Here is a 114,325-nt window from a genome sequence, read left to right on the forward strand (position 1 = left end):
CCACTCCACTCCAAATGTTATCTTTTGAAGCATGAAATAATCATGGATAGACTTCAAAGTCGTACTGTTCTCCAAGACCCAATGGTGAACATATAAAATGTCCTTGTTTTCTGATGATTAGCCCAGAGAACTTTCGTAAGGCAAGAGGTTTTGGAGGAGGGGAGAACCAATGGAAACAGCATTGGGAGGGAGGTAGAGATGGGAATAAGTCCAAGGACAGACATTCCCCAGGGAGAACAGTTCTGGGAAAGCTGTGTCACTTAGGACTACAGATGATCGGGGCATCAGGAAAACGCTGTGTTTCTGTGGGCAGAGTGGGTGGGTGAGCAGTGTCCTGGTAAGCTTTAATTGTCAACTTGACAGTCTAGAGTCATCTGAGAAGAGAATCTCAATTGGGAAATTGCCTAGATCAGATTAGCCCCCTGGAAGGTCTGTGGAATTGTCTTTTGTTGTCAATTGATGGAAGATGGCCCAGCCCACTGTGGGCGGCACCATCTCTAGGAAGGTGGCCCTGGGATATATAGGAAAACTGAGTAAGCTTGAGCCTGTGATGAGCCATCAACAGCATTCCTCCATGGTTTCTGCTTCAGGTTCTCGTTTGATTCCTTGCCTTTGCTTCCTTCAGTGACGAACTATGACCTGGAAATGTAAGTCGCATAAAACCCTTGTTTCCCTGCTGCTTTTGTTTAGAATGTTTCATCACAGCAACAGAAAACAAACACGAATGGTAGACAGCACGTTTGGAGGAAATCCAAGAAGACAAATTTCACCTTCAGTACTATTCTTTTAAAATCAATACTAGCTCACACAGCTATTTTAGTCTATATGGGATAACAGGAATATTTTCAATTTTTCCTCATTTTTTTTCCTCAGAGAAGGATAAAAAGCAACAAACTTGATGTTTCTGTTTCTCTCTCTTTTTTTAAAGGATTATTTCAGTAAACTATCTATGATAAAATAATCTGGAGTTTATGACCGTGATGTCTTCATTGCTCAGATAATTCATTTAATTGTCATGTGACTTCTTAACTTCTCATCTTGGATTCTTGGAATAAACTGTTTATTTTCACTGAATTGATCAGATGTGTTACAGTATCTTTAGTGACCTTGAGTGGGGTAAGTGGACTGTGTTATACTTTCTTGAATCTATTATGGTTGATTATAAAAAGCAATGCCCGTGGCTACTGTTGGTGGGCGATGGTCTTTTGTGGACTTGAATTGAGGATCTAGATGCTTGCTTCCCCTTTCTGGCCCAGGTATACTGTGTTCTTCACTAGAGGTCATGGCACTGTCTCTGAAATAACACAGCGTTCTCTTTGCCCATCGTGCAGGTAATTGAACTGTCTTGATCTCAATAGCTATCACACTAAAATACATATCAACACATATGAACTGAAGATATCAGGACTTGAACCAGAGTGGAGAAAGGAATTCCACACCTCTGATTCCTGATTTCTAGAATCTAACTCTGCCAACAAGCTTTTATCAAGGTGAAAAGATGCAATTCAATCTATCAGGAGAAATTCACCTCGGGGATGTGGGCATAGACCCCGACATGCTTGAGCCTCTGGCTTTGGGTCCCTACACTCCAATAGCGATAATACGGTACTTCCTCTCGTGGATGGTGGTGTTCTAATTCTCACATCCCGCATCTGTGTGTGTGTGTGTGTAGTGTGAGTTGCTGGGAGCAGGCCTTGAAGGTGGTACCTACTTCTGGGTGTGGTCCATGCTTTCTATTTCCTCATCTTCCAGTGTATGAGAAGTTGTGCAGCAAGCCCCACCTCCACGGGTGAGCTGTACCAGATACTGAACCCTCTCTCCCACACACAACGGATTGACGTTGTTTGAAGCTCTTAGCCGAAAGAAATCCTTCCCTCATTTCTGCCAGACAGTCAGTCACTGTCACAAGAGAATTATGAACACAGGGACAAATGACAAGGCTTTTCATGGAAAGCTAACTCCGTTGACTGGTGAGGTTGGTATTGAACAAGGTATCACAGACCTGACATTAGTGATGGAGAGAATTGCTCTGAGCCAGTCTTAAACAATCATCTGTGATTCTGAGTCATTACCTGCCACCCAGTACATCTTTAGCTAAGGCTATCGTGCTGGGAATACTGTGCTGTTCCTTAGTCACCCTAATGCTTGTAGTTTAAAAAATATTGAGTGTGTGTGTGTGTGTGTGTGTGTGGGTGTGACTGTGAGGTGTGTGTGTGTGTGTGTGTGTGTGGTGTGACTGTGTGGTGTGTGTGTGTGTGTGTGGTGTGACTGTGTGGTGTGTGTGTGTGTGTGTGTGTGTGGTGTGTGGTGTGACTGTGTGGTGTGACTGTGTGTGTGTGTGTGTGTGTGTGTGTATGTGTGTGTGGTGTGACTGTGAGGTGTGTGTGTGTGTGGTGTGACTGTGAGGTGTGTGTGTGTGTGTGTGGTGTGACTGAGGTGTGTGAGTGTGTGTGGTGTGACTGTGTGGTGTGTGTGTGTGGTGTGTGTGGTGTGACTGTGTGGTGTGACTGTGATGTGTGTGTGTGTGTGTGTGTGTATGTGTGTGTGGTGTGTGTGTGGTATGTGTGTGTGTGTGTGTGTGTGTGTGTGTGTGGTGTGTGTGTGTGTGTGTGTGTGTGTGGTGTGTGTGTGTGTGTGTGTGGTGTGACTGTGGGTGTGTGTGTGGTGTGTGTGACTGTGTGGTGTGACTGTGTGTGTGTGTGTGTGGTGTGACTGTGTGGTGTGACTGTGTGTGTGTGTGTGTGTGTGGTGTGTGTGTGGTGTGACTGTGTGGTGTGACTGATGTGTGTGTGTGTGTGTGATGTATGTGTGTGTGGTGTGACTGTGTGTGTGTGTGTGTGGTGTGACTGTGAGGTGTGTGTGTGTGGTGTGACTGTGAGGTGTGTGTGTGTGTGTGTGGTGTGACTGAGGTGTGTGAGTGTGTGTGGTGTGACTGTGTGGTGTGTGTGTGTGGTGTGTGTGGTGTGACTGTGTGGTGTGACTGTGATGTGTGTGTGTGTGTGTGGTGTATGTGTGTGTGGTGTGACTGTGTGGTATGTGTGTTTGGTGTGTGTGTGTGTGTGGTGTGTGTGTTTGGTGTGTGTGTGTGGTGTGACTGTGAGGTGTGTGTGTGTGTGCGGTGTGACTGTGAGGTGTGTGTGTGTGTGGTGTATGTGTGTGTGTGTGTGGTGTGACTGTGTGGTGTGTGTGTGTGTGGTGTGACTGTGTGGTGTGTGTGTGTGTGGTGTGACTGTGTGGTGTGACTGTGGTGTGACTGTGTGGTGTGACTGTGTGGTGTGACTGTGTGGTGTGACTGTGTGGTGTGACTGTGTGGTGTGACTGTGTGGTGTGTGTGTTTGGTGTGTGTGTGTGTGTGTGTGGTGTGACTGTGTGTGTGTGTGTCTGTGTGTGGTGTGTGTCTGTGTGTCTGTTGCACTTGACCCAGCATGCATATAGAGGTCAGAAGACAACATGTGGGAGACGGTCTCTCTTTCCACCACGTGGGTTCTCGGGGTTGAACTGAGGTCGTCTTACCAGCCCCCCTCTCTAATTCTTTATAATGCACACCAGTACAGAGAGATGATAATTTCTCCCAATGTCACATAAATGAACTCAGGGTTTTTGACTGTTTCTTCTTCCTGCTGCTTTTTTTGTGGGGGGTCCTGCTGACTGTCCATGAATGTTACTCATCGAGGAGGATCCGTGTGGACAATTGGTTACAAATCTGTCTTTATCCTCTTCTCTTAATATTATTACATGGCTTTGGTTCATTTGCTTTTCTGCCAGGACTATGACCAAGGGATTTCCACAGGTGCAATAGTCTTTCTAGGCTATTCTAGGCTCAGATAAAGACATCATAGTTAAAGACATCATAGTTAAAGGCAGTCCAGGTAGCCACAGGACCACATTCTTAGATGCTTAAAAGGTATTTGCTTCCAAAACACAAGGCAGTGTTTCCTCGGACTAGAAGAATACGACACGGAATTTCAGGAACCATCAAATCGCCCAACTAACAGGATAGTTCGTGGTTTTGAATACACATCCCGGTATTGATAAGAATCTGTTTTTTGTTTTTTAATGTAGCTGCTTGTAAATCAATAGTTGACAAGAACAACAACAAAACGTACCGAACTCCCTTTCCCTCCCAAAGCAGCTCTTTAAACACTGCATTGCTTAGCGTTCTCCAGCCCAGGACCGGGGCGAGCGCGCTTTGCTGTCTGCCTTTTAGTGAGCGAGCGGAGGAGGCGCGCTCGCTGTCACTCCCTTTTCTTAAATCTCCCCGCATCCCGCACTACAAGAAGGAGCGCGGGTTAAGTCTGGGGGGCTCTTTGTGGGCGTCAGTGGGTGACCTGCATCGGGCTCAGGGACCCCAACGGCACCGCCGGCACGGGAGGAGCGCTTTGCTCGCCCCAGACAAGGGCATTTGTGGCCATTTGCCGGGACAGGACGTTGAGATCAGGAGGTGATGCACGGCCCTCTAGGCCCCGCCCCCAGCGCTAGACCACGCCCAGACCGCCCATAGACCCCGCCCCAACAGGCCCCGCCCTCCAGGTATTTTTATCTCCGCCCCCCGGCTCCGGCAGGCCCCGCCCTTTTCACCGTTCTCCACCCCAGGACCGCCTCTTTCCCCGGCGTCCCCGCTCAGGCTCCGCCTTTTTCTGCAGTCCCGCCCCTTCCGTGCCGCCCGTGTTTCCTTCCGGTCGCGTGGGTTTTCGGAGCGTGAGGGGGTCCGGCCGGCGGGTCGCGCCATGGGGGTCCCCAAGAGGAAGGGCGCGGAGGGCGCGGCGGGCGCCGCCAAGGCCAAGCGAGCCCGGGCGGAGGAGCTCACGGGCGTGCGGTTCAAGACGCAGCTGAGGGACGCGCAGGGCCCGGGGCCCGGTGAGCGGAGCGGGGCCGGGCGGGCGGGCGGGCGGGCGGCCTCTCCTCGGCTTCGGGCGCTGACAGCCGCCGCCCCGGGGGGCAGGAAACGGGCGCTCGGGCGGCAGCCCCCGGCCTTGGGACAGCGAGCCGCCCCCGGCTGTCAGTGCGCTCCCTCAGGCACCCCCGCCAACCGCCAGCCCCTGTCACGTGTGGCGACTCCGAGTTTCCCTCGGGGACGAGAGAGGCCGCGCTTGACGACCCCCTAGAGTCGAGCGTGCTGTCGGCGAAATAAGACGACCAAGTTTCTCTGAGGCCCCGTGAAGTGCTCAGGGAATAAAGTGTCCCAGGGCTGCCTGGTGCGCGCCCTTGATTCGGCGCTGGAGAGCGAGGCAGAGGCGGGCGGGCGGCAGGCCTCTGTGAGTTCCAGGCCCCACTTCCTACACCAGTCAGGCTAGAAGGTCGAGGGTGGAATTGGGACTCGTTACAAGCGACACGGCGACAGAGAGCTGCTGTCAGCGCCAGTAAACTCAGTAAACACCATATAGTGAGACTGTTTGAAAATTGTCCTCTCTCTCTCTCTCTCTCCCTCTCTCTCTCTCTCTCTCTCTCTCTCTGTGCCATATCTCAAGCCACCCCTCAAAAAGTATTCTCAACTGATTTTTCTTCTTACAGTTTTTACTTTTAAATTTCTGGTGCCCACCCTTGATAGTTTGCTGGACGAGGGTGCCTTCGTTAGCACAGAATCCAACATTTCCCCCTTTTATTTGCCACTTAATAGCAGCTGTTATTTGTTAGGTAGAGATGAAATGGGTGAGTAAGAATCTGACCCGGGCTTTGAGGTTGTGGATCTGACAGTCAGTTTGGGAAAGCACGCCCTCAGTGAAGCCACACATGTCTAGCAGAGGAGCCAGCCATGCGCTGTGTGCGATGGGCCCGGGACCCTCATCTGTGAGATTGAGGAAGGCTTCGCCAGGGAAGTAGATTTTCAAGAGTTGTAGAAAGTCATATGGACAGGAGACTCTGGCAGAAGGTTCCTGAAAAGCTTATGTCTGTATTTCGGTGTCTAGCTAGAGAGCCTCATGCCACCTGAGCACGTGTCAAAGGGGCAGTTAGGTTGACGGAATAGATTGAGTGAAGTAATTGAAAGATGTAGCAAAGCTGGAGTTATCAGGTGAATGTGGGAATTTGTAGGACTAGAGCCAGGATTGCAACCACCAACTTCATTCCTATGTTGCCCTCATTTGAGTGTTTTCCATGGACTGAACACTAGATGCTAAGCAACATTTATGTTCTTGAAGTTCAGGATAGAAAGAGCTTAATATCCTGTGTGTGAAGGCTCTTCCTGGATTGCACACAGTTGCCTCTTGCTGACCTTACATGACATCACCTTTTCAAAGAGGATCTCTCTGGTGTCCCTTCTTATCATTAGGACGCCAATCCTATGGTACTGGGGCATCAGCCTGGTGACCTCAGCCATCTTTATCTCCTAGAAGCCCTATCCTCAGATAGTCCTGTAGGAGTTACAGCCCTAACATGAACCTTCAGTTCAGTGGGTTCTCTTTCTTCCTCTTTGGGTACATTAGAGGTGTGAGCATCACAGAACAAGGGATGTGTGGTACGGTAGTGGCTGTGATAGTTCTGGAGGAGATTCCTATTGTTCTCAGTTAACTAACTCTTATTTCAGCTTTGGAGGCCTTCATCTCTGCTGCCAAGCAGCTACCACAGGAAGACTCGTGTGATGTCGTCGAGGGCTACATCAAGATTTCCATGGAGTGTGCAGAAATTTTCCAGCTCCTGAGTGGAGAGAAGCGGCCTGAGAGTGAAGTAGGTTGTTTCTTACTTGTGTGACGAAGAGAAGTCAGTGTTGTGTGGCACTGGACTTGGCAGTGTGTGATATCCATGTCTTGGGCAGTACCAGCTTCCTTCACAAAGTGATCTCTTATCCCAGTGCTTTGCCTCTGTGGCCTTTGAAAACATTTGGATGGGAAACAGCAGCTTCTCTTTAATAGTTTGCTTATTTATTTACTTATTTATTTTGGTTTTTTGAGACAGGGTTTCTCTGTGTAGCTTTGGAGCCTATCCTGGCACTCACTCTGGAGACCAGGCTGGCCTCGAACTCACAGAGATCCGCCTGCCTCTGCCTCCCGAGTGCTGGGACTAAAGGCGTGCGCCACCAATGCCCAGCCCTCTTTAATAGTTTATAAATAACATCATAAGTCAAGGTTACAGTTTTAAAAAATTTTATTTTATGCATATGAGTGTTTTGCCTGTGTGTGAGTGTGTGTGTGTGTGTACCCCATGCATGCTTAGTGCCACAGAGGCTAGAAGAGGGTGTTTGATCTCTTGGAACTAGATGCAGTAACTAGACAATTGTAAGCTGTTCTGTGGGTGCTGGGAACTAAACTCGGGTCTTCTACAGGAGCAGCCAGTGCTTTCAGCTGCTGAGCCATCTCTCCAGCCCTAGGGTTGTAGATTCTTAGAGTGTACTTGGTTTGCTTTAGCAATAAGAAGATGCCCTGTTTCAGACTCAGAACACTTGTGGAGTTGATTAGTTTCTAAGAGGTTGAAAATTGGAACTGTTTCTGATCTTGTTGATGGCAGGACTTCATGTTGTCAGGCTGTAGAATTGAGTGTCCTCAGACCAGTGCGTTTCAGTCTCAACAGAGTGTTGGGGCCCAAAAATGATCTATTATAAAGTTTGGGGGTCCAAACCTTCGCTCAATTTCCAGGAATCTGAATCTCCCATTGTCTTTCAGATACTGGCTTGGCCTCAGTGGACAATGTTTCCTAGTTTGTATAATAACAGACGTAGGTCCTGGGTGCACCCACACTTGTTCTGAGGGGTTTGTTTATGTGCCTAGGGACTGTTTAGGTGTGCTGCTAGGGTTGAAAGAATTTTTTGATATTGGCTTTATACATGATAGTCGATGTCTTCTGAGGTCACCTCCACTGTTGGAAAGCTATTTAACAGGATGCATGAATAAACGGGAGACTCTAGACTCCAGAATGGACTGTGAGCCCTTCTGAAATGACAAGATGTTTGTGTCTTGTCTTTATCACTGTTGGGTAACTAGGAGTTTCCTGGTCCAGCATTTCCCGACTCAGGGATGGACCTGGGGCCATTTGGCTGGCTCTGATCACAGTCCCAAAGACATCATTCTGGAATAGATAGACTCTGTAGCATGGGACTGATACAAGCTGGATCCCGGCAATAGAGTTTTGTCCTTCGCTTTCATCTAGTGAAACTGTAAGCAACCTGTTGACTGTTTCTAGTTCAGAGCCTGGATCTTGGCAGGTGAGGCTGTTAAACTCTCTCCAACTACCCTGTTATTTGGCTCATGATCTTGGGGAGGCCTAACTTGTAACTTCATAAGACAAGAATGAAATGATGAGTAGTGTTCAATTATGCCTTTGCAGATGCTGTTAATATTTCAAGTTTTTGAGGCCATATTATTGAGGACAGCCAGTGATCTTGCGCATTTCCACGTGGTGGGTAGCAATGTTGTAAAGAAGCTACTGAACAACCACATGAAGCTCCTGTGCGAATCCCTGTATGCATCTGGTTACAGGTGAGTTACCTGCCTTTGTGATGGCTAGTGCGGAGACTTTGGGACCAGCAGGGACTGTTGCTGACTTCTTGCACCAAGTGTCTCTAGCCTTCTTGTAGCTTTCTTCACTGTCCTGGACTCAGACATTCCTTACATAGCCTATCCTGCCTAGATGGCTCCTCTGTGAGGTAGTCATAGGCTGTGTCTTCCCCAGCACTTTGCAGAGAAGAGGCTTCACTGACCACCTTAAGTCAGTAGCCGTCCCATTGGCCTTCTCTGTCTCCATGTCCCACTGGAGTTTTCTGCATGTGGACAAATACATGCTTGTGCAGTTGACACAGTGGGCTACATCTGCTGTCTTCTTCCCCTAAGTATGTATGCAGCAGATCATAGCATCTTACTTTTCCAGTGTCTAGAGCATCACCATGCTTGGAGCCACCAATTCTGGCAAGCTCAGAGCAGAAGGCTGCCAAGAGGACAATTTAAGAGATACCTCTTTGAAGTGTTCCCTTGTGTCCCCAAAACGCAGTGACAGAAGTGGCTGCTCAAGTAACCACATTGAGAGATAAAAAGTTTTCATTTTTAGCACCTTACACCTTAATCCCAGCACTCAAGAGGCAGAGGCAAGCAGATCTCTGTGAGTTCAAGACCAACTTAGTCTCTACATAGTGAGTTCCCCTTCAGCCATAGCTACATACATAGTGAAACTCTGTCTCAAATAATAATAATAATAATAATAATAATAATAATAATAATTTTCTCATCTTTGTATTAGGATCTTTCCTTGGCTTTTTAGTTCCTTTTAAAGTTTTTGTTGTGTTTAAAAAATATGGAAGAAAAGAGCATTTGTACTCCCTTCTTTTTCCTGGTTTTGGGTAGCTGACCCTAAGCTGGGCTTCCTGATAGTGCTGTCTCTGTCTCTCACACTTGGTTTCCTGGCCCTGTGCAGGTTGGCTCGAGCCTGCCTGGACCTGATGACTGCCATGGTGACCCAGGGTCCTGAAGCCGCCAGGGATATGTGCAGCTGTTTTGATTTGAATAAAAAAGCCTTGTATACCCTGGTGACCAAGAGAGATTCAAAGGTGAGAACCCCCCGTTTCATGCTTGTCCATAATTCCCTTCCCTTGGGGAGACTTTGGTGGCCATTTTTCCTCCTCCCCTCCCTTGGCTCCCATACTTCCAAAGACTGTGCCTTTGAGTATGGCAGTAGCCTTTCCCTACCCCCACCTGGCTTTGATGGGGCCAGTGCCTCAACAGAGCCTGAACAGTTGGGACATCTGGGAAGATCTGGGCCTCCTTGAGGGAATGAGGTTGGCTTAGTGACTTAGGACTCTGGGCTGGGAGGATAATGGGTAAGCACCTTTTCTTCTGAGTGACTATAAGAGCCTTGCTCTGCCCTAGCTGTGAGTTTATACAGCCTCTTGCAGTTCTGTCCACTCTAGAGAAACCCTTTGGAACTCCGCCCGAAAGGTAGAGAGTGGACATGCCAGTGTGAATGGGGCAGGAGTACTCTGTTTTCAGAAGCACTGCAGGGTTCACTGGTAGCTCTAGAGGTGACACTTGGGTTTGGTAGGGCTCTGAGGAAGAAAACACAACTGAGACGTACAAGTTCCCAGAAAAGGAGCAGCTGCAGGTCTTGGTAGTGCCTAATGGTGCTCAGTGATGTGCACAGCCAAGGCCCATGTGCTCCCCTCTTCCTGAGCACAGTGAACACATACCACCCCACTTGTTGAGGTGGAGAACTGTGTTGCTCTCCATCTCCTGTGTGACAGTGTGCTAGCTAGTTGTCTCAGTATGCCCAGGGATTAAATTTCTTACTTGCTAGGAAGTAGACCAAAGGGTTACTAATAATGCCATGTTAACTTTTATGACTCTTATGCCTGGTATTGAGGGTTTAACAGAATTACAAGTAAGGCAGTATCTGAGGAAAGAAAGTCCAGGTCTTAGTGTCTCTTAGATACTATGCTTTATTAAAATGTCAACAAATTCCCACCAGTGGGTAAGGGCTTTGGACATGAATGCATTTATAATGAAAAGAGTGTTTGCTCTTTGCATAATAAGGCCAATGTCCAAGTTCTTTGGTCTTGTCTGGCAGTGAGCCTAGCTCTGATTGTTTATCAGATAATCTATCCTCCCTACCCCCTGATGTAGTTATCAGTGATGTGCCAGGCCACCCAGACAGCTGGACCATATGGAAAAGCCCAGCTAGGGCTGCCCCTCCCAGACCCTAGCTATAGAAGCTGGCTCACCCCAGGCTCCAGGTAGGCTGTTTTACCTCTGTCACCTTGAAAGTGCTTGTGCTACCTTAGGTGCTCTGTAGATGTGGTCAGGGATGTCCAGACATTAAGGTTTTTCACATACATCAGAGGCATTAAAAATAGGACGGCACCAGGAACTCTTGAGTTCTGGTTTTAGCTAGTGTCAGCCGCCTTCACCCACTTAATACCCCACCTTTTCAGTTGACTTTTATAGCAAATCCCAGACGTAAATCCTATTTCTGTATAAATATTTCAGCATGTACTCTTAGCAGAAGAGTGTCTTTTTAAAAAACAAAACCACAATGCCATTATGGCACTATCACCATTAATAATTTCTTACCATGAACACACAGTTTGGTCTTTGTATCTTCCTGTCTCAAAAACCATTTTTATACTTGTTGGTTCCAACTGGATCCAAACAAGATCCATTTGTTTGTTGTATTTGTTTGTTGGATGTCTTTAAATATCTTAAACGCTCGACTTGCCCCTTCTTTATTTCATGCCATATAGCTGGAGATGGAGAGTCTTTTCTGGTTTGTAAGCTGTATTTCGGTGTCCCTGAAGAAAGCAGATCATGGCTCTGTTCATCCAGCCAATGAAAGCTTGTTAAACCCTGCGCCAGAGAATAGTTTTGCCATATTTTAGTCTCGCTTAGAAAGTGTTTTTCAGAACAAGCTCATAGAAGTTGAGGATGCTTCCTTTCTGGGGTGACAGCCCTGTGAGGTCATAGAGTGGGATGAGGAAAAGGCACAGGCCACCTGTCAGTGGGAGTGGGTGGCCTTTGAAGGGCATGGAGGCTGCTGTGGTCAGCCTAGGGAGGTGGGTGCCCTTGTCTCTGAGACTTGTCAGGCTAGTTTCTCTACAGTGTAGGAACCTGAGATTTGAGATTGGTTGGGATGTAGATGGGAACCAACAGGTGGGAACCAGATTCCTTTCCCTTAGAAATTCTTGGTTGGAGGAACCCACAGGAAGATCTAGTCCAACTCCACTATGTACCCATAGTCTAGAAAAATCTAGAGTGGCAACAAACAGGGACTAGGGATTCCAGAGCCCTGACTTTCAGTAGTAGTACTTCATTGGATGCTGCTTCTGCTGCTGTTGCCACTGGGCTTCTCTTGCAAAGTGTGAATGCTCTCCCTTGGCTGATGATGAGAGCTGAACGAGATGACAGCGATTCAGTGTTGACTCTAGGCCTGGCATGCGTGGAGCAGGAACTCAGTAAACATTGTCATTGTCCTCACTTCCACTACCTCTTCTGTTGCTGTGGCAGGGGCAAGACTTTTGTCTTACCAGGCACTTGAAACCGTATTTTCTATCATAATATTTCTTGGCAGTGCATTAAGGCATTTTGGAATAATTGGGAATTGGAAAAGGTTTCAATTTAAGTGTTGGAGGCTCTAAGTACACATTCCAATGAGGGAACAGCTGTGGAGACCTGTGCCTTCTCTTCCTTGTGTTGAGATGTGACTGTGTCTTAACAACACTGGGAGGCAAAGCTGATCACATTGTACAAGTAAACAACAGAACAAGAGAGAAAAAAAATGCAGGTCCTGCCTGCCACACTCTCAGGAAAGCCTGCAAACTTTAGGACCCACAAGGATATAGCAGGATATAACTCGTGTCTGCTACACGTCAGGGTTGCCCTCAGTCTGGTCGCTGACTTCCTGGGAGCCTTAGACAACTGCTCTGTCCTCACTGTCATGGTCTTTGTGTCCCGCCTCCCTGGGACATGCTGATGCCTGCAGGCTGTATCCTGGGCTCTCCATGGGTTTATAACATGAAGCATCTGTGCTTTGGTTTTTAGTGTGATTTAATAATTTATTTACAATACTTAATAAAAACCAGATATTACCACATTGGCTTCTCATCAAAAGCAGCACCGTGTCTCCATTATCTCTGGCTTTTCTAAACATAATAGATTGTTTTCATTAGCAAGCAAGAGGGAATGGATCCCAGCAGAAGTAAGGATCTTTGGCCCTGTCCTAGAGTGAACTAAAGAAATGGATGTCCTAAGTCAGGGAAGGGGCCCAACTGTTTTCAGCCATACTTTTGTATAGAGAATAGGATTAGAAAAGGAGAAAAGCAGGGGGGTGCAAAGAAGAATCCCTGGAGACAAGCTCAGGACACTGGTGACACTAAGCGGGGAGGTATGTATGTCTTCTGTGTTCATGTCTCTAATGGCTGCAAGTGACATGTGAGTCTCCTTTGTCCTCCAGGGCGTGCATGACGTCCGGTTGGCCTACATCCAGTTTGCCCTCTCCTTCCTAATTGCGGGCGATGACAACACTATAGGTCAAGTCCTGGAACTAAAAGGTGGGAGCTCTGCTTTGTCCCTTGGGAAAGTGAAGTTTGGAGAAATCTACTGCAAGTGGTTTCTTCCAAGAGTCTGCAGCTTCAGTAGCTGCGGTGAGCGCTGCAGTGCTCGGGGGACGTGTTTGGGGCGAGGCTTTGAGCAGGTGTGTGTTGATAGCCTGGCTGGTATCCTTTGAGGCTGTCTGGAGTGCTGAGCACTGCCTGAGGCAGATGAGGAAGAGATGCACAGAACCATGTGTGTGGGTGTTGTCCCTGTGTGTGGGCCTGTACACCACATGCCTGTGCTGCCTGCCGAGGAAGGAAGGAGACATCAGACCTCCTGGGTCTGGAGTTATCAACAGTTTTCATCTGCTAATGTGGGTGCTGGGAATCAAACCTGCGTCCTCTGGAAGAGCAGCTTGTGCTCGTGTATTTCAGAAAGATGGTGAATGACTGTCCCATGGCATTTGCTCAGAGTTCAGAGTCACACCCTTATGTCCTGGCAGAACACTGGGCTGAGTCCTTGGAGGAGTCCCCAAATGCTGTAGCCTAAATGTTTCGTGACCAGTCCTGCCTCCCCCAGGACAGGGAACCTGAGCTTCTCTCAGCAGGTGAGGGTGAAAGTGGAGGTGGAGACTGTATGTGGTCGGCCTGGGCTGTGTGGTGGCTCTGTTGCTATGGTGACAGCATTACGGGAGGAGACGTACTGAATTTGCTAAGGGTCTACATTGGTGGCTTTTCTTGTTGCTGTGACAGTGCCTGTCAGAGGCAACTTAAGGATGGAGGGTGTTTTGGCTTGTGTTTTTAGGGAGCAGTCTTTCATGGCAGGGAAGGCATGGTGGCAGGAGTATGGGGCAGCTGGTGACATTGAATCCATGGGCAGGAAGCAGAAAGAGAAGAATGCTGGTGTTCAGCTTACTTTCTCCTTTCTATTTAGTCAGGGAGCCTGGCCATGGGCATAGTGTTGTTCACAAACAGGGCGGTCTTTCCTCTTCAATTAAACTTGTGGAAGCACCTTCCTAGACATGTCCAGAGGTTTGTTTCCATGGCAGTTCTAATCTAGTCAAGTTGACAGTGAGAAATAGCTACTGTAGAGCCTCAGACTGTTTTCCCCCTGCTCTTTCCAGGAACTAGCTCAGGGTTAGGCTGAGGATGTTATGGTCCGATGTAGTCATCTCATCCACTGGGCCTCTCTCTAAAGGATGGGTGAGTGCTCGTTTACACTGCCAATAGGACAGGTTATGCAGGGCAGTTGGACCTTGTACATCAGTACTTTAAAGATGTTTGGTCCAGAAATTGCATGTTTAGTCAGTTGTCCAAGGAAATAATTAAGGATGTGAGTAGAGGATTGGTTAGGGGAGAGTCTTATTACTGATTGACAGTTAGACTCCTGAATATCCATTTGCAAGGGAGGAGGTGAGTAAATTGAGTACTAGTTGTCAGGTGGAAAATACACAGTAATGTCAGTGTTTGAGTGACAGGTGCTTGAGTGTAGAGTAGCATGAACATTGGACAGTGTATGGACCCAGCAGAAACCAATAGTCGACTCAGATGTCACAGTGTTGAGGTTGAATTAGAGGGTCATGGTTGACTTGAAACTTACTCTTTTGGTTTGACTTTCAAAAAAAAAAAAAAAGGGATGTGCTTTTTTTTTTTTTAGAAATGGTGTGTGGCTTTCGGCTTGTGTAGAGCAGGTGAAACTGCAATTGCTTTGACACTTCTGCCCATGTCACATCTAGGTCTGAGTTGTCTTTTTGGTAGAGGCAAAGGGCGTGTCAATCTCAAAAATGACGGCCATCTCAATCATCTCTGAGCTTGTCTAAGTGGAAGAGAGGTTCTCAAGGGCTGTTGTCGTTCTCTGGATCCTCTCCTGATGAGCACCAAGTTGCATTTCATGGAAGAAAGCATGGGCTGGGCCAGTACCAAGCATTCTGCAAGCTTACCTTGAGATGTCCATGATTCCCTGGGCCATGGAGCAGGTTTACTGTTGAAAACTTGTGTAATGGGTACAGAATTTGAACCTGGTGTGGTATCGTTTGTTCCTCATTTCAAAGTACCTCAGAGTTTAATTCTTCACAACTTTTATTTTCAGAATTTATCCCCTGCATATTTAGCTCAGGCATAAAGGAGGATAAGGTTTCTACCATCAACATGTTGTTGTCTACACTGAAAACAAAGGTATGTGTCTGTTTCTTTGAGGATGCCTAAAGGCCTCCCCCACTCCCAGCCTCCACCACCCTCCCACCCTCTCCATCTCCCCCTCTCCCATCCCCTCCTGTCCCCATGTGTTTTAGGTTTGAGCTCCCTGTGAGGTGGTTTGGACAACAGCTTCTTAGGCTTATACTTGGCCTTGGTGGGGAGTTAGCTCTGGAGCTAGAGGGTTAAAGAAGAGCTGGAGCTTAAGCAGCCTGGCCTCTTGTGTTACCCTAAGAGAAAAAGCTGCCAGTCTGCAGTTCATGGTAACTCAACTGCAATATCTTGGACTGTAATGTAAATGATACTTACTTTATACATCTGCCCAAGTGTTCATTTGAGTCATGTTGCATATTCTGCCCTTTTCAGGTATCTTAAGAAACATTTTAAAACTTGGTGAAGGGATTGTGGCTTTTATATAGAGATAACTTTGAATGATCAGTGAAGAAACTGATCCTCCAAAATGCCAAGTCGGAAGCCAGTGCTTTAAAACAGGCTAATAGCATGCATAACACATTAGGTAGTATTTACTGTAGTGATTCTCAGTCAAAGATGTGTGACTTCTTCTCCCCAGGGGAGAACATTTGCAAGTGTCTGGAGATAGCTTTGAATGTCACAGTGGGACAGTTCCACTGGTCCTTTGTGAATCAGACTAGTGATGTTGCAACACATCCTACAGTACAGCTCCCAGAGTGGCGGTTAAGAGCCCCTTAACTTGAACTCACGGTTGGGTGATCTTTGCATTAGAACCACCCAAGGATACATTTGGAATACATGTCCCTGGACTACAGTGACAGGGATGTAGGGGTGACTCTGGGTGGTGCTGAGATCCTGATCTGGGTCCTGTTTATAAGAACCAGTGCCTACTCCTAGACAGAGGTGTGTCGGAACTGTTCAGCAGCATGCTGATCGTCTTTGTGGGGAATAGCCAGAGTGTGGGACCACCAATACAAACACCACAGGAACATGACATCACTTATGATCCAGTCAGAGCACAGAATGGTAAAGCCCTCCAGAATGATGCTCTGATGAAAGTTTGAATGGCGTGAGAAGAGCTAAACTACACAAATAAAGGAAACATCCAATCCATAAATAAATATAACCTCAGGTAAAAAAGAAAACCAGTTAGTGCACATGTGTGCTTTGTGGGTGTAGGTGGGTGGGGCTAAAAGGAAACACACCAGAGTGGTGAGTGGATAGTCTTAAGATATTTGAGAATGTTGGCAAATTATGTTTCTCTTTCTGATTTTCCTTTTCTTTGGTAATTTATCTCCCCTTAGCATGCATATGTTTGTAATAGTAGAAATCAGTGAGCAGTATTATAAAACTTACTGGCTTTCTTTTTCTCTTGTTACTGTATCCAGGTAATTTACAATAAAAACATCACAAAAACCCAGAAGGTGCGTTTCTTTACGGGGCAGCTTCTGAACCACATAGCTTCTCTCTACAACTGGAATGGGATCACAGATGTTGCTCCAGAAAACCCAGAGAGCACCGAGGTGAGTCTCTGGGTTCACTCAGCTTTGTCTTTGGGACCCTCTCAGGCAGGAAAAAGAAAGCATCCCAACATACCCCAGACTTGTAAAGAAATCCCATATGATCTGTTTCCTTTGACTTATGGTTAGATAGGTAAATTAATTTTTTGCAAGATATGATACAATTTCTGTAAGGTTTTTATTCTAGTCTTAGAGCAATGGGAGTAAACCTCCTTTTGTTTTTAATGAGAAAACAGTTACTTCATGCTGAGTGACATCCTGGCTGCCCCTGCAGTGCCTGCCTGGTAGGTTTATAGAACTTCTCCAGACTATATCTTCTTGCTCTTGCTTGGCTCTTCTCCTTTTCCTTTGTAAAATATCCAGCTTTTGTAGTATAACTTTCTTATTTCAGAAGTCTGTCTAGAAGGCCTCACATTTTGTTTATTGAAAGAGATAGTTTATGTTGTGATTGTTAATTGATTGACAATTAAAAGTCACCTTCACACTGGCCTAAGCCTAGCATTCATCTTGTTTTCTGTGGTTACTTTTGTGGACTTGGCTAGCCTTGTAAGGGCTCAGTTTCCCTGTTAACTGAACAGTCATTTGCATCTTGAGAGGTTACTGTTGCTTCCTTTTATCTTGGTAACTTGCCCATGTCATCCTCTTCTGAACGTGTTTTTGCATGTTCCTCACCAGGAAGTCCCACAGGCTGATAAAAGCACTCAAAAATGTGGGATTTTATTCAAAAGCACAAGACAAATAAGTCATTAGTGACTTTAAAAATACAGTTAAATTTAGCCCCCCCCCTTTTTTTTTTTTTTTTTTCGAGACAGGCTTTCTCTGTATTGTTTTGGAGGCTGTCCTGGAACTCGCTCTGGAGACCAGGCTAGCCTCGAACTCACAGAGATCCGCCTGCCTCTGCCTCCTGAGTGCTGGGGTAAACTCAGCCCTCTTCAGAGTATTGTTTCATGGTGATCAGTGTATGTTTCCTGCATTACTTGTTTGCTTTTTAAACTGACCTCAAGCATTTGATATAAAGTATTCTCTCAGTTGTCATCATTTGGTGACACTGCTCTGTTTTTATTATGTAGCTAGAACTTTGGAATTGATAGTTTGTTGAACCTTCTAGGTGTCTGCTGAAGAGGCGGGGAAAGCCATGGTGAGGGACCTCGTTCATAACTTCCTGATAGATCTCTGTTGTTCTCGCAAACATGGGATTTGTTTTTATGACGCCTCATTGGGAACTTCTGGCAGGTAAAATGCATTGCTGTGTGAACCTGTGTGTGTTCCTTAAAGGGTGGCATGCCTGGCTGTAGTGGAAAGCAGCTAAGGGATGGCTCTGGAGCTTAGAGTTAGAATCGTGTATAATTGTGTACGTGATTAAACTTATTTTAGGGGTGACTCTCGGAGACCTAGAGAGTTTCTTCATCAGCCCCTGGGGACAGAGGGCTCACAGTATCAATTTAGGCACTCCGAAAAGGGAGCATTTACACAGGAGAAGGTAGTGTACACGCCTGCGTGGGTGTACTTAAAGACAGTAGTGTCCTCTGATCTGAGAGTCTCTAGATCAGGCTTTCCCAAGGAGGAGAAGGAAGTCTGCTGCCACAGGCTTTACATTAGCCCTGAGCTCTCTTACCCACTTCTGCAGACGAGGAAGGAGGCCACAGAAGAGAGGGCAAGGCACTTGCCCTGTGAGCAGCAGAGCTTGCCCTGGGTGCAAGAAATTGCATTCCAGAGCTGATCCATGTAATAGCTCCTCCAACATGCTCCCAGTTTTATCCCAGTAGGATATCAAAATGACATTTTTTTGTGTTTTTCCTCATTCAGTTACAAGAGTTTATCAGTAAGGTAGGAAGTCCAAATCTAATGGTATTGATTCTTTTGAATGTGTTTTTATAGTCAGATAACTATATGCCTTTGCTTTTTTTCTGTAACAAGGCAAGCTATCAATCTGCTTCACCTTTATGCATAAGTGAAAAATGAGTGTGTTTCCTAGTCCTTAGTGATTTATTTCCTCCTCTTGGCTGCATAGCGTCTCTGTTATGAATTCAGGCTGGGTGTGGTAGCATGCTCCTTTAATCCTAGCATTTGGGAGGCATGGGCAGTTGGATCTCGGTGAGTTCAAACCCAGTCATAGTGAATTCCAGGACAGAAAGAGCCTCAAACAAACAAACACAAAAGAATTCAGTTCCTTGTAACGTGGAGTGACTGTAGAGACTTAATTAATTTTAATTAATTCCTTCAACATGGTAGCATGGTGGGAAGATCTTCTGCATGTGTATTTGTTTTGAGATTATTTTGATTTAATTTACTACATTTCCTTTACTTTTTAATGTTTTATGTTTTTATTTTCTTTGGAATGCTGGGAATCAAACCTAGGGCATTAAGCACTCTGACCAAGTGCTCTACCCCTGAGTTGTATCCCTAGTCCTAAATTTTAAAAAACTTAATAGTTGGTGGTGCACGCCTTTAATCCCAGCACTCGGGAGGCAGAGGCAGGCGGATCTCTGTGAGTTCGAGGCCAGCCTGGTCTCCAGAGCGAGTGCCAGGATAGGCTCCAAAGCTACACAGAGAAACCCTGTCTTGAAAACAAACAAACAAACAAAAAAAACCCAAGAAACTTAATAGTAGCTATTTTTCTCATCAAAATGAACTAATTTTCCTGTTAAAATGCACCTTAAAGGATTTTAGAATCCAGTACAATGTTACAACTGTTAGAAACCCCTTATACACCCCTAAGCATTTCCCCTCTATTACTGTTCCCCTGCAAAAAGCCATAGTTAATGTGGGATTTTTGAAACTATTGGCAAATAATTAGTTTTTATTTAGAGGTTGGGCAACAAACACTCTGCAGGTTGGAAATGGAAAGAACTGAAGAATTGAAAGCAAAGTACCCCAGCAGTCATGGGACTCATCCCGTCATTTCTTCTGGTCCCCACACAAATGTCACAACTTCAGGGAAGCTTACCCTGGTATCCCTTGCTCACATAACCTCTCTTGTCACTGTCATCTTGCCTGGCCAAGGCTTCTGTGGCATTTCACCACCATGTACAGTTATTCCTCTGTTGATAGTCTGATTGGTGAGAAATGGTCAGAGCAGAGGCTGGTCATTGCTAGGATGGTGGCTGCTATCCACTGAGCGGTCAGCAGACAAAGTGTCAGCGTGGAACAGGGGTGCCATCTTTTTCTGTGAGGTTCGGATAGCGTACAAAGCTTGGCAGGCCAGTCTCTGACTACCCAGCACTGCCGTGTGACACGGAAGTGTCCATAGGTGAAGACAAATGCAGTAGCTGTTAAGGAAGACTTTAAAGATAGGTGGTAGGCCTTAATATGGCAACCCTGTTGAGCCGCTGGATTAATACGCAGATGACAAAGCCAGGGTCCATCTGGATGCTCAAACTACTCAGGCTCAAGCAGATGTGAAAAATAGTTTTTTCTTACAGCTTTGGGCAGGTAAAGCCTGGAGCCCTGGAGCTTCGGCTATAGAGATCCTAGGATTGGTGCTTCCTGTATGAGGCTTAATGTCATCAGACCTTTTTCTGCTTGCCTTTGTTTGTTGGCCAGGCTGGTCCAGAGCTTTCACACTTAAAATGATCTTCCCACTTCGGCCTCTTGAGCAATGGTGTTTCAGGAGTGTGTTGTCATGCCCGGCCTTACTCTCATCTTCATCTCATGCTTGAAGACACTTTGCTTATTTGGGGACACCATGCTTTTTCCCCATGGGATTCCTCCCCTGCTGCTCCAAAGCCCTTTATTGGCCCCTGTAGGCCAAGGCATACCCCATTGGGTGCCCTGGAGAAAATGTACTCGCTGTCATGTGACTGCTGTGTCCCTGAGAGGACTTCAGTGCTCATTGTATTTGAACTTGTCCAGCTCACCTCTCTTATCTTTTCCCTGTTCCTAACAGGGGAGGCAACCTGACGCTTCTGCACTTCTTGTTGAGTTTGAAAACTGCAGCTGGGGATGAGCTGGTGGCCACTCTGGTAGTGAACATTCTGAGGGTGTGCCCAGACCTGCTGACCAAATACTTCAAGGAAGTCACATTCTCCTTTCTCCCAAGAGTGAAGTCCACGTGGCTGAACAATGTGAAGCTGCTGAATAAGGTACAGAGCACAGCAGGCTGTTAGCCGGGCAGGGCAGGCGCATGCTGGTCTTCTGGGGTGTGCAGTGCAGCCCTGCCTCAGGGGTAAGGGTTACTTGAGACCATGGGCTTGGGGGCCTTGTCCTCTGGTAGCATTGGCTTTTCATGGAGCTGGATTTGGAATTCTCCCTTTTGACTCAGTTGAGCTCATTTCTGATCCTTGGGAGTCACAAGCTAGGCTGGCTTGAGTCCTTATGATGTGGCTTGTTTACCTTGTATGTGGCTGGTAATCCCCCTGAGGTCCAGTTTTGACACCATGAACACATTTGTATGTTAAGTATCTCTGTCTGAAGGGTTTTCATGGAACTTTAAAAGGACAGTGTGGGTATCTGGGCAGTGGTGGTGCACACCTTTAATCCCAGGACTTGGGGCCAGAAGCAGTTAGATCTCTGTGAGTTCAAAGCCAGCCTGGTTTACAGAGTGAGTTCCAGGACAGCCAGGATGACATACAGAGGAACCCTTTCTCTAAAAGGATGGTGTGGTTTGTCAGGCTCCTGTCAAGTGCAGGGACTGGCACAGGAAGCCTTGTTAGCTCTAGTGGTTTGTGTAGTGATGAATGAGTGGGTTTGGGGGTACTTAACAGTTACACTTCCATCAATAACCCAGTCTCTTTCTTCCCTTTCTTAGATCTATGAGGCCCAGCCAGAGATTTCCCGAGCCTTTTGGACCAGAGAGTTTATCCCCTTGCCCAGGCTCCTGGCAATGGTGATGGTGACCACAGTGCCTCTGGTGTGCAACAAGATCATGTTCACTCAGGCATTAAATGTAAGTCACAGGGATAGAGAGATGGGTCAGTGATTAAGAGCACTGGCTGCTCTTAAGTTTGGTCCCAACACAGGTTGACTCACAACCATCTGTGACTCCAGTTTTAGGGGATCTGATGCCTTCTGGGCTCAGCTGGCACTTCACACATGTGGTGCACAGATAGACATACATGCAGGCAAAACACACATAAAACAATAAAAAATTTAAAATGTAAAAACAAAGGTAAGTCTCTCTCTCTCTCTCTCTCTCTCTCTCTCTCTCTCTCTCTCTCTCTCTCTCCCTCTCTCTCTCTCTCTCTCTCACATATACACAAACACATACACAATCAACCAGTGCTCTCTTGCAGAGACCTCTGTTGTGTGGGGTTAGCATTCCTTCCAGAGTTGACTAGCATGGTGTCCTCATCTCTGCTTCAGCATACTTGGGGACCCCATCCCTCCACATTTGTGTAGTCCTGTGTGGGTGTGGGAAAATGTTAGAGGAAGGGAAGTTTCTGCAGGAGAACTTCACTATTTCAGAATATCTGGAAACAGTGGGGCCAAAACTTTCAGCCAATCTCTTATTTATTTCAAGGACCTTTTGGACCAGGTGTTAAGATTTCTGGGGAACAAATGATACTTAAATTTCACATCATTACTTAGTGGCTAAGAGCAATTGCTTTTCTTCCAGAGGAAGTTTGGTTGCCAGCACCCACGTTGGGCAGCTTACATCTGCCTGTAACTACAGCTCCAGGGCACCTGACTCCTTCTGGCCTCTGCAAGTACCTGCATTCATGTGCCCATACTTACAGACAGACACACGTGCACATAAGTAAAATAAACTTCCAAAATTCACATTTTTACTTATGTCTGGTGTAGGTTCCCCATTTCCCATCAGAAGCAGTATTCTGAGGGCTCCTATGTTTTTACCACATTGTCCTCGTTTGACACCTGGTACTGGACTCTGGCAGCCTGGTGTCCACTGGCAGTGTTGGCACTCAGAGCCGTCTCCAGGTGGTTATTGACACGAGGAGGAATGGGGTCAGCCGTGGTGCTCTGCATAGGTGTGTGTTGGCCTCAGGTTGATGGGGCAGTGACTGTAAAGTCACTTGAGAAAGTTGTGTCAACTCCTGAGACTGCGGTGAATCCTTGGATGCCACATCCAGGGTTCGTGCTGAGTGTGTACAGTGTGTGAGGCGAGACAGCCTGTGTGGGACTGGGCAGAAAGGCCTCTGTTCTCTTTGACAAATCATCTGCAAATTAGGTCCCGTCTGTTTTGTGGAGAGATTAACATTTCCCAAGGGGCATCATGAAAATGGGAAAGAGCTCAGTGGATGCACCTCCTTGGAGGCCTCCTTTGCACCTCTCCCCAGCCATGATCCTGCCGCCAGATGAAAAGCAGCCTTTTCCTCCCAGCATCAGGGGTTGTATCTCTGGAGAGGTGTCCTGTCTCCTGGCCTGAGTGGCTTAGGAGTGACTGAGAGCACAGTCATCTCTCCTGGTGGCAGTCATTCTGTGCAGGCTCAGGACCATTGAGCACAGCCTTGTTGACTGTGCCCACATGCCCTTCCCAAACGCTGAGGCTTTGTCCATGTTGTGAGTGCATTGTTGCGAAAGGCTTCTAAGGGCTGCAGTTAGTTGTTGTTTGTGTTTTGCTTGCTGTGCTTTCCTCTGATAAAGTCAGAATGAGGAGTGTTTGTTTGTAGAAATGGGAAATGAGAAGGGTTTGGCAGCAGGATTCCAAGTCCTGGGTTAGTTCTCTGTTCCCTGCACTATGGACATTTGGGAACCCTTTTTTAAGGCCTGCCTTTGAAGGGGTCCCAGCTATGGAGCCATTGCTGGGTGTAAAACATGTGTCTGACCCTAAGTGTACAGCATTTGCTTAAAACTGAACTACTGGAAGGTACTAGGCCATCATGGTTAATAAGTCAGAAGGCCTTTTGTGTTCTATTGTAAATCTCTACTCTTCCAGCCACAGCTCCAAGCACCCTAACATGGATGGGACCACCTGGGGTCCTGGGAAGGTGCACATTCTGCTAGACTTGGTGGAGGGCCAGGAACTCTACTCCTATGTGCCAGGAGACCAGCAGCACACTGCCCCCTGTCAGGGCCTGGGACAATTCCTTTTTTTTTTTTTTTAATTTAATTTTAAAAAAAAAACTTATTTATTATGTATACAACATTCTGCTTCCATGTATATCTGCACACCAGAAGAGGGCACCAGGGATGGTTGTGAGCCACCATGTGGTTGCTGGGAATTGAACTCAGGACCCTTGGAAGAGCAGTCGGTGCTCTTAACCTCTGAGCCATATCTCTCCAGCCCGGGCCCATTCCTTTTTGATGTTACCATTATGGGTCCTTGAGCACTACTCAGTCTCTGAGGTCATTGAGAACCTTGACACCCTTCTTGGTTGTCCTCTAACTGCAAGAGAACACTGGCTGTCAGAGTCTGTATGGGGGTTGGTTGCTTTTGTTGTTACTCCATCTTGTGTTACCAGCACCTTAAATTGTGTACTGTGTACTACTTTAGAGGCTCAAAGTCCAAGATTGAGTGACCTCATGTGTTTAGGCTTTAGTAAGGTCCCACTTACTGTGTCACAAACAACAGTGGATGAACAAAAAGAAGAGTGCTTGCAGAAATGAGGTGGGAACACATAGTGAGAAAGGAAGCCGGAGACCGGGAATGGGCTTGGTTTTCTTTGTTTTTGTGTTGGTCAGGATGACCTTCAACTCATGGTGGTTCTTCTCGGTCTCCGTTAGCGTGCACCATTAGCATGGTGGTTCCCCTCAGTCTTCGTTAGCATGTGCCATTAACATGGTGGTTCCCAGTTAGCGTGCACCTTTGCCCTGGCTCAGTTTTGTTCTTGTCATAACAACACCTTCTTTTAGGAATCAACTCTGTCATGAGAGCTGGGTTAATTCATAACTGAAGCCTACCTCCTAAAGGTTATGACACCTCTCAGCAGAACCTCTGGGGGACAGATATTATCCAAGCCATCACAGATGCTTAGTTATCACAAAGGTGGGCTTCATCATGAGCAGTCTCACATGTTTTCTTTCTGTCTCCTTCATGTGAGTGCTTCTTGTGGATGCCAGGTAGCTGCTGGCACTGAAGACAATCTGTCCTGGCCGAGTGGTTGTCAGAGAATGCTTACCGAGAAGTACAGGCACCTTCAGGAATTGCTTTCCTGGTGACTGCCGCAGTCAGAGTAGATGTCTACGGGGAAGGTCCCCAGATCACCTCTTCTAAGTGTAGAGTCTAGCCATCTCCTATGCCTTTTGCCAAACCCAGGTGTCACCTAGAGACATTTATGGGTTTCATTCTCTTTTTCTTCCCAGTTGGACAGCATACCTGTGAAACAGTCGGCCTTATCCCTGATTTCAGTCATTTTGAAGAGAGCATTGAAAACAGTTGACCACTGTCTGGATAAAGAGGCCTGGCAGGACTCAGGCGTGTACACAGCTGAGGTGATGGAAGAATTTGTCCAGCTCTTCAGAGAAGCCTTGGGTAAGGTAGGTGCAGGCCTGGGTCTGAGTTTTCCCTGCAGACTCCTTCCCCAGAGACAGGAGAGAGAGAAAGGGCTGAGAACATGGGACAGGAACAAGGGACGTGTCGTCCTAGCTGCTGGATAGTAGCAGCCAGTGCAGGAGCAGCTGACGCAATGTTGGCCTATGCAGCTCACTGAGAGTAGGTCCTTGAGTGAGCTACGGGTCGGACATGCACTTGGGTTTGCATAGCAACAGTGGGCTCTGGTTCTGTTGGGACCTGTGGCTCTTTTGTGGCTGCACCATGCCTCTTCCCCCTGCCTGTAAGTGCACGCATACTGGCGGTACTGTGGCTTGAGTAAAAAGTGAACAGAAGGTGGGTGGAGGGACCCTGCTTTCCCCCATGGCTAATTCTGCTAGTAAAGTATGACTTGTACCCACTGCCCTGCAGGGCAGAGCACCCAGGTGATAGCAGCTTGGCCACTTACTAGAGCTGTTCCCAGCAAGAGTTCTCCACTGTCTAGTCTGGGTGGAAGAGTGAGTGCAGTTGTAGGATACACTGCAGAAGCAAGCTTCCAGGCATGAACCTGCTCTCGTCCACCCTCGAGCTTGGGTACACCACACTTGCATCATACACGTTGGCGCCTCCTCCCTCCCTGGCTGTGGTTTGCTTTTTCCCTGTTAGTGCATTCAGTGCAATGATTTCTTTCCGTGTTTCAAGTGACTGGTTTTTACTCTTCACTTCTCTTTCTCACTTAGATTTTGCCAGATCTCAACACGGTTATTTGGGTCTGGCAGTCATTTAAAAAACAAGAGATCCAGCAGGACCATGGGAAAGGGAAGAAGAGCAATAGCAAGACTTCTGCTGCCTCTAAGGCTGCCCAGCATGGTGAGAGCTTCAGCTACTTCTGCTCTTGGCCGGGGGTGGCTCCTAAGAGGACCCTCAAGTAGTTCTGTGTCAAGTCCCCTCTGGCTATGAAGAGATTTGGTCCCCTTTTTTGTTTAGGGGAAGCATTAGGTGGAATTGTGGATTGAATTGTATCTGTTAGAAATACATTGAGTCTTTATGTCAGTACCATGTCTCTGAAGACTTGACCACTGGTGCTGTGAGAATGGGTAAGGAGGCCTCTGGTGCTGTTCAGAGTGGTCAGCTATGAGCCACTCTTGTGTTACAATTTGGTGTTGGCAGGTGTGGTTTTTCCTTATTTACATCTTAATTGGTTCTTATAGCAGCGTCACAGGGCAGTGCTTGCTGTGTATCGTTCAGATGAGGACAGGAAAGCCCAGAGACGGCAGCCTTGACCTGACCAGGCTGCAGCAGTGAAGTGGGCTTGTGGAACATTATCAACGCTGTGACCACATTGGTCCTTAAATCTAGTTACTGCACTTTCTGTAGCCTGAGTGTTAGCATGCGGTTGGCTAGGGCATATAGCATGAATGTTCACTTGATCAGGGACAAAGAGGGAGTATTTGTCCTGACATAAGCTGTTTCCCTTTGATGCAGACGATGCCGAAACTATTCTTCTGAAAGCTGCTCTGCTCCAGGTCATATGCCTCTACCAACAGGTTGTTCCCCACATGGTCATGCAGTACAACTTTGACTTCAGCAAACTCCTAAAAGGTGGGTCTTAAGGGACTGCAGGCAGGCTGCCTCTGTGGAGTGGAGATAAAGGACACTCCAGTGAACTAGAGCAGAGTCTAGGAACTGAGACTTGGGAAGGTGTGGTGGGCAGTTTACCAGCCCATGTGATCCACCACCATTACTTATTTGTACACTATTTCTATTGATGCTGGGTCCCCTTAAGCACACATTAAGTGAGCCCTTAGGATAGCTGTGAGCGTAGACAAGGGAAAGCAAAGCAACCTGAGTGAGCTGCTCAGGGCTATCCCCAAGAGATGCTTACTCCCAGGCAGGGGTGCGTGGGCAGCAGAAAGGAGATCCCTGTAGAGGGGACATACCACCCTGTTTGTGCAGAGGCACATTGGGTGTAGTTACCTCATGATTTACCTCACTGAGGTTCAGACCACCTTGTATAAGAGTGTCATCATGCTTGTCTGCACGTGGGTCCTTGATGGTCTCGTTTGCCTGATAAAATTGACTTTATGATTGGGCCTACAGAAGATGACTTGTAAAAATGCCATTCTTGGAATTTATGTTATTGAAATGATATTTTTGACACTTGTAATTAGCGTTTTCATTATCAAGAGTGAAAAGTCGTCTTTCCCATGAGAATATGAAACTTACAGAGATGTGGCCACATAGACTTGGTTGGCAACTACATCCTTCCCAAGCAAGGGAGGAATCAAGAGACCAGGGTCCAGGCTCAGGCCCAGTGGTCATAGTCTCCACAAAATACTTACTGCCTGGATGATAGATAGGGCCCATGCCCTGCATGGAGTAAACCATGGGTGTTGTAACCACACTTGGAGGCAGTGTGGTGCGGTGTGGTGACTCCAGTTGTAGGATAGGTAGGAATTGGCTGAGGGCCAGACAAGGGATGTTTTAGGCATGTAGAATTTGAACTTCTGTTAAAAGAATTTGACTCAGCGTCGGGTGGGATGTTTCTCACAGCCTGGGCCCTCGCAGGAACACATGGCCCTCGCGCATGGAACACAGAGAGAGAGCAGACTATGCCCTTGTTTTTCTCCTCTGGGTCAGAGTGTCAGCTCTGGGTGACCGTGCTTTCCCGACCTCTGTCTGCAGGCATCGTCTCTGAGCAGGGCCCTCTTCCCGAGCAGGTCCCTCCCATTTTGCAGCACCACATGCTCAAGGTGGCCCTGGAACTGCCTGCTAACAAGTTTATGTGGCTAAAGGCACAGGTAGGCAGTGGAGTTTCTAGTCTTCTGCTACCCATTGGCTGGGCTGGCTTTTCCCTCCATCCTTTCACATGTGGTTCTTGTCAGTTAACACATTTGAAAATAAAGCACATCTCCTTTGTTCTGTCCTGGGCATGTAGTCACAGGTTTGCTCAGCAAGTAGTGGCCCCTGTTAATGGTGCATCTTAACAGTCTGAGATAATGTCCAAACTTAGGAAGGCCCCGATGCAGAAATCATTGGAGGAGAACGCTCGGTTTTTTACCTATTGATGAAGATGTTTGTGAATAGTAGCCATTTACAGCTCAAGTCATCCACTAAACTTCTGATTATTAAGGTTAGTATCTTGTAATCTTTCTCATCTGACAAGTACGTACACAGCTTTCCTTATGGTGGGTGATTGAGAATGTTGTGGAGTACAGTAGACTTTTGAAGGCTTTTATTTATTTTATTACTATGTTTCTATTGTGTGTGTGTGTGTATGTATGCACCAGAAAGATGAAGTATGAAGCAGTCAGTCAGTCACAGCTCGCACAGTATGGGCTCTACACATACTCTGTTCGCATGGAAACTGTCTCAGCTGTGCCTTGTCCCTCACTCTCACACTGGACCTTCTCTGGGCCTGTCCACTTCTTGACCTTGCCCATCATGTACAATTCTGGTGTCTCCAAAGTCAGTGTGCAGGAGTGAGGACTTGGCTCTCTTCCCTTTTTTCTTGCAATGGCACTCTCCCAGAGTCAGTTTACCAGCCAGTCACCATAACACACACCTGTAGTCAGACTCCATGGGTTTGAGGCCAGATTTCCACCATGTCTCAGAAGTGCTAACAGTGGGGGTCAGTTAGCCCGGATGTTACTTTGCAGTTTTCTTTGAAAGGCCGATGGTTTTGCTGCATTTTGAGCTTCTTGTCTGAGCTGCTTGAAGACCACCCTGTTTGAGTCCCTGCCCCTCACCACACTTCGGTTTTCCTACCGACCATTTAGCTGTGAACTCCACCCCAGCCAGGTGTCATGACCAATAACTGCAGGGTGGAATTGACAGTCACCGGGAGTTTGGTGCACACTGGTGCAGGGCCCTGTACCACAAGAGCACTTAGCCCGAGTCTCCTGCAGCAGCTAGCCATTAGGGTAATTGTTTATTTGGCAAATTGAGATCTTGCCTTACACCAAGCTCTACCCTGTTAGGAATGGTATCCTTGCCTGGGCTTGGAGTTCCCTCAGGCTAAGGGTTGAGACACTGTGAGGGGTCATTACACATACTTAACTGCTCTTTGGGAAAATCCAGATAATAAACCAGTTCCCTAAGAACCACCTGGTCCATTCTCCTTATCACAGGCTGAGGAATGGAAGGGCATTATACAGCAGTGAGAAAGGAACCATGTTGTCCCCAACAGGGTGTGGAGTGCTCTCTTTGCCCGGTGTCCTCAGCAGTGGCAGCTCACCCTAGGAGAACAGCTTGTAGAGTACACCTGAGTGTGCCGCACGCAGCCCTCTGAAGTCCAGCACATTGGTGTGAAAATTGCATCTGCACAGAAAGCAGGTTTGTTCTGACATTTGCATGGCTTTGCTGCCAACAGATTCTTCGGGACACAGGTGTGTTCGAACACACGTGGAAAGAGTTGGAGCTGTGGCTGGAGCACCTGGATTGCACTGCAGAAGAGCACAAGGAAACTGTTATCCAGTTCCTGGAGCGGGTGAGTGCTTAGCTCCATGGAACAGAGTGTGTGTGCTCTGGGGCAGTGGCTCGGTTACAGTGAGGCTTTCGTGGTGCACTCATGCCAGAAGGCTCCTGCTGTGCCTCACTTCTCAATCTTGCTGACACTGAGAGCCCACTCAGTGTTAGCATCTGAAATAGCGGTATACTACTGCATGCTTCTTGATCTCATTTGGGACGTTTGTTTTGTGAAGGACTAAGGCTATCCAAAAAGTCAAGTTCAAAGCAGTAGAATAAAAGTGTAAAACAAAAAGCTTTAAAAATCTTTTCAGTAAAATTATATTATTATTCTTTTTTGTTTGTTTGCTTTTTGGTGGTTTTTTTTGTTTTTTGAGACAGGGTTTCTCTGTGTAGCTTTGGAGCCTATCCTGGAGACCAGGCTGGCCTGGAACTCACAGAGATCCGCCTGCCTCTGCCTCCCAAGTGCTGGGATTAAAGGTGTGTGCCGCCAATGCCCGGTGTTATATTACTATTCTTAATAAGGGCACTTAACATTTTCTTCTTTCCCTTAGTTTTGGTCAAGGACATTTTGGGCTTTTTTCTCTTTGTCACCATTTGATTGTCTTCACCCGCCTCTTTTATGTTCAGATTTTACTGACACTGGTGGTAAGTCCTTACTCGTACACGGACAAGGCTTCTGAGTTTGTTCAGGAAGCCAGCACCCTGCAGGCCGCCGTGGGGAAGCAAGACACAGATGATGCCAGCATTCCTATCTCCCACATCGATGGTAGGTGCCGTGCCCAGAGTCTCCCTGTGCTCAGTGTCAAGCTACAGTATCCAGTTAGACAGGACAAGATGTGAGGCTTTGGGCAGAGTGCAGACAGCCCACTTCCCTGTGTGAGAGATGATCCTTACACTGTGCTGTGTATAGAGAACTTACCTCCTGGGCGTTTCCGTTTGTGTGTTGTCTACTGTGTACTGGCACTGTTAAGCTCTTTATAGATCTCACGAAAACCTCATAACGGCTCTAAAGTGAGGAGTGTATTGCTGTCCTCCTTTTATGTGTAGTTAAAAGACCTGGGGGCAGAGAGGCCAAGTCACTTTGGCTCTCACAGTTACTTCCTAGCTACTTCAAGATTTGAACCTAAATTCCTAAGTGCTGGTCTGTGCTGTGGCCCTCTCAAGTGTCAGCTCGCTTGTCTGAACATCTGAGGTAATTAATGATCCTGGGCTTCAGTTACTGCCTTAGCTGGGTACCTGTACTAGTCAAATGCCTTAAAAACTTGCAGGCAGCATCTTCATCTGTGAAGCCCTAGGAAGCGTTTTCCCCTGAGAAGAGTTTGAAAACTTTTGTTTTTTTCTTTTTGTAACTATTCTCTTGCCTCTTCCTGTCTTGGGCTGTTTACAGTGGGATCTTGTGGTGGCTCCTTCATAAACTCCCCTCTCCTCTTGCGTCTCAGATGTGCTGGACATGGTGGATGTCCTAGTGGAAGGCAGCGAGGGCCTGGATGAGGACATCGGATTCTTGTTAAATGAAGACATGATTCTGCTCACCTTCCCCTTCAGTGCTCTGGTCCCTGCAGCTCTGGAAGCCAGGAATAAGCTGCTCCTTGGGACAGAAAGTAAAGCAGGTGCCTATGTATAGTCGAGGTATCTAGGGAGGTTGGGGTTGGGGTACCAGGGGCTAAAAGTATGAAGAGCCAACAACAGTCAGATTCCCCAGAGTGATGGACCCTCAGCCTGGAGCTCAGAGCCCATGGATGGATGTGCAGGTGCCATGGCTGCTGGGGAAGCCGTCCTTGGAGGACGAGTCTGGAAGAGTGTGCTCACATGGCTCCATGGAAACAGCTGCTACTCCAAGGATTCCTTGGGGCTACTCAGTCCTGCTTTCAGGATAGGGATGAATCTTGACCATTTGTTGTGCTTAGTCCTGAGAGCACTCACAGATGATAGGAGTCCGGAGTACCGAGCCTTTACCATAACACATGAGCCCCCCAGGGCAATGGCTTGAGAGTAAAACTCTGTTTCCTGACCTTGTCATAGGCCAGTACAGGCCAGGTGACTCTCCTGGTGGCTGTCTTTCAGGAGGTGACCCAGGGATATAGGCTGTTCTCATCTTATAGATATGCCATCTGAGAGCATGGTATCTAGGATTGCTGGGGAAGGTGATGCTGGTCATCCCAGAGTACCTGATAAAGTGGGGGGTGCTGCACCTGGAGAGTTGCCTGGGTGGCATTTGTTCCCACCTTACCTGTGTGTCAAGGCAGAGGATGGGACAGGAGAGCCACCAGTCCTGGGCCCAGGTGGCTTTGGTTGAGCTATACGTATGCCTGAATCTCCACTTGCAGGCCTGAGATCCTGATGTCAGACCATGTGCTCTCTCTCTATTGAACTGGAGCCAGGGACACTGTAGGAGCCTGCACCTTCCCATGTGGGCATCTGATCCTTCGTGGAGCTGGCATTCAGTTTTCCTGAATCTGATGTCTATGTGGAAGGTGGTGTGTCTGTGTCAGTATGTCATAGAAGCCATCTATTCCCTAACCCTGCCCACCAATTCTTTTGCAGGGGAAAGCATCATGGCGTATCTGATTGCGGTGCTGACTGACCTTCTCCATACCCAGAGGGACCCCCTAGCTCTGTGTCTTATGCTCCAGTCTTATGACAAGTTTGAGCCTGCCAACCTGCTCTGCTGTCAGCAGCTTGCCCAGTTTCACAGATACTACAGCCTCTGGATTCCTGAGCAGGCCCAGGAGGTCTTGGTGAGCTGCACTCACTGTTCCTCCCCGGTGTTTCTTCTTGATGCTATAGCTGGATGTGCAGCTGTGTGGTTCAGATGCTGTACAGTTCAGAGTGAGAGCTTAACCTTCCCATTGCCTCTGCTTAAGAGGCGTGCCCCCTTCCCGCTCAGCTCAGTGAGTGTGGTAGCTCCCTAAGGATGATAACTTCATCGCTGTTCAGCTTAGGACAAGAAGTGGCCTCTTTCCCTTTCCCTTACCAAGTGAGGGGGAGTGGTTGTCTCGCTGTCTTCTGTAGACCGTAGTGTGCTCCGCTAGCAGACCTTCCCCCCAATAATCCCATGAGTTCCTCACTAAAACTGGGAGAGTAACTGGGGTGATGGAGGGAGGATTCTTGCTGTGATGCTCTGTGTGTAAACTAACTGGGATTTGTCTGGATTCACTCCATTTCAGCTGTGCTTAAGAACGCAGGTGACCTAGGGCCTTTTTTCTTGTGATGGTACCCATGTTGATGTGTGCCATGTGTATTTTAAACCACTCGATCCACCACTTCTGAGAGGTGCTCAAGACTCTCATAACCTTTTTATACACATTCGGAGCCTGCAGTGCAGAGAACTTCCACCACTAGATAGAGGATTTGATCAGTCTTGTTCCAGAGCTGATGTCCAGACATCATTGTATCTTCCTCTGCACAGAGGCCTGGCTCCCACCAGTCAGCAGGCAGTTGAGTTCAGAGCCGCTCCTTCTGTGGTCCAGTGTTGGTGCCCATCCTCTGTTGAGTGGATCGCAGCCAGATTCACCCTCATGGTGCTTATTGAAACCTGCCTGCCAGCCAGGCCCTGACCATAGTGTGACCCAGCTAGCGGGTATGGACTGGGATCTTGAGAATCGATCGGCCTTTGTCATATTGTCCCAAGGAATGCTGCTGCTATGCTGGTCCTCAGCCCGTGCTTTGAGAACCACTGAGTATCCGTACACAGTGGCTTTGAGCTCAGTATCTGCTAAGTCCCGTGGGTGGTTATATGTGAATAATTTCTGTTTGGACCAGGACTGCTCTGGATCCTTCCTTTCCTTCTACCCATTTTCCAGTCCTTTTGACAAGATTCTCGGGGTACGCAGGTAGCTTGCAGCAGGGCTTTGCTTTGGGTGGTACTTATCCTAGTTTCCAGTGATTTGTCCTGGTAACAGCAGTGATCAAATCCCATTTTTTGTGGCAGTCAGCTCCTCAGGAAAAGGTCCATTCATACTGCGTGCTAGGTGTTCTGCACTCTGTTGGCAGGCATGCTCCAGGTGGACCTTAGGCTGTTAGTATTGGGGTTGGGTTTCCTTGAATGTGGTGCTACACTGGACCAAATGTTTAGTGTGAAATGCCCTTCATTACACATTACCCAGTTGTCACCGGTGTGTGCAACTTTTGCTTCTGAGGTAATTTGTTTTCCATTCTGTGCCTTTTGATCCCTCAGCCACTGCAGGTGCCCAACAGCTCTGCACCCCATGTCCCGCCATCATCATCTTGCTTTTCCACCCTGCTGCAAGCATCCTATGAGAGCCACACACTTGGGGACAAGAACATTCAGACACAGCTGCTAGCTGCCGTCCCGTGTCTAGCTCTGCAGCAGGTACTGCGCGCAGCCACACAGGTGCTGCTGTACCTCAGGAGCACTGTGGAGAGCTTCAGCCAGGTCAGTGCCTCTCTTCCTCTTCCTCCTCCTCCTCTTCCTCCTCCTCCTCCTCCTCCTCCTCCTCCTCCTCCTCCTCCTCCTCCTCCCAGCTCTCCACCTACAGAGAGTGGGCGCTTCTCTGAGTTGGTACCACAGTGGTCACGCAGAGACAGAAATCCTGATAGAGCACGTGGCAGACCCCAGCTCTGGAACCTGGGTTCTTGACTCTGCTGCTCCTGTGCTGGGCCCCTCTCCTCGAGCAGTGGTGCAGAGACAGCACTGGCTCATCTGTCTGGGCCAGTGTGTGTTCTCAGGACAGGGTCCCTAGTAGGTAGCAGCATAGCCAGGCCTGCTTTTTCATGGTTTGTGAGTCTAGTAGCTTGCTGTTGAACTTTCTGCTCATGGGCTGTGTAGCTCTTAGGCTTTGTTGTTGACTTCTTCCCCTTAATTAAAAAAAGATCACACTTAATACATTTATTCATTTACTTATGTTCATGTGTGTGTGTGTTTGTTTTATTTATGTGCACGTGCGGGAGTGTGCCTGTGGAGGCTAGAGAACAGAGTGTAGGAATTGACTTTCTCCTTTGACGGTGTGGGTTCTGGGGATTGAACTCAGGTCCTCACACTTGGTACCCGCCGAACCATCATTCCCTTTATTTTAGCCATAGCTAACATTTGTATTTCACTAAGGTTTGGGAAGACAAATCTTCTTTATCCCATGCTCCCCTACATAGTGAGTATATGTACAAGTGTGTTCTTATGTACAGCTTGGCTAATCTGGGTAAGAATGGTGACAGGAGATTGCCTTACAGTCCTAGAGAAGACAGTCTCCCATGTGAGAGGCCTCTGGAAACCCTGTCCCTCCAGTCTCCTGCTGATTCCATAGGGCCAGGCAGTCAGCACTCTGCAGGCTTGTCAGCCATTCTTTGTCCAATTGTCATGTGTCTCTTACAGCTGGGCAAAAGTGTGGGCCCAAGCCTTCTGCAGCTCCTCCTGGATCTCCTTAAGCACCTGGTTGTCCACGCTGAGCAGCTGGATGCCCAGAACCAGCAGAAGGCAGAGGCCGCCCGTGCTGAGTCTGATCTCTTTTTGGACATGGAGTGTGTTGCTTCACTTGAGTTGGCCACTGACAAGGTACCACCACCACAGCCTGTTGTCCTTTGCCCACAAGTTCCAGGTACTGGCTGTCATTTCTGAGTTTAAAAATGTGTTCACTCTAGGAGAATATGAAGTGTAGAAAACTATGGCTGAGATGATGTAACCCCTGCCCAGGGATAACAGCTTAATATGGGTTCTGTCCTTCCAATCACGCCTTTATAGCCTTGTCAGCCAACAGCTCTTATTTGTACCTATACCCTGGGGGTCAAGGTGAGGGTCAAGTAGCTGTGTCCTGTGCTGACTGGGAGCCTTCTGTAGCACATGTATGTGGCAGGATGCTGCAAGTTTGTCTGAGAGTGGCATCAAACTTGGGGCTAAGATAGAGCAGATTTCCCTGAGAACACAAAATGCTTGCAGGGAGCTGTGTTACACATAAAGTGTGCCCCTGCCCTTGCTTTTCAGACAGTAGAGGAGGTGCTGGTGGCCGTCCTTAAGCATCCCACACTGGAGAGCTGGTTTCTAGCCCTGGAGCGGAAAGCCGTGCCTCCACACACACTCAGCCCTGTCCTTGTGAAGCTCCTAGCGGCCCACCTGAGTGCAGGCGTCCTTCAGCTGCTGGTGGCATGTTCCCCAATTCTCCATAAACTGGGTCACTTGGGCCTCCTGGCAAAGTACTCAGAAGCCATCACCCAAAGTGTGTTGAGAGAGCTGCGCACCAGGACTGTCAACTCTGCCACAACACCCAAGACCCTGCCTCAGCTGGAGGCCCTGCGGGAGCTGTATCCATACATGGAAAGTGTCCAGATCCGAGAGGTCACCCTGGCCCTGCTGAGCCTACCAGAGGCCCACCTGCTGACCCAGCCAGCCACACCGTCTCCAGGAAAGGAAAAACAACTGAGCAGTCTTGGGAAGACCCTGGTGCAGCTGCTGGCAAGCAGCCCCCAGGATCAGCTGCAGAGCAGTGAGCTCCTCTGGTGGGCCGAGTATGTTCGAGGCCTGGGGGCTCTGCTCCCCTCTCTGGCTGAGCATGAGCTGGACGCTGTGTTCCTTCAGACTCTGCAGAGAGACCCTGTGCTGGCCCCTGTGGTCCCAGTTGACCTACTTGAGTACTGCCTAGTCCGACGGACAAAGGCATCCCTGGGTATTGCCAGCCTGCTTCTGCAACACAGCAGCACCCACCTACTGAAGTTTGAGCTATGGTGTGGGCAGCCTGGTGTGGGGCTCTTGCAGGAGCACCTGGATGACTTCCTCCCCCTTATCCATGTGTATCTCCAGCATAGGACACAAGGATGCTTCACGAGGCCAACAGGAGGTATGGAAAGAGCTCGGAGTTTCTTAAACTTAAACCCTGTCAGTTCTGGGGCATGGTACAGTTCTACTCCTCCTTATTGTAATCTCTTTAGGCTCAACGTCTCAATATCCTGTCTTGAGGTGTAGCCCCAGGTGCCTATCCATTCCTGATTACAAGAGCAGGCTAGGGCGGGCAGTAATTGGGAGTGGTCTGGCTGTTTGTGATTGAGGGCTAAGCCATCCTGTGACCCATTACACTGTCCTTTTCCTCAGGGAAGTGGTTGGTGAGTTCATACTGAGTCCAAGCAGTATGAGTCCAGTTATCCCCATGCTAAGCCTCGTCTGTCCCCAATCACCTCCAGCTTGATCATTTATAGTAAACATAAAAGTGATTCCCTTATTGCTTTGTACTGTGTGAGTGACAGGTGCTTCCTAAAGGGAGGTTTCCCACAGGCCACCACTTCTCCATTGGTGCCTTGCGTTGTGCACAGTGACCTCTGCTTTGTGTCTGTCTAGTGTGCTCTGCTGTCACTCCTGTCTTGAAGGCCCTATGGAGAAAAGTGCGACACAGGCTTGTTCATCTTGATGGGCTCTCCAAATATGAGCTCCATCTGGAGTCCCTGGCCCATCTCATTCCATTTGCAAGAACCAAAGACCTCCGTGCTCTCATGGACCATTTACCCAGCTTGCTTCGGACTCTGAGTAGTCACAAGAGGTATGCAAACCAAGTCATTGGATGATTTTTCCCCTTTTTTTTTTGTTGTTGTTATTTCTTTTTTGTTTGTTTTTGTTTTTCAAGACAGGATTTCTCTGTGTAGCTTTGGAGCCTGTCCTGGAACTGTCCTAGACCAGGCTGGCCTCGAACTCACAGAGATCTGCCTGCCTCTGCCTGCCGAGTGCTGGGATTAAAGGCGTGCACCACCAATGCCTGGTGGTTTTTCCCTTATGTCACTCCTCTCTTTGGTATGCATAAAGAAAGTTAATGAAGAGTGTTTTCCTGTTGTGCCAGTAGACGCCACCGCAGTTCCGGCTAGAGTAGCCTTATGGCTGGAGAGGTGCATCTCTGCATGTGGGTGGCTGGGGCTGATGCCCTGAGAGCAGTGTTCTACTAGAGTGGCTTCCCCTAGAAGTTGTTTTGCAGTGTCTAACTTGGGTGAGGTGGTGTCTCCAGAGGGTAGAGGAGACAGAGTGTCACTAAATGCTGTAATAGAATAGCCTTCCAAAGAAAACACCAGGTCCTGTATGTCACTAGTATAGAGGTGGGGGACGCCCTAGTTAAGAATGAATCTGGAGAAGACCAGTGACTCATTGCACTGAACATTTGCTAGTAAAACTGATTAGACAAAGGGGTGTATGTGTGATACACTGCACCATTGCCACCAGGATGAACGAAGAGGTAATTAGAGAGGCAGGAGAAAAGGAGAAGCAAATTGGGTTTTTGTTTTTGTTTGTTTACTTGTTTATTTGGTTTTGGTTTTTTTTTAATTTTCTTTTGGGGCACTGCAGGGGGTGAGGGAAGGATATAGGGGGGCCTGGGAAATGAGCAGAATTAGGGTGCATGATGTGAAATTCCCAAAGAATCAGTAAAGAAATTATGTTTTAAAAAAAAAAGATAATAACTTCCAGCCCAGTAGTCTATACCTAGAGGATCTCTCTCTCTCTTTCTCTCTCTCCCTTTCTCTCCCTTTCTCTCTCTCTCTCTCTCTCTCTCACACACACACACACACACACACACGCGCGCGCGCGCGCGCACACACAAAATGAGTCTGGAGAGACTGTTCTTTCGCTGGTGTGCTGATCCCACTGACAATGTGGTGTTAAGAGTGGCCCCAAGAGTGGGTAGTGTGGGGGACTCTGTACCTTGTAGACAGCCCTTAGCAGTGTAACCCTGCCACCTGGTCTCCTGCTGCAGCTGGATCGTGGCCGACTCTGTCTCAGCAGCCTTGGCAGAGTCAGCAGAAGAGCTGAGTGCCTGGAGGAAGACCCTCCTGGGGTCCTGTATGCAGTGGCTGGTTGTATCCTTCAGTGACAGGGAGCCAGGAGATGAAAACATCCAGGAGCAAGAGAAGCCAATGCTGCTCCGAGTAAGCGAGTTATTGGTAAGTGTCTCTCCTTAGAGATAGATCCTGATTGTGTGCTGAGGGGACATGGAACCAGACAAGCGAGATTCAAAGCTCCATTTCTAGCTGTGTGCATAAATGAAGCCTCATAGGAAATGAAGGGAGCGATGTCTAGAGGCAGAGTAGGGGTGGGAGGGCACTGAATTTACTGAATTTGTAAACCATCCATCTTTTATCAGGAGTGGATGTTGGATTTTATCAGATTTTATTATATATACCATATATAAAGAAACTTACAAGCTGTATTTTCAGACTTAATTTGTTGTGTCATAGATTTGTGAATTTAAAGTAACAGGAACCCAAACATGGTCTAACTTCAGCGGGTTAGTTAAATGATTCTTTACAGATAGGGCAGTGAGAAGTGAGGGTTTGTTTGCTCAGTAGTATTCCATGTATGATGTCTGTCACCCTTTCTGCCAGTCCCATGAAAATGGACATATACTGGGTTTTGTGATCATAAAGGGTTCACACATACCAGCTACAGAAATTGGAGCTGGGGTATGGCTCAGTGGTAGAGTGCTGACTTAGCACCTGTAGGTCCCCACGCTCCATCCACAGTACCCTTCCACCAGCACCAGGAAACCAGCAATGTAAAAACAGGAAAACATGGAGAGGCCGTTCTACCACGTTAGGTGAATATCCTAGAGATGTTATATCTCAGAGTACATGTAATTGAGATAACGCTGAATTGAACCTCTGACATGCCCAGAGAATAAATCTTCTAGATTATTCTGTATCCTGTTAAGGTCAACCCTGACTACCGCAGTCCCCTTGTACATTTGATGAGTTATAACCAGGTGAATCCCTGAAAGAGCAATTGCTGGGGTAGGGAGACAGGGTTTAAGACTGTGGTGAGTCAGAGATGTCCTTAGTGGAGGAACTAAGAGACTCCCTGGGAGTCTTCAAGTCTTTGGCACTTCAGTCTCCATGCCTGGCTGACCTTGGTGGAGGAACTGACATAAGTGAACTTGACTTAACTGTTGCCTCAGGGCCAGCATTGAGCTTCATGTTCCACAGACCTCTTGCCTTTGTACCCTGTTTTCCTGGGTTGGGTGAGAGTGAGTATTTTCCACTGGTTCCTCAGTGAAAGGCTAATTGCAAATCCATCAATGCTGTCTGAAAAGGTAGGGAAGGAAACATAACAGGACCACCTGGGAAATGTCCCTTTGCATGTTTGGTGTTCATGGGTGTGCTAGTAAAATGTCCTACAACCCAAGGGATTGTGGCCTAGTTGACTGAGCTCTTGCTCAGCATGCACAAAACCTTGGGTTCCATCACCAACACTGAATAAAAGCATGGTAGCTCATACCTGTTATCCTAGCACTCAAGAAGTAGGGCAGGATGATTAGAAGTTCAAGGTTATCCAAAGTTAGTTCAAGGCTAGCTCCATGAGACCCTGTCTCAAACAAAGCCCTGTATGGTTTGGGTACTTTGTTTATATTTGCTGCAAATCCAAAATCTGCATGTTAGTCTTTGTTGAAAGATCACTGTGCTGTCTCTCTTCCCACTTAGTGTCAGCAGGAATAGCAGTCGGTGGCTGGAGTAGCTGCAGGGTAGACTGGCGGACTTAGTAGCATAGCAGAGCCTTTTGTAACCCTGATTCAGGAAGTTAGTGAGAAGACTGGAACTGATTCAACTGTTCCCTGAAGACTGCACCCTGGAGCCTCGGTGTGTTCTGCTCGCTAACAGGTTTCTTGTGCGTTTTGCTTGCTTTTTTCTAGCATGCACTTAAAGATGTTGACCCTGGTGACTGGCAGCAGTTTGTGAAGACAGGACTCAAGTAAGTTGATTTGATCTTCGTGGTGCTACTTAAAAAGGTGTGGGGTGTCCCAGCCATGCACGTATGGTTAGCTCGTCATTGGAGTACTGGTCACAGCACAGCTGTCAGCCTTGTCTGTAGAGAAGAAAAACATCTCAAAAACACAAAGGTGGGAACAATGAGATATTACATGTCTGAAATGCAGCACTTGGGAGGAATTTTGCAGTCATCCAGGTTCAAGACCAGCCTGGGCTTTATGAGACTTTATCTCAAGAAACCAAAGCAGTCTGCTGAGATGGCTCAGTGGATAAAGGTGCTTGCTGCCAAGCCAGACAAGCTGAGTTTGGTTCTGGCCCAGGATCACACACACACACACACACACACACACACACACACACACACACACAGTAAGAATGAAATGCAGAGACAATAGCTGCACTCAGACATGATGAGTGTCACAGTTTTCTCTATTAGTCCTAATCAATTCTGTGTTGCCTCTCACCCACCGCATGCACAATTGTCTTCCAAGGCTCTGCTTAGCTAGTGGTTTTGTTTGCTTTATACCACTGAGCTATAGCCCCCAGCCCCTTTATGTGGCAAAGTATATTATATACAGTACAGTATATTGTTGCGTGTGTTTGCTGTTTTGAACATTCATATCACTCTTTGCTTTTCTTTTTACTCATGTTTCTAATTTAAAACATACAGATCAAAAGTTCCATCTTTACATTGTGCAGTGGTTCCCTGCTGGTGATGTCTAGGCTATTCTCTGTGCCCTCTCCACCCTTATGACCCCTGCAATGACTCCCACATGTCAGTGGGTGCATAGTGATACCCATTTTACATGTAGAGCTGGTGGAGGACCTGCTCACTGTTATATCCACGCACTTTGAGAGAGGTTTGTTCCTAGCAGGGGATGTGGGAGAGTTAATGTGACCTCACATTTGCTCTGGTCAGACGCTTTACTTTGGGTGTTCAGAGAATCATGAAGTGATGTATGGTGCCTATAATCTTCATTTCCTGACCATTTGTGACGTAACACCAGAGGCAGTGTCATGCAGAAGAAGTGAAGGATGGTCCAGTTTCCATACTGCCATCAGTATTTGTTCTTCCTTCTTTGTATGTCTGTCTGTCTGTATGTATATATGTCTGTATATATACAGAGTGCTCTGTCTGTGTGTTCCTCTGCTTGCCAGAGGAAAGCATTGGATTCTATTATAGATGGTTGTGAGCTGCCATGTGGTTGCTGGGAATTAAACCCAGGTCCTCTGGAAGAGCAGCCAGTGCTTTAATTACTGAGCCATCTCCACTCTCCAGCCAGCCCCCTCATCATCATTGTCTTCACCTTCTCCTCCTCCTCTTTCTTCTCTCTCTCTTTCCCTCTCTTTCCCTCTCTCTCCCTCTTCTCCCCTCTCTCCCTGCCCTGCTCTTTTGAGACAGAGTCTCACTATTTAGCCCGAGCTCCCTCCAACTCTGAACCCTTTTTCCAAGTGCTAGGATTACAGGTATGCACCACCATAACTCTTTTGTTTCAAAGCTTTTCCTCAGTGTATCCAGGGGAACTGATGCAGCACAGAACTTCCTGTTTTCTTCCTGATAAGTATAGGGACATCCTAATGTTCACATAGAGAGGGCTACAAGAATTTTTCATAGATCTTTCCCTTTAGTAGGTTTTGAAGGGATTTTAGACATAGCTTGGTGTACTTCAAATGGCTAAAGGAACAAGGGAGGCTGACTTAGTATGGTCCACTGCATAGTGCCATCCCCATGCTCGGTTCTTCGCCTGCTGATTCATCTAAACAGAAAGTTCTTTTTGATGTCTGTGCTACAGAGAAAATTGAGCCACATGCCACATAAGTTGGCTTGGTCAAAGATCACCCTATATGTGATGGTGGTCCCTCATGTGGTTATGGAGCTAGTGATGTAGCTGTCTTAGTCTGTGTCGGGCCATTCTGTGATATCTGTATCATGACAGAATTCCCTCATGATGTAGGTTAGTGATCCCTGTTGTTGTGTGATGTTTTACTCTTTTGGCTTCTTTTGAGGAGCCCACCACTCACCTCCCAGATAAATCATACACTGAGGCTTAGTCTGAGTTAGGAATGTCCAGCCTTAGCTTGGCTTGTTTCTTGCCAGCTTTTTTTACTTTTAAATTATTCTGTTTACCTTTTCCCTCTGGGCTTTTATCTTTCTTTCTGGTTTTTTTTTTTTTTTTTTGAGACAGGGTTTCTCTGTGTAGCTTTGGAGCCTATCCTGGCACTCGCTCTGTAGACCAGGCTGGCCTCGAACTCACAGAGATCCACCTGCCTCTGCCTCCCGAGTGCTGGGATTAAAGGCGTGTGCTACCAATTCCCGGCTTCTCTCATTGCTTTTCATCTTTCTTGGTTCTCCTTTTATTTATCCTCGGCCATGCCAGCCCCACCTACCCTTGCTCCTGTTTTGCTATTGGCTGTTGAGCTCCTTGCTAGACCATCGGGTGTTTTAGACAAAGAATCCCAGCTTCACAGAGTTAAACAAATGTCCCACGCCTTAGAATAATCTTCTGCCATTCCTGTCATGGTAGACAGACAGGCCTGTGATTGTTAAACAGACAGGAAGCCATGTCACTGAAAATGAATGTATACACAGTCCTTTATGGACTTTATGGCACTTTTTCCTTTGGCTTGTCTTTCCAGATTTCGGTACCAGGACCTCACCTTTTTGAAGACTCTGCTTGGTGCCATGAAGCTCCTGTATCGTCCAGAAAACTCTGTGCACACAAAACTTGTCCAGCTTCCAGTGGTACACATGATGCTCACCCAGCATTCTCTGTTTTTGCCAACCATGCTGACATCTGAAGAAGTGGAAAATGTGGACAGTCAAGTAAAAGGTGGCCCCACACTCTGCCCTCCCATCTCAGTGGCCCCTGCTGTCTTCCAGCTAGTCAGGCACCATTTGTTTTCAGAGCGTAGTCCTGGGATCTTTGTCTATCAAATCTAGGGCCCAGGCATGCTCCTCTATTTTAAAAGTGACACAGCAGTTGCCACTGGTTTTGAAGCCTTTGTTTGGTTTATTGTGGTTCTGTGGAGGCCCATGTGGACCTGTCATGAGCTGGTGTTGAAAGTCTGGGAATTAGGAGAAGTTGGGAGGGATGGGAAGACAAGTTTGCCTGAGAGGAGTGGGTTAAGCTCATAAATCTCATAGGGAAGACTGAGTGACAGCAGGAAGGAAGGGCTGGAACTTCCTTGGTGGCAGCCCACTGCTGTCTTTTCCAGCCAGGCTTGCTCTGTCTTCAACTTAGTCAGCATGGGTTTTGTGCTCACAAGTCCTCAGTGCAGTGTAGACTGCTGTGAATATCCGAACACAGTCTGAGTGTTCCTGTACACTGAAAGCAACACTGTTCAGAGACAAAGCCATCCCTCCAGACCGTTAGGCATCAGCACCGGGTCTGTCTGCCATCAACAGCTAGGTTAAAGACAGAAAACTGTTAGATGCCAATTATTGGTACAGGTAATTAAAAAGTAGAGTGGGCTCCACACCCTAGGCAGGCAGGAGTTTGCATGCTGGAGATTATGATAGCATAACTGGGGATTCTGCTTAGGTTTTAAAATCCTAGGCTTTTAAAAGTTTGTTGGAAAAGGGTGTATAGATCCTGAACTCAAGCCCTGTGAAGCCGTAGAGAGATGGTAATTCTGGAGGTTGTGTTATTATAAGAATGCAAAAGTGGGGTCCGGTGAAGAGGCTGGGTGGGGGGCCCACAGGCCCGCTTTCAGGGCCCACTGTGGTGCGCCTTCCTTACTTTCCCGAGAATGTCCCCTTGGTGCTTACGTCCTTTGTTGTTTCTTCCAGAGACCCTGGTGGACCTGATGTCCACAGTGGTGAAGATGTGCCCTTCGGTCTGTGAGAGCAGCCACTTTGCTGTGCTCCTTGGGACCTACAGTGCCACCCTCAGTGTCTTGGGTGAGGAGGACCTGATGGTCAGGCTATGTGGGCTAGGCTGGTAGGCTGTACCCTCTCGTGCATTTGAGGGGTTCAGTTTCCTAAAAGTGGCCTTCATTTGCCTTCTAGACCAGAAGATTTTACTTCTCCTTCGGGCATATGAACAGAACAACCTTAGTCTCATCAGCTTCAGGTGAGTGCTAGCTTGGCCAGGTGAACAAAGGACAATGGGAACGTTAGGCCCAGGGACAAAGTCCCCCTCCAGGGAGCTCTAGATTCGAGACGTCTCATTCCTTGTTGTTGTTGTTGTTTTAAACTATTATTAATACTGTATTCCTTGTTTTGTATAAATGTATGCATATGTGTAGCATGTTCTTGCCACAGTGCACACTTTTGGAGGTCAACGACAAAGCCTCCACATAAGTGTTGGCCGGAACCATAGTACTTGCCCACCCATGTACTTGCCATGTCTCTGACCCTCTATGGGCAGCTGCAGGAAATTACCAGGCTTCACAGGGTGGGTTCTCCAGGCAGGGCTGACTAAAGATTTGTATGACAGTCCTGATGAGTTGGTCCCTCTTGAGGTCAGGATCCTATAGGTACTACGCTTGGCTTAGTGCCACACCCCGTCATGTAGAATCCCTGCTCTGCTACTCAGCAGTCGGCAAGTAAGTGGCTTTACAACTTCCCAGCCCTTTCAGTGCCTCTTTCCCATTGCACAGGAGGTGGCAATGTACGATCATTACACAGGTTAAGTGAATTAATGCATGCAAAAGGCTCAGGGTCTGGCCAGATACACCAAGAGTAGTATGTGGGTGCTGACTTCTGCTGCCATCACCATGCTGATTTCAGAAGCTGTCGTGAGGATTACTAAGTGGTAGAGCATGCATACTTACCCAGAGTGGCACTCGACGTGAGCTAGGGTCTTGATGTTGGGGTTGCTGTCATCAGTTCTGTTCCTGGTGGGTCCTGTGACCAGTCTGCATTCCTCTCTGGCTGTAGGGTTCTGCTATGGGGCCCAGCAGCTGTGGAACATCACAAGACATGCCGAAGCCTAGGAAAGTCACTCTGGCAGCAGCCAAGCGTTGGGGACATCCTCCGCCTGCTGGACCCTGACCGTGTGATGAGGACCATTCTGCATTTCCCACAGGCCCGGAGGCTGCTGCCCCCTGAGGTGTGCTCTTGCTCTTCTGCCCTCCCCCTTGCCATTCCAACTTTGTACAGAGTTATAGACTGGACCCCCAGTGTCCATACTGAAGCTGGGTCCCACTGGTCCCACTGTTTTATTTATTATGCCTCACAAGCTTCTCTTGAAGCAAGTCTCAAAAATCATATTATCATGTGAAAGCTCTGCTTTTTATAGAACTGCTTAGGCTTTGTGTGCTCTGACTGTGTGTGTGGCGGCGGGGGGGGGGGGGGGGGTTTCACCATTCAAATGATCATATCCATGAGCATGTTGTTGGCTTGGCTGTTTCAGGACACAGGGGAGCCACTGGTGTTCAAGGATGATACTGGAAGAGTGGACCTCGACAGCCTCTATGACCCCTGCTTTCTTCTCCATCTCTTTGGGGAATTGACCAGGCCAGGTGAGTGTGCCAGCCTTCTGCAGTCATATTGCTGTTAATTGTTGTCATGGCTCCCAGGTTAGTCCTCCGTCAGAAAACCACTCTTTTAGGGTTTTGTTTGTTTTGAATATGTGGCTGGTTTCTTCAGCACCAAATCTGGACCATCGGGGCACAGTCTGCCTTGTCATTCCTTGGGCCTAGAGCCCTTTCAGTCATGATAGGCTTTGGTTTGTTAATTAGTCCTTGTTATTGTGTATAGGATGTTTTGAACACCTGCCACAGCACACGTGGAGGTCAGAGGACAACACTAAGGATGAGTCCCAGTCATCCAATTGAGGTTGCCAGGCCTCGCAGCAAACACCTTTATCTTCCAGTCATCTTGCCTGTCCATGGGTTTATTTAATGTTATGTTCAAGCTCCTTAGCTATAATTAATTGGAAGAACAAGGGGTAATATTGTTCCTTTTTCCCCAGAATTGAGAATTTAATTATTTTTAATGTTGGATAATGCATTCAAATTTTAAAATTTAAATGATAGAAAGTTAAAACTTTAAGACACACAGAAAAAAAAAAAACTTCTGCATCTGTCTTCTACCTTTATTATTATTATTATTTTTCACATGGGTGCATGTGTGGATGTGTGGTGGGGGGGGGGGAGGCCCCAGCAGTCTGTGCTTCCACCACAGTCAGGTATTGCTGACCTTGTCCTGCGGCAGGCCTGTGAGTCTTCTGTCTTACTGCTTCACTTTTAGCCCTTGTGTAGAGTGGAAACTTGTTTTTGTAACCTTACTACCTTTCCTCTTTGAGTGCTTGGCCAAGAAATGCCTAGCCAAGGCTGTTACCAAGGGCAGTGACAGATGCTTTTTCCACAGCAGTTCTTGTGCTAGACAGGATGTGACTGCGGTCTGCCAAGGCAGCCGGCACAGGGTGAGCTGAGGGCCACTGCCAGGTGCCCAGCACACAGCCCTGTGGACTCTGCTTTCTGATGGGCCTCTTGCAGTGCATGACTGAGGGTGTCATATAAAAAGAGGCTGGAGCCGAGCCACAGAACCGTCAGTGTTCACTAAACTTGGGAGCTTTTGATGTTATCCATGGTCATTGTTCTAGTAGGCCGTCTAAGGATTTTAAAGGTGGTTTTAGAAGGCCAAATTATTGTTCCAAAGGTTCTTAAAACAGAACAGCATTTGTAGCCACTTTTAAATAGTCTGTTGTATTTTCAGCACCCAAGGGCAGTCCTTTTCCACAAGTACAAAGCCAAGACCATAGAGAGCAGAGAAAGTCCCAAAACAGGAAGTTGATTCTTCCTCATAGACATGTGGAAAATTCATTTGTCTTAGAGCATCAGTAGTTACTAAAATAATCCCAGCCACCAGAGTTCAAGCTTTTCTCATTGACTGTTCTCTCTCTCAAACATATTCTTTTTATTTTCTTTGAATTAGAAGTAAGATTGAATTACATGACAATCCCAGTTCCCTTCTCCCTCCCTTCTTCCCCACCACCCCCCTCAACTAAAACCCTACCTATCACATATCCTTTCTTCTAATCTACACCTGACTCAACCTTCTGCTGCCTCATGACCTCTGCATCCTTCCTCTTCTTCCCTTCTCAAACATATTCTATTCATGAATATTTGTTATGTAGCTATCTCTTAAATACATTTGTTCTCCAAAGCATTATTAATTTTATCTACCGTCTGATGCTTTTATAAAACTTTTTGGTTCTCTTTCCACATCAGAATTCATCTCATCGGTTGTTAGAAATTGTCAAATTGAGGCTGTTTGTTACCACCTGGTTGTTCTTTTCCCAGTCTTTGTTTCCAGTCTGTGCTTTAACGCGTGCATTCTCTCCCATAAGCAGTGTGTACTTGATAACATGAAGTTATCTTTTAGTTGGAGTGTGTACACCATGTACGCTTTATGAAATCACAGCTCTCATTCAGTTCTGTCTTTGCTAAGGGTGGGTGTGGTTGCTTTGGGGCTCATGTTATACTGTTGATCACAGTTTACCCTCCAGCCAGAAGACTTTGCTTCATGCATTGTGTAAGAGGCTATCCATAGTATAGAACATTTCTCCTTAGTGTCTTAGTTGGAGTTTCTGTTACTGCAGTGAAACACCATGACCAAAAGTAAGTTGGGAAGGAAAGGGTTTATTTGCCTTAAACTTCCAGATCATAGTGCATCATTGAAGGAAGTCAGGACAGGAACTCAAACAGGGAAGGAGCTGATGCAGAGGCCATGGAGGCGAGCTGCTTACTGGCTTATTTCTTACAACTTGCTTTGTCCACCTTCTTATAGAACCCAGGACTGCTGGCACCACCCAGCATGGGTTGGGCCCTCCCCTATCAGTCACTAATTAAGAAAATCCCTACAGGCTTGCTTACAGCACAATCTTATCTGAGGCTCCCTCCTCTCAGGTAACTTTAGCTTGTGTCAGGTTGATGAAACTAGCCAGCGCACTTGGCTTTTGTACTATTCTTAAACATTTTTTTGGTTGCCTATAAACCTTATGATTATTATTTTTACCTCAGTTTTTCATAATTTTCTTCTGTTTCTGACTTTTGCTGCTGTAGCTTCTTCACTGTACAGCCTAGCTGGGTTGGCTTGAGAGAAGCGTGGCCCCTGTGTCTCCAGGTTCTTTTCAGGTCTGGTCACTTGCTGGCCTCCTGCAAGTTGCCCTGCTGCTCACTGCTGTATTGTGGCTTTTAGATCTTTTTTTCCCCCTCTGTATTTAGGTTTAGCTAGTTGTCTCTGTATTTGGATTCTGATAGTTTTCTCTGTATTTGGGTTTAGATAGTTTCTCCTGAGTCTTCTAAATCACTGACCTATTCTGATGTTGGTCCCAGACAGTGTATTTCTGTAGGTGGAGTATTTTAGTTGGGACCGCTGGTCAGCTCTGTCCCAAGCAGCCACACAGATTTATTATTAATTATAAATGCTCAGCCGATAGCTTAGACTTGTTTTTTACTAGCTCTTATAACTTAAATTAACCCATTTCTATTTACTTGTTGCCACGCGGCGGCTCATGACTCGTTACCTCATTTTGTACATGTCCTGCTTCCTGTGCGTCTGGTTGGAGACTCGTCCTCACCCTTCTTCCCAGCATCTTCTCAATTTGGCTCTCCTTATCTCTTCCTGTCTAGCTGTTGGCCAGTCAGCTCTTTGTTAAAGAAATGAGAGTAATACATAGTCACGGTGTACATAAAGGATTGTTCCACAGCAGCTTTCATCTCCAGCATCCCAGTAACCACCTCCAGAAGCTGCCGGGGCCCTCATTCTCTCCACCTTTGTCTTGACGTGCAATTTTAAACATATTACTTTGATAGTATATCCCAAGAGTGTTCACAGAAGACACGTGTCTCAGTTTGCTTCTGTGAGGTCCTGATTGGGTCACTGGCCACTCAATCTAAAAAATATCTCTGTGGGGAATTATCAGGTTACTCATTTCTCAGTAAGGGAAACAGCTCTCTTCTGAGGTTCCTTGACAGAATTCTTCCTGGGGGAAGGCCTGAGTTCCCATTAAAGTGGAGCTGACAAGATACAGGTTGTGTTGGTGAGCGTCTGGGATTGGTCCCCTGTGTATGTGATCCATCTGTCTTACACTTTTGTGGAGCAGTTGGGGGTGTCTTGAGGCCTCACATAGAGCAGAAGGATGTCAGCCAGCAGGCTCTCCCTGTCCCCATCAATGCTGGGAATCACCTCATGGCCATGTGTGGTAGACTTGGCCCCCAGCGCCAGCATTTTTGACTGTTGCTTTTGTTTAAGCCTGGTGAACCACTCTACAACGGGTTTTGTTGGGTGTTTAAAGAATAAAGGAAGGAGGGTTGCCAGAGTGGAAAGGTAGGGAAATCCATTGCATACAGAATGGGTCTAGACCCCACTGGTTTGCTCTGGCTGAGTGTCCCAACTTATTGTTCCTTCTGGTCTTTAACATGGGACAGAGGCACAGGGCTGAACAAGTTAGGACCTGGAAGCCGGTCCCTTGCTGATGTGCTGAGATTTTATAGTGGGTCTCCGTGTTGCCCTCACTTGCCCTCAGTGCTTTGGGAGAATTTGTGGTTAGAACTGACCAGTGTCTTAGAAACAGGGCAATCATTGCCACAGAAAGGAAGATACCCTAGTCCAGTCTTAGCAGCCAGAGAGGCATGTGTTTTCTGTGTCCAGCCTGTACAGCTGGCATTGATGGAATGAAATGAGTGAAATGAAAGTGAATCCTGTAGGCTGTACAAGAATCATGAAATTTGAATCTTGTGTTTAATGCTATAATTTACTTTCTGTAGAGTTTGTGGTGGATTGTCGAAAATTTTTGGATTCAAACGCTCTGGGTCTGACTGTCGCAGCCCTCAGCAGCTATGATCCCCAGATGCGCGCTGCCGCCTACTATGTCCTAGCAGCCTACTACTCTCACCTGGAGGGAGCTCGCTTCCGGGAACAGGCCCAGGTGAGTAGGATTTGGATGTACTGTGGAGATGAGGCTTTGGAGAGCTTGCTGTCACCTGGGCAGGAGGAGGAGTGTAGAGAAGGTGTGAGTGAGAGGCCCTGATCAGGCATAGCTCACCTTGGGAGGCTGCCTTCTAACCCCAGGGCCCACTGGAAAGGGTTCCCCTGCAGAGTTTTCTTGTGGCTAGAGAAAATGGCTTGCCTTCTGTTGAATGTGTCTTTGGTCTAAACTCAGTGGTGAAGGCAACTGTCATCCACACGATCTGACCCCTAGAAACCCACACCCAGTGGTGCTAGAGGGACAGGAGCAGGTCACCATTTCAGGGAGCGTTGTTTGGCTTCTCTCGCGCATTGTGCAAGCCAGCTCCTAAAAGAAGAGGGCAGAGAACATCTCCAAAAGGAAGGCACACAGTGTCCTGCTCTAAGGAACATACACTCCCTGAAAAGCTGTGACAAAGCAGATACTTTCTGAAAATGCTGATCTTTTCCCCCCTCTGTTCAGGTTCTGTACCTGTTGGATGTTGTCCGTAATGGAATTAAAGCTCCGAACCTGAGGCTCCCCTTTACCCTGGCTCTTTTCATTGCCAAGGCAGCACTACAGATCTTGAAACCAGGTACCCTCATAGATTCCGGTGGAGGAAAAACAGACAAACAAAACACACCTACAGTGTGACCCAGAATGTTAGAACACAGCTCCTGGGGAATAGCCACCTCTGAAAGGACATGCATGTAACAGATCTTTATTCACCAGAAGGGTTAATCAGAGAAAAACCAGTAGAAGGTTGTTACCCCAGGGCTCTGTTAGTCCATCAAGGTCATAATCTCAGCTGAGTAAACAACCCCCACCTCCTCACCATCTGAGGCCTCTCCAGTTAGTGTGTAGTCAAGTTGCTTTTAGAATTCAGGTCTGGTTTTCATCTGTCACGTGCTTTGTGTGACATATTTTTCCCTGCCTTGGAAACTTGTGAAGGAGGCTATATAATTACCACTTGGCTGATTTAGAAGAGTCTGTTAGGAGAAAATACAGCAGAGATCGGATGTTCATGGTTGTAGCCTCCCATTGAGCCCATGGTGCCTGGGTATAGCCGTCACATCAGGCCTCGTGCCAAGGAAGGTCATGTGTTGGTGACCAGTGGCCCTCCAGCTAGACTTTGAGACTGCAGCAAGAAGAGGACATGTGTACCCTCCCTACCTTGTATCCCAGAGCCAGATGTCTGAGCCTCCCTCCTGGGTCAGCTCCTTTCTAGGAGAGGCTAGAAGCAGACAGTGTGAGCCCTGTGCTCTTGTCTCTGTGGCCAAGTCCAGGAAACATTTCTAAGCCAAGTGGAGAAACTAGTGTGGAGAAGTGGTCTTGCATTTCCAGTCATGCTGGTTCTGAGGCCCTAGTAATCAAGAGGATGCAGAGCCTCTCTGCTGGGTATCTGTCCCACAGTGTACACTCCATCAGTGACTGTACCATGGGGCTGTCAGTGACTGTCTACATGTATTCCAGAGGAGCACATGTACTGGAAGATCAGCAAGTTCCTGCTGTCTCACGAGAACCTGAACATGGACAAACTGCCAGGCTTCTACCAGTTCTTCTACAGCTCTGACTTCCAGGTAGTGTTGCCAAGTCCTCAAGGTCCCCAGAGACTCGTGGACAAGATTGCTCAGCCCCTACATGTTCTGTCTTCCCCAGTAATACATCTTGCTACACAGTACCATTACACAAACAGTGCAGAGCCAGGCCATAGAAAGGAACAGTTGGTACTGCCCCACCAAGCCAAACACAGGCCTTGCTTCCTTCAGAGTCTGAGTCCGGAGTCTTGCAGCATCCTCTTGTATTTCCTTGCTGAATCCCTGGACTGAGAATTGCATACTCTTCTGTAAAACTCCCTCCCACTTAAACATGGCTGAGTGTTTAACTTGACTTGGCCTTTGAGTTCTGAGCGGATAATGGAATCAAAGATGGAATGAGACTCTTAATGATGTAAAAGCAGAGCTCTTGGCCATCACCTGGAAACAGTGCTGTTTGATTATCCAACAAAAGGGCTGTAACTTATCTAACAATGCTTTCTTTCTTCTCTACCTAGCAAAAAACTGAACAAGAATGGGTGTTGGGAGTTCTGCGTCAGGGGATTAGGGACAAGCAATGCTATGAGCTGTGCTCCAGGAGAGGGGTGTTCCACATCATCCTGGCCTTCTTCAGCAGCCCCTTGTGTGACGAAGTGGCTCAGGTGAGCATGCTCCTCTGGTTCCCTGCACAGCTGACTGTGTTCTCTGGACTCGCTCCAGCTGAGTGATGCATGGGTATAGTGTGTGAAGTCTGGCATTATTCGTCCCATGACAGGCAGTTTTCTTTGTAACCTTCTTACTGTACCCTTGGAGGGTATGGTACAATTGGAGGAAAGGCCTCTGCCTCTTTGCTAATTACTGGTCATAAGCCCACAGTGGAGTTGGCCAAAAAGCCAAAATGCAAATGAGCCCATATGAATGACAGGAGCCCTGGAACCCTAGCTTTGCATGTAGTGTCTTGTCCCGACCTGCAGGACATCAACCTGGGGCAAGAGAGTCAGGGATAGGGAATGGGGACAAGAGACGCAGAAAGAACGACCACAAGACAGGATTCTGATCAAGTGGCAAACTTTACTTTTCTCAGGCTAGCTTATATAGTCAGGATATGGGGAGGGGCAAAATGAGTTGTTTGTGCACCAGGTGTTGGTATAGGCAGAATATTAGGAAGCCACAAAGAGGATGTTTGGCAGGGTAAAGAGTTTATGACTAAGAGGTCCAGGGAGGGTTGCTTAGGTGACTGAGCCTGTGGGTGGAGGACTGGGTCAAGTTGTTTCTTTTCTTGAGCTGAGGTTCTAAGGAGCTGCTATGTAAAGGTTAACTATGTGGCCTGCCAAGCATGGCCTAGGATCTCATGCCCAGCCCTGAGATTTGGCTCCCAACAGTGTCTGAAGACACAGGCCTTTGCAGAAGGACCCCGGCCCTCAGGAGGCTGAGGCAGGAGGATTCAAGGCCAACCTGGAATGCATGACGTGAACCATGTTCCAAATAAATTAAGTGTGGGCCTGTGTACAGTCACGCTGTATGTTCAGTTTTATTGGTTCATATCGGTTATATTATTCTTCTGTAATTTACTCTTTGTTTTTGAAACAAGGGCTCACTTTGTATCCCTGGCTGGCCTGAAGCCTGCATTTCATGTTGCTGGCTTTGAACTTGCAGCATTGCTCCTGCCTCTTCATGCACCAGGATTGTAGGCATGACCAGACTTGAAGTTGACTCTCTGTTTGTTTTTGTGAGATCACAACTGCTTGTGTCCTAATCCCTGCCACCATGCACCGATTTCTCAGCTGTAGAGTGGCATCTCAGGCTGGATCCCTGTCTTTTTTCACTATCTGGTGTGGTCATCATCATCTAAGTAAATGACAGTTTACAGTTGTCACTAAAACTTTAAAAGTCAAAGGCACTCTGAATTTTAATTAAAAACTTAATTCTTAACTTGCCTTGATTTTGGGAAATCATAATAAATAAGAATCGAGAGTTGGGACTGCCTCCCCTCACCGTGCATAGGAACCAGTGAGTCTGCCCTGACCCCTGACTGTCCCTGGGACCAAGAGCCGATTTTATGTTTTCTAAATATACACACTGCTGAAAGAAGTAAATGGGAAAAGGCTTAGGTGCCTGGATTAATTCTTGACCTGGCAAGCTTTTGTTTCTATCTTAATGTAAGATGTGAGGGGTTACAGTCAGGATGAAGAACCACATTGCAATAAATGGAACTTGAGTCTGGTAGTTTTTATTTTTATAGTGAGAGAATTCTGAGGTGCCTAGAAGCAGTTAAGGATAGTCCTGTGTTGATGGTCTGGAAAGTCTGGGGTCTATGCTGTGTCCCACCTGGACCATCATGTATCTGAGCTATGTGGTTTTCATGGTACATGTCTGCTGTTGGTCAGTTCCATGATTAACTGTCAGAAGTGAGGCTCTCCCCAGGCCTCCTGACAGCTGGGAGTCTGTCTTCTGTCATTTGCATGCTGATACAGTTTGAGGTCACTCTTTTGGAGCTGGCCTAGTGGCAATGCTTGTAATCCCAGCCCTCAGGAGTCTGGGACCAGCGTGCGTCCCTATCTAAAAACTATTAAAAGTTAAACCAGTGGGAGGAAAAACCACTTTTGGTCAAGTAAGTTTGTTTGTCCTCTAAGGAGTGACTTTTTGGACTTTGCAGAATTGGATTCTGGAAATTCTGCAGAATGTTGCCCTCATCACCAGATCTGCCTATGAAATCATACGTGACTATAGCCTTTTAACATGGATTTTACACATCCTGGAGAGCAGGTAAGAACTTTTTGCATGAGCTATGTGTTCATGGTATCTCTACGGTTTAAGTATCAATAGATTGTGTGCAGTGGTGTCCCACTGATACTCCTGTGGGCTTGCAGTCCAGCTCCTGGGAGTAGCCAGAGGGCCTTTCTTCCCTTCCACTAACCCTAATTTTCAGTGTCTCTTGTCTGCCTTGGATTGAAGCAAAGCTGTGTCCACTTTGGCAGAACTCAGTGGCCTTCCTGTCTTTCTCTGTCATACTCATCCATTGGGGTCAGCTTTATATAGGGTTTGACACAGTATGCTGTCACCTGGCCTCTGGTTCTAGAAGGCTTGTTGGAATGCCCAGTGAGGATAGATGCCTACTCAAGCACTGGGTAGGGGGTTGGGCAGAAGACGCCTGTCATTCCTCATAGTCTCCATCACTGTGAGTCTGTGTGAGGCTGGGGTCCCTGACACAGCAACACTGTCAGGAGGGCTCTGTGTGTGACAGGGTGCCTGTAATACACCCAGGGACCACTGGGTCTTCCTGTTCATTTTTCAGAAGTAATTCTCAGCTCTTTGAAAAGCTTGACATGCTCAAGCTTTAGCCCTGGGAGCTCTGCATGTTTAACTGTCCTGTTTGTCCCAACATGAGATGACTTCTTAAGGATGCCTGCACCTCATTCCCAGAGGTTTGTGGCACTGTTACGTTATAACCCGGTGTTGCAGAAGGTGGCCATTCACTGATTTGTTTTTAACCAAAGTTTAAATGATCTTTTACCCCTAATATAAAAACTAGGTGTTGATACCTGGAAATAAGCACTGCCGGAGGAGATTGGCATTAAAAAGATATTTTTCTAAAGTTTCTTGTGCAGACTTTGTGACTCGTGATTGTAATTCCACTACTCAGGAGGCTGTGCCAGAGGATTTCAGGGGGTTCAAAGCCAGTCTGGGCTAAAGTGCCAGACCCTGCCTCAAAAAGACAAATAGAATAAAATCTTTCTAAAAGGAAGAAACAGCTTAAAGCTTGTCTTCCAACATCAACAACTTTAGGACATTCAGATTTTTTAAAAGGCATAATTGACTAGTAGCCTTTCCTGGGCTCAAGTTGCTACTGTAACCACAATGCTGCTCTTACTGTACTTTAGGGACTTGAGACAGTTTTGTTTTAGAAAGTGGTCTGGTGGCCTCATCCTGTCTTGATGCTGTGTTTCTACACCAGGAGCCTTGTTTTCACTTAGACCATACACTTTGAGGGGAGACCAGGTCAGACTGTTGAAGGCAGGCAGGGCTGTCACCCGTGTTCTGCCCTGTTGTGTGGTCCCCATCTCACCTTCACAAATTGGACTCCTTGATGGGTGACAGTGATCTAGGCTGCTGCCATGTTTGGTTTCAGGTTTGTGGAGACTCAGCTGCTCTCCAACGTGATCTCCTTGCTACACACCCTGTGGGTGACCAACCTGGGTAACAAAGCACCAGAGCAAGGGGTGCAGCCAACGTGCCAGCCTGGCTCCCACGAGTCCCAGAAGATGCTTGCCCTGCACATTGTAAACGAGTTCCTGTATGTCCTCATGGAACTTACAAAGCACCTGAGGTAAGCCTGCTGTGCAAATGGAGGCAATGGTGGCTCTTGCTGTTATCCCTTTCTGTCATCTGGGGTCACCACACCCTTCTCACACCCAGCAGGTGAGCCCTGAGCCATGGTGTGCTGTGGGTTGGACTAGAGTACTGTGCCAGCATCGGGACATCTTTATTTTCACTTCAGTCTCCAAGGTTCTCATGGAGACCCTGAAGGCTTAGCAGGCTGTTAGAACCCACCATGCTAGGGCGTTGTTAGCAGGAAAGGCATCTGGGTTATGCCCCTGCCGCACCCCCACCAAGCTTAAACAAATGAGGGCTCACAGAAGAGCATGTTTCCTGTGACCTTAGCCTTAGCCAGGGCTCCTGCAAGCCTTCCTCACCACCTCTCCAGCCTCCAGAGGTGCACATGTACACGGATCCTTGAGCTCACCAGTCCTGTCAGCTGATCTTTGAGTCGGGTTCCAGGTTTCCGCTGTGACCAGAATTCTCCTCAGAGTCATTGTTGGAGAAAATGTGTACTTAGATTTCTCATGTTGGGAGCTGACATGTGTTGGAGGGGCAGAATGGGGCTCAGAATGGAGGCATTTTTTGGTAAGAACAGGGCAGTTGGTTTTGTGTCCCAAATTAATTAAGACTCCGCTGGACAATCATACCTCTTACTTTGGGGTTGCCTGGCACACTGCTGCCCGACAGCTGATAGCCCTTGGAAATGATGATCTAACATTCAACCTTGTGTGTAGCAGGTGACATTAAAACTACAGAAAGCTTTCATCCTTCCACTGAGCATCATTCAGGCTTTGCCTATAGGGTATACTGAACAGGGCTGCCTGGGCTAGAGAGGAATCAGCACCCTAGGGGAGTTCTGTGTCACTCCCATGGCCCTGACCCTCCATCTTCTGCTTAGTGTCTCCCATTCAGCTTAGCTTTCCAAAGAGATTTCTCTTCCTCCTGCACAGAGTTGAGGTTCCAGATCTCTCTAGAGTGCCTCACTTTCCCTCTGCTGTGTCCTGAGTGCAGACTGGTTTGGCCTTAGAAAGAAGTGTAGTTTGTGTGACCCTGACTTTGCCGGGCTGGTCAGGACAGGGTCAGCTTTCCTCAGTCTGTAACATTGGCTTCCAAACAGGCCAGCCTTGACCTCTGCCCAGCTGATCAACTTCTTTTGGACTCTCGAGTCTGTGCTGAGTTATCGGGCCACCATCCTAAAGACCTTCAAGGACATGGGTCGATTCACTGTGAACAAGGTGACACTTTCCACCAAAGATGTCCTAGTCCTCTTACATAAGTGGAGCCTCATTGAAAGAGACACAAAGCTCCAAGGAGCCCTGAAAGCCATCATTGAGCAGCACCAAGACAAGGACCTAATGAGTAAGTTCTAGATCTCCTTGGCTGCCCTCACTTAGCCACAGTTCAGAGCTGATGTGGCACAGGGGTGGAAGTGAGGACCTGGGTTTCAAGTCTAGCCCCAATGCCTGTGGCCTTTTTTGCCTTTAAGTAATTTGGTACCCAAGTGTGTTAGCTTTATGTCTCTGTGACAAGGGACCTGGGACTAGCTCCACCCTCAAGGGTACACTGCCAGGGATCTACTTCCCAGTTTTTCACATCTCCCATAGCCTGCTAAACTGTAAGTACATACATGTATTAATCCCTTCACCCCAAGATCAGGGCCCCCCTGAGCCATTCACTTCAACACTCTGCTGCATTGAGAGCATATTGGAGTCCAGCTCCGGATGAGAGCAGAGCCCGAGGATGGGTGGATGCAAGAGTGGCGATGGGAGCAATCAGACACTGGACACTTAGTTCCGTTTTAGGAGAGCTGGACAGAGAGGAAGGGAGCACATCCCCTGTGGAGACGAAGGTCCCAGCAGGAAGTGTAAGGAGTAGGTGAGGGAAGGAAGTGAGCCAGGCAATGGTGGTCTGGAGAATCTTGCAGTCTGACTGACTAGCAGCCTGAGTGCTTCTTTATTTGTACAGAATTTAGTAAGCAGGGATACATTCATGCTGTTCCAATACATAGATCATATCAATTTTGGTTTTGGACATGTGTTTAATATTTTCTCTTATTCATCTTTTTGTCATCATTAATAAACTGACAGATCAGACTTACCAGTGCCAATCATTTTCTCTAAAGTTTTGACATCATTGATACACAGTTATCTTTCATAATCACTTTTACTCATCAACCCTATGACCCAATTTTTATGAATCTAAAGGCATATGTCAGCCTGTTCTCAGGCTGGTAGCTTTTGTGAGTACAAGGACACTAGACCAAAACAATCTTCAAACCATCCTGGGCATACTGTCCTGTCCAAGGCGTGTATTATTAACTCTTAATGGTTAGAGTACCTAAGAAATATCCTCAAGCCAAAGCTGCTGCAGTTATTATTCAAATTCTGGCATAACACAGTGTTTATATTTTTATAGATTTAGTCTGTGTGTCTAATCTTGGCATTCTGTTGTTCCTTGGTCATATGACAACATTGTGGCTCAGCATGTGCTAACTTTTCTAAGATGGGGAGGTTCTGACATTCTTACTCTTGTGTCATCTTTCCACTCCATTCTTTGTTCATGAATACGAGTCTCTGTGTAGGGCAGAGGTAACTTCAGCTAATCCAACCTTGTTGCTGTCTGTGCCATGTAATTGCCTGAGTGTATAATGGGAAGAGGCTTGTGATCTGAACTGTGGCCAACTCCACTAGCCCAATGAATCTTGTTGACACTTTTGATTTTACTTTGTTTTGAGTATCTTGTTCCTGTGTAAGTTCAGGGACAGAATTTTCAAGAGTGTCTCATAGCCTTATAAAGAGACTTCTGGGTCCCTTATGTGTGTCACAACCTCCAAGCATAAGGAAGACATTCAAGTAGATAAGGATATCTCCTTAAAAGCAGGAAGGGTAGTAAGTTCAGGACTTTTCTGGGGGAGTTTAGAAGCAATACTCCTGGAACAAGGCATAATTGATTCATAAGAAATTTTCCATCCATCCAGTATCCCTAAATTGTTCAAATAGTAAAAGCATTCCAAGTATGCAGTAGGTGGGGATGAAAACCAAAGGTGGCACAGCAGCCATTATGTGGCTCAGCCTTGCTGGATCTTTGTCAAACAGCTGTGCTGGCTTTAGGACGTCTGCTGTTCCCATCAGATATGGCTTTGCCAGGAGCAAACCTAAAACACAGAGGCTTTAGGGGATGTAGACAATCCAAACAATAATAGGAGTGTTGAGGTTCTCGCCTGTAAAGGAGGTGCCTAAGAGTGACTTGTTTGCACCTTGTTCTCTGCTCTCAACTCGAGAACAGATTGAGAAGGCCTGGGAGAAAGTGCCGCCTAGACAGTGCTTGTCACGCATGCAGAAGGACCTGAGGGGGCTCTCCAGAACTCACAGAAGCTGAACATGGCAAAGCATGTTTATAGTCCCTGTGCTGGGGAGATGTGAACAGATGGATCCCTGATGTTTGCTTAGCCAGCCAGTTCAGCCAGATGAGTAAGCCTTGGTCCACTGAGATACCCGGTCTTAAAACACAAAGTTAAAGAGTGTGTAGTGCTCTATCAAAGCAACACCAACACTTTTAACTCCAGCTCTGGGGATCCAACACTGCTTGCACACACATACAAGCACACACACACACACACACACACACACACACACACACACACACACACACACACACACACACACACACACACACACACACACACACTGTATGTATGTGGTACCCCAGCCTCACCTTTTCTCTCTGTCTTTAACAGAAATGCTCAAGGATAAGAACAAGCCAGTAACAGCTTCCCATGCCAAAGGCCCACGAGGCCGAAAGAAGAGGCCTGGAGAAGTGGAAGAGACTGCTGAGCCTGAGCTGGAAGCATCTAGTTTGGAGACGTGCAAGAACCTCCTAAAGTCCACACTGACTCACTGGGGTCCAGTTGTCCCCATCCCTGAACCCACTCAGGAGTCTGTGGGCCAGGCTACCCCCAGAAGTGAAACACTGGGCTCTACGCATGCTGCTCTTTCCTTGGTGGCCAACTGGGTGCTGCGGTCATTGGCTGAGTGTCCCCTCAGCAGGGCAGCGGCCACAAGACTCCTTGATTGGCTCAAGAGCCACATTTTGCCACATCCAGTGGTGGTAGCAGATCTTCTCAGGGACAGTGCTGTGAAAAGTGGCATCTTGAGGCTGTACAGTCACCACTGCAGTACCCAGGGCCTGGTAGGGCCTGCACAGGATGTGGCCTGCGAGTTCAGCACTGTCATGCTGCAGTTGTTGGTGGCCCAGGGCCAGATAGATAGTCCTTTCCACCCAGTGGTGCAGGCCCTGTGCCTTGATTGCCTGAACGAAAAGAATGAAGCCAAGCGAGGTAATGTGAGCCCTTCGGTCAAAACTAAAGATGGGGGAGGGGGCGGCAGGGTAGAGTGACTTCAGCTTGGTGCTATGACGTTTAGCTGGGCCCTCACCAAGACTGGAGTCACAGAGAGGGAATGTAAAGGGAGAGCAAGTCTTCCTCCTTAGTGACAGTCATGTTTATGATGGATGGCAGGCACCCCTTAGAACATAATGACCACATACCCACACGTGCAGTTTCTGCTCAGCATCCAGGGGCGTGGATGTAATACCGAGTGGATAATGACCTGCTTTAGCTTTGGTGGCTGAGATGGAGTGGCAGGTATGTCCTCCATCAGGGAGAATGGATGCTTTCACAGGTAGGGAAAAGGCCAGCGGGCTGGGCTGTGACCACTTCTGAGAGCAGAAGGAGCCTGCACGTTCTCATCTGGCTGCAGCAGAAAGAGTCTTTGTGCCTGTACACCTCATGCTTTTCCTAAGCATGCTCTTTGAGATGCTAAATGCCAAGTCAGTGATGGTCTGGGCATGAGGCCCTGACCAGGATGGGACTTGGAGTAACTTCTTTTTTAAAGTCAATATGCACTCATCAGAAGAAAGTAAACTTTAAAATGATCAGACAGGAAAGGGGGAAATTCAGTTTTTCTCTGCATGCACACCTGTGTTTCCACAGGTTTTGGCATAGTGTGTCTGGCAGCTGTGCAAAGCCCTGGTGCACTGTGGGTGGTGGTTTGCTTTCCATCTGAGCAAGTACCCATCCTAATGGCCTTGTCCAACTCTCCCCAGCTTCTTCAGCATTCCTGGTGTCTCTGTACATTAAGGACATCTGGCTGGGGGCCCAGCAGCCAGACACCTTCCTCGCTCATGTCAGAATGATCTGTGAGGCTGTAAAGGACAGGCCTCGTGGTGAGGAGGAGGACATTGTTGTGCTCTGCAAGGACATCAACTCTGACTCTTGACCTGCCCCTGCTGACCAGCGAGCGCTCCAGTGGGCCACGGTTCCCAGAGGTGTGAGCTGACACACTGAGGTGTTTGCCAGCAAGGAAGCTTAGGAGGACTTAATGAACTGACCAACAAGAGTAGCAGGTGTTGACCTTGTCATCAGAGTTGTAGTGACCGGGGCACTGCTGGGCCATGAGTCCCATGGAGGGTTTGTTCGAATAGCTGCCATCCCCTTGTCCCAGAGCTCCTGACAGAGGAAGCTCCCTAAGTGGTGCTCGTAAGTACAGAATGGATTCATGGATTCAAGCTGAAATGTGAACACTTGTGTCTTGGGGTGCACATGACCAGTGTTTCAGTTGTCTCTGTGAGAAATCGTAAGGTATCTTCTGTGACGGAATGAGCAAGCTCCTGCCCGAGTTTGCTGTTTTATTTAAGTGTGTTGTATTTTTTAAGTTATATTTCAAAGAAGATTTTGAGTTTTATACTGTTTTGATAATAAATAGCTATTTTTGTGGGTCACGTTGCTTTCATTTTACAAACTTATTTCAGAGACATGCATTTTATGTCAGAATTTAACTTTCATGGTTGTTACTAGGTGTTGTCTCTGGTAGAGGTCAGTATGACCTTTCATGGGTTTTGCAGATAAAATACTCTCTCTACACTGGTCCCTTGTGTTTGAGCTGTCACCTGTGAGCTAGAGATTTAGTTTCTTTTGTGTGGTGTATGTAGTACTGAGAATGGCTGCTTTCGACTTCAACGTTTGCACTTTTATGTGCATCTGTGTGTTGTCCTGTTACACAGACAAGGAACATTAACCTTTAATTGCAGGGAACAGACAAGAAGCCCGGGACACTGAGGTGGGAAGGTGCCTTCAGATTGTGGTTTATCAACACTGTCCTACTTGTGGGTACCTCTGACCGTTACACAGTGGGACAGTGACTGGAAAGACAGGATCTGGAGTATGTCCCTCTGAAAGCAAAGGAGTGGGCACTAGACCCCAAGTTTCCACAGCCTGTCACAAGCCCCAGTCCTCAACTGTCCACTGGGTTCGTGGGTCCCGGTGACTTGGTGGGGCTTGAGTGTTCCTGTGGAGTGAGCTCGAGCTCACATGCAGTCTGACAGTGCCAGCCGTCTCTGTCTTGGCCCTGGGTAGGATTTGGTGAGAGGTCATAGTAGAGACAAGGGAGATGGGTGCTGCCTTAGGTGGTGACAGTGACTGCAGAGCCTCGTCTGAGCTCAGGAGCTCACCTTCTCTCCTCTCCGTCTTCTGTTTATATTGACCAAGTCTGGTGAGACCATGCCTGGCCCTCTCCTGTGGAGAGCGGATCCTTTGAGGTCTTCTGCACCTGACTTGGAGTTATATACCCGGCCTTCTAGACCCCCAGTCCACATGTGTGATACTGAACGGATTGCCTCTGTGCTGATGTGTGCAGGCTTTCCTTGTTCCAAAGGAAACCGCATACCTCACCTTCCCATTGCACCAGATGGAGAGAGTCTAGAGATGGTTAAATTGTTCCAGAAGTGAGGCTTAGAGGTAGGCCATGTACACATACAGCACCATTTTACAGAAGGGGTTTGCTCATTGTGCTTTTGGCATCACCCCACTCCAGTCAGAACCAGGAGGCTGCCTTGGCGAGAACTCTGTGGTGGAACAGGAAAGCCATCATTTAAGATTATAAAGCCTACCAACTCCTGACTACACTAATGGGTGCACTGCCTGTTTTCTGGGCCTTGTGCTATCTCTCTTCAACCACGGCCGTCGGTACTAGACACGTAGTTGTTTCGGGCTCTGAGAGCCACGGTCCCATAAAGCAGCATCTAAAATGGGAAGCTACTTGCTAGTCTGGAGAACTTGACATTCTGGGACAGTGCTGGAGGCTGGCTGGCTCCCCTAGATTCAGGTCCTGCTTCTGACAAGCTCCTTGGGCTCTGTCTTGAAAGGCTGTGGAGAAGGGGCAGTGTGACCCAGCTGAGCTGGCTTGGGAAGGCACATGGGAGGTCTGTGGATGGGCTTCCCCAGCATCCTCACAAGAGCATGCTCAGGCAGAAGAAGCGACAGCGGCATGCATGTTTTATTTCCCCATGACTCCCAAAGCAAAGTAAGCACTTTAAACATGTTCAACAGAATCAGCTGTGTCTGGGGCAGCTTCTCCATCCCAGCCAGACTATTAACGTGTGTGAAGGCCCTCCTTGTAGACTTGGTTTTCACCTGCTCAGTTTCTTGCTGCATTGTAAATGGCCTTAAAAAGACAGATCTGTCCATGTTGGTTTGAGTTTATCAGTTCGCTTTGACTGGCTCACTGGCATCTGTTCTACAGTTGAGAAGTTCTGTCTCCAGGCTCACCACTGCTGGTTCCTGAGGTCAGCTGATGCCCTGGGAACCTCCGACCCAAGCCTGGTCCCAGGGGAGAGCCAGAGGTGCAGGGGGTGAGGCAGAGGGACTCTCCTGCTGTAAACATTGGTCAGAGCTGGTTCTCCTTCCTGGTTCCTCTGTTGCCTGCCTGGAGGCCCTCTGGAGGCAGAAGGGGAGGTGGAGGCTGTGACTCCATGGGCATATTTGGTGGGGCTGGGGACTGTGTCTGTGGACAGAACAAACAAGAGACAAAGATCAAAGGGACTGGCTAGAGAATAGTTCTGAGCTGGAGGGCTCGCCTGGCACTCCATGCTTGTCCTGTGCCTGTGGGGAAGACAGCTTTGTTGGGAACCAGGTCTTGAGTCCTCCTTCAGTGCGTATCCTTGCTTCTGTATTCACCTCCTCTCACACAGGGGCCTACTGGCCTTTAATCCAGACAGAGAGCCCAGTCAGCTCATTTTGTGACCACGCTGTGTCTTTAGCTAAGAAACCTGTCTTCTGGATTTCCAGGCCCTAGGGGTGCTGAGCGCAGTGAACATGGCTGCCTGGCATAGGCCTTGGCCGCTGCTTCCCACCTGCATTGGCTTTTATTCACAAAACTGGATGACACTATCTCATAAGAGGCATCAGGGTGAGCAGGGGCCAGAGACTAGCTAAGCTGGAGAATCATTCTTCATGTGGCTACAGTGCTAAAAACACAGGAGCCGTGGGGGGGTGGGGGGAGGGGGGAGGCCCGAAGGGGTCTCTTCAGATGCCTCAGGAGCAGCAACAGTTTTGTTTCCTGTCCACCCCCCCTTCTCTCTGCGAGAGTGGGGAGGGTCCACACACAATGCCTTGGGGGTCTTTTAAATTTCTAAAAAAAATTGTGTGTGTGTGTGTATGCGTGTGTGCACACGTGTGTGTCAAAGTAAGTGTATGCCACACAAACGAGAAGAGAATGTGCAGCCCCCTGGAGTTGATACCACGCCACAGTAAAACTGCCCATTGTGAGTGCTGGGAACCCAACTTGGTCCCCCGGAAGGACAGCAGGTGCTATTAACTGCCAGGAAGAGGATCACTAGGTGTCTCACTGTGAACATCACAGGCTGTATTCACAAACTGGAACCATAACTGCACGTACAGATTGTCATTGTGAGGCCACGCTTAGCATGAATGGGTGCTATCCCACCGTGCAGATGCCCTACACCTACCCAATGCTTACCTCATCTGCGGGGAGCCTGACCAGGACATGTAGAGCAGGATGAGGAAGAGGAGCACCACGAAAGTCACCAGGCTCACCCAAAAGGCAATGAGGATGGAATCTGCAGGAAGGAACAGAATCAGCCGTGTCAGCCTGACAGTGGAATGTCCTCAACAAGAAGTCAGGAGACCAGGCATTATGCAGCCAAGGCCTCAGAGGCAGAGTCTCTTCCAGCTGTGACTGGGAAGGAAGTGCGTGAGTGAATCCTGGGGTCCCCACTTTCTTCAGCTATCTTGTTGCTTGGAGGATGAATCCTGAGTAGTTATTTTGTTTTCTCATTGTGTGCAGCTCTGTGTGACAGGCCCCAGTAGGATCAGCTTCCGGAGTGGGGGGCATTCTCAGAAACCCAGGAGAACTGCATAGGACCATTGGGCCCTGTTGGGGGTCAAGGCTGTTACCCTGTGGGGAAGTGGGCTGAGGCCTGGGACCAGGGGGTGGAACTGGCTAGTGACCCCCTCGAAGGCACTGTTGTAGCCATCACTATGAAGGTTTTTGGGTGATTACCTATGACTATGAGAACAGCAGGGTAGCCTCAGGACAAGATGTCCAAGTTGGGAGCGTGTACACCCCTCAGTGTGTGACAGAGAGACTATTGAAAGGTAGCATGGTAGTTTGAAAGAAAATGGCCCCCATAGGCTCATAGGGAGTAGCACTATTAGGAGGTGTGGCCTTGTTGGAGGAAGTGTGTCACTGAGGGTGGGCTTTGAGGTTTCAAATGCTCAAGCCAGGCCCAGTGTCACTCTCTCCCTGCTGCCTGCAGATCCAGGAGTAGAACTCTTGGGTTCCTTCTCCACCATCATGTCTGTGTACAGGCCTCCACTTCCTGTCATGATGACAATAGAATGAGCCTCTGAACCTGTAAGCCAGCCCCAGTTAAATGTTTTTATAAGAGTTGCTGTGATCATGATGTCTCTTCACAACAATAGAAACCCTAAGACAGTCTGTAACCCAACAAGTACTTAACTAAGCACACTGAGCCCTGCATTGCAACCTTCTGTTAGTTTGAATTGTAATGCTACACAGCTGTGAGAGCTAGCACAAAGGAAACGGTCCGTGTGTCCTATCAAAACAATAGAGATGTGTGAATGTCATACAGAAAAATGAGCAAGCATCCAAAGACATGATTGTAGTGTGAGGGATGCGTATGTCATCTGAATGGAGCTGGCTGTGTATTTCATCCCTGCTTTTCAGGCTCTATGGCCATTCCAAGCCCCACCGCCCCAGGGTACCAACATACTCAGATGTCCATTATGGAAGCCCACAGTGTGTGTGTGTGCACGACCGCCACAACTTTAAATCATCTCCAGATGACTCTGGAGAGCCAGTTCAACAGGGCTGCATACAGACAAACAGCCGCTGTGTTTTGAGGGAATACGACAAGAGAAAGGTATGTTTACTTCTAGTACATACCCAATTTTTTTCTCAAATAATTTCAGTCTGTGGATACATTTGAAAAGTGTCATCTCTTCCTCCTTTGACCCAGACAGAATTTACAAAAGTGGACCTCGGACCCTAACAGTTAATGTCAAAAATGAGGCTTAGGACAGTGGCGGTGACTCAGCTGGTAAAGAGGCTACTGCACAAGCATGATGACCCCAGGTCAGCAGATCTCAGGTGCTCATCTGTAACCTTGTTGCTGGGGACTCGGGGGTGGAGACGTGTATCCCCAGAGATTACTGGCTGGCCAGCCAGGCCAATTGATGAGCTGCTGAGCTTCAGGGCCAGTCAGTGAGTGACCCTATCTCAATAAATAAGGTGGTGAGTAATTGAAGAAAGACACCCAGCATTGAATTTTGGTTACACAGGCATATGCACATTTGCACACGAGAGGGGGGGGCATGCTTGTAAAAGGAACACAAGCCCCTGTCTTGTAACTTGTCAGTCCTTTTCAGCATTTACACTCCAGGAGGCAAGGGCAACAAAGACACAAACCAGCTCTTGCATCTTCCCCCTTTCTGCCCCGAAGCTAAGACACATTAAGCACTTTAAGGGGACCTCTGGGCTCCTGGGAAGTGGGAAATGAGGTCATAATGGATGTCCTAAGCTGAAACATGTCAAGTCCAAAGGAAAATTCAGTTCCCCAAACCCCAAAAGTCAGTCCAAGTATCCAGAAATGGGCTCAACCCAAACTAAGGGAGGATTTCTGGCAGTTAGATAAAAGCCAGCATTCCTCGGGAACTTGCGAAACTGGTTCCCCTCTACCAAAAGGAGTCGCTTGCCTTACCTCTGGCAGAAGGGACCTCTGGCTGTCTATGTTGCCTGTCAGCATCTCAGAGTTCATGCTGGCCTCCAATCTTCCTCAGCATCACAGGTACCGGTCACACATTTCAAAGTCCTTCTCACTTCCTCCCCTCCCCTAAAGTCCTCCAGCTACTCAATAGTCCCCGCTCTTCTCACTGTGTTCTTTGTGTTCTGCTCCTGATTCTCCCGTGTTCTCTCAATTCTCTGTCCCCTGCTGGTCTTCCCTCTTGAAGATAGCCCTGGTGACATCCTGTCTGCTGGCCATGTTCAGTCTGCTTTCCCTCCCTGCTCTGGATTCTCCCAGATGCCTTTGTAAACAAAAATCTTTTCAAAAGATCCCCTGGCTTTCCAACATGCTTCCTTACACCCCCATACTCCCAGAGAGTTGCCGTTTATTTCATAATCTCCCAGGTATGAGCATATGTCCTCTGAAACTTTAGTTTGGGATTTGCTTCTGGTTGGGTAGTTTTGATTTCTGTGGACATTAATGCTCTCTTTTCCTGTTCATAAAAATGAAAAATCTGAGGTCTGCCACAGCCCTGGCTGTCATCCTTGACACTGAGCAGGAAATGAGAGAGCCCCTTGCCTGGAACTCATTGCCTACAGACAGGTGAAATTTAAGTTTTGTCAGCCGAAAATGATGAGTGGTCGCTAGTCAGTTTCACTCCTGTGATCCTCTGAAAAGGAAAGCCAAGAATAATAGTCTCTTCCTCTTGTGTTGAAAGTTCATCTTGAGTATTCGTTCACAGGGAACATTGTGTTCTAGAGGCAAGAGCCATCCTTCCCCCAGCACTGACAGACCCACGCCCACAGGCCTGTTTTCACAAAGAACCCTGGCCTGGCCGAGAAGGAAACCAGTTCATTCATGGAGAACCCCCAACTTCCTCCTCCTGCCTTCCTGCCCACTCTTTTCTCTTCCATCCCTCGTTCCCTTTCCTCTCTCTGCCTCACCCACCCTTCCTACCCCTCCTCTGCTCCTCTCCTGCTTTTAGGAGTTAATTAAACCACCTCAGAGCAGGTGCCCCAGAGCAGAGCAAGAGTGAGTAAACTCTAGTTTCTGTCTGGCATCACCAACGTTCCAGGGTCCTCCTAGGAAATCGGCCTCAGTTTTTGTTGCTGTCGTTGCTTATTTGTTTTTCTTGCTTGGGGAATAACAAAGTGGTAAGAGTCCGGGCAGATTGGTTTTAATTTCACATTTTGACCCCTTCGACCTGACATTTTCTTACATCTCTGAATCTTATTTTCTTACATCTGTATTTGTTTGTCTGCAATGGGGCCTGTTGAGTCAGGTGATTCAATAGATGTAGGATAATTCCCTGGCATGGTTTCTTCTTCAGTGCTTACAATTTCAAAGGAAAACTAAGATCCTTGTTTTTGCTGAGGTTGATGCAGTGTCCTCCGATCTCATGAAAATGTGGGGTCTGAATAAAGGTAACTGGAAGGGAGCACTAGTTATCAGTCCTAGGGTCTGTTCTCTACCCATTTCGTCTGAGCGCCTGGCTATCCGGGATAAAAACTACATTTCCCAGCCTCCTTTTCAGCTAAGCTCTGTCTAGTGGGGTATGAGAAGAACTGGTCCTGCGGTCTTCCTCCAGCCATGGCTAGACTTCCTGCATCTTGCATCCTTCCTTATTCCCTTACTCCATTTTTCTGTGGATTGGGAAGTGATGAGTGAAGCCTGGAGTGTGGAGTTGAGCGACATGTCTCAGGAAAGACAGAGGAGTGGTAAGCCCCAATCGTTTAGTCCCTGAGGATCAGGAAAGACAGAGGAGTGGTAAGCCCCAGTTGTCTAGTCCTGAGGATTTCGTGGGCCACCTCACCACCCCACTCTGGCAGGCTCGTGTGTAAGAGCCATCAACATGGGTTACATCTGCTCTCTGTGAGTTGTCATCAATGGTCCTCACCATGGCTTCTTCATGGAACACACCAGGACAACAAGGACAAACCCAAGTGAAAGTTCTCGTTCTACCTGGGAGAGAGATTTTCCCAAAGAGTATGTATTCATCAAATATGCACAGCCCTCCTCTCACTCCAGAAACATCACCCTGAAAACTTACATGTCATTTCTCTCCAAAAATGTTTCAGAGAACCCGCTGTGGTTGTCTAAAGTCAGTTCCAAATCAAAGGGTCCAGGAACAGAATCATCCATGTGTAGTGCCCCACAAAGACATCTGATGGAACTTTATTCCAAAGCAAACATTGTGACGTCTTTCTTTGAATGTCACTTCCAGGATTTATGCCATGTGCTTGGGGTGGACATTTTGCTGAAGACACTGAAGTCCCAGGTAAAGTGCTCCTGTGTAAGAGTTATGTGCAGCCTCTGTTTTGTGTGTTCACTGAGCCCCTTCTGTTTTCAGAGACTGATTAATGTTGTCTTTGCTCTCCTTCCCTGAGCTCTTGGAGCAGCGGGTGAAGACACAGCATTGCTGAAGCCAGAGGCAGGGCATCAGCAGAAGTTGATTGTACCATGACGAATTCTTCCTAACCATAATTGAAGGGAAGGAGACATGTGGACCATAGAGGTAGGTAACAGAGCACCACTTGTACTCAAGGGAGGGCCACCCATCTCGTCAGAATAATTCATTTGTCTCTGTAAGATTAGAATATAGGGCTGCTTTTCTCCTTAGCTTGGCATCCAAGAGGGGGACAGATGCAAAACCAACATCCATCCCCCCTCCCCCCCACACTCCAGCAGGGTCTTCAGAAGCCTATCTGAAGATCTACTGTGTGGACACATCTCCATGAAACAGTCATGAGCTGCATTGAAAACTACAAGGCTGGTGTCCTTGTCAGGTGCCTGTGACAGGATCACACCAGATTTTGACCTGCCGCTGGTATATGGCAGCCCACAGCCTTCATCTCAGTACCGATTTCCTTTCTTCTGAGGCACCAGAGATGACTTGGGGGGTAAAACTGTTATCTGTTATCCTTTGTAATGTAGTTAGAACTGACCTGAGAAACTAAGGCACTTGAAACACAAATTAACGTTGTGCATATGTGTGGTGTGTGTATATGTGTGAAGGCATGTGCGTGCCATGACACACATGTGGAGGTCAGATGGCTGTTGGTCCTTGCCTTCTACCTTATTTGATACAAGGTCTCATTGCCCCTGTGTAACCCAGGCTAGCTAGCCCATGAGTGTCCATGGACTGTTCTCTTCTCTGCCCGCCCCCATCCTGCCCTTTGACTTCTGGGATTACAATCTGGGCTCCCATACCTGGTGTGTATGTGGGGTTTGGAAATCCAACCTTTGGTCCTCAAGCTTTCACTTTAAGCGCTGAGCCACCTCTGCAGCTTGCAAATTAATATATTCTTATCCACATTTGTGTACTGTGTGTGCACAGCGTCAGAGGACAGCCCGTAGAGTCAGTTCTCTCCTCCTACTACATGGGTCCCATCGGGCAAGGCTGAGCTCGCAGACTCTTAAGATGGCCAAGAATCCTCTCACCCAAAACAGTGGAACAGTTTACAGAGCAGGTGGTGACTGTGTGGGACATCTTCCTCCTTCAGAAAGTTACAGTATCTGAAGGTCGCTCAGCTTTGCCTCGGAATGGTGTTGTAGTTTACAAAGCCATCTGAAGACAGACCTTTTTGTCCTCAGGTTGTGAACTTATGACAGTGTTTACAAGTAGGTGTGTTTTTCAGACCCCACCACCCTCTCTCTCCCTCTGATTACATGTCTTCCTCATTTTGAGTCCCATGTGCAAAAACCGGCCCTGAACATCATGATTCTCTCCCTTGCGTCAGATAACACACAGCAAACCTGTCCCATCAGAGGGCTTCCCATAGTGGAGTTGGGAATCGTGGAAGCCCTCTGGAAACATGGATGGGCACCTGCATTTGATATTACAAGTTGGAAATGAAACAGCACGTCCACCTGACAGGATATTCTAGAAGACAGTCCTTGGGAGCTCTGCCCGGCCTGTGCTTACTGTCCTCAGTACCAGGGTTTAATTGTGTGCTTACTGTCTTGTTTTGTTTTGAGCTGATATGTAACCAGCAATCTCCCTTCCCTGTGGAAATCATTCCATCCCTTTGAGAAGGTCCATTCATAGTGTGGGGAGTATCTACAGGGCCTGAGACTTCGAGTGGCGTAGACAGGGGCAGGTCCCCTACCATGAGCCAGGACTGTGCCTTTATGCTCATCGCCTCGGCTGACTTTTGACCTTGACGGAACAGCTGGACTGGTCAGGGAAGAACATCCACAAACTGCCAAGTTGCTCAAGGGGTGAGTGAAGGCAGATGAGAAACGGATGTTAACTCACGCTTGTCCTCTGAGACTGCGCCGACCAGCTGTTGGCAATTTAGCAGAGATTACGATAAACATCTTAGAGGTGTCGGGAATACATCCCCCAGATCTAAATATGGACAGTGAGGAAAAGTGAACTCTGCCATTTGAAGAAACTCACCCAGCTCACTGGAGCCCCAGCAAATGCAACTTCATCGGGAAATACACTTTCAAAAGAGAGGGTGGGGTGTAGCAAAGCGGTGGAGGCTCTTGGTTCAGTCCCAGCACCGCAGGGGGAGACAAAAGGGCATGGAAGTGGGAGGGGCAACTAGCTGGGGAAACGGGGTTCCGGAGGAAGGGGATCGGGGATGACAGGAGGGTGTTAGGGGTGACTATGATCAAAGTCCACAGCCAGCCATGGTAATGCACACCTGTAGCTCCATCACTTGAGTAACCAAGGCAGGAGGATTTCTGTGAGTTTGAGCAAAGCCTGTGCTATATCATGAGTACCCACCAAGCCAAAGCTGTCTAATAAGACACCATCTCAAAGAAACATCACCAAACATTTACACTGTCTACATGTATGAAACTGTTACAACAAAGCCCCTTATCTTGTACAATTAATGTACACTAGTAACATGAATGGAAAAATAAAGCATAAATGTGTGCATGTGCATTTGTATGCTGGGTTAGCAAGAAAACTCAGAGAGCTAACACTGCTTGCTCCCAAGCCTGACAGCTGGATTTCCATTCTAGGGACCCATATGGTGGAGAAAGAGAACAACTTCCCCAAGCTGTCCTCTGACCTTCACAGATGTACTGTGGAACCCCCACCCCTAAATAAACACACGTGTGTCTTTAAAAGGAACATTCTGCTTAGTTTAGAGTCAGTTAAAGGTACAATTTGAGTCCCGTGCCTTACTGATTTCTATGTGTGCAGTATTGCTGCTGCCGGGTGAGTCTCCTGGATTAGTAAGTGAAGACAAAGCCAAGAGCGAGCGCTTCATCTAGGGCCCAGCCTCTGCCTGGCTGCCCTCCCAGGTTCTGACTTACGCTTGTGGGCTTTCAGCTTCTTCTCGTCCACAGGAATGAGGTCTAAGTAATCCAGGTAATATTCATAGCTGGTGTATGGGACAGAGGTGTTGGTCCTGTTGGCCATGACTGTGGCTGTGGAGGCCAGTGTCTGCTCACATCCAGAGCTGGGCTGTGGGCCCCAGGGACCACATTGCTTAACTCATGTCTGTCAGAATCACCCAGGCTCGTCTGTGAGTTTCCAGACACGGGGCCTGCTTATCATAGCTTTGCTGGAAGGTCAGGGGGCTGTTCCCATGAATGGCCTCTGGATCCTGCCTCTCCTGGAAAAGACTCCAAAGCAAGAAAAGCTGACAGCTAGCGACACGGCTTCCCACTCAGCTCTAGCTTGCCTCTCCGTGGAGGGACCGGGAAGTGGGCACGAAATCAGATAACAGAAGCAGAAAATGACTAGTGCAGCTAGACAGAGGCATCATTTCTGTCTCTGATACATGAAAAATTAATAAAACTACAGGAAAGCCTGCCAGGGCCCTTGACTTACATCAAGGCAGTTCTCGGTATTATTAAGCAACCAGTAGACCTCTGGCTTGGATTCTGAAGGCAGACCCTGTACTTGCAACCTCTGTCATGTGCACAGCCAGTTGACAAAAACAGAAAATCCCACTACTTGGCTGAATGGGCACCCTGGCTTTTACAGGAGCCAGCTGGGTGGGGGGCAGCTGCCTTTGTTCAGACTGAAGAGGCGGTGTATCTGGGTCAGTGTCCCACAGGACGGAGCTCTTGGGAAATAAGGCACAGGGTCTCCATAGCTCTTAGCGGACACCAAGTGTAAGGAGGAATCCAGGCTTCTGTGGGGTCTGCCCCTAAGTTAAGTGCTCACTGGTTCACATGATCTCTAGACACCACCCTGAAAGCATACGAGGAATACTGGAATGAGCAGCTAATGCATGAGGCACCTTGGGATTTTTTGCCTTTGGGAGTTATGCAGTGATCCTGGGACTTTCCGTCTGCCCTACTTGTTTTCTAAGTGTCCATTCGTGTCTCCATTGCTGGCTGTCAACAGAAACACCCCAGACAACTTGAGCCTCCGCCCCCCTCCCACCCACCAGTTCTGATCCTGCTATGCCAAGGCAGGCATTCTGCTGGCAGCTCTTGGACTAGAAGGAGAGGAGGTTGTGCTTGGATTTCCAAAGCAAAGACACAATCGTTCCCTGGAAAAACAAGGGTGACTCGTAATTCCTCTCCTGCTTTCAGCTCTAGCTTGCCTCTCTGTGGAGGGACCAGAGTGGGTGCGAAATGATGAAGCAGAAATGTAGGATTTTCATGCCAAGCAGGTCCCTGCTGTCTGCAGACACTGTCTTACACTCGAGCCCAGTTCTCATAGTAACTGCCCGAGGCTGGCAGACCCCTCAGGTCATGGGCCCAGTCCCACAGTCACCTGCCTCTCCCCACTTTTTCATCCTAAGTCCCGGTTGTCACCTCAGTTCTGACCCACTCACTGGCTGGTCACTGAGGGTTTAACAAGCCCCTACCCTAGTTCCCAGGTCTCCAGCTTACCATGAAAGAATACAACTCAGGTCTCGTCAGACAGAAGCTGTCGCTACCAAACCAGGCCTGATTTGTACAGTGTGACAATCACTGACACGGGTGTTACAGCAGAGAGTCATTTTGTGAGGCAAAGATCGAGGACACAGAAGACCATCTCAATTCTGTAGCCCAAGGGTAGGGAACAGGGTCATTTGTGATGTAAAGAAACAGGATGGTCTGAGACTGGGGAAAGGTGATGGAGTGATGTAGGTCAGGAGTGAAGGAGAGATGGGGAGATGGGGAGATGGAGAGATGGGGAGATCGAGTGAAGGAGTGGCGAGTGGCCTGTGCATATGGAGTCCAGTTTTGTGGCTCTTGAGAGGCCACTTGCTGGGCACACGGTGACGTTAGTGAGCTCTAACTGTGGACTTTCCCACTGTCTGTTGTCCAGCCTCCCCCCTGTGCGGGGACAGTCAGGGGGCAGTGCACCAGGGTGGCCTCTACATCCTGAAAAACAACTCATGCAACCATTAGCACACATCAGGTGCATTCCCTAAGCCATGGGAGGGGGTTGCTCAGCCCGCTAAAGCTGATGCTGAAAGCATGTGACTAAGAGCAAAGGAATCTCCAGAGTTTATTTGGCACTTCCCTCAGTTTTGAGCTTTTGGGAAGAGGTAGGAAGCTCCCTGGCCTTCTCCCTGCACACCCCCAGCACCTCCTGCACCTCCTGGATAGGGTCTCAGGTTCTGGGGCAGAGGTGAAGCATTGAACCACTAGGTTCTGGCGGCTGGTCTCAGTATCTACGGTGATATGTAGTCTTCCCTCCCTAGAGGTTGAAGTGTGGGCTGAGTTCCAGTTCTTGTTAACGTGTGGTTGGACCCTTGCATGAAAGTCCAGGTATAGGTCACTCCTCTGACTCAGACACACAGACATGCCAAGTAAGACCCACATATACACGATCAGTCACCAAACGCAGCCCAGTACAAACCCTGTGATCTCTAGCTCCTTTTGTCAACAAGTTGCATGAAGCAATCATGCCTCTTTGTTCCTAGGGAGTATTACAGAGATACACAGTAATTCATTTCCCCACAGTGCTGAGCCCTTGGATATGAGTTGTCCTTGCGACTTGCTTTTGGCTTTGAGTGATTGATACAGCAACTAAGACATTGTATTGACCTGGGATGTGACTCAATGACAGAGCACAATGCAGGGAGGGCATCTACAAGGCTTCGGGTTCATTCAATTCCCAGCACTGAAAAAACAAAACACAACACAAAGACATGCAAATTCCAGGCCAAGGTCTTAACACAGCAGTGATTAACCTTTGGGTCAAGACCCTCTTGAGGGTTGCATATCAGATATTTACATTATGATTCATAACTAGCAAAATTACAGTTATGAAGTAGCAACAAAATAATTTTATGGCTGGGGCTCACCACAGCACGAGGAACTGTATAAAGGGTTGTAGCATTGAGAGGGTTGAGAACTGCTGTCTTAGAGGCCTGGCACACTCACTCTTCTGCAGCACTAGCAGCAGGAGCTGGCCTACTGGGGGAACCAGGAACAAATTTCAGTTAGGAGCCAGGCAAACCCAGCAGCATGAATGGTGGTTCTTTTGTGTGTGGCAATATGTCTCCCCTGTCTCTGTCTCTGTTTTTCTCTGTCCTTGTCTCTCTCCTCTCAATGCCCCCGCCGTGTTTGTGTGTGTGTGTGTGTGTGTGTGTGTGTGTGTAGGCCAGAAGATAATCACGTATCATTCCTCAAGAGCCATTCCCCTGGTTTTCCGCTGGCCCCGAGCTCACCATAGGCGAGGCTGGCTGGTCAAGTGAGCCCCAGGGTGTCTATGTCTGCCTCGCCAGTGCTGCAATTACAGGCGTGCACTATCCATCACATCTGGTTACTTTCTGGCATGGGCTCTGGGACTCAAACTAAGGTCCTCATGTTTGCGAGGCAAGCAGCAATGTACCGTTGGGGCCATCTCCACAGCCCAAGTGGCACTGATTTCTTACACAGCGCCAGGTAACTGGTGAAAAGCCCGTATTCCTGGTCCTTTACACCCTCAGTTGTTCCAGTTCCTTTATTTTGATCCACTCTAGTAAGTTTCTGCTGAATTTTTAATTCGATCCTATTGAAGGAACCGGCTTCCCTTTTGGCAGCCATAACAGCCGAACACGTGCTTGCCATAAACCTACCTTGGTCACGTAGAGGTCAGATGCCTGTCTCGTGACAAGGAACCCATCAGAAGTTAGTCACTAGAAAGTCAGATGCCTGTCTCGTGACAAGGAGCCAATCGGAAGTTAGCTGGTGGCGCTATGCTTTACGACCCTGGGTGTGCTTTACGGACAAGCGCACAGCAATGACGTAGAGAGCATAGCAACCACCCTGGGAGGGCCTATGGGCCATAACAACCAGTTGACCAATCAACACAGGGCAAGCCCTCCAAGCCTGGAAGCACACCAATCCTGAGCCTGTGCGTACCCCTAGACACTCCCCTTACGCTGCCCTATAAGATCTTTGGGGAGACCTTAGGAGCCGTCTTTTTCTAGCTGTCTGCCATGGCGGGTGGGTGAAAGACCCGAGCTAACATGGGGTTAGCTCGTAAAACTACAATAAAGCCTCATGCAGTTTGCATCAAGCTTTCGCCTCCATTCTGTGTTTGGGGTGGCCGCCGTCCTGGACTAAGATTCTGAAAGCCTCAGCTTTCTGAGGGTCTAACATTTTGGGGGCTCGTCCTGGATTTGCGACCACCCCTCACCTGAGTGGAGTCGATCTTGGAGGTAAGTGGGTACCCTGTATTGTCTGTGTCTTTGTGTTTTTGTGCCGGCTGAAATCTGGTTCTGTGCTTTGCAGTCGCTCGTGTCTCGGGAAGAGACAAGAGCTCTGGTCTCGGGAGGAGACAGAGTGTGATCAGTAGACGTGCTTGGGAGATCACCGACTGCCACCCTGGAAGACGTTCCAGGAAGTCTGTGGGAACCTCAGGGACGCTTGGGAGATTCCCGTCTGGGAGCCGGTGAGGGTACGGTAGTTCTCCTGGATTGGGGAAGTTATCCGTCCTCCCGGCCGTCTGTATTTCTGGAATGGTTTTGTCTGTCTAGGTGGAGACAGACATCTGATAGTTTTTGTCTGTGTCTTGGGTGTTGTTTTGTCTTATCTGTGACTTTGATGATGGGACTGACTGTAACCAACCCCCCTCAGTCTGACTTTTGACCATTGGATGGACGTTAAGGACCATAGTTAGTCAGTTAAAGTTACAGCACCCTCTTTCGTTGAGTCATGTGGCGCCACACTAGGTAACTTTATCTTCCAGTCTTTGTTTCTGTATGGTTTCTGTACAAGAATTGTTTAGGGCAGAGGTTCGGATGACAGCTTCTGCAGTCTGTAGGAGCGGGACTTGGTAGGACCAAGTTGCTTGGTCCATCTGTAAGGGGACCCAAGCGGGTCGCCCAATTTGTAGGACAGGGGCTTGCTGGGAGCAAGTCGCCTGGTCCGTCTGTAAGGGGACCCAAGCGGGTCGCCCAATTTGTAGGACAGGGGCTTGCTGGGAGCAAGTCGCCTGGTCCGTCTGTAAGGGGACCCAAGCGGGTCGCCCAATCTGTAAGGACAGGGACTTGGTGGGAGCAAATTGCCTGCTCCATCTGTAAGGGGATCCAAGCGGGTCGCCCAATCTGTAAAAGAGGTACTTGTTGGAATCAAGTCATCTAAAATTCCAAATAGGACCCTAGTCTGTGTTACTGTACTGTCTGTCCATGTTTCACATTTGTGTTATATGTTTCTTAAGCATCTCTTTCTGTCCCTGCTCTCCCTACGCACATGGCATGCATGGGTCAGGGGTCTTTTCTTGATTCTCTGAGCACGTGGCGCCACCTCAACTATGATCGGCAGATGCACCCGGAGGACAGACTGCCACTCTGAGGACACCCAGGACCCAGGAGGTACAGACTCGGGCCAAGGACACTTGGACCCGCCTCAGTTAGCCGCCGAGTTCTGCCGCCGTCTTCCCGGCGCCATTGCCTTATGAGCAGCGTGGGCGGATTGGGTTGGCGTCTATTCTTTCCTGTCTATTCAGGATCCACCACAACACCCCCTTTCTATTCCCACCTGAGGGTCTATGAGGCATGCCCAGTAGGGCTGTTTCTGCCCCAGCGGCTGTCTCGGGTGTTTCCCTGCTCTGAGGGAACATGGCTACAAGGCCACCATCTGCTACTCATCTTTCTGTGCTCCACACACATGGTATGCAGGGGGGGCCGCAGGAGTCTTTCCCACCCCTGGATTGGCCAAGGGTCTGGGGTTACCAGCAGCACCCCCACCCCAGGTCTCTGCCTTGAGCACATGGAGCTAGCTCAGGCAGATGAACCATCTGTCCTGATCCGGATATTCTAAAAACAATAACAACAAAAAAGGGCCTTACAGTTATTAAAAATTATAAAAGGGACTTTGACAAAATTTTTATGTTGACTAAAAAATGGAAAAAAATGTAAAAAACTTAAATAATAAAGAGGGAAAGAAAAAAAGAAAATTGTCTAAAAATGTCTAAGAAAGTCAGAGAAATAAACTAAAAGGTTATAGAGAATTACAGCAAATGGTAAAAATTATAGAGGGTTAAAGCAAGTTGTAAAAGGTCAGAGAAAAGTTGGAGGTCAGAGAAAAAGATTGTTACAGAAAGTTATAGAGGGTTAAAATAAATTGTAAAAGGTCAGAGGAAAGTTGTCGAAGGTCAGAGAAAAGGTTGTTACAAGTTAAAAAAAAATGTAAACTGTGCTATGGTTTCTCATGTCTACAAATAAATTTTAAAAATGGTAATATAAGTTAAAATTTTAACCATATTAAGCTGATTTTGTTTTTAAAAAGTCCTGTTTATTTCTCAAGTAAATTATGTATACTTGTTTTAAAAATGTTCTATTTCCTGGTATAAACTTAAGCATGTTAAGCAAAGCAAGTTACGGCCATTTTGTAACTGGTCACATGACTTGACTGGTCGCCATTTTGCTAAAGTTAAAAAAAGAATACTTAAACCGCCATCTTGACTAAAGGTGACCGCATGGAAATTAGAGGTACCATCTTAGAAACAAGTTTTTCAGTTAAGATTTAAAATGTTAATGCTTCTATATATTACAGAAAGACCTTAAGGGAATTTAAATTTCTTTTTAAAACCAGTTTTCAAATGTTTGTTTTTATTAATGTTTGTACTTAAAGAGCTTCAATTTAGAATTATTTCTAAGCAAAGCCTGACAATGTAAAGTTCTTGTTTTATAAAAGATGCTAATCTGTTACAGTTTGTGTTTTCAGAAGTTAAGTTTAGGATGTTGATAGCACACACCTTTAAGCTCAGGGTGTAGATGGCACACGCCTTTAATCCCACCATTCGGGAGGAAGAGGCAGATGGATCTTTATGAGTTCAAGGCCTGCCTGGTCCGGCAGATAGAATTCTAGAACAGGCTCCAAAGTCACAGAAAAACCCTGCCTCAGAAAGAAGTTAAGCTACTGTTTAAGAAATATAAGATAGCTCTATATAGTTTTAAGTTCAGCTGTATTACAGAAGTAAGACTTTACCTAGCCACCTGTGTGCTTCTTGTATGCTTAAGGCAAGTAATTAAAACAGACCTCTAATGCTTCAGAGATCTTCAGAATATGGCATTTAAATTGTTATCTTTAAAGTTTATAATGTCAGACAGACCGCCAGATCCGGACAGTGACCCAAAGTCTCCAAAGAAGATTACGAGGCACCTCAGTTCCTGCACCTGGACCAGTGAGAGAGATGCTCAGATGTGATACCTGCCGCCTGCCAGAACCTGGCCGAGACTGTGGACAAAGCTGCTGGACACTGGAAAATTGATTGCACCCCTTTGCCTAGACAAAACAAGGTCAGTCTTTTCCATGTCCCTCTTCCACAGAGAGGAAAAAAACTCTCACAGTATAGGCCTGGCGAAGATTACTGGTCTTTAAGACACCTGCCTCCAGCGGTAATGGAGAAACTTGGGTATGGACTTGCTTCTGACTGGCTTCTGTCACTTCTTAGTAGATTTGGATAAAATATACCCTTCTCAGATCTCTGAAATATTACTGGTTGTCAGCTTGACAGCATCAGGCAGTCAGATCCACTATAGACTAGTCAGTATGTTAGCTGATAAAATAGTAACTATCTACTGTTCAGGCACAAGCTCAAGGTTTTTAAGTTTATTTTGGTTGTCATCTAAGTACAAACTTAAAGGGCTTTTCATCAGGCCAAAGGCACCTCTGTCCAATCCATACCTGGCTCTCTGGACAGAAGAAAAATGTACATGCTTATAGCCCAAATCTGTAGTTTTTGCTAAATATGTTCCTGCTGTTTAAACAGATATCCAGATATCTGCTTTTTCTACACTGTGGGCTTCAGTAAATAAGTTTTAACCTCTGTTCCTAGTTTAAACATGTCTTAAACAGGTTTCTGCTTCTGGCAGACATCTGAGTATCAGTTGCTGACTACAGGCTGTTCCTAAGTAGACTGCGAGCCCTAGACTTGCTATGGATGTGAACCAGTCCAGCTGATGTGGACACCCCCTGTCTCTGCAACAGTGTGTGCTAACCAGAAGCCCCTGATAAATTCCCCATTGCCTAAATTCCTTTTTGCTTTTGACTAGCATTTCAACCTTCTGGGGTCCCTAACTTCGTCCCAAAGTCAGCAGGAAGCAGTTTGGAAAGAATTTCGCCGTCCATTTTCCCGGGTTAAAATGCTAAGTCAAAGGGAACTCCCTTACATGGGGATGCCAATATCTATCACTCCCTAATGGGGATGCTAGAGAGACAGCAATTCCATGATTGGAATTTCCAAAAAAGAAAATGGGGGAATGAAGGAACCGGCTTCCCTTTTGGCAGCCATAACAGCCGAACACGTGCTTGCCATAAACCTACCTTGGTCACGTAGAGGTCAGATGCCTGTCTCGTGACAAGGAACCCATCAGAAGTTAGTCACTAGAAAGTCAGATGCCTGTCTCGTGACAAGGAGCCAATCGGAAGTTAGCTGGTGGCGCTATGCTTTACGACCCTGGGTGTGCTTTACGGACAAGCGCACAGCAATGACGTAGAGAGCATAGCAACCACCCTGGGAGGGCCTATGGGCCATAACAACCAGTTGACCAATCAACACAGGGCAAGCCCTCCAAGCCTGGAAGCACACCAATCCTGAGCCTGTGCGTACCCCTAGACACTCCCCTTACGCTGCCCTATAAGATCTTTGGGGAGACCTTAGGAGCCGTCTTTTTCTAGCTGTCTGCCATGGCGGGTGGGTGAAAGACCCGAGCTAACATGGGGTTAGCTCGTAAAACTACAATAAAGCCTCATGCAGTTTGCATCAAGCTTTCGCCTCCATTCTGTGTTTGGGGTGGCCGCCGTCCTGGACTAAGATTCTGAAAGCCTCAGCTTTCTGAGGGTCTAACACTATACTCATCTTAACATCTCCGGGTGCTTTGCAAAATATGCAAGACAAAGACCGTGCTTTACCTATTGTCAGACTTTATTGATAATATTAATCGGATTAAACATGTTCCATAAAAATTTAAAAGAGCTTTAAAAGGCTGTTAACTATCAACCATTCTAAGTTGTTTACATATAAAAATATTAAGCTAAAACCCCAATCAGGCAGGCCTGACATATATATATATATATATATATATATATATATGAGAAGCACATATCCTACTAATGGGTCTTCATGTAATAACTGCAAAAATATAGATAAGACATAACAAAACAGCTATTCAGAGGCACCAGAGAGGGACAGAAAGCCACAGACACAAAAGAGAAAGGACAACATGGGTGAGATTTGTATTTGTAGATATCTTTGCTGGATGCATCCCACAGCCATCACAACATAAGCCAGTGCGAACTCAAGCAGAAAACAAAGTCTAATTGGTCTTAGGGGTGGAGCTTGGCACAGAGGAGTATTCAAATGGGCATGGGGTATCGGAGTCTCAGAGGGTCATTGGCCATAGTTATCTCCCATCAAGGCGTTGTAGCTCAGTGCTAGAAACAGAGCTTGCCTACCAATACTCCAGGCTCTAGATTCTGTTCCTCATTCCACAGGGAAAAAAAAAAATTGGTCAAATACTTCACTAAGGAAAAGAATTAAAATGCAACAGAAAATCTTCACCCCATCAACGCAGCACTCCTGTAGGAGAGCAAGACTCTGACTGGCACGTAAAGATGGATGTCAAATCAGTAGGCAAAAGTCTGGGGGAAAACAGTATTTGTCTAATTTTAACAAGAATCTCCAAATTGTTGATTACTAATTTGGATAACAATGAAAACAACACTGTTTACATACAGAAAAACAATCACATGATAACAATGAAAACAACACTGTTTACATACAGAAAAACAATCACAAGATAACAATGAAAACAACACTGTTTACATACAGAAAAACAATCACAAGAAACTCCAGGTGCTACATCCCAGGTGCTGCATACAAGCAGTGATGACCATGTTTGTCCTTTACCGTGTGCACTGAGGGACACGTCACCTCTGTGGTGCTCTTGTTAAATGTGTGACCCAAGTAATTCTAAGACATTAGGAAAATCAAGGGCATCCAACAAAATGGCTTCCTGGTCCCCTTCAGAAGAGACCCCGCTGGGAAGGTGAGGCGAAGCTAAGGTGGTGCCAGAGACTGTGGCAGATGAAAGATTGGATTCTGGATTGGATCTTGGAAAAGGAGACAAGGTTGTTAGAGGAAAGCCAAGCGTTGGTGGCGCACACCTTTAATCCCAGCACTCGGGAGGCAGAGGCAGGCAGATCTCTGTGAGTTTGAGACCAGCCTGGTCTACAAGAGCTAGTTCCAGGACAGCCTCCAAAGCCACAGAGAAACCCTGTCTCAAAAAACCAAACCAAAACAAAACAAAAATCTGAGGAAGTCCAGAAAAATTTACATTTGATTAACGAATAGCATTTACCAATGTTAATATCTTGATTTTAATGAAGCTGGAAACTCTTGGTTCCATTTAGAACCATTCTGTAAAGAATATAATTTAAAAACCATTTTTGTGTGTGTGTGTGACTGGGAATAAATTGATACCTGAGCAGCCACTTGTGTTTGGAAAACAGCTCCACTGGTAAAGTGTTGCTTGCCTCACAAACACAAGGGGCCTGAGTTCAACCCCTAGAGCCCATGTACATTGAGTGTTGCTGGGTTTTTGTTTGTTTGTTTTGTTGTTTTTATAAACATGGGTTATGAGGATCAAACTCGGTTCCTCATTCTTGTATGGCAAGCATTTTACTGACTGAGCCATTTTCCCAGTCCCAAGAAATGACTCTTCATGAGTTCCATTCATCTCTGAGATAACAATGCAAACTCATACTAACAAATGTCTCCAAGACCTTGACTGCTAGCGTTGTTTCTTTCCGGTTAAAATCATAACCAAGATATGGATGGTGACGCTATTCTTTCTAGGTGTTTCTTTGGGGGAAGGGAGCAGCTTTTCTAGAAGGGGAGGGCTATGCTCAATAGTTAACAGTCCAGGCTCTCATAAATCTCTGACAGTCATCTCAACTGTTGCTCATGACCCCCGTGGACCTCAACCTTTTCATCGTTAGAACAAGATGCATTAGTGAAGACATGTGGGTTTCTCAGCTCTGCTGTATTATGTATGGGTTTACTGAAAACCCCATCCTCTCCCTACTTGTTTTAACTTTCTCGAGAACCAAGGATCGGTTAAGGACTGGAAAATTGTGATTCCACTCATCAAATAGAAGAGAGAAGAAACACTATTTAAAGAACATCCTGCCGAGCCGGGCAGTGGTGGTGTGCATGCCTTTAGTTCCGGTACTTGGGAGGCAGAGGCAGGCAGATCTTTGTGATTTGGAGGCCAGTCTGGTCTATAGAGCGAGTTCCAGGACAGCCAGGGTTATTACACAGAGATACTCTGTCTCGAAAAACAAACAAACAAGCATGTTTTGAACTCAGTTTCTTGATTTCTAGTTGTCCAGAGTAGAAGATGGGGCCACACAGTGGTGAGATACATTCCTGAGTTCCATCTGGAACATAGATATAAATATCACTCCATGCCCTGGTCCGGCTTACCCTACGGTGAGTTGTATCACCTAAGAAGAGCTCTTTATGGTGACAGAAGGTCCTTGGGGGCTGAGAGCACAATGTGCCATTCTCGTGGTGCCACTGATCAGAGAAGACAGCCTTGGGTACCATTTGGATCCTCTCCTCCCACCCACATCTAAACGGTCTTTGAATGCGGCTGCAATCAAACCTGCCTGGTAGAGAAGTCAGCCACCCGCCTCTGGGGACCTGCAATCACATCGTATTGTCATTCTGGTGTGCAAGTGTTAGGAAGTGCATGCAATTAAAATCTGTCTGTGATTGTAATCAGCAGTTATTAATTCTCATTTCCCTCAGCTGCCAGTGCACTTGTGAGCATCCGCAATCAGGGCGGCGAGGTGACTCAGAGGTTAAAGGTACTCAGCAGTCCAAGCCCCAGGAAGAAAAGAAGGGACTCCAGGTTGTCCTCTGACCTCCAGCATTTGCATGCCCCCCTTAAATAAATGTAAAGAAAATCAATCCACAATTCTCCCAGCAAAATGGTCAAGGGCTCAGCCATTAATTTCGTCTTTTTTCTCTTTCTGAGCTCTCTTTCCTTCCCTTCCCCTCCCACCCCATCAAGTTCAGCAAAACACGGGTTCTACAGTGTTTGGCAATGACTGCTATTTCCTGCCTCCACCAGGGATCTTGGAACTCTGAAGGATAATTCCTAGAAAGAGGCAGAGACCACCAAGGCCAATAGAGGGACCAGAACTTCAATGACTTTGGGAATGCTGTCAAGTTCAGAGCCCAGTTATTTGGGGTTATCTTTAGTCCCCTTACATGGTCACCTACTGCCCTCCTGTGTGAGGCCACATCCTTGAGACTTACATAAACACTTGCTTTGATATATACAAACAGATCCCTAGCCTCCAACCCAAATGCTAAGAATACGACCAGACCGCGTTGGAGGTCTACAGCAGAGGGCTCCCATGGCCTTGCTGTAACCTGCCTTCCTGGTATACCTGCCAGCATATTTGAAAAGGTGGTTGGTTTGTGGCATTCTCTGTTCCATTACCTCAATGTTAAGTCTCAGAAAGTGCATATATCCCGAAATAACAGGTCTTGACCCACCCCAAGCCGGACCACAGAAGGATTCCTGGCAGTTAAATAAAAGCCAGATTCCTCAGGAACTTGTGAAACAGGTTCCAGAAGTAGTCATCCCCCTGCGTCTCTGGCAGAAGGGACGTATGTGTCTGTGGTGGCATATCAAAGCCTGTGCTGGCCTCCAGGTTCCTCCGGTCCCTGTTCACCGCCACACATTTCAAGCCCCCAACTCCAGCATCCTGGCCCTTCTCACCGCCTCCTCTACCCCAAAGTCCCAGGTCTCCTCCCCCAGATACCCACGGGTTCTCTATGTAATGGCACCCCCACACCCTGCACTGCCCTCCATCTCAGCATCTGCACCGTTCTCTTTTGTTATTCTCCCCTTTCTTGCAGATACCCCAGGGCCAGGGCCAGTCTGCAGCTTTCTCTCTCTGCTCTGAACTTTTCCAGATGCCTCCAGATACTTTCTTATCTACAATAAAAACCTTCCTCTTTAATTGACAAAAGGGCCGTTTTGGCGGTTTCTTTACTGTGCCCCATTCACACACAATTAAAACCTCATAAAACTGATGCCACATTGGAATGTGAGATCTGTGTTCTTGGGCATGGCCACTTAGATTTGGCTCCATAATAAACTCTGCCTTAGCCACTTTGAGGTGAGAGCTATGCTTCTTGCAACAAGATGCAATCGCCTAGGATGAAGGCCTGCGATACTGGGTACCCTACTGTAGCATTTTAAGTATTGACCATGGGATCCCAAAGTCTGGTGGACAATTGCCCACTCAATTCCAAAGATGCTACCTGTGGGTAGATAACTCATGTGGGTTGTATTGTTGTGCCCAAGTTGCAAAGATCCCCCAGAGACCACCAGGAAGACAGATAGACCCACCAAACTGCAAAAGCAAGGCTTTATTAATCCAACCACGACAGGGACCCCGTCTGGCTAGCTGATGCAGCAGCCTCCAGAGGAAGTGAAATTCCCTGTCTACTGCTAGGTTTTCAAGACAAAAGCTACAGGATTACATCCTGTTTTTGGCCCTAGGCTCCGGGAGGCCAGAGGATCTGGAGTTTCCTTGTGTCAGAAGCCTAAGTGTCTTTTCTGTAGCCTGTCATGGCTGCTAAAGCAGGGGGCTGAGTGAGGGTCTGGTCCCTTCATTCCTAGAAGTGAAGCCTTTGAGATTAGTTTTCCCCTTTCAGAACTGCTCACGTGACACAGATAGTGTGGGGGAAGCCGGGCATTCTACAAAAGCAGTAGAAAAAAGGACAACTCCCTGGGAGGAAAAATCCTAAATGATTTGAAGCACTTTCTCCAAGCATGCTATCCTCACACATTCTCCTTTGTTTGTCCTCATTAATAGTTCAGAGGATTACTGATCATTTAGTACGAAGAATCTGCAAGGTAGGCCTGTAATCCTAGCACGCGGGAGACGGAAGCAGGAGACTCACTGTGGGGTAGGCTACACAGTAGATTCCAGGGCAGCCAGAACAGGACAACCGCCTCAGTAAAACAAACAAACAAAATAAAATCAAAACCATACTCAGAGAAGCCAAAATAGTTTCCCGGACTGCTAACCACCTCGTGGAGCGCCTAGGTCAACCTGAAGACTTTGGATTCGAAACCTTTTGCTAGTGGCGAGAGGCACTAAAGTAGGACGCAATTTGTTTTGTTTGTCTGCTTGTGTTTTTCAAGACAGGGTGTCTCTGTGTAGACCGGGCTGTCCCGGAACTAGCTCTGCTGGGATTAAAGGCGTGCACCGCCCCCGCCCAGCTACCCCAGCACGGGCGTGTGCACTGGTGCTCAGGGTGGGGAAGGGCCAGGCGAGCCACTGCTCCTGAGACCCTCAACATCCTCGACGGTGGCGTGGCGGAGCAGCAGAGACGCTCGCACACGCCCGCCCGCCGCCCGCTGACACTCCCGCTCGGCCTCCCAGCCTAGAGCGACCGGAGGACGCAGGCGCGGTGAGCCCAGCCCGCCCAGCCGGACGCCGAGCATGCGCATTAGCAGCTGCCGGGCCCTCAGGCCCCTCCCCTCGGGCGGAGCCGGGCCTCTGGGTCCTCGCGCGTGCGCAGCGGCGCTCTTCCCGTGGGTCCCCGGAGCGCGGCAGATTCGTGCTGGCCGGCGGCTTCCTGTGCTCTCCCGGGCTGGCCTGCCCTCCTCGCTGCTGGGAAAGCGGCTCTCGGAAGACTCGAGCCGCCGCCCGCTGCTGCTTCGGACGTGGGCGAGCATGTCGGGCGCGGAGGCCGGGGCGGGGCGGTGCGAGCAGAAGGCGGCCCCGGCCGGGGAGAACCCGCTGGTGTTCCTGTGCGCGCGCTGTCGCCGGCCGCTGGGCGACTCTCTGACCTGGGTGACCAGCCAGGAGGACAACAACTGCATCCTCTTGCGCTGTCAGTCCGGGCGGCCCCTGGGGCGAGCCTCCGGCACGAGGGCCCCGGTTCCCGGGGAGCGGACGGGAGGAGGGTGGCTCCCGAGTGACCACGGGTCTCCTTCTGGGGTCTGCCATCCCCCAAAGGGCATTGCCAAGCATCCTCATGGGCATTATTCGGATGTAGCAAGCGTTTTCGCTGGCTGCTTCCTTCAGGGGAGTGTCAGGATTTCTCAGATCGCAGGGGCTCCCTTAGCCCATGGCCCTTACAGCTCCATCCATCTGCTTGCAAATGTCAAGATGTCACTGCGGATACCACTGAGTGGTACTCCATTGTGTAAATGTACCAGGTTTTCCTTATCCACTCTTCGGTTGAGGGGCATCTAGGTTGCCTCCACGTTCAGGCTGTTCAGATAGTGCTGCTATGAACACGGTTGAGCAAATGTCCTTGTGGTGTGACTGTGCTTCCTTTGGGTATATGCCCAAGGGTGGGATTGCTGGATCTTGAGGTAGACTGATTCCCAATTTTCTGAGGAGCCACCATACTGATTTCTGCCTTGCTTTCTTTATGTAGTAATACTGTTGTTAGGTTTTAAAATATAACTGGGATAAACCGGTTATAGATGTGTTTATTTACCCCACATTAATAATAATCCTTTCTTTGTAGGAGCCGAAGTTTCCCTCAGGGATTTACTGGAATCACCCCTTTAACAATTGCAGGAGGGTGTAAAAGTGTTTTTTAAAAGATTAATTTTTAGGTTGGGCGATTGTGGCCCATGCCTTAGATCTCAGCACTCGGGAGGCAGAGGCGGATCTCAGTGAGTTCCAAGCCAGCCTGGTCTACAAATCGAGTTCCAGGTCAGCCAGAGCTGCTATACAGAGAAACCCTGCCTCCAAAAATAAAAAATAAAAAAAGATTAAGTTTTAGATTAAATTCTGTTAGTTAATATTAATTAACTTTCAGATTAATTTCATCTTGCCCCAGTTGGAATGTTTTACTTAGCTTTATTCACATTTACGACCACACTAATAAAGCGATGCCGCTCTCTTCCAGGTGTCTCCTCGAATGTGTCTGTGGATAAAGAACAGAAGCTGTCCAAGTGCAAAGATGAAGACGGGTGGTAAGTAAGGTATTTTTTGTGATATTATGTCAGGGAAAACGTTTAGTTTTAAGAAGTCTTCCACCATTGTGTGAGATTGCTTGTGACATAACTTTCCATGGTAATTGAACACATATAAAAAGTAAAAATCCATTGCACAGTGGGGATAGCCCTTTAGATGGGAGAGTGGAAGTTTCTAGGTTTCTGAAGGTATAGCTAACCCTGGTCTTAGGGTTTTGGGTTTGATGCTGAAGAAAAGGGAAAGTAAATGCAGAGCATGTCTATTTTAAAGTCTCAAAGCCTGAGGGGCCGTGTCAGTGTGAGCGCTGCCTGTCTCTGCCATGTCCTGACACAGATAGGAAATACTAACACAGGGCCCATCCACAGCCGACTGGGTACACGCAGCCATGTGTGGCCATAAACAACCAGTCTCAGTCACAGACACAGCAGTCCTGGGTGTGTGTGTGTCTCTTCTGGTCTTCTCCCTCTTCTTATAAAGCCACCAGGATTTAGTCATGGGCTCCACCATGATGACTTGTCCAGTCTTAGTTGCCTTCAGGAGACCCTGGTTCTGAAGGCTGTGCACTGTCTCAGTTCAGCAGCTCAGGGGAAGACAGACCACATCCAAACGATACCAAGATGTCAGAGGGCTCACATGACCTCCTGTATGGTGTCGTGGTTGATTTGAAAATTCAGATTATCCACTTATCGGTATATCCTAGGAGTTCAAATCTCAGGTTTTTTTCTAAATCCTTTTTCTCGATTAACAATCTTGATAATGTGTTGTAGCCTCCTAATTATTATGCAGCTTGTACACATAGCTACTATATATATATATAGATTTACCTGTTCACTGTTGGTAGTGTAGGTGGGGTTTTCAACTTGGGATCTACTAAGATGGTTTTTTTTTTCTTTAAAAGTTTATTATTTCATGTATGTGAGTATTTTGCCTGCCTATGCCTATGTGCACCACATGTGTGCCTGGTGCCCACAAAAGTCAGAAGAGGGTGTCAGAACCCCTGGAACTGGAGTTCTGCATGGTTATGAGCTACTATGTGGGTGCTGGAAACCAAACCTGGTTCTCTTGAAGAGTAACTGGTGTCCTTAACCACTGTGCTCTCCAGCCTCTAAGATGCTTTTATATTTCTTTTTTAAAAAAAGATTTTATTGTCTTTTTTTTTTTTTTTCCCGAGACAGGGTTTCTCTGTGTAGCTTTGGAGCCTATCCTGGCACTCGCTCTGGGGACCAGGCTGGCCTCGAACTCACAGAGATCCGCCTGTCTCTGCCTTCCGGTCCTGGGATTAAAGGTGTGGGCCACCACGCCTGGCCTTGGCTGGGCTTGTGTTGTGTGGCTGTGTTGAGGGGAGCAGATTATTGGGTTCTGTGTGTCTGACTTTGCTATGTGTACATGGTGCTTACACCAGACCCCTGGTGGCCTGAAAGCCTGAATACTCACTCTCTGTTTCATTACAGGGAAACTGCCTGCCTTCCTACCTAGAGCGTTGATGACCCTGGGTGATTGGTTGGACATTGTAAAGGATGTGCTGACTCTTTTAGATAGTTTTTCTAATACCAGATCAAGGACTGTATATTCTGGAAAACCCTGCCTTGGCATTTTGTTTATGTTTCTTGTCATCTGTTGCAAGAAGTAGTGTGGCTCAGAGCTGACCACATTTCTCCTGCAGTCATCTTATCGTGTACACACACACACACACACACACACACACAGACACACACACACGCACACACACACAGACACACACACACACACAGACACACACACACTCACACATACACTCACACACAGACACACAGACACACGCGCACACACAGACATACACACACACACACACACACACACACACACACACACGCACACACACACTCACACACACACACACACACACACTGTATGTATGCATGTATATATATGACTCCATACAGTCAGGATAAAGCTGGCTGTAGAGGTGCATGCTTGTCACCCCAGCATTTGGGGGAGGATGACGACTGTCAAAAGTTTGAAGTTGGGGTGGGCTACATAGTGAGACCCTGTCTCCAGCAACAGCAACAACAAACCCAGAAACAACAAGAAGAAACCACAAAAGGAAAACAATAGGAAGATAGTTATTTTTCACCTGAAGCAACTCGGGGCTAATGGAGTTTAGTTTGATTTTTATTTGTTTCAGAGGGTGTGTGTGTGTGTGTATGTGTGTGTGTGTGTCTGTCTTGTCTGTGTGTGTGTGTGTGTGTGTGTGTGTCTGTGTGTGTGTGTGTTGTGTGTGTGTGTGTGTGTGTGTGTGTGTGTGTGTGTGTGTGTGTGTCTGTGGAGGTCAGGGGACAACTCTCCTTTCACACATGGTCCTGGGGATGGATTCAGGCCTTCTCACTTGCCAGCAAGCACCTATACCCGCTGAGCCGCCTTGCCAGCCTCAGCTTGTGGACTTAGCAATCCTGCTCATTGCTACTCTTCCCCTAAGTGGTGTTGTGTCTTTATTGCAGCATTCTTGAGACTCTGTCCTGTACAGGCTGCTCCCTCAGCCTTGGCTATGTGTACAAATGCACTCCCAAGAACCTAGACTACAAGAGGGACTTGTTCTGCCTCAGTGTCGAAGCCATTGAAAGGTAGGTTTTTTGGATAAGTGGCTGCCTCATGACTGATTTCTCACAGTTAGGTTTGCAGAGATTGGCATGAGAACAGCCATGCTAAAGCAACACTGTTGGGTCCAAATATGTTTTTGAATAATAATTTCTGACAGTAAAGCCAGTGAGTCACCCTTTGTGTCTAATTCACTTGGTATTGGGAAAGTCAGACACTTAAGTTACAGGAGAAAATGTGAGACTTTTTTTAAAAGGAGAAAGCGATTGAGTTGTTTTTTTATTTTTTGTTTTTTGATTCTGGGTATTTGAGACAAGGTTTCCCTGTGTAGCCCTGGCTCTCCTGGAACTCTCTGTAGACCAGGCTGGTCTCAAACTCAGAGATCCGCCTGCCCCTGCCCCCGAGTGCTGGGCTTACAGGTGTGCGCCACAACAAGTTTCAGTGCATGCTCTTAGCTGGTGCTTCTGCCTCCCGGAGGCTGCGGTCATGTGTGCAAGTGTGCCTAGCAAGATGTTTCTAAGCAATTGTGTGGACCAGCATGTACTGTCCACACTTCCGTTATCAACCTCTCAGAACAGTGCTTCCCAACCTTCCTAATGCTGGGACCCTTTAACACAGGTCAGTGGTGAATTGTAACAGTATCTGATCTGCAACCCCTGTGAAAGGGTCTCTCAACCTCCAGAGGGGTCAGGACCCACAGGTTGAGAACAGCGGCCTCAGCTGATCATGAGGCAGGGCTGGGGTGGTAGCTCCGTGCGCTATGTACAAAGCCCTGGGCTCAGAGCCCAGCGCCGTGAACTCAGTGTGGTGGTGTACACTGCAGTCTCGCACTTGGCAGGTGAGGCAGGAGGATTGGGACTTGAAGCTAGGTAGAGAGCTGGCCTTGGGAGCCATGAGACTTAGAATCCCCTCTGACTCCCCAAAAGAATGTCACAAAGAATTGGCATTTCAAATTGGTTAAGAAAGCAGTCCCTTTGGTATTCTAGTAAATTTAGTTATTTACTATAATAAACAATTGTCTGGTTTTTTTGTTTTTGTTTTGTTTTCTGTTCTTTCAAAAATGCAAGGAAATGTCTGTATTCTACAGGATTTCTAAAAAGCATTAGTAACCAATGTGAATTGGGTGTCACAGGCCCCTAATTTCAGATCACCTTTAATTTTAGTAGTGCTTTGAAAATTTCATATTCATATATACAGTGTATTGATTATATTCGTATCATATAATGTATTGATCATATTCATATACAATGTATTGATCATATTCATACTCACCCCCTCACCCCAACTTCTCCCAGCGCCATCACCCCACCTGCTCCCTCTAGAACTTCCAGGCCTCTTTTTTTTTAATCTAAATAATCTCTCAAGTCCAATTTGTTGCCTCTATGCTCCTGTGTGTGGCTGTCCACTGGGGCACAGTCCACTGCCAGGGCTACACCCTTAAAGAAACTGACTCCCTCTTAGAAGCCGCCAGCCATCACAGCTTCTTTGATCATTTGGAAAAGCCCAGTGGAAACCTGCTGTTTTATTATACATGTATAATATATGTATAATAAATACATATCTGATGCTTATTGGAATTACCCTACACTGGGGATTAGCTCATCCCAGAAGCCCTGGGTGGCCAAATAAAAAAAAAGTGCTAGATTCAGGAAACCTTACCCTCAGGACAATCGCAGATGCCTTAATGATCTTCCAACCGATTGGCCTTTTAAAATAGGAAATACAAAATTAGATCAATTGATACCGACCAATGCCTCTTAATTCATCCTTGTAAAGATGCTACCCTAAGACCTGTGTCAGGAAAGGACAATTTAAGAAGAAAAGAAAATGACTATACTTTCCTCACTTGAGTACTTTTATCATGATTAATTTCTTTTTTTTTTTCTTTTTGGTTTTTTGAGATAGGATTTCTCTGTGTAGCTTTGGAGCCTGTACTAGAACTCGCAGAGGTCGCCTGCCTCTGCCTCCCGAGTGCTGGGAATAAAGGCATGAGCCACCACCACTCACCTTAATATCTTAAATTCTTGTCCTTAAAAAATTTAAAACAGTAATTTTATCCAGTTATTAATTGATAACTTTGTATTTGGCATCTTTTAAAACCAGCCAAGTTTAAATAGAAAATTTAAAATCCACTAAGCAGGTGGTGCTCCATGTTATAGAGCAGAGGGCCAGGCTCCAGACACGTGCTCCCTTAATCGGTGAGATGCTCTCTAGGGTTCGTGGCAGTGACCTGAGGTTGTGGGTGTGTACAGAAGAGAAGGAGTTTCAGCCAAGTGTGGTGACCCGCCTGTGACCTCAGCACCTAGAGGCTGGGGGGCTGCAAGGGGTGTCTAGAGTTTAAGGCCAACTGGGCTACCCGATAATTACAAAATGGAAGATACAAATCATTTTAATCCAGTAGGGTTGGAACAGAACCCTCTTTTCTAGTTTTGCTTTAGGTTTTTTTGAGACAGGGTCTCGTTATGTATCTATAACTTGCCTGGACCTTGCAGTGTAGTTCAGGCTGGCCTTGAACTCTTAGAGATCCACCTGCTTTCCTTTAAGAAGGAATGGTGTATTCGGACTCAGTACGTTGAGGATCCAGTCAGTCAAGGGGAGCTTGAGGCAGTGGGCCACACTGCTTCTCAGTCAGGAGACAGATAGATGGAGTCTCAGCTCGCTTTACTGTCTTCCCTGGAGTCAGGGAGGCTTGTGAGCTGCCACATGGGTGCTGGGAACCCAGCGTAGCTCCTACAGGAGCAGCAAGGGTTGGTTCTTAATTACTTAAACCCTAAGTAGTTAACCCTGAGGCTGCCCAACCCTTGATAATTATTAGTGCTTGTTAAAAGTCAAACTTGGAGGCCGGGCGTTGGTGGTGCACGCCTTTAATCCCAGCACTCGGGAGGCAGAGGCAGGAGGATCTCTGTGAGTTCGAGGCCAGCCTGGTCTCCGGAGCGAGTGCCATGATACGCTCCAAAGCTACAGAGAAAACCTGTCTCGAGAAACAAAAAAAAAAACAAAGAAGTGAAACTTGGAAGCACCCATGTCTCTAGAAAGTCACATAAAGCAAACGCTGGTTTCTCAGAATTGCTCTGCTTGCCCTTGGCCGTGATGTCGCTCTGCCCCCTGCCCGCCCAAAAGAGGAGGCTTCTTGCAGCAGTGAAACTTTTCTGACGAGAGTGAATATGTAGGGTTATCTGGACAGCACCGTTAGTGAGGGGTGAGGTTACGTGTTACAGCGTCTTCAGGTCTCCACCAACAGAATGCTGTCTTCACACCCGGGGCGTGGAGTCGTGCACTCAGAGCTGGCATGGTTAGCTGCTGGGACGTTGGTGCTAATTCCTTCTCATACTTGAGCTCTCACTGCAGTGCATCTCAGTTACACTTTAGGGTCCTCTGAAAAGCAAATCGTGCCGGAAGACAAGGAGCTTTTCAATCTTGAAAGCAGAGTTGAGATAGAGAAGTCTATAAAGCAGGTGAGTTTACTCTCAGTTTATGTCCCCGCTGCACCACCCTGTGATGTCACGCGCTTTGCTTTTAGCACTTGGCAGGGAAAGAGTGCTCATCGGGCGTTAGGGAGTGGAGCCGTGAGCTGATGCTGTATCCATGGAACCCTGAACACTTTCCATGCCGAGATGGAAACACTGCTCACTAAACCAGAAACGTAGCCTTGAGCAAAGCAACACTGACATTGTTTAGCACTGTGTCTGGGGGTCTGTGTGCACCCTGTGCTTGCTTGCTAGAGGTTGGAAGAGCCTGTTGGCTCCTCAGTCAGGTCTCTGGAGTGAACCAAGGTGGTCAGGCTCAGCAGCAACTACCTTTGCCTGCTATGCCACCCTGTGGCCTTAATCGGATTGGCTTGCCTGGCATTTGACTCATTGCTAAATACTAATGTTCTTGACTAAACATTGTTGTGTTGTGACTAAAGCTAGTAAGATTATGAGTATGCCTTATTCAAGTTAGAGTCACTTCCCTACAGAGTTTTGTTAGGCCTAGCATCTTTATGTCATGCAAAACATTCAAAATGGCATGGATTATTTTAATCATTAACCTATGATTAATTAATCGTACGCGCACTTGTGTTTCTTCATGCCCTTTCCATCGGTAGATAGAAGATGTCCTGAAAGCCTTGGAAATGAAGGTGTGGGAGGTGGAGTCAAAGCTGTCCTATGCTGGCCGCTGCAGCTGAGCTGTGCTCTGCCCCACCCCGCCCTGCCCCGCCCTTGTTCCCAAAGTACTTTAGGAGAAAGAAATCACGTTTCCCAATTTTGTGAGTTCCTATTTTCATAAAAGACCCGGGGTGATTTTTCTGTCTTCTTTTTCTGTTAAATTCATTGTATGTGTACATTTTCCTGTTTTTTTAAACTTTGTCATTTTTAATACTTTGTATATTTATGAATGAGTAGTAAGAAAATCACTCATCTCGGGTAAGAGTGTAGTGAAATGTATTAGATTTGGACTTTTTATAATGTAAAACTTCTATAAGGAACATGTATTATTTTTATAATAAGGAAGAGAATAAAGATTTTAAAAGTGCTTAAAGGTTCATTTGTTTGTTTACAAACCAAATTGATATTTAAGTGAGATAAGAAAAATTGTGGGACCCTGAAATCCACATATTCACTGAGCATGCACTGTGCTCTGCTCGGCCCAGAGCCCTTCCTTGGTACAGATGACACTCGTCACAGCACCTTGTGGGACCAACTCACTCAGTTCCCGGTCAGTTGTTCGGAAGCACCCTGAAAACACTAGCATTACAGCAGGGTAACTGGTGGTGTGCCCTAGTGACTGGAAGGCTTTGGGGCATTTCAGTTCCAGCTGTGACACAATGTCTGAACTGCACGTTTAGTTTTTTTTTTTTTTAAGATTTTATTATGTATACAACATTCTGCTTCCATGTATATGTGCACACCAGAAGAGGGCACCAGATCTCATAACGGATGGTTGTGAGCCACCATGTGGTTGCTGGGAACTGAACTCAGGACCTCTGGAAGAGCAGTCGGCGCTCTTAACCTCTGAGCCATCTCTCCAGCCCACGTTTAGTTTTTTATTTGACAGTTGAATATATTCATCAAACAGAAGATGGGCCACAGACATGCCTGTGGTGTGCAGGAGCTGGCATCTGAGAAGTTCAGAAATAGCTGAGCTGCTGGGTAAAGCACCAGCAGCCTGGAGTTGGGAGAGAGGGCCTGTGAGAATTTCACTAGAGACATCGGCAAGCACTGAAAAAACAACAAGACAGCTCCCTCTTCCTCCGAGCTGCTCCCTAGCAAGGTGGCCTATTTCAACCTCGCTCCATCCTGTTAAACTTAGCAGTGAGAGGAAAACACTTCAACACACGAAAGACCGTTCTTAACATCTCATTTGTTAAGTATAAAATGGAAGTCCTACAGCCATAGGATTATAGCTGCATCCTTCCATTTCTTCCAGAGATAAAAGCAAAGGGCTTGAAAACAAACGACCTGGAGTCTTACGCAGTCGCTGTCATATACATCATTTTTATTCTCCCTGAATAAGAAAACTGGTCAGCATCTGTGCAAACAGGCAGAGGACGTAATTGCCATCACTGCTGAACTGGGGGTGGAGGAAGAATTCACACTTCAGCTAACCACATGTGGGTCCTCAGTCTTCATAGTGTGGTGCCCTTTTCCTCTGTGTGTGTGTGTGTGTGTGTGTGTGTGTGTGTGTGTGTGTACGTGTATGTGTTGTGTGAGAGAGAGAGAGAGAGAGAGAGAGATCAGTGTAGGATCTGAAGATCCTACTTAGGTCGTGGGGCTTGGAGGCAAGTGCTTTTACCCATTGGGCACCTTGTCAGCCCCGCCCACCCTGTTGGTGTAGCCCTGTGCTGCTTTGCTGACATCTGGCTGGCTGAGCTTGTGTTCATAGGTGTGCTGTGTCTCACTTGTTCCCTTTGAGGCCCTGGAAGATCCTCTTGGTGACTGCAGACTGCCCAGCAGTACTGGTTATCATTCCTCGGTTAATCACGGGCTTCACTGCCTTGATGATGTGATCTAGACCTGGGGGAACTGCTCCTTGGAGACTTAAGATGCCTCCAACCCCTTCTGAGAGCTGGAAGTGTCAGACCCTGGACTCTGAATGGAAGCAACGCATGACTTTTTAAATGGACAGTTTTCATCCGGTTTTTTTGTTCATCAGTTACAAGGAGGAGTGGCGCCACCTGTAAAAGCTAAGCCTAGAAAACCAGTTGTCTAAGTTCCCCTTCATGTTTTAGGGTTAACATACAAGAATAAAAGGAAACACCCCCAAATGAAGTGATAGCGTAGGGCTTAGCATAAAATGTTAACTGTGAGTAGGAATTCAGGGGGAAATTACCCAACTCAACTCATTTACATGTGCAATTACCCACCTGTGATCGTTCTACTGTTGTGTCTATCCCATCTCCCACACAAGCTAAAAATATGTTGTATTAAAAATTGTTTTTTTTTCTAATTGAAAACAGTGAATTCTTAGAATTGGAGGTGAAAATATGAATATTTAAAATAGGACTGTGATCACCATGGGTGCTCTCTCTGTCTGCCAAGTGTGAGTGAGAAGCCCAGCAGACAGGCCTCATAAGCGCTCTGCAGATGTACAAATCTCAAGGGGGACTCTGGAGGCAAATAGACCAAGATAGACCAGAGAGCGTCGTACTTCACCCAGTGCCAGGAGAGCCAGCTATAGCATTGTCCCCGTGTTAGGGGATGGACTCTGCTCCCCCACAAGGATGCCCTTCTCAGGAGAAGGATGATCTCAGGTCTCAGGTTTGCAGGAGGAAGTGGTCCCAGGGTTTCAGCATTGTCAAGGAATTATACCACCCCACAACCTTGCCTGGGTTGGGAGGACAGGAGCCTAAGGGGAACGCCATCCTGGGGCACGTGGTCCCCAGAGTGATGCGCCCCAAGTGGAGCAGTGCTGGGGTGTCCCACGGGTCAGGGACCTCCTGTATACCCTTGGGGTGGACACCTCCCTCCATCGTAGAGGCTTCAGAAACCCAGACTCCAGGCCTTCCCTGCAATTCATGACAGTAACAAGTGCTCCCTGAGACTCTGATGGCCCTCATCATGGTCACCAATGTGCCAAGTTTGCTGGGGGCCCGAACCGTCCACTTGACCTCTTCCATGTACATACAGTATGTTAGTGTCACTTAGGCAGAACTAGATTTGTTTTTTCCTTCCTGATCAGACCACAAGGGGCCGCATTTCACCACATAAACATTCAGCGTGTCTGGCTACTCACTAGCACTGCACCGGGACAAACAGTGGCTGCTGGAGTCCCTTCCAACTAACCTGAGGCTTCTCAGGTAAATAGCACAGCCAGGGTTCCCCCAATCCCTTCACACCCCGCCCCATCAGATTACTAACAGTTTTTCATCTCATCCCTGAAATGGTTCCCTCCTACGTTTCCCGCAGTCTTCCTGAGACTCAGAGTGCACAGGGAAGCTAATTATGGTTTCTCTTTCACTCGCTTCCTATGTTGCCATGACTCAGTTTCATCATCACTCAACCCCCCTTCCCGAAGGCTGACTCCCTAATAGCCGTGTCTGCCAGCTCCATTTGGTATTGCCAACTGAGGGGTGTCGGGCTTTGGGGAGATGCACTTCTAATCACCCCACCAAAATGCCTGACTCACAAGGGACTTCTCAAGAGTTCTCTTTGGAAGGCCTAGGGAACGGCACTGTTAATAGACTAAGACATCCAAAGCACCTTCAGTGAGTCCATTTTCAAAACGTAAGTCGGTGAAGGCAGTTGGAGTTGGCCCCCTCTCTCTACAGCTGCCATAGCCGTGAATTCAAAGAACCACAGAGCAGAAATATGGGAGGTGCTGGGGAGATGGCTCAGCTGGTAAAGAGCTTGCCTCGAAAGCATGAGGATCTGAGTTCAATCCCTGGGACCCACGTCAAGTGCTGGCATGGTTGTGAGTGCCTGTGACCCTAGCACTGGGGAGGTAGAGACAAGAGGATTGCCAGGACTCATGGCAGCTTATCTAGCCTAATTGGTGAGCCTCGGGTCTCAGGGAGACCTGTGTTAATATAAAAGCAAGGACAATAGCTTTCAAGGAACATCATCCAAGGCTGAACTCTGGCCTTCACAGGTTCCTATACATGTGACTGAGGGCATGTGTGTGTGTGTGTGTGTGTGTGTGTGTACTCGCACGCGCACACACACACACAGTCTACTTCCTGAAAATACTTGAGAAAAGTTGTATCTATATCTGTAGACTCCTTTTCATTGTTAGTTCCTAAATTATAGCATACAACATTATTTGCGTTGCATTACCTTGTATTAGGAATCAAAAGTAATCAAGAAGTGATTGAAAGTGTGGGAAGAAGTACTTCAGCCATGTGTAAAATATAACTCCATTTTGTAGCAGGGAGGGCTGTGTTATGTTTCCATTTGCTGAAACCCAGGTTTGCATTCTCGTATTTAAATTACGCTCAAGGTACCAGCCGAGGCAAAGGTTGTTCTGTGAGGTCCAGTCAGAGAGAGGACCCCGGAGCTCTGTAGTCTGGGTCCTGTTGTGCCTATAGCAGACGGTACAGTTCATACCCTTGACCTCTTATTTCCCAGGCTCGGTGTCCTCAACTATGATGAGGAATTGGGTTAAAATGACCTGTGAAGTTCCCTTTCAAATTCATCTAAAAAAAATAGAAAAATGTTGTGTTAATTTTGTTATGTTTATTTTTTGTGTGTCTCTCTGTGTGGACACATACAGCGTATGTGTGGCGGTCAGAGGACAGCTTCTCTCCATGTGGGTCCCAGGGTCAGGCTTGTCAGCAAGTACCTGTACCCCTTGCCATCTCTCCAGCCTCTACTATATTTGTTTTAATTAAGCAAAGGTTTGAGGGCTCCTAATCTGAAAGCCTAGACTCTGAAATCCAAAACTTTCTGAATGCCAACATAACCCCATGAGTAGAAAACTTGACGGCCGGTCTCAGGTGATGGGCCACAGTGAAAAACTCATAGAGCTAAAATTACTGTGTGAAGAAGTTACCTCCGCTCTACCTATGTAAGATGTGTATGGAAACGGTGTTGGTTTTCTGTTCACTCTTTGCGCCCAACCCCCAGGCTTCTCATTTTATGACGCAAATATTTCAAAACCTAAACATATTTGAAATATCCAGCAGTTCTTTCCCCAAGCTTTTCCAATAAGGGTCACTCAACTGATAGTGCTTTGAAATGGAAGCCGTGCCTGGGCAGGTAGAGGTTCCCAGCAGCACCCGAATCCTGGTGGACGTTGATCACATCCTGCTATTAGAACAGGAGACCAGCAAAGGGGTTTGGAATAGACGTGCCGCCCACGCTGCTGCATGGCGGTTGTAGCTGGCTGGCAGGTGGCAGGTCTTGAAGATATTTTTGAATTGGCTCATGGAATTCTGAATAGAATTCAAACATGGGCACGTGCGTGCTTTGTTTCACGGCATGCCTGGTCTCCAATGTTTCATCCGCCGTGGTGATTGTCAAAACATGCAAGTGATTTCTCTTGTCATAATTGGCTTTGTTAAAGAGAGCTATCTTGCTGTAGTCATTTCACAGGCTCAAGTCCCCCTGCCCTCTCTCCTCCACCATTGTGTCAGCAACAAAGCCATAACCAAGTCAAACTGAATTAGTCAGCATTGGCTGTCAGCCCTGGAGCAGGACCGGCAAAGTCTCGTGATGCCAGCCTGCTGGGCACTGTCTCCAAGGCAACAGCAGCTGTCTCTGTCTCTCTCTCTGAAGGGAAGCCTAGGAGAATCTGATGTGGTCCTTTAGAGAGCCCGTGTGGGGGAGATGGTCTGTGAATGAGGAGCCTGCTTTGTTCTCTCCTCACTAAGGATGTCTCATTCACATTAATTTTCTCTCTTTCTCTGAAATCAGCATTTGGATTGAACCGTTTGCCATGGGCAGTTAAAAGCATATTCATGCTAGTCTGAAATGCCCTGCTTCATTGTCTACATTAAAAGGCAAAGCCAGGTGGTGGTGGGGGCACACGCCACCCAGCACTTGGGAGGCAGAGGCAGAGGCAGGTGGATCTCTGTGAGTTCGAGGCCAGCCTGATCTACAACAGCCAGGGCTATTACACAGAGGAAAGCCCAGATCAGATTATCATGAGTCAAGACACAATAAAAGGTGCAAGTCCTGGTCCCCAAGCACAAGGGCTCCTCCCTCTGTAATGCCCTTCCTGCCCATAGGACTGTAAAGTTTTGTCCAAACCGGGATACATTACACAATGGAAGAGGAAACTTCATAATTAACCAACATGACAGACACACAGTGTCCCCGCCATCCATGTGTTTAGTTAGCATCCACCCCTTGCCTCGCAGTGGGAGCTCCTTTGAACAAATGTTTCCTCAGCCAGTGGAGTTGGAAGATTTCTGAGCTCAAGTGATAAAAGGCTGTGCTCTGGGCTTCGGGATAAGATCTAGTCAGAGGACTGGAACAGAGAGGGTGCCTCAGCAGCTCTGACGATCAAACAGAATGACTGCGGGGGGGGGGGGGAGCTCTGAGGAAGGAGGGTGGGCTGGGCTGGCTGGTCAGTGGAAATGAGATTCTGTCTAGGAGAAAAAATTTGCTTTATGCTTGAGCAGGGTCATATGAACCAATACAGCTTCCCACCACAATAAACAAGACAGCAAATTTGTTGTTGATGAAAAGCTGTTTCCCAAGCATTTGCTGAAGGTAGATACCAGCCAGACTGGGAAATGTGTTTAGTTTCGAATAATGATACTAAGAGAAACTGGGAAGGCTGTGTATATTAGTCAGGGTTCCCTAGAGGAACAGAACTGATATAATATATATATATATATATATATATATATATATAGTGTGTGTGTGTGTGTGTGTGTGTGTGTGTGTGTGTGTGTGTGTGTGTGTGTGTGATATATTAAAATGGCTTGTAGGCCGTGGTCCAACTAGTCCCACAGTGTCTGTCTATCAGTGGAAAGTCCAAGAACCCTGTAATTGTTCAGTCCACAGGGTTGGATGTCTCAGCTGGTCTTCAGTTTATGCCAGAATCCTGAAGAAGTAGTTTCAAATGCCAGTGAAGGACTGGACTTGCTAGCAAGAGAGCGAGAGAAAGCCAGCAAAGTGCAAGCATCCTTCTTCCATGTCTTTACAGTTCCCCAGCACAAGGTGTGGCGGATTAAAGGTGGGTCTTCCCACCTCAAGAGATCCTGATTAAAAGTGGATCTTCCCGCTGCAAATCCTTTAGTTGAGAAAAAAAAAAAAAGAAAAAAAGAAAAATCCCTACAGGCATACCTAGCCGCTTGGGTTTCAGTTAGCTCCAGATGTAGTTGACAGCCAAGGCTTGCCATCACCCTGCACTTCCACACTGTCGAGCGAGGATGCTCACCTCAGATGCAGACGTGTGCTTTTTCTTCGACCATAGGCTTCCTGATAAAATAATCTTACAACTCTTATAAATTACCCAAGAAATGCACTTAGCTGTGTCCAAACTCGAGTTGCCTATCACACATGGAGTCAATGCCCAGCACAGCATAATCTTAGCATGCTGGTGGATGCCCGAAATCCAAGCATTAGTGGGGAAGAGATAGGAGGACCAGAGCACAGGCCACCCTCAGCTGCATAGTGGGGCAGCCTGGGATACACGAGACTCTGCCTGAAAACAAGCCACATGGATGTCCGGGTAATGGAGACAGTAGAATAATATGTACCTTACATAATCACTAATAGAGTTCAGTGTATCCTTCCCTACTGTTGTAACACGCTTTATTTATAGACAATTGTGAGAGTCAGCTAACTGCATGCTCTGTAAGTAACGTATTATGAACAGCTCTCCATCTCACTAATTATACAGGCGTAGCCGTCCACATGGTGACAATGGCATTTCACAACACTGAATAGTTCTAGAAACTGAACTCCCAGCATCAGGTTTCTGCTATGAACGGTGACAGTGAATGCTTACTTGCGTGCATATGGGCATCCTGGGTTGCAGGAGTTTGGAGGGTTCCCAACATTGCTCACTCTTGTTTGTTTATGGGATGGACACACAATAAAAGGCAAAAACGTGCTCATAAGTCTCGTTCAGACACAGCCCTAGGCATGACTCTAACCTCTCTGTTAGTTTCCTTACTTGCTACATTATAACAATTAGAGAAAAGGGGTGAAAAACCAAAGTTAGAAAGTACCTTGTTTCTATAGGGATTTGTTATTTTCTTTTCAAAATGATGTTAACAGTTCTACTAAAAACATGATCTTTCCAGTTTTTGTTTTTGAACGATCAATAAGTGATTGGGAAGTCAAGGTGCCTGACTGGGCCCTTCTGGGGAAGGTTTGGGACTGGTCGACTGCTCCTCCACCTTCTGAATTGTCACAATGGGAGTCAGTGAGCTTGCTGTGTGACGGTGGTGGTGGGTGGTCCACGGCTCTCTTCCCTTTCCCCACCACCTATGGGGAGGCTGTGCTAAGAGCAGCCCTCAGACCGCAGTCTGATGCTGTCCAGCCCTAGCAACAAAGGCCAACTCGCTGTCAAGATAAAAACAGCCATTGGAAGGGCAGTCTGGGAAAGTATTTCTCTGAAGAATCCTGGGAATTCCAGCCTCACATGGGAGAGAACTGGAGTGGGTGACATGAATGAAAAAATTGGCAGCCTCTACTAAACCCCATGAGCGAGCAGTATCGCTAGAATCGCATCTATTCTGAGTACCTGTGCCTTCTCAGGGCAATGGGAAAAGCATGGGGGAAATACCACAGGCCACACACAAACGGGCCTGGAGTTCCCCTTCCCTCCAATGCTCCTCACATGCTACCAATCTCTAACCTGAGTGCTAGGTCATGCTGGGCATGACCTTCCCCAGTGCCCAGGGGAAGGTCACACTGGAGTACTCCTCTCCAGTGCCCAGGGAAGATCACGCTGGGGTACCCCTCTTCAGTACCTAGAGGAAGGGCCTCCTCAGCGCACACACTGTGAGATTCTCAGGGAACCCTTTCTTTTAGTTCTGCTGATCCCAGAGATCAGCCTGAGTAGAGGATCCTATACCCTCACCAAGTGCTGAATGGATAACCGAGTCCAGAGAGAGGAGACCACTATCCACACCACTCTTGGGAGATCTGGCACCACCAGTCACCAGCAAGGAAGCGTGTAGGAATTTCACAACCCTGGAGGCCTCTAAATAAAATAATATCACTTCCTATCCATGTGGTAAAGTGTTTTGGGTTAGAAGGAACTAGAAGCCCAAGTTAACAGAGACAAGAATTTTTGAGTTTTCCAACAAGATAAAGCAAACATGTTTCCCTCTTCTGGCTTGGCTTCCAAAAATTGAGTTCTAGAGCCAGGGAGATGGTTCAGGCTGTGCAAGCCTGGCGACCTGAGTTGATCCCCAGAACCCATACAAAGGTGGAGAGAGAACGAACTGCAAGTTTGAGGTCAGGTGAGGGAGCTGGACTGGACTGACGGAGAAAGGAAAGCATCCTTCTGGCCATGGTGAGCCAGCATTTGGAGGGGCGGAAGTGTGACCACCCTCCTGGAGTGGAGACCTTCGGAGAGCCTTCCCTTCACTGTGGATGGCTCCCTTGCAGTCATCCAAAATTCTTGAACGTTTTGCTACATGGTACTGACTGACCACAAAACTGTATCAATGCATCCAGGCAGTTGATGGGACAAGTCCTTCCGTGTTTGTTTATCTTATTGGTTGTTGAATAAAGTACTGTTGGCCAATAAAGAATCAAGTTAGACAGGACTAGGAGTCAAGGAGGATTCTGGGAAATGTAGTAAAGATAAGTCTTGTGGTCCAGGAAGGAAGTGACAAAGCAGGCAGACTCAGAATATAAGCAGGAAATTGCTTTCTTGCTCTTCTTCTTCCTCCTGCTCTCTCTCTTCTCTACGGAGCCACCATGTGATCTGGGGAAGAGGATGCCAGCTGAAGGCGTCCTCGATAAGTCTTATAAAATATATGTATTTATGATAATTAAGACTGAGCTAGCATTTAAGAAATCCTAGTCAATTGGCCAGCAGCTTTGTACCTAACATAAGTCTCTGTGTGTTATTTGGGGCCCTAACGTGGCGGGTGGACTTGGGTGGCTTTGGTAGAAAGACTTATCATTACAGGCAATGGTGGCGCACTCCCCTAATCCCAGAACTTGGGAAGCAGAGGCAGGCAAATGTCTGTGAGTTCGAGGCCAGCCTGGTCTACAGAGTGAGTTCCAGGATAGATTCCAAAGCTATAGAGAAATCCTGTCTCAAAAATACAAACAAACAAAAGCTGTATCAATGCATTCCCACCAAGTTTTGAACTGTGTTGTTGGTACCCTGGAAGAAGGAGTTGGGATTGGGTCCCCCTAATAACAGTGCCTTAATGACTCAATTGTTTTAAAGCCTAAGAAAAAGGCTTCTAGAGTCTCCCCAGTACAGGAGACAGTAAAAAAAGCCTCTCCCTCGGTAAGGAGAGCCCAGGGTAGACTCTGACACTGGCTTGGAGTAGGTAGATAGCTGCCTTTCGGTGTTGGCTTCAAACATTAAGTGTTTGTTTGTTGATTTTGTCTTTCCATTGCCTGGCAAGCTATAAAGAGAGGGGTGGATCATGTGTGGTTTGTTCTTGCATGTGACAGGTCTGCAGAGAGTTATGAAGACACTCCATTTGTAGGCATCAAGGGTTAAAGGCCAGGGCCTCTGATCTGAGCCAGCTCCCTAAACTCCAGTGTCAGGGGATTCAGGTAGTGGGTGGAGAAGGGTCCACACCAGTTTCCTACAGGGAAGTGGTAGTGACTCCTGAAGGATTTGGGGCTATTGAACATGAATGAGGAGGGGAGTGTGGGAGCCAGCGAGGATGTGTGGGGGGGCACAGAGAGTAGGAAACGAGAGGCTGAGTTGAACTGGGCACTCGAACTCACAGCCACTCTCCCCCCGACATTTTCCAGCTGAGTGAAAGACTGTTAGTCCTCAGGAGTCTCTTCATGACCTTCTTCTCCTTCACTGTACCCAGGCCTCTTCTTGTCTTGAGACGGTGGGAAGAGCTGGGAGGCTGCCCGAGGGCTCTGTCAGGCTAAGGGGGAGAGAGCTCAGACGCATCCTGCATCCGACCCATCAGTCTACACACAAGGCACCGCCCAGAAGCTCCAAAGAAGCTGGAGAAGACAGAGGCGGCTGTCTCTGGGTCAAGAAACCACCAGGAACGAAAAAGACACGAGGTCCAGGGTCTCCAGGGATGGCGGTTGGAGCCTTGGAAAGCCGAGTCTCAGTGTAAGGGTGGTCTTGTTTGAGCCCATGGGTGAGAAGGAAAACGGAAACATCTCTATAAACATCTTTAGGGAGTTGCTATGGCATAGTGAGGCTTAGTTGGTATCGAGTTCTGTGTTAATAACTTCTTTTACAAGTATGTGGATCTAAAATGATAGTGATGCTTATTAATTGTGCTACTAATTGAGTTCACTGACATTTGCATAAATACATATATTGTGTTCCCAACTACCCCTCTCATCTTCCGCCTCTCCCCCTCCTCTTCTTAATCCTCTTATTTTATAATAGCATGGGTACTTCAGGTAGCCATTTAAAAATTTCAGTTGCCACGTAGGAAAGGATGTGCAATATTTGTCATTCTGCCTCTGACTGACTTTGCTTAGCAATGATTTCTGGTTTCATCCATTTTCCTGTCAATGACATGACTGTGTTATCCATGGCTTCGTAATACTCCATTGGTGTATGTATGCCATGTTTTCTTAGCTCTTTGGGTACCTACACTGTTTCCATATAGTAGGTATTATAGACAGTGGCACGATAAATATAGGTACATGTTTTACTTAAAAAAATAGTACAACTTTTCCAAAATCGATATTTTGGAAAGAATATTGGAGGAAGATTCGAGTTTCAAACAAATGTAAGTGTTGGGGTCTGGTGAGACCTTGTTGTGGGATGGCTTATAGGCTGGCCAAGGTGTAAACAAGACTCTGAAGCCAGAAGGCAGAGCCCGTATTTCTGCTGCACACCCTTCTATGGGAGGCAGTGATTCCAGACGGTTTTTCTTCTCCTCTGTGAAACCAGAGTATGAAAATCTTCCTCACAGAGTGGTTGCCAAGCTTCTACAGAAACTAACCCCTCACAAAAACTGCCTCACAAATTGCTGTATAGAGAGCGGAGGCCGGGGCTGGGGAGAGGGCTCCATCAGCCAAGTGTTTGCTGTGCAAGCATGAGGAACTGAGTTCAGTGCTCTGAACCATGTAAGGTAGCAGGCAGGACGCAGTGAACACACTGGTCCTCTCAACTCTCAGGAGGCAGAAACGGTCAATTCTGTCAACAGCCAACCAGCCTCCAATACTTGGTGAGTGCCAGGCCAGCGAGAGACCTTGTCTAAAACAATAAGAAAAACTAACAAGGTAGAACACGCTGAGGAAAGACACCAAGGTGGACCGTTGACCTTTGTACACACACACACACACACACACACACACACACACACACTCACACATTCACACTCACACTCTCACACAAGCACACACAGAGTAGTGGCTAGAATTTTAGTACTGGCAAGCAAACTGGTGTGATTTCTTTTTTTTCCTACTGAGGATAGACTTACCGTGGTTCCTTAGTGTCACCCCTAAAACATATCTAAGCTAGTTCATACACATCTGAAAAACAAACATTGCCACCCAGGGTTGCTTGGCACTGTCACACGTACAGTTTGTCTCTGCTCACTTGTGATCCCTTGGACGAGGGGGGACTGCTCTGGTTATTGAGAGCCAGTCCAAGGCTCATGCTGCCCTCTTGCTGAATGTAACACCAGAGAGTTGTGAACTGCTGCCTTGTAGCTCGTGAGGCTGAGCAGCGATGGACAGCCCACCCCCACTCAGGCATCTACACTGAAATACTGCCTAGAAAGGTACTACCCTCCACAGTTGTCTGCCAGTGGACTCTGGAGTCTTGGTCAGTCAGGAAGAATTAATGACAGCTGTGCAAGTGATCTTGGGTTTATTTTGAGGCCATTCCAAAGCAAGTTGGAAAAGTAATTTTATTTGTGTAAAGAAGACAGAGATGTTAGAAATTCACTGCCCACTGAGCCTTTTCAGTTTTTTTCTGTTTTCTAGTTTCTTGATTCCTGTAAGTTCCTAACTCTGGGATAAGTCAGTTTTACTGCTTCCAACAAAGGAATGTCCTATATGCTTTCACTGAAAGAGAAATGAGCAGGAGAGAGGGAGCGAGGGAGTCCAGACCTTTCTTTCTGGAGAATCCAAATTTCTGAGGAGGAAGTAGCTGCCTGGGCCAAAAGTTAAACAAACATCACACAGAAGTGAAGGCATAGAGATGGCTTGGGAATTTTCTGGGGTCTTGGGGTCACACAAAGGGAAGCAAAGGGCTCCGTGCAGACACTCGGTTTGGATCTCTGGCCTTGTCAGGGCTGGCCAGAAAAGGCACAAGATTAAAGGTTTCCCGTATGGCTTTTATCCCTCTTTAGTCCCCAGTGGTTTGAACAAGAGGAAAACCCATTGACGTTTGGCTATAAATGTGTCTTCATGCTCAGTTACATCTAAGGGAGTTTTATGAGCACCTCTGGCCTGCCAGGTTCCTAGCTCAAGGTTTATCAAACAAATCCAGCATCAAAGGACTCCAGTTCAAATCCCCAGTGCCATCACTCTGGAATCTTGAGCCAGTAGCACCATGTTGGTTCCCTTTAGGCCCGTGACAGACGCCTTGTCTAGAAGCGTAGTAGGCTGGGGAGTGGGTGGCTGTAGTCATCTGTCAGGCTGTCATAGGAAAATGTCATGGACCATGTGGCTTAGATTATAGACACGTGTTTGCTTGAAGTCCAGAGGCATTAAGTCTGAGGTCGTGTCTTCTGCCTGCTTAGCCTTCTCAGTATGTCCTTGTGGTGGTTTGAATGAGAACACGTTCCATTGGCTCCTGCATTTCAATGCTTGGGTCCCGGCTTGTGGTGCTGTTTAGAGAGGTCTGGAACCTTTGGAAGGTGGAGTCTTGCTGGAGGAAGAGTCACAGGGGAGGACTTTGAGAGTTTATATGTTTACTCCACTTTCAGTTTGTTCTTTCTGTGTTTACAGTGAAGATGTGATCTTTCTGCTTCCTGCCACACCTCCCCGCTAGTATGGACTCTTCCTCTGGAACTGTTAGCTCAAATAAGCCCCACCTTCTAGACCTAGTCTTGCTCTCGGTGCTTTATCACAGCAACAGAAAAGTGTTTGATTCTGTTGTCATGTGTCTGCGTCTTCTCTGTGACCTTAAGAGTCTTCTGTACACAGGCATGCGTCTCAGTCTTCTTTTTCACGGGGACACTCGTCATGTTGTATTAGGACCCACCCTAAGCCTCATTTAACTTCATTACTATTATTATTTTTAAAAGCTCATCTTCATATATAGTAACATTCTGGATACTTGGAGTTAGGACTTTATACATTCTTTTGTGGTCCATAATTCTAGCCATGATGGTGGGTCTCGCTGGGGAGGCATCTCCATCAAGTATTGTTTCCATCTTAGTGACAGGCACATGACATTTTTTTCTCTGTGTTGGCTCTTTTCGCTCTGCAGAACACTAACTTCTTCATGAAGAGCTCATTCCCTGAAAGGGGGATGGCGCCCAGAGCCATGGGAAAAAAAAAAAAAAAGCCAAGCCCTAGGGAGTGTGAGGGCTCAGGGTTGGGGGTTCTGGTCTGGATCACACCACTGCTTACCACGTGGGCTGGATGTCATCTTCTGAGGTAGTTTCTCATGTCAGACAAGGTGAGCAGGTTCAAGAGAGTAGGCTCGGTGGCAAGTTGACCCCCAACCCTACCGGTGAAAAGCAGAGTGCCAGGGTGAGGGTAAACAATTGGCACCGGCTGGAATCACCGAGAAAGGTCTTGTGCTTGCTGGGACTGGAGTGTTTCCCACCAGTACTGGGCTGCAACCAGCCATCGTCCCTGACTGGCTAACTTTTTTTGGTCAAAAGTAACTCATCTGCTTTTCTGTCTTCTGAGCCCAAACAGCATGTGTTTGACTGGGGAGTCTCAGAGAAAGGCACGTTCTGCTCTTTCCCATCAGCCACCAGCTTATCTGCCCTGGTGCCAGCTCTGGCTGACACGGCCTGGGTCTCAGTACAGATCTGGCTGCTGCCTTTGGAATCCTTAAGGCCTGTCACTAAGACAAAGAGCCTGTGGGAACTCTAGTGATAGAGTTAGAACAAGAGCCAGCAGACACAGGCACTCTCAACCCCGAGTTCTGGAACAAACATTTCTCAGGGACACAGTCTTCTCTTCACTGTTCCATATGGGTGCATTCGTTTTATTTCGTCTTTTAATTTTATGTGTAAAAGTGTTTTGCCTGTATGTGTGTCTGTGCACTATGTTTGTGTCTGGTGTCCTTGGAGATCATAAGAGGGCATAGTTACTGATGGTTGTGAGCCACTATGTGGGCACTTTATTGAACCCAGGTCCTCTGCAGGAGTGATAAATGCTCTTAACTGCTGAGCCAGCTCCAGCCCCTGTTGATAGATTTTAAAAATAGATTTTTACATTTATTTCATTTGTGTATGTGTATATTGTTGTAGAATATTATTTTAAGCTGCATTACACTGGAACATTTGTTTAACATGTAAAGATGTGTGGCTTTTGTTTATGCTGCATTTGTTTAACTGTGTGAGGCTGTGATTCTTTGTCTAAAATACTTGATTGGTCTAATAAAGAGCTGAACAGCCAATAGCAAGGCAGGAGAAAGGAAAGGTAGGGCTGGCAGACAGAGAGAACAAATAGGAGGAGAAATCTGAGAAAAAGGGGAGCAAGATAGAACAAGGATTGGAGGATGTCAGGGACCAGACACCCAGACACCCAGCCAGCCACAGAGTAAGGGTGAAAGAAAGATATACAGAAGTAATAAAAGGAAAAAGCCCAGAGGCAAAAGTTATTGGGATAATTTAAGAAAAGCTGGCTAGAAACAAGCCAAGCTAAGGCCGGGCATTTTTAAGTAATAATAAGCCTCTGTGTGATTTATTTGGGAGTTGAGTGTCGGGCCCCCCAAAAGAGTAAGTGCAAAGAATAAAAAACAAACAACAACAGTATATGTGCACACCTGCTCTCACACACACATGCAATGGCACACATGTTGGAGTCAGTTCTGTCCTTCCACCATGTGTATTCTAGGACTGGAGCTCAGGCCATCGTGGTAGGCAGCAGGCACCTTCCCTACTGAATCACCGTGCCAGCCCACATGAATGGATCTTGAAACTTTGACTGTGTGCATTGGACATCTTACTGTGGCTGGATAACTCACATCCTCTAATGATAGAACCAGAGAGAAGAAGACCACACCTTAGGGGTCACTCACATGTATCTTAACAGAACCACAGAACTAGACCAAAGTGGAAAAAGGCATTGGAGAGAAATCGACTCAAACAGCATGGTCCCAGACCTAGATCCGGTTAGATCTCAAAGACAAGTGTGGGACCAAGGGGACAAGCCATGCTGTCCCAGTTGCTCATCCAAACCAATGGGAGACAGGTGGCTGTTATGGTTGGAGTGTGATTTGTTCTCCAAAGTTTGTGTGCTTGAGGCTGAAGGGGAATTGAAACCAGATTATCAAGCAAATCTGCCTAATCCAGGGTTCCTCCTCACCTTACCCTTACCTTCCACAGTGACCAGGTGAGATACGGTTCCTCCATTGCGGTGGGTTTGACCAGCAGAAAGGCATATGTGAAGGGGCCCCTTCTAGCATGTCCACCATGTAGTGTGGTAGGGACTATTGATGCAACGGCCCTCACATCAAAGCCAAGGAGAGCTCATTTACCCCTGAGCCAAATATGAGTGGGCTGTGGCTCAGAAACAGCAATTCAGGTTGCTCCAAAGACACATTCCCCTGTGGAAATGGTTGTGTGAGATCTTATTAGTTTCAAACAAAGGGAGTCAAGACATTTATCAAATACATTGATGACAACACAGGGTTGGCGCGTTAAAGCATAGCTGAAAACTCAGTTATTGATTTCAGATGGGGTCTAAGGACATGCTCGGCTTCTGGACCACTGGGAACCAGTGATCTAGTACGGACATATTCTAAAGGGTCAGCCAAAGGAACTAACGTAACCCAAGATAATCTACTCTGTGACATTCTAAGTCTTCGGAATCAGAGATTCTAATCAGCCATTTAGTTTTGTAGAACCTTCAGTTTATGTTGAAGGCGGAGGACTTGAGTGATAAGAATATAATGATCTTTGTTCACGAGGTTGACCGAGTAGGACAACATCTAGTGACAAGCAGGCCTGGTCAGATGTGCCTCGTCTGTCCACAAACCACGAGAGTGGGAAGGTGTCCACCAATCCCTCTCCCATCTCCTAAAGCACCCCTGCATCAACACCCACTGTGCTCCATCCTCAGGATGCCTGCCCTCTTAGGCATTAGTTAGCTCATTACAATAAAGGTTGTTATCTACCATTGCCTTGCCTGCCAACTGAACGGCTACCATCATACAGTTAAAGAACTGGTCAAAGCCCCTTTAGTCCATTGTCATGGCAAGAATCATGGCAGCATGCAAGCAGACATGGTGCCGGAGAAGGAGCTGAGAGTTCTGTGTCTGGATCTGCAGGCAGCAGGAAGAGAGTGACACTGGGCCTGGCTTGAGCATCTGAAACCTCAAAGCCCACCCCCAGTGACACACTTCCTCCAACGAGGCCACACCCACTCCCACAAGAACATACTTCCTAATAGAGCCACTCCCTGTGAGCTCACGGGGCCAGTTTTACTCAAACCACTATCACAACAACAAAACAAAACCAATTTAAAAATGTTCTCTGCACTTTGTTGTAACAACAGGAAACAGACTGATACAATGGCTGAGGTGTAGATAGAGGCCCAGGGTTAGGCCCTTGGATGTCCTGCCCCATGGTGGGAGGAGGAATAAGAAAGAAGAGCTTCCCTCCAATGCTGTTGCTTTCCTCAAAACCATCCAGTCTATGGGGTGTTCAGGGAGAGAAATGTTTCCTGAAGGCTTGGCATGACCACAGGGGAGCTCGCACAGTGGGGGCCTTGGAGTCGTCACACTAGGATGCCAACAGCTTAACCTCGCAGATCAGCCATTAGCATTCCTTGTCTTTGGTAGTCCACGGGCTTGCCTGGTGTTAGCAGTTCTCCTTCCCAAGCTGCAGTTTCCACGCTAGAAGTCCCCTATTGGGACCGAGAGGTGAATTTCGGCTCTATACCCCACATGGGACACTGAGGAACATGGGCTCTTCTAACTAAAGGCAGCCATCCACCTACTTGATTTCCACTCACTGACATCCCAGAAGGACCAGCGGGGACCCTGACATTTCGGCACTTCTGTTCTCTCCCCTGTCTGTGGGTGGAAGGGCACAATTTGGATATTTATCTCCCCACTGAGATAAATGATTCCCATTAGTCTGTAGTGGTGACTACAATCAGCTTGGCTGGTAATAGCATTCTTTTCTTTTAGAGTAAAATCAGAACACAGGGTAATCAGTGGCCTCCTAAACATTTAACAGGGTCAGGAAATGAGTAGTGTGAGCCTTCACAGCTAGGTCGATGATTAGATAATTAATTTTCTATTTTTGAGCACAGTGTGCCTTGTGTAGATAACGATTCTCTCTTTTTTTCAATGAAACCAGACTTAATCTGTACGTACTGAAGAGTCTGCTTTACCTGCTCACTTAAATCACCATTTACTATGCACGTTGCTCTCCTTGTAAGCTCTATGTCACTCAGCTATCTCTTGCTGCACCAATAGCACACTTGAGAAATTATGGTAACTTGCCAGGTATGGTGGCTCACTTCTATAATCCAGCACTCAGGAGGCTGAGGGGTAAGATTGCCAAGAGTTTGAGGAAGAGTCTTGCTTACAGAGTGAGATCCTATCTAAACAAACAAAACAAAACAAAACACACAAAAAAATATAGTAATTCTATGGTATATGCTGTAGTTTGGAAGAAAATGGCCCCCAGAGGAAGTGGTACTATTAGGAGGTGTGGCTTTGTTAGAGGAAGTGTGCCACTGTGGAGGCGGGCTTTGAGGTCTCATATATATATGCTCAAACCACACCCAGTGTCTTAGTTCACTTCCTGTTGCCTGCAAGATATAGGACACTCCAGCACCAGGTCTGCCTTCACGCCACCCTGTCACACCATGGCGATAATGGACTAACCCTCTGAAAATGTCATCCCGAGTAAATGTTTTTCCTTTATAAGAGTTACTGTGTGTCCTGGTGTCTTATCACAGTGACAGAAACCCTAAGACAGTATATTTTGATACCTTTCAGAACAAATTCTTTTTGTGCTTTTCCCAAAAGATCTTGGCTTCATGTATGGCCCCTTCCTCTCTCCTTTTTTGCTCCTGGAATTGAATCTAGGGCTTTGTACATGGTAGATAAAAGCCCTGTTACTTAACTACATCCCTAAATTCCCTTCACCGTTTTTTGTTTGTTTTGTTTGCTTCTTTCAGTTTTGGGATTGGTCTTACCAAGTTGCTGAGGTGAGCCTTGAATTCACTCTA

At 47.4% G+C, this 114,325-nt stretch overlaps 3 protein-coding genes and 1 long non-coding RNA gene across 5 annotated transcripts; 3 read left to right on the forward strand and 1 right to left on the reverse strand.

Moving 5' to 3' along the window:
- Positions 1-4,657: 4,657 nt before the first annotated feature.
- Positions 4,658-61,676, forward strand: Urb1 (URB1 ribosome biogenesis homolog). 2 transcript variants are annotated; one of them, XM_035444324.1, is made up of 39 exons: positions 4,658-4,857; positions 6,524-6,663; positions 8,257-8,408; positions 9,337-9,469; positions 12,862-13,051; positions 15,030-15,115; positions 16,495-16,629; positions 17,735-17,859; positions 20,513-20,708; positions 21,374-21,511; positions 24,829-25,002; positions 25,735-25,864; positions 26,480-26,596; positions 27,680-27,795; positions 28,008-28,127; positions 29,367-29,483; positions 30,092-30,230; positions 30,904-31,074; positions 32,009-32,202; positions 33,642-33,860; positions 34,794-34,973; positions 35,400-36,249; positions 36,744-36,942; positions 38,140-38,326; positions 40,069-40,127; positions 42,782-42,975; positions 43,935-44,045; positions 44,154-44,217; positions 45,027-45,198; positions 45,502-45,610; positions 49,865-50,025; positions 50,527-50,638; positions 51,517-51,623; positions 52,097-52,240; positions 54,235-54,344; positions 55,708-55,905; positions 57,016-57,257; positions 59,635-60,234; positions 61,002-61,676. In XM_035444324.1, the coding sequence occupies exons 1-39, from the start codon at positions 4,728-4,730 to the stop codon at positions 61,172-61,174; spliced, it is 6,894 nt and encodes a 2,297-aa protein (XP_035300215.1). In that variant the 5' UTR covers positions 4,658-4,727; the 3' UTR covers positions 61,175-61,676. The 2 variants fall into 2 exon arrangements, with proteins under 2 accessions (XP_035300215.1, XP_027271372.1); XM_027415571.1 differs by having other exon boundaries at positions 12,862-12,958.
- A 1,843-nt stretch (positions 61,677-63,519) lies between these two features.
- Mrap (melanocortin 2 receptor accessory protein) lies at positions 63,520-72,378 on the reverse strand. Its single transcript, XM_027415572.2, has 3 exons — positions 72,273-72,378; positions 64,712-64,811; positions 63,520-63,736 (listed from the first exon to the last, which is right to left on the reverse strand). Exons 1-3 carry the CDS (start codon positions 72,376-72,378, stop codon positions 63,520-63,522), a joined length of 423 nt encoding a protein of 140 aa, XP_027271373.1.
- Positions 67,855-69,977, forward strand: LOC113835635. The gene is made up of 2 exons (XR_004769874.1): positions 67,855-69,513; positions 69,684-69,977. It is a non-coding gene; the product is annotated as an uncharacterized LOC113835635 (long non-coding RNA).
- A 14,498-nt stretch (positions 72,379-86,876) lies between the features above and the next one.
- Positions 86,877-95,460, forward strand: Mis18a (MIS18 kinetochore protein A). Its single transcript, XM_027415747.2, has 5 exons — positions 86,877-87,270; positions 88,303-88,369; positions 90,848-90,970; positions 94,303-94,399; positions 95,032-95,460. Exons 1-5 carry the CDS (start codon positions 86,877-86,879, stop codon positions 95,110-95,112), a joined length of 762 nt encoding a protein of 253 aa, XP_027271548.1. The 3' UTR covers positions 95,113-95,460.
- Positions 95,461-114,325: the final 18,865 nt, after the last annotated feature.

Source organism: Cricetulus griseus, chromosome 4, assembly GCF_003668045.3.
Source record: "Cricetulus griseus strain 17A/GY chromosome 4, alternate assembly CriGri-PICRH-1.0, whole genome shotgun sequence".
Taxonomy (NCBI): domain Eukaryota; kingdom Metazoa; phylum Chordata; class Mammalia; order Rodentia; family Cricetidae; genus Cricetulus; species Cricetulus griseus.

Coding starts and splice junctions, on each gene's coding strand:
- Mrap (XM_027415572.2), bottom strand. CDS start 72,378: ATGGCCAACAGGACCAACACCTCTGTCCCATACACCAGCTATGAATAT. Junction 64,812..72,272: donor GAAGCTGAAAGCCCACAAGC/GTAAGTCAGAAC, acceptor TCCTTCCTGCAG/ATTCCATCCTCATTGCCTTT. Junction 63,737..64,711: donor TCAGGCTCCCCGCAGATGAG/GTAAGCATTGGG, acceptor TTCTGTCCACAG/ACACAGTCCCCAGCCCCACC.
- Urb1 (XM_035444324.1), top strand. CDS start 4,728: ATGGGGGTCCCCAAGAGGAAGGGCGCGGAGGGCGCGGCGGGCGCCGCC. Junction 25,003..25,734: donor TCAGAGAAGCCTTGGGTAAG/GTAGGTGCAGGC, acceptor TTTCTCACTTAG/ATTTTGCCAGATCTCAACAC. Junction 42,976..43,934: donor TGTGGACAGTCAAGTAAAAG/GTGGCCCCACAC, acceptor TGTTTCTTCCAG/AGACCCTGGTGGACCTGATG.
- Mis18a (XM_027415747.2), top strand. CDS start 86,877: ATGCGCATTAGCAGCTGCCGGGCCCTCAGGCCCCTCCCCTCGGGCGGA. Junction 88,370..90,847: donor TGCAAAGATGAAGACGGGTG/GTAAGTAAGGTA, acceptor TCTTTATTGCAG/CATTCTTGAGACTCTGTCCT. Junction 90,971..94,302: donor AGTGTCGAAGCCATTGAAAG/GTAGGTTTTTTG, acceptor AGTGCATCTCAG/TTACACTTTAGGGTCCTCTG.